Source organism: Excalfactoria chinensis, chromosome Z, assembly GCF_039878825.1.
Source record: "Excalfactoria chinensis isolate bCotChi1 chromosome Z, bCotChi1.hap2, whole genome shotgun sequence".
NCBI lineage: Eukaryota > Metazoa > Chordata > Aves > Galliformes > Phasianidae > Excalfactoria > Excalfactoria chinensis.
In genome coordinates this window covers 12,761,007-12,905,185 of record NC_092857.1, presented here as the reverse complement: position 1 = coordinate 12,905,185, position 144,179 = coordinate 12,761,007, and the positions used below count along the sequence as shown (strand labels likewise).

The 144,179-nt window shown below is 40.1% G+C and overlaps 3 protein-coding genes across 6 annotated transcripts; 1 reads left to right on the top strand and 2 right to left on the bottom strand.

The window, feature by feature from the left end:
- Window positions 1-26,876: 26,876 nt before the first annotated feature.
- FBXO4 (F-box protein 4) lies at window positions 26,877-37,697 on the bottom strand. Of its 4 annotated transcripts, none has more exons than XM_072359451.1 (7): window positions 37,065-37,289; window positions 36,731-36,966; window positions 33,607-33,827; window positions 32,538-32,613; window positions 31,859-32,037; window positions 30,720-30,895; window positions 26,877-28,832 (listed from the first exon to the last, which is right to left on the bottom strand). In XM_072359451.1, the coding sequence occupies exons 2-7, from the start codon at window positions 36,943-36,945 to the stop codon at window positions 28,743-28,745; spliced, it is 957 nt and encodes a 318-aa protein (XP_072215552.1). In that variant the 5' UTR covers window positions 36,946-36,966; window positions 37,065-37,289; the 3' UTR covers window positions 26,877-28,742. The 4 variants fall into 4 exon arrangements, with proteins under 4 accessions (XP_072215552.1, XP_072215555.1, XP_072215553.1 ...); XM_072359454.1 differs by lacking the exon at window positions 37,065-37,289 and adding an exon at window positions 37,627-37,697 and having other exon boundaries at window positions 26,883-28,832; XM_072359452.1 differs by lacking the exon at window positions 37,065-37,289 and adding an exon at window positions 37,373-37,498 and having other exon boundaries at window positions 26,883-28,832.
- Window positions 37,698-37,742: 45 nt separating this feature from the next.
- RIMOC1 (RAB7A interacting MON1-CCZ1 complex subunit 1) lies at window positions 37,743-40,691 on the bottom strand. The gene is made up of 6 exons (XM_072359455.1): window positions 40,517-40,691; window positions 39,991-40,097; window positions 39,470-39,616; window positions 38,959-39,090; window positions 38,619-38,733; window positions 37,743-38,032 (listed from the first exon to the last, which is right to left on the bottom strand). The coding sequence occupies exons 1-6, from the start codon at window positions 40,608-40,610 to the stop codon at window positions 37,743-37,745; spliced, it is 885 nt and encodes a 294-aa protein (XP_072215556.1). The 5' UTR covers window positions 40,611-40,691.
- A 9,743-nt stretch (window positions 40,692-50,434) lies between these two features.
- Window positions 50,435-129,962, top strand: OXCT1 (3-oxoacid CoA-transferase 1). The gene is made up of 17 exons (XM_072359103.1): window positions 50,435-50,665; window positions 53,561-53,669; window positions 55,042-55,132; window positions 63,450-63,585; window positions 66,425-66,574; window positions 68,283-68,389; window positions 73,697-73,757; window positions 91,527-91,634; window positions 94,132-94,243; window positions 94,747-94,841; window positions 95,544-95,592; window positions 99,623-99,695; window positions 100,434-100,509; window positions 110,758-110,847; window positions 116,221-116,301; window positions 119,329-119,430; window positions 125,608-129,962. The coding sequence occupies exons 1-17, from the start codon at window positions 50,588-50,590 to the stop codon at window positions 125,641-125,643; spliced, it is 1,554 nt and encodes a 517-aa protein (XP_072215204.1). The 5' UTR covers window positions 50,435-50,587; the 3' UTR covers window positions 125,644-129,962.
- The last annotated feature ends 14,217 nt before the right edge of the window (window positions 129,963-144,179 follow it).

The window sequence follows — 144,179 nt, the reverse complement described above, 5'->3', positions numbered from 1 at the left end:
CAGCTCAGGCTCAGGCTGGAAAACAAAATGAGATGTTCAGCTGTCACTTTCGAAAAAGGTGTTAAGGAAAGAAGCAGCAGTCAATATTGATATCCTCACCAATCCTCAGTGAATAACCTTCTGCAAGGAGAGACGGAACTGAAAGTTCTGCAGAAGAAAACAAGAAAAACATCCTAAAGAAGTCAGGTGCCAGTCAGTGACATTTAATAACATTTGAACACAGTCTTCTTAATTGTATTTTCAAATGGGAGGGAAGAAAGTAAGATACTGTGTATGCTAAACACACACTCTCCTATCTCACCACCGTGAGGCAAAGAAAAGTAGAGAAACTCAGGCAAAGCAAGTCAAGACCAACTCTTGAGCTCTGCAACACTTTTATGACCATAAAGGTTGCAACATCTTCTGTATGGATAGTTTAGAATGTACATGGCTAAAATGACATCCACAGTTTCCTTTAGCCTAAACCATTCCATGATTTTATGAGAAAACAGATATTCTCTGCATCTTTCACTGATTCCTTACTACATTTATCAACATTACTGGACAGCAACAAAGTGTCAAATTTTCCAGAGAACAAATGATGTTGATTTTCTAATATCCTCTGTTTAAACATGGGGAACAGGAAAGTTATATTGTGTAATATGTGGAGGTTTGTGCTGTACCCCAGAGGCAATTTTAATCTATTTTGATGAAGATTACAGTATCTGAAAGGATGCAATAGTTTGCTCTCTTCCAAAGGAAACAAAACAAAAATGTTCCATATCTAATTAGACAAGTTAAAGCCATGGAGACAATCCAAGGTATCCCAAAAACATTCCAAAACCCTGCTGACAACAAAATGCTGAAGAGTTAGGACAGTGAGAAGCAGACAGATGAGCAGAGGCTGAAGATTTGAAGCTGAAATACTCTGTAAATTGCTTGAAGTCCTAGAAGAACTGTTCTTCCCTACTACCTTGATACTTTTTGAAGTTTAAAAATTCATTTTTTTAGTATGCCACCTAGAGGTAAGTCAAAGTCTTTAACTAAAAACAATCACCAATAAATCAAATGAGCAGACAGTGGCTTACTAGGGCCACACTTTGCTTAAGTACACAGTTTTTTTCAGATGGGTAGTGCAATGGATACAGGTAACTGCACATGTTACCAGCTGCCAGAGATGTGACTGACATACCTTCATCAAAATCATTCACAGTGCTCTTATAGCCGACCACTTTATTTCTAATGCCTTTAGCTTTTTATTCCTACAGTGAACAGATTTCTTCTTGATCCACATGTGTGACTTCTACCAATCTGTGACAATTATCTGAGAGTGGGGACTATGGCTACAGGAAAACTGTAAAGAAACAGAAATTCAGTTTGGAATACTTGTGCTGCTATAGACATTATATTTTGAGGAAATTACCTGCACATATCCCACACAACTAATCTTCCCCTAAACAAGTCCAGAAGGCTGCAAATATTGATGGTGTCTGCAATAGAAGTGGCATAGATTATTCTTTCAAAAGCATGCTTAGAATTCTAGTTAAAATAGCCAGACCTCACCAGCTGTAGGTAAGAGCTACTCCTGTTATCTGCTCCTCATCTAGTTATCCCTTTCCTTCTAAGATATGAAAAACTTCTTTTCCTTCAGATTGTCTCACTTAGACCTTACAGGCCACTTCTGCACATTCTCCAAGCAACTCCCTCTGCTTCAGGGAGTCTGACCTCAGCGTATTTTGGACTTGGAGTACCCATAGCACATAACTCTCCTCTCCTGCAGAGAATCCTGCACTTTTCCCTGGAGAATCCCTGGAGGATTCTCCAAGGCTCTTGTAGATCCCAGAACTGGGGGTAGGAAGGTGCTCCAGTGCTCAAGTGCTCAAGCCTCGTGCTCTGCAGAATTGAAGAACTAGAACTCCAACACAGCACTGGCAGTAAGCATGTTTTCCTAAAAGTGAACATTTCTCTAGGTATTTACCAGCAAAGAGTTAAAGCTTTCAAGTGCCCTGTTTTCAGATTAGATATTCAGGTTCTTCTCATAAAAAAATCACATCATTTATTTTCCGTGAATAAACAAACCTCTTCATATACTCTATTTTTCTGGTTAAATTAAATACTTGCTTGCACAGGGCTAAATGTAAGTTTAAGCCAAACAAGCAATCTCAGGAACATTTTGTTCTTCCTGGCAGGATTGCCACAGCACTCAAAACAAAAGTAACAATATCAATCAGTAGATAATTTCTCCAATTAATTTCATTATGCAAGTTGATTCTGCCGGCATCACCACCAGATTTTTAACATCTTACATATGCTTTCTTTGCCCTCCTTCAAGCAACACACTTCTGATCAACAGATTTTAGTGAGGATACAGTACATGCAATTACTTATTCTCCTAAAAAAAAAGTCATGGAAGCACTGTGTTACTGTCTTAGTCATACCTGGGCTCTTTGACATACTTCAGACTGCAGCTCTGGGTCTTAGGATGGTCAGTGTTATATAGTATTGTTAGCAGTTCAGCTATTCTAAATCCTAAATTTTTAAAACTGAAAGAAATTATTTGAGGGCTTCTGGTTACTGCTTATTTTGTCCCTGTGTTCATTGCCTCTTCTCCAGCACTTCAGTTTGAGACAGATGCTGTGATGGCTCCTTTTAGAGAGGATATGCTAACAGTGCAGAGAGGAATTCTATGTACTTATATTTTTATGTATTTATTGCTATAACCTCACATTTTTCAGGTCTCCCATCATCCTGAGGAAAAAGTAACATCAAGATCTAAGTTACAGCCCCAAGTTTCTGAAGACAAAAGAGCTCAAATAGGTGAAACATTCGATATTACAGGTGTCAAGAAAGTGTGAATTTATAAAATTTAAACAGATACTCACAAAAACATACAGTATATATATACCTAATAAAGGAAAAATGACTTGTCTAAGTTCAATATTAACATATCATTAAAGTTTTTAATAGTTTTGATTTTATGTGCAATAATTTAACAAAGTAGCAAAATACAGAGAAACCAACAAGGCAGATGGTTTGTTTGTTTGTTTGTTTGTTTTGCTTTGTTTTTTGTCTTTTTAATGGAGATGATTGAAGTTAGTACTGTAATTTTCCTCAGTCAAGAAAGCTATTATTTGGGTCATAAAATCCACTTCAATCAGTCTCTGTCAGCATTAGAGTCCTTTGCCACAAACATCCAGAGAAAATACTCAGGAGTATGTTCTGCTGCTTGTTTCAGATTTACCTGCTATTTTTGTTCATATTCTTAGCTGTGTGATTATAATTCTTAATATATGGAAACAGACTGGCATATCTAAATAAATACTACTGCAGTTAATTTCAGTGGTGGGTAAAGTTTTCATTGTACTTATAGGAGTAGTCTTCCAGTATAAGATGACCTGTGTTAAAGCGCACCAGAATAACAGTTGTTTTATGCAGCACATAGCATTTAATTTTCTCCTGGAAATTCAACTCCCTACAATCACAGAATGTGCTGGACTTTCTACATCAATCAACAATAAAAGAAATGAAAAACAACAGCAAAGAAAACAGCCATGTCCAGTCCTGAAGTTATTAGACCTTATGTTAGAGTCAGAGACTGATTGTGTGCAGAATTGAGACTCTGAGATGCAACTGAAAGTAAAATACAAAATTATGGCTCTGTGAAACACAACGGCAAAATCTCTAACACAGGTAAGGTTCCAGTGTTCTGCATTCCAAAGCCACTGAAAAGAGAAACAGTAACATTCATCATTATGGAGAAATGTTTGGAAAAGTTCTGGTATGATTATTTACAAGACAAAGAAGCACCTGCTGTTTTTTAAATAAAGCTCCAGTTTTAGCCACAAGACATTTTTGCTGCCTCTTCAAGTGTTCCTGGATGTAAGGTTAAGAAATCTTTTACTGCAAACACATTAGCCATCCAGGCTCAATTAAACAGAGCTAGGCAAGAAAGCAAAAGCATAGCAGTTACTGAAAAGCATCCCCATTCCTTTTGAGTTCATAACATACAAGCGTAACATACAGTGAAATCCAAAGCCACGGAGATGAAAAATAGGTGATGTGTCATCTCCTGAATCATAGCATCTGATCTGGAAACAGAATCCTCTGAATTAATCAAAGATTTAAAACAAAACATAAGTACCTATCCTTTTAACATGGCAGCAGGGCGCTCTCTGTTCCATTAAGCACATCTAATTGCAGTCCATGGTGATACAGGCTTCTACATCAGTTTATACTTTGTTTTTCAAAGCATTCTGAGGAGTCTGAGAATGAATCAGAAAAGAACAAGAGGCACGCTGTCAGATCCACAGAGAAATGCTTTTTCAACACTTACTGAGAAAAGCAAAGTTCAAAGGCAAATACTGTGCAGTAAAAGCTTCCTTCCTTGCTTCTTGTTTTTTGTTTATTTTTTTTTTTCATTTCCTAGAGAATTACCTTACATTCTGATCCATCTCCAAACAGTAAGAATAAAGAGGCTCTTGTAAACAGAAACAAGATTGAACTAGATGCTTAAAGGATTAGAAACGTTTAATTTCAAAGAATAACCAAAGAATCTTTCACATTCAAGATGAAAAGCGTGGCAATTTCAGACTCCAACCAAGAGACAAATAGAGAAACAGAAACGGCGAGGAAAAGTTACAATAGTCACAGTATTAACCTTTCCTTTAATAACATAAACTCAAAGCATGAGTTTTCAAAGTTCCTTCTCAACTTCAAGAATCTCGTCTTTCACTGGTAAGAAAGTCAGCCTTTTAAAAGTAAAGAATTTGCTGCTCCAACTGTTTTGTATGAAAATTCCCTTAGAACTGTATACTTATTTTTATCACCCTGGTTACGAATCTGGGTCCAGGCAACTGGCTGCATCTATACTACAGCTAAGCTCTGACCGTGGAACAATAGAGCAATTCCTAATCTGACTCTAAATTAGCTGTTTTTGATACCGGTCTTTGCAGAAAGACTTTATACAAAAGGACTGATGTAGTCCAACTGGCATGTCTCATGTATGCCCCGAATTTGTATACAATTTCAATCATCTATAAGCAAGAAAGACATTTTTGCATTTTGAACTTGTCACTTGGGAACAGATCTAAACATCTAATTTGATTTTTGCCAACAGCAGCAGAAATCAGCATCCAAAGCACTTGAAAAAAATAAAAAGAAAAAATGAAAAAAAGAAAAATTAATCCAATAAAGAAATATAACCCATTTTCTTCTGATCTTTCTGACTAGCTTAAACTCCGGAATGTGGAACTTAACAGACCTCCTGACACACATCTCTAGTCCCAATTATCCTAGAGAAATCTTTCCTTCAGTAAATATTCAATTATTTTAAGCAAGATCATATTGGATAATGCAGTACTCACAATCTGAATGACTTCTCGTGACAATGAGCAGCATGGTTCATAAGAGTGATAAAAATTCAAACATTAAGAAAGCAGTTAACATTGCAAATTCATTGCACAGAGAAAAGATAACGGTTCACCAGGGTCCCCTGAAAATTTAGCAGAGATTTAAATATCTGACTGAGAATATTTAGGCAAAATTAGAGAATACAAAGGACCAATTTTTCATTAGGGATTGCATTATGTACAGAGTGGTACATCCCATGGAGGCTGTATTCTGTGAGCAGGATTTCAAAGGAAAGAATAAATGTACTGGCCTAAATGTGACCAGGAGTAGATGTGCCTGCGTACAAAACCAGTTACAGGCTCTTTAAATTGCATCTGAAAGTGATAAGGACGTGGAATGGGTTCTGAAATTGTGAAGCAATTAAACTTTCATTGGTTAGATATATGCCCACTCCCAATCCGGAGATCAAGGACTAGATGTGTTGTTGAATCAAATATCTATTTTGTTTCCAATTTTACTTTTATTTCTGCTATTAAAAGGAATTGCAGGCAAATTCTCCCCTCTTACATAAACTGAAAGTAAATTTTTATATATATTCTATATAAATATTTTACATGGGTACAGAAAACTATATTTTTTCTTCTCTGCTAGCAGCAATTAAACTCCGGATCTTACTGCAAGAGGTTTTCAATTAGTTTGTTCTTACAGTCTGTAAATACATAACTGGGACAAAATAAATAAATAAGTAAAAGGTCTGTTTTACATGTGGCTTCTAAGCATGTTATCAGATTAATTCTTGTGGTGCTGTTTCTTTTTTGCACTGAATTCAACTGATTTTTTAATTATTTTTTTTTTAATCATGCTCAAAAACTTTCTTCCAAGTGTTTCTACTTTCCTGAATTGTGATCTGAAGTGATTTCTCCTGAAGGTGTGCTATGCATAACGAATACTACAATTAGCTCTTTAGTCCCAGCTCTTAAATATCCCAAAAATGCCTTCAGTCACATATACATTCAAAGGATTTAAGCACAGTTGGAAAGCCATTTCATTTGTAAGGTCTCCATTTGTCTAGAAGTTAGGTCCAATAGCAAATCTGTGACCAGAAGCTGTCTCTGTTACTGTTTATGAAAGACAAACCTGTTCAGACAGAATTTATTTGCTGTATCACCAATCTTAAAAGAAGGGAAAGGAGGGGATGGGAGGGGTGGAAGATATGGGGATAATCCATTTTCTATGAAGTTACTAAAATGAATTAGAAATTTTCCACAAGTATTAGCCAGCTTGTGCTCTGCAAGATATTAAGAGATGAAGAGTAGGGTGGGTACATCCAGATTCTGATGCTGAAGTGTGTGGGATTATAATGCAGACAACATACACCTGGAGCTAGAATATAAAAATGCATAGATACATCAACATGAAACAGATTCTTTGAATTTCAGGAAAAATTTAAAAAGACAGAAACAAACACCTTTTTTACCTCATGGGAAATGTACCAAGACCTTTCATGATCATAGAATACTGTTAGTTTGTTGAAGCTGTGTGTATCACTTTGATACTCTCATAGCTTCATAAGCTTTTCCTTCCTCCCCTCTAATAGAAGTTAATATTGAATTTTGGGAGTCAAAGATTCCTAATAACATTCACTAGCAATACTGGTTTCTAAGGCAACCCATCAATTATGCACCCCTTGTTATATTATTGAAATACAGGTATAGCTGAGTTAAAGAAGATTTTGTCTTCCCTGGAAAGTATTAGATAACTGGAAAAAAAAATAGTTACCCAAGTAGTTAAAAGCAACGAACAGCTACAGTGACATACCTACTGAATTTGTTCAGAAAGGAATGTTAAACACAAAACAGTAAGTGCTTTAGAATGCATTGGCATAGGCATACTATTCACTGAAATGAATGGTTTCTATCACTTCCTGTTTCATTTCAGAAAATGAAAAAAAGCATCGCTTTGTGTAGAGGAATAACACAGTCTGCAGTGACATAAACACCAAATGAAATGCTGTACCCAGCTACTACAACAGAAACTCTACCACCGACTTTTTTCAGTTATGATAATAGTGAATATAGTAAATTGCGCCCTAAGACACTTCTCTTTACCTGAGAAAATGCTTTCCCATGATGTTGTTAATCTAACCAACAGTACAGGTTCATAGATTTTTAAGATTACATGTTTCCTCATGATATCTTCCTTAGCTCAAATAGCGAAGAACTCAATCCAGTATTTGACCCCCAACAGATATTTGAGAGACAGTGCGACACCGAAATTAAGTAATAAAATGAAGCCAGTGAACTAACAGATTTTGTTTATAAAAACACCATACAATAACTCTTCCACCCTGCAGAAAATAACAAGTCTTCCCCCCCAGCCCAGAATACATTCATTGTGTCACAGCGCAGCACACCTGTGGCCACGCTGCTCCCACTCCGGTTGTCAGCTGTTTTCTGTTTCCTAATCTCAGACACCTGTGCTGGTGCAAATTACCACTTCATGGGAGCCCTCTGGTTTTCCAGCACCTGTGTGTGGTCTGATAGGTACTCCAGCATAAAAGGAGGAATTGAAGCACTACATTTTGCACCCTTCCCCCCTCTTTTTTTTTTTTTTTTTTTTTTTTTTTTTTTTTTTTCCTCTTCTTCTTTTTCTCCTTCTTTTCTCCTCCCCCCTTTTGTATAGCTCCATAAGTGATGTGAGTGAAGGTAAGAGATGCAACATTTGGCTTAGCATGGGGGATGTGTATCCTACCACAGAGATCTTACTAGGGAAAGAAAGAAGAAATAATTAAATCTGAATGGTTAGAGGGGTTGCTAAGATGTGTTTCACAACAGTGAAAGCAATCTATGTACCCTCTCCTCATATTTTGTAACACCTAAAAGCAGAGATACAGAGCAGTCTTGCAACCAAAGTTATGGCTTGAAGTTAGTAAAATATCTATGATGTGCTCATTTTAAACAGTCTCCAGCAATAGGGCCCATGCTTTTTACAGCATATTATTATAATGGCTTTGTAAGCATAGGCACATGCTGTCCTTTTAGCCACTAAACATCTCTGATATATTCTCTTCAGCTTGCCCTTGCCCCTGAGCCAGTCCAGGGCCCTGGACACAGTGCTCCAAATAGGGCATTTCAAATGCAGCACAAGAGGGTCTGACCACATCTCTCACCTTGCAGGCTCTGTCTTGCTGATACTGCCCAGTACACAGCTAGCCTGAGTTGACAAAAGAAGGGTCTGCACATTCTTCCAAATTCTATCATCCAGCGTAAGTTATCACAGTGAGAAGCTCCACAACCTCAGTGCGGTAGAGAGTGATACTACCAGCAGTGAGCTGTGCACTACACTCACATGGCCCCTTTCCTCAGCATTAGATCTGCAGCATGGGGAGGCACCAATGCCAGCCCATTGCTCTCCAAAGTAAAATAACCAGTAGAACTGCAGGCTCCCTGAAGAGCACTGTAGACCTGGGCTCTCATGTAAGCACAATCAATTAAAATTGGCCTGTTCTAAGCAGGCTGCAGTGGAAATGCTAAGTCACTGCTTTAAACAGTGATTGACTATCTGGTAGGAAGGCAAGGCCAACCCAGGAGAACTCAGCTGCATGCCTACTCCCCAGGTGCAGGATCCACCCCTTTCCAGACCTCCCTTAAGGGCTGGTGATGGAGGCAATGGTATCTCTCTGGAGGTCCCTACATACCTGAGGTCTTTTGAAGGTAAGAAGACTCGCTCCCATATTTCTCTGTCCACCGCTGTTGCGCTTGAGTGAATCCTTGCTTGCTGTCTTTGTTTCACTTTCCATTGCATTACACAGGCATAAACTCATACAGTAAGTGTGACAACACTGCAGTGCCAGTTGGATTGTTCGTGATCTGTGATGTAAAGGTTTTAAAGATGCTATCAATCTTCACAGTACATATCTGGTCACATTTGGCTATTAGTAGGCCAAAAGGAATTTGTTACCATATTTTTTCCCCCTCTGTTTACATCTTTCTCACTCTTTAGACTTTGTAGCCTAATATGTAAGTCAAATGAAGAGCACACAGCCATACAGCAACCTGATGTAATGGGTGACAACCCTGCCCATGGCAGAGAGGTTGAACTACATGATCCCTAAGTTTTCTTCTGACACAAACCATTCTGTGATTAGTAGTCATTCTGACACGTAAGCTATGAGAATGGCAAAGCACAGAAAGAATGTGGTGGGCTTTAGATCTTGCAAGCAGAGCAGTACAGGTTTTGCTCTTGTTGTTGTTATTGCTTTGGGGTTTTGTTTATCTTTCATTTCAGGCAGTGACAATCTCAATACAATGCTGTTGCCTTCGAAATTGTTGAAAAGGAACTGCTCCAAGCTGTTCACACATGTGTCTGTCCCTTTATATGGCTGGCACCAGCTCCCACTCTGCTGCATTTCAAGGAACTTTTGGTGCAGTTTCTCCCCTCCTCCTCATGAGAATTACAAAAGAAGGGTTAAGGTACTTTGTTAATGAAATGCTTTCTGTTCCATCATCTTCATAGTACTGCATTTCACTTTTTGGCTAAGGTAGTGACACAGGCGAGGACATGAAAAAAGGTTCTGGAGTTTAATTAGTGTGGTTAGAAAATTGGATAGAAAAGCAATTTAGAATGTGTCTGTGAAGGGGAAAAAAAAAAGTTGATGACAGCAGAGAATTGGATTCATAATGTACTATTCACATATAACTAATCTCCCTAACTGACGAAGATGGTTTTTCAGTAATTTGAACACCAGCTGGCTTCAGCTTTCGGAATAATATGAAAACTTGTAATATAATTCTTATTGTGTCTGTTCATATCTTCATTGCAGCTATGGGAAGTTTCATTATGAGTTGATAGCAACTTTATCAACACGGAAGGAGTCCAAAGTGTCCTTCATATTGTACGTCATAGGATCATAGAATGGTTTGGGTTGGAAGGGACCTTAGAGATCATTTGATCCCATGCACAGGAACATCTCCCACTAGACTAAGTTGCTCAAAGCCCCATCCAGCCTCCAAGAAAGCATCATTCACAGATTCTCTGGGCAACTTGTTACTGTCACAATCTGCATAGCAGAGAATTCCTTCCAAATTTCTAATTTAAATCCACCCTCTTACTTTAAAGCCACAACCCCTGTCCTACCACTGCACTCTCTGATAAAGAATCTCTCCCCATCTTTCCTGTAGGCTCCTTTAGATACTACTAGGCTGTGATAAGGTCTCCCTGGAGCCTTCTCTTTCCCAGGCTGAACAAGCTCAGCTCTCCTAGCCTGTCTTCATAGGAGATGTCTGATCATCATTGTGCTCTTTTATGAACTCACTCATGTCTTTCTTGTGCTGGGTTCCCAGACCTGGCAGCAGTACTGCATGTGGGACATGATGAGAGTGGAGCAGACAGGGACAATCACCTTCCTCTCCCTGCTGGTCACTCATCTTTTGATGCAATCCAGGATACAGTTGACCTTCTGGGCTGCAAGGATACATTTGCAGCTTGTGCTGAGTTTCTCAACCATCCATATGCCTAAGATGCAAGACAACTTTCTTTCCACCTGTGACACCACTCACTGACAATCCTGTATTTGTGCTTGGAAATACCCAGACCCAGGTGAAGGACCTTGCCCTTAATCTTGTTGAACTTTATGAGTTTTGCACCAGCACAGCTCTCAAACCCCCTGCATGGCATCTCTTCCCCCCAGAACATCAGCTGCACTGCTCAGGTTGGTGTCATCTGCAAACTTGCTGAAAAGGCACTCCATCACATTGTCCACATCACCAAAGATGTTAAATACTGGTGGTACCAGTACTGACCACTGGGGGAAGATGCAACTATGAGCAAGTTGCCAAAGAGCTTATCAGACTCTTTGATAGACCTTATCATTGTGAAACCTTGGGAGACTGGAGTGTGAGACAAAGAGCAAGCAGTGTCTGTTTGCATCTAAGGGTAGACAGGAGGTTCTTTTTATATGCACTGTTAATCCTGTTACTCTTAAGAAACTTTTCATCCTTTATTACTGTTGTTTGGGAGAAGCTAGGACCAATTAACTGATTAGAGGAACTGTTAGGAGAGCAGGGATTTCTGGTTTGAATTGAGCAGTATATAAGTTGTATGTTGAACGCAATAAGGGAGAACTATTCTGATGCTACAAGAAACTAAGAGAGCTCTCTAACTTGACTAAACACTGACACTGACCCCTGAGGATTGTCACACACCACTGGCCTCATACGTGAAATACTGTGTCCAGCTGATCAATGAGATACCCCAAGTAGCAACCAAATATCTAAAATGACCACTGAACTTTTCAGTGTGGTTTCAACTCATTGCTCACCTACAGACTTTCTATGCTGCTACAAGAAATCTCAGACCATGTTTAGTGGCCACTTTATAATAGGTGTAAATTAATTACTCTCAAGCACAAAATAATTGCCAAAGTTTTGTAAGAAGCATTTTCTCAAAGTTCTTTTGCTATCCATATACTTCACCTATATTCTCTTTCATGCTATCAAGCTGTGTTCAAATAGAAACACTTGAAAGAGTACACTTAAAATGAGACAGGAGACTGACAGTGCCTTCCTGTGATTCTATGGGGATAAATGAACTCTTGCAGTTCCGTATTCTCACTAAGCAGCAAAATCAGATTTCTCTCTCTGTTATCCAACTTTTGGTGTCATGAGTTTTCCATTCCTTTTATATCGCTTAGCTTTGCAGGAAGTTGTCCTACCTCAGGCTATTTTGTTGCTATAAAAGTAGAGGAATGGGCTAAGCTTGTAGTCTGATAAGGATCAACAGCATGCTTTCTCATTTCATGATGTGTCATAACCACAAAAAATACTGAATTAAATGTTGTGGTCTTTTTCCTGCAAGCAGTCTCATATTCTAAGTACCCCAAATATGAACCAGAGCAGCTGGACACTCTTAAGACCTAAATGTGAATTCCCATCTTCCAGAACCTTCCAGGCCTTGACTCGAGGTTATGAGTATCCATATAAAATTATAGAATCATTAAGATTGGAAAAGACCTTTAAGATCACCCAGTCCAACCATCCAACTACCACCAGTGTTTCTTTCTAAACCATGTCCTTCAGTACCACATCTAAATCTTTCTGGAGTACCTCCAGGGTCGGAGACTCCACCACCTCCCTGGGCAGCCCATTCCACTGTCTGACCACTGACTCTAGCAAGTTTTTCCTAACATCAAACCTGAACCTCCTTTGGTGGAACTTCAAGCCATTCCCCCTAGTCCTGCTGCTGGTTACATGGGAGAAGAGACTGATCCCCCATCTTGCCATAATCTCTCTTCAGGTAGAGAGTGACGAGTTCACCCATAAGCCTCCTCTTGTCCAGACTAAATTCCAGCTCCCTCAGATGCTTTTCATAAGACTAATGCTCTGGACCCCTCACCAGCTTTGTTGTCCCGCGCTCCAGAGACTCAGTGTCTTTCTTGTACTCAGAGGCCCAAAACTGAACACAGCACTTGAACTGCAACCTCACCAGAGCTGAGCACAGAGGAATGATCACTTTCCTGCCCCTGCTGGCAACACCATTTCTGATACAAGCCAGGACTCCACTGGTCTTCTTGGCCACCTGGGCGCACTCCTGAGCACTGACCAGCACCCCCAGCTCCTTTTTCTCCTCACAAACCATTCTGCCCCAAGCCTGCAGCGTTGCCTGGGGTTGTTGTGGCCAAAGCACTGGACCCACCACTTGGTCTTGCTGAACTTGATCCCACTGGTCTCAGCCCAGCTATCCAGCCTGTCCAGATCTCTCTGTAGGGCCCTCCTACCCCAGGCAGATTGACACTTCCTCCCATCTTGGTGTTGTATGCAAACTTAGTGAGGATGCACTCAGTCCCCTCATCGTCACCAATAGAGATCTGAAACAGGACAGGCCCCAGTTCAGAGCTCCGGGGAACATCACTTGTGACCGGTCACTGGCTGGATTTAACTCCATTCACCACCACCTTTTGGACTTGGCCATGCAGCCAGTTCCTTACTCAGCCAAGGGTGTACCTGTCCAAGCCACGGGCTGACAGCTTCTGCAGGAGAATACTGTGGGAGACAGTGTCAAAGGCTTTGCTGAATTCTACGTATACTACATCAACAGTCTTTCCCTCATCCACCAGTGGGTCAGTCTATCATAGAAGGAGGTCAGGTTGGTCAAACAGGACCTTCTTTTCATGAATCCATACTGGCTAGACATGATCCCCAAGATGTTCCACACAAGCTGTGTGATCTCCCATAAGGTGATCTGCTCCATAACCTTACCTGGCCCTGAGGTCAGTCTGACAAGCCTGTAGATTCCTGGATCCTCCTTTTGATCCTTCTTGTAGTTTGAAGTCATTTTGGCAACCCTACAGTCCTGTGGAACCCCTCTGTCTGATTAGGAACACTGATAGATGGCAGAAAATGGCTTGCCATCACCTCTGCCAGCTCCATCAGCACACTTAGATGGATCCCATCTGGACCCATGGACTTGTGGCAGTCCATGCAGAGTAGCAGGTCTCTAACTGTTTCCACCTGAATCATGGCGGGTTCATTCTGCTTCTCATCCAAGACTTCCAAGTCATAAGGCAGAGTACCCTGAGGATGACTGGTCTGACTTTTAAAGACTGGTGTTAAGAAGGCATTGAGTTTCTCAGCCTTTTCCTTATCTTCAGTGGTCATGTCTAGTAGTGGATGGAGATTCTCCTTACTCCTCCTTTTGATTGTAATACGTTCTTTAGAATTTTTGTTCTCTTTTACCCCAGTGGCCAAATCAAGTTCAAATTGGGCTTTTGCCTTTCTGTCTTTCTTCTTGCACATCCTAATAACTTTGTACTCTCACTGAGCTGCATGTCCCTTCTTCCATAGGAGTTAAGTGGCAAGTGTCATTTTATTATTGGAAGGCCTCTGCCTTCTCAGTCATCAAATACTTAATTTTCGTATTCTCCATTGTATTTCAGTCCCTCTTAGCCTTTTCTGTTGGAAACTATTTCACTACCTTTTCAGAATTGCTGTGTATCACTGTATATGCTGGTGATGTACTGGAAATATCTTATTTCATACAAGTGCAGTTTTTTCAGTTGTTTTGCTAGACCCACTGTGAATATTACAGTTTGTTTGGAGAAATCTGTCTCATGCTGCTGGGCAAGCACAGTAAGACAAACTGGGTGTTCTTTTTTAGAATTTCTTAACAATAATTTATTTGGCAACCTCTTTGTCAGTCTCAGGGACTGAATTCAGTGAACAGTATTTTGCCACAGCAAAAAAATGAAGGAGAAATTTCAAGGTTGGCAAAATGACTTATTTCAGATTTCCATAATAGAATATTTCAAATGTTTAGGCTATAACTAAAGAAGTGTAGGTGAGGAAGAGGTAAATGCTTCAGAGACACAGCTGCACTGAACATTATAGTACTTAAGCCAAGAAATTTATCTAGTGTTGAAAAGAAACATGAATTCTAGCTCCTTCTCTGCCTGACTGAATTCCTGGGTTGAGCTGAGAACAGCTTGAAGTTCTCATTAAAAAAATCTTATGTTTGGTTCAGCCCTCTAATCAGGGCTCATAAGTTCTTATCATAGCATGTCTTGCAGTCCTCAGTCTATCTTACTGTTAGGTCAACACTGTCCTCTTGAGTCATATCCTCATAACCCAGCAGTCACATTCCACCACCTGACAGCTTGAAACATATCTTTGTGCAAGGTTTCAAAAAAAACAGAGACAGAGGAATTAATTCTGAGAGCAGAATATAATTGGTACAGTGGATTTCTGTTCTTGAATCGATATCCAATAGCTGTCTTATTTTCTGAAGATTTTTTTACTGGTAATACTTAATTTTCCTAATGAATTGGAAAGTATACCTAGAAGGCACAGCATATTTGTGACCTCACCCCTCTTAAAGCCAAACACACTTTTCAAATAATCTCTTCCTTTCTTATTCTACCAATAACAAAGATCTCCAGAAATAAAGATGATTATTTGTTGAGTTTATATTGTTCAGATTCACTTGGTCCAATTCGCCTTAAGGCACTGTGCGCAGTCAAGTGGCCTATTTCCAATGTTGGTACTAAATTAAAGCCAGTTATTGTTGCAGTGTTCCTATTTAATGTGCTCTGTTGGCATGCCATGAACACGCAGGCTGAACTTAGAGCAGATGTGATTTATTTCACACAGAATCAGACAGAACCATAAGGACTGAAAGGGACCTCTGGAGATCACTGAGTTTAGCCCCCTGCTAAAGCAGGTTCTCTACAGTACCTTGCACAGGAATGTGTTTGGGCGTGTTTTGAATATGTCTAGAGCAGATGACTCCACAACCACCCTGAACAGCCTGTTCCAATGCTCTGTCACCCTCAAAGCAAAGAAGCTCTTTCTCATGTTTGTATGCAGCTTACTATGCTCCACATAGTGTCTGTGGATCCTTGTCCTGTCGCTGGGTACTAGTGAAAAGAGCCTGGTCCCATCCTCTTGACTCCCACCTGTTAGATGTTTATCGGCATTGATAGGATCCCCTCTCAGCCTCCTTTTCCCTAGACTGAACTGTCCCAGGTCTCTCAGCCTTTCCTCGTATGGGAGATTCTCCAGGTCCCCACCGTCTTTGTAGCCCTCCACTGGACTGAGAGTTCCCTAAAAGTTCTTCCAAAAGCTGCCTGTCTTTCTTGAACTGGGGACCCCAGGACTGGGCACAGTACTATACATGTGGCCTCACCTAAGCAGAGTAGAGTGGGAGGACCACATCCCCCATGGAGAATTACCTCAGCCACACTCTATTTAATGCACCCCAAGACTGAAAATCTGGACCAAAACATTGGGTATGAAATCTATGGAGTGTGGCATAATGGTGTACAAGAGATCAGTAACAATGTTTTGGTACAGACTATTACCATTCAGTTAACAAATTTCTATATGAACCCTGAGACAGAACCATAAGAACTTCTGTCACCATTCTGCTTGCCTCATGGTGTATGCATCTTCTGGCATCTCCACACCTAAGAGCCAGGAATAAAATAGCAGAATGACAGCATCCCAACCAACCAATCAGTCTGTTAGAGCTAGGGTAGTCTTTCTGTTCTTCCTCTGCTGTGAGAAAAAAATAAAAAAATAAAATCTTATGTTTTGTCATTATTTTTTCTTTTGTCTTCCTGTATTTGTAGCCTTCTCAATTGACTAAACAGCATTACTGCAAATAGGAAGCAATGCACCACCTGACCACCATAACTGACTGTGTGGGAGCAAGGGAAAAAACAATAGAAAAAAGTCTGTTTGTTTGGGACTATATAGTAAGTTTTATTCAAAACTAATGCTGGTGTCTAAGAATACTGCGGTGTGATGGAACAAGGGCACCGGTAGTCCAGATGAAGCAGTAAACATCCATAGAGCAGTTAAGTCTATTTTTATGGTAAATTCTGCCACTAGCAGCTGTACTTTGGTTAAAAAGTGCATATTGGTCTCAACATTGCTTCTCTCTCTGCTGTTGTATGCTTAGTAGTAAGCACACAGATTTCAAACCATTTAGGTTTCTTTTTCAGTTCTGTGTTAATGAAAGGAAATCTCTGTAATTGGTATGAGCGGTGCAGAACCAATACTGAATTACCTCTTATCATACCATTGATGATCCCTCTCAAGTTCTGCTGGTTTTTGCAGTACCCTGTGAAATACAAAGTCTTCCCTTCTCTGGAGTGCTCTGAGTGGGCACATTACTATTCCCTTCCCAATACAACTCTGTGTCACTACGGTGGCAGCTTTCTGATTAGGAACTTTCTGTTATTTTCTCAGTGACAAGCACACCCACTGTCATTTCTGAAGCAGAGAACTAATTAGGCAGCATGTGATATTCTCCCTCGTTGTCACAGAGGAATATTGACAAGTTTTTTTGGTGTATCATACTGTTAGAAAAATAAAGCCTTGAGTTTTCAGATTTCTGGCTTTTGACTCTCACTTTGAGATATGCTGTTCGCTATAAGAGATGGTCCCTGTATTTCCATGTAACTTTCAGTATTGAAAACACATATTCTTTTCCTCACCATGTCTGCAGACAGTGGAGTTTGCTGTCACATAAATATCACACATTTTCTGTGATTTTCTGAATCCTTTTTCTGTTTGGTTATCTTCAGGGAAAATGAGCACAGTCAAAAACACTTCATCAGTCCTTTCCAGGATTCAGCAAAATAAATGAAAAAAAAAAAAAGCAAAAGTCCATGTTCACGTGTTCCTTGCTTTAAAAAGGCATTTGTACCTTTTTTTACCAATTAGCTTTCGAGAGTAGTTCTACAGATACTTTTAACAGTATAAGTCATTTTTTATTGCATTCAAGAGAAAAGATGCATATTTTCACATGTAGCTTATATGAAAGTAGCATGTTAAAAACAGCTCACAGACTCTTCTAGAAATGAGAATTGATAATTTGGCTTTTTACATAAGGATCAAACATAAAGTACTGTCAGCCTGATCATCCTGTGAACACTGATAGTAAAAGAGAGGTCTGCTAAGATATCCATTGAAATATCTGACATCAAAATGTCTGACTTGGCCTTTTAAATTCGAAGAATTCAGTGGGTCCAAGAGCAGTACCCCCAGAAACACACACCTAGTTGATCCTGTTTTCCTCCCAGCCGCTAGCTCATACTTGCTGTCTAGATTTCAGTTTCAGCTTTTATTATTTCCTGCTGGCCAGCAAATTTTGGCATGGCCTAGAAACTCTTCTTAAGGGTAATATATGAAAATGTTCTCCTCAGGAAATGTAGAAAAGTGGAGAGGGATTTTGGCATTTGTGAAGAGAATATTCAGTTGATAGAACATTTCTAATGATGTTCTTCAGGTACCAAACAAAAGCAAGACCTTTTCTGTCTGGCAGTTTTTTCAGCTCCCTTCCCCTACCCAGGACTTAGTACTTCCAAAGCAGCTCAGACTTTTCTTTAACATCTTGTCCTGTTTGAATTCGCATAAGGGCTACTGCATGAACATTCTGTTTAGCTTGCTCAAAGGCTTGTCACTACTCAGGGCCTTATGTGAAATTGCTCTTCTGAGTTGCTTGATAGAGAGGGGCTACAATTGGACTGTAATCTGAAATATGCCTTTTCTAGAAACCCACAGCACCTAAGAAAGCTTGTGTTTCCGTTTTTGTTAGTTGGTAGAGACATAGCAGTTATTTTATTGATCATATCCTTGGGGATCTGACAACATCCACCTTACCATTTTATTCTCAAGAACCTTCTGTGCGCATCCTGTGACCGTACTTCACTTTCTGCTGAAACCAATTTTAAGGTGGATATGAATTATTTTCTTCCCTTTCTCAGAGACTTCTGCTGTGTTTTCCCACGCTGTGATGTTGTCAATGAATTGCAAGTGCTCAGGAGCTTTCCCCTGTTCCAGTGCAGTGCCAATTAGCCCGTGACAGGGCTGTGTTTCCATGGCTGGGGCAGTTAATTCCAGTACTGGATGCCTCTCCAAGTAAAAGCAAATTGGCCTGCACTCTGCTGCTGAAGGCATTGAGAAAAACGCATTGGCGCTATCAGTTCCTGCATACAACCCATCTGCCTTTGACTGCAGTTGACATTGAAGGTCTAGCATGTCTATAGAAATATATGCAATAGAATCAGAACAATCTCATATCTGTAAAAAAAAAACATTTGGCTCTTGAGTCAAACGACACAGACCGTACTGACTTCTGTAGACTTTTGCCCACTGGTCACAATTGGTGTCTGTTTTATTGACAGAAAATTACATTGCCAAGTAACAGGTTTAATTATGAAAATGAATTATTTTTGCTTCCCTGGTTAGAGGCATTCTTCACCGTGCTCAAGACAGAATTATGCCAGCAACCTACAAAGCACAGGCCTGCAGCATGCTGCTGAGGGAGGAAAAATCGCTGCAGCAACCACAAAGCAGGCAAAGGGTGAATCTTGCCTTGTTCACAGCGGAATTAGCAAGCATTGTGCTAGATAAATTGAAATACTTGGATTCTGACAATAAAATAAGACAGAATACCCTTACAACCAAACAAACTGAGAGCTTTAAAATCTGTTTGATTAGAGTACTTGAGAACAAACAGCAGAATTAAAGAAGTACTTTATCTACATATAGAGATTCTTTATCTTTTCCAAAGGAAAAGCAAGACACTCCTTTTGTCAAGACTGCCACACTGAATTTCACGAATGTGAATACTGTTTTCCTTGATGGCCGTTGTAATCTTTGTGGTACTTGAAGAATCCAAGTCTGTAGTCAGATTCTCAAGCATATTAAGCATATGAAAGGAGTAGTGACCCCACTAAATTTATGTCAGAAATGTACTCTGATGTCCTAGACATTTAAATAAATATAGTCCGTACAGGAAGTTCTTACTATTCTCCAAACAGTCGAGCAATTTCCTGGATGGAACAGCACTGTGACCTCTGTGAGATTGATATCAAGGAGCAAGACACAATATTGTCAGCATCCAGATTAAAACAGACCATGAGATGAGGGTGACTTCAGCACTTTTTCATCCAAGACTGCAGCCTGTCTCTATGAGTTGGAACAAAAGGAATTAAATGCCATAAACCAAATTATTTAGGTGCTGTTATATTTCAGTATGCTAACGTAAGGCAGAAGGTCTGAAATGCTCTCGGAGACAGCATCTTTCCACCCCTCCACCACTCAGGAGTTTGGATATTAACTTTGGAAACTCTCCATAACTGCTGAGATTGGATGTTGATTGCTGGTAAAATAGGAGCATGATGAAAGCTTCTATTTAGAAATCTTGGTGGTAATTAATTAACAGCTCTAATTAATGATTCCTTCATTTAGAGCAGTGAGTTACATAATCCCAACCCCACCTTAACCTCAGCAAGGGGAAACCTGATTCTGATGGACTTTGGCTACATTTGTTCTTCATTTAGATTGTTTTTGATCTTGAAAATAGCTCTTATGTATTCACATTTGTGGAACGTGTCTCTCTTGACACCAAGATTTGGAATTATCTTCATAATTCAAAATACAATAAATAAAAAAAATATATATCCATTTATCAACAAATCTCTACTGATTGAGAAATAGAGCCCTTAATCCCCTTCAGCCTTACTCAGTTCCTTGATTATCATTCCTGAGACCAAGTATAAAAGTTCGTTTCCTTCCCATCTCGAGTAAATGGTTTAATAAATACAGTCAGTGTACATGCATTGTTGTCAGCCTCATTTCACAAGATTTTTCAGAGCTTGGAAATACGCACTCCTGGGACAGTGTAATACTCAGAACTGGTGTCTACCACTAGTGATCAGTTTGCCACACAATGGAGGAATTTATTTTGAGGCTCTGAGACTCATAGAGTTCAACTTCTTTGGCAGAGCAGATGGCTTGATTGATTACAGCCTGTAGGAGAAGGCTGAATGCCTTTAATCTTTTCTCACCCATCAAATAACTGATTCTGCATGCTGTCCTATGCAGAGCATACACTTGCAAGAGATACTAGGCTCCTGGTGCCAGGACAGCCAGAATTTATTGCAGTTGTGCATGCAGTTTCCCAATAGGTTCTTTGTGAACCTCCAAGTGTGGAGCCAAGACGAATGCAAAATACTGCATCTGGAAGAGGACACTGAAGGTCAGGGACTGACCCTCTCGGGAAGTTGTGGGTCTGAATCTGAAACAGTGTCCAGTTTGGAGTCTGCAGTACCACAGAGATTACACTCTAGTGAGAGTCCACACAGTGTACAAAAGGGGATATAACACTGGTGTGAAAGCTGAGGACACCCAGAGACCTCAGGCAGTAATGCCCAAGACTGGAAACTGTGAGCAACTGCACAGTACATGCTAACAGGACTTTCTGCCTGACTCTGGGCCAGATATTACCTCCGCTGAGAAGTGCAGACATACTGAACAAAGTGGCTGTGGGGAAGTGACCTAGTGATGGAGATAACCTGGTCCCACTAGTTCTTAAGTAGACCCCTTTATACAGAGCCAACAAGTTTTGGTCTCTGCTGCGCCTCACTCATTGAGCACCTCTGCTGTAAAATTTACAGTACTCGTCTGTAACTTCATCCTCCTAGAGGAACTGAAAGCAGCCTGGGTGTAAAAATATTCTGATCTGAAACTGAAGCACAAGTTTGGGCTCTAGCATCACCTTCTGTAATTGGCTCAAAAATATCATTTCTTTACTCTTCTATATAATAAAGGCATGTCCAACCAGCAGCCCATGGGCTGCATGTGACCCAGCCCTGCTGGTCCTACAGGTGCCCTCTGTACCATAAATTTTTGGTAACTCCATTTTCAGTCAACATATTTGTCCACCAAATTTCAAATGGAATGTACTGAGTTGCAGTCAGATATTTAACTCAAAGAAAAATCTAATTGTGTCTTTTTACCAGTCTTTTATCAGACCTCTCTTACCAGAGTAAAATATCCCTCACTTCACAATCACACCTTATCTATGTCATGACATTTTGTTGAATCACTGAATAATAGAATGGCTCAGGTTGGAAGGGACCTCATGGTCATAGGCAGGGTTGCCAGATGCTATATCAACTACTTGATTAGGGCCCCATCCAATATGGCCTTTAACACCTCCAGGGAAGGCATCCACAGCCTCTCTGGGAAACACGTGCCAGCACATCACCACTGTCAGTAAAAAAATTCTCCTTGGCGTCTACTCTAAATCTCCCTTGTGTTAGTTTGAAACTATCCCCCCCAGTCCTATCACTGTCTACCTATGTGAAAAGTTTATTTCCCTTGTGTTTATAAACTCCGTTTAAATATTGGAAGGCTGCAATGAAATCTCCCTGCAGTCTTCTCTTTTTCAGGCTGAACAAGCCCTGTTCCTTCAGACTATCTTTGTAGGAAAGGTGCCCATCACTTGGATCACCTTCATTGCCCTCCTCTGGACCCACTCCAAAAGCTCCATGTCTTGCCTGTGCTGGGGGCCCAGACCTGGATGCAGAACTTCTGGCAGCATGTAGATTTGTGAAAACTGTTTTCAAGGATTGTCATGGTTTTGCAATTTTGTAATTTTGCTATCAGTATTCCACATCATAACATCATGTTAAGCATAGATAATTTTGACGAATCTGCTGCTCACAGAAAGAAGACTACATGTCCCAGGGAGCACCACGGTCAGTCAAATGACCAGGACTATATAATCTCACTTCAGTGCTGGACTCGCTCTCTCGGATCCTGCCAGCCATGGGGGAGTGTGTGGAAGCGTTCCAGCCGTTTCGCCTAGAGTTACAGTAGGCCTCTCGGCTTCGGAACTCACTCTCTCTTATTTTACTTGATTCGTTAGCCTTAATTCCAATTATATTGCATTATATTGTGTTATTCTGTATTCCGATATAGTATTTAGTAAAATAGTGTGCCTCCTTAGATCGCTGCCGCTGTATTTATTTTCTCTTTCCCTGTTTTCTTTTCCTTTTGGGATAGCGGCCCTGCAGGCCGTCTATACCCCTGTCATGGGTGCCGGTAGATTTTAGGGTAACCTGTGACAAGGATGAAGCACTGAAAGAATGAAAGTTCAAAAATCCCTGGTGTACACCTCGACTGCTCACTAGGAATGACAGCCACTGTCACTGAATCAGACTGATGGATTAGTTGCACAAAAACAAGGTGACATATCCCAGCAGTTTTATGTTGTTGATCTCTCTCTCTTTTATGTTTTAACAAAAATAAAAGAAGCTTTGTTGCTTATATATACTAACCATATTATATATTTTACACATTGCCTAAGACTATACCTCTTCATTCAGTGTAGCCCAGGCAAGCCAGAAGGTTGGAAACCCCCTGTCATAAGGAGATTACCTTATCCAGCATCACTCACAATAAAAAGTCACAAATGAGAAATGAAATCACATACTAAATTTTCAACCATCTTGCAGTAGTCCAGCTATTATTATTTCCATACATTCTGCTGAGTGACTCCAGATACTCTCTTTAGTGGTAACCCTTCCATACAAATTGATATTAATACTCTCTAGATTTTCAGTACCCATTTCTCTACTTCCAGGTGGGGCCAGGGAGGAGTACTGTCCCCTGTCGATTCATCTTGGGACCAAGTGCTCCTCAGCATCTTTATCAGTGACATAGACAGCGGGGCTGAGTGCACCCTCAGCAAGTTTGCTGATGACACCAAGCTGAGTGGTGCAGTTGATGCAACAGAAGGAAGGGATGCCATCCAAAGGGGCCTGAAAAAGCTTGAAAAGTGGGACCATGAGAACCTAATGAGGTTCTGCAAGGCCAAGTACAAGGTGCTGCACTTAGGTCAGGAAAATCCCAGCTATGCATACAGACTGGGAGAAGAACCTATAGAGAGAAGCCATTTGTAGAAGGACTTGGGGATAATAGTGGACAAAAAGCAGAATGTGGTTGAGCACTTTGCACTTGCAGCCTGGTAGGCCAACAGAACCCTGGGCTGCATCAAAAGAGCTGTGTCCATCAAGGAGATGAAGATAATTTTTCCCCTCTATTCTCGCCTCGTGAGGCCCCACTTGCAGTACTGCATCCAGGCCTGGGGTCCCCAGAAGGAAGATGTGGAACCGTTGGAGTGGATCCAGAGGAGGTCTGGGAAGATGAGTGGAGAGCTGGAGCACCTCTCCTGTCCAAAAAGGCTAAGGGAGCTGGGCTTGTTCAGGCTGAAGAAGAGAAGGCTCTGAGGAGACATCCCTGTGGCATTTCAGTACTTGAAGGGAGCTTACAAGTAGAGGGAGACAAACTTTTCAAGCGTTTTGATGGTTATAGGACAAGAAGGAATGGTCTTAATCTGAAAGAGGGGAGGTTTCAATCAGTTGCGGTGAGGCACAAGCACAGGCTGCCTAGAGAAGCCGCCTGTGCCTCATCCCTGGAGGTGTTCAAGGCCTGGTTAAACGGGGCTCTGTGCATCCTGGACTGGTGGGTGGTAGTGCTGGCCATGGCAGGGCGTTGGGGCTAGGTGTTCCTTGAGGTCCCTTTTGACCCAACCTGTTCTGTGATTTTATGATTAGGATGGACCCTAAAAAGAGTAACATCATATCCTCTCTGTATAACCCTTTGAAAAACTCTGTGTGGTTTCTGTCGTTGTTGCTGCTTTTGTTATTTTGGGGGGATGAATTGTTTTGTTCATATATATATATATATATAGTGTTTTGTTTTTTTTCTCATGGGCTTTTCTGTAACCGGCTCCTGCTGTACCAGAGAAAAGCTAAACCGATGACTTGAAACTGCTTTGTCAGTTGTGCCTGGAGCTCTCCAGTAGCTGCTGTGGATTAGTAGTGCCTTCTAGTGGGATGCGACGATGTTGCAGGGAGCGGAAGGGCCGCTCCATCAGCAGCCGCAGACGCTGGCAGTGTCGTCGGCGTCCCACCTCCTTTGTCCTATGGCCATTCCAGCTTTATTCACCAGCTCCTTTGGAGTGCACAGCAGGATTCTTCTTACTCTAAGTTTCAAAGACTATGAAAACTAGCATCTCCACAGCCACTTAATTCTTTGCTGGGTAGAAGCTGCCCTGGCACTGAGCTTTATTATAGATATGTTGTCGTTTTGAACTTTTGTTTTTATTTTGTGAACTTTTTCTAAACAAACAGTGAGCAGGAAAATGAGTTTCGAACATTGTTGGAACCCTAACCTGGCTGTGGTTGGACTTGATGATCTTCAAGGTCTTTTCCAACCTGGGTAATTCTATGATTCTATGATTCTAAGAGAGAGCAAGATTTCTGTGGGGGTGGAGGTGGGGGGAGTTCACAAATCCATCACTGTATTATTAATATAAACATAGACAATATTTATTTTATTTGAAATATAAAACAATTTTTTGAGACATTCTAATATTCTAGTTCTAACTACCTTTGAAATTCTAATAATTTAAGTCCTAAGCTTCAGCAAAGCCTTTGACACTGTCTCCCACAGTATTCTCCTGCAGAAGCTGTCAGCCTGTGGCTTGGACAGGTACACCCTTGGCTGAGTAAGGAACTGGCTGCATGGCCAAGTCCAGAAGGTGGTGGTGAATGGAGTTAAATCCAGCCAGTGACCGGTCACAAGTGATGTTCCCCGGAGCTCTGAACTGGGGCCTGTCCTGTTTCAGATCTCTATTGGTGACGATGAGGGGACTGAGTGCATCCTCACTAAGTTTGCATACAACACCAAGATGGGAGGAAGTGTCAATGTGCCTGGGGTAGGAGGGCCCTACAGAGAGATCTGGACAGGCTGGATAGCTGGGCTGAGACCAGTGGGATCAAGTTCAGCAAGACCAAGTGGTGGGTCCAGTGCTTTGGCCACAACAACCCCAGGCAACGCTGCAGGCTTGGGGCAGAATGGTTTGTGAGGAGAAAAAGGAGCTGGGGGTGCTGGTCAGTGCTCAGGAGTGTGCCCAGGTGGCCAAGAAGACCAGTGGCGTCCTGGCTTGTATCAGAAATGGTGTTGCCAGCAGGGGCAGGAAAGTGATCATCCATCTGTGCTCAGCTCTGGTGAGGCTGCAGTTCAAGTGCTGTGTTCAGTTTTGGGCCTCTGAGTACAAGAAAGACACTGAGTCTCTGGAGCGTGGGACAACAAAGCTGGTGAGGGGTCCAGAGCATTAGTCTTATGAAAAGCATCTGAGGGAGCTGGAATTTAGTCTGGACAAGAGGAGGCTTATGGGTGAACTCGTCACTCTCCATGAGTACCTGAAGAGAAGCTGTGGTGAGGTGGTGGTGCGTCTCTTCTCCCATGTAACTAGCACCTTTGTCTCAAAGCTTGCTGAGGAATACAGGCAGACAAGGCCAGGCGAGTCCTGGTCAGAGTTGGAAAAATCTGTGTGAAGATTTGCAGGCCAGAGCCAAGGAGAGAGAGACAGACAGCATCTTAATGGCCAGGAAGCAGTCTTTTGTGTGGGCTCATCTCGAGGGATATGGCCATCTCAGGGGTGCTGCACATGGCTCTTACCAAAGTGCCCAGGAATGCCACAGTTGCAGAAGAAGGGTAAAAACGGGACCTACAACCAAGAGGTTAGGAGTCTGACATCAGATGCTTCACAAGGTGGTGTCTCCCTGCTTACAGACTCTCTTGGGCTGCTCTGTCTGTACCTGCTTGCTGCCTATGGCCAGCCACTCTGTGCTGCCCTCCCCTGCACTTTTGCACCCGTGTTGGCTTCTGACCATTGGAGCAGTGTGGAGTGGGATGCTGCTGGATCTTGGTGGTGACTGTCCCTGCCTTATGTAATTCTTGCTTTTTCTATCTTTCTTATGTCCTGCTTTCCCTTCCCCATCACCCTAATTCATAGTAGTCACTGCCTTCCCTTCCTCTTAGTGAGCAGGATTTGTAATTAATTGGTTGGACCAACATTTGAACTGTTGTTTCTTAATCCCATGTCAGGTATACATAATATCAAACAACCTCCCAGGCAGCACCTCTAAAAATGCTTAATTCTTTAAGTTACACTAACTTAATTTAACCAAAGTCATTCGGGTTAAGAAACAGTGTGTTTCCTACACTATCTTGTCCTTTTAAAATGATAATGACTAAGTATCTGCTAATTAAACATTCGATAATGTTGTTTTCATTAATGATTAACATTACAATGACAGCATGTTATCCATTACAGCAGGATGACCATAGACATTTGTGTGTCTGCAGGTATGGGGGGAGCGTGATATAAGAAGAAAGAATGGAAATACCATTAAAAAAAAATAATAATTTATTCTTTAGAAAGTAGAAGAAAGATCTGGCAGAAACAAACATTTGTAGTATCTAACACAGAATCAGGCTGCTGCATTCAAGTAGACATCACTACAGAATTACTGTGACTAGCAGGAAGTCCACATGAACCCAACGTGTGGAAATTTTTCTCCAGTTATCCATGTTTTGCATCCTTTTTCAGAGGACGAAGTACACACGCTCTATTAAAGCAGTTAGTTGCAGAATTAGCATAGTATGGCTTCCCATGGATTTTCCCTCCAAACATGTCCTGATATGAAATCAGGGGGAAAGTCTGGAAAACTGAGCTAATACATAATAAATATGAAAGAAAATAAGACAACGGTTCCCATCTCTATCCTACTTCATTAAGAGAGAGAGAGAATTCTCAAATGGAATGTTCCCGAAATAGCCGTGTTAAGCACAAACACATGCCAGATACAGGTAGTTACAGCTGTATGCACACCGTGTAGCCATTTATCTATCTAGGCACTATGAAAAAGTTCTTCAAGACAACCACATTTCTATAGAGAAAGGTAAAGAAAATAAACTAGAAACAAAATAGAACAGATACATTCATAGGCAGCCCCTCCACCCCCCCAACACACACACAAAAACACAAGGGAAGTTTCTGCAACATTCACTCAACAATTAAGAATTGTTTAAAAGGTGGAAGAGCAGGAGCAGAACTGTCTCAAAAGACAACAGTACAAAAAACACTGTCCCATATCTGAAATGCTGTTTCCCTTTTTATAAAAATACTTGCAAGTGTGTAGAAAATTTCAAGTCAGGTATTTCACACCTGCAAATGGCAACAATTATTTGAGTAACCGACAGGTCCTTGAGCACAATGCACATAATAAATGTCCTGAAATATTAATTATTTAATATTCATTCATGGCAACACGTATGTCAGTTTAAAATAAGCATCTTTAGCTTTCTGCTGCAGATAAATTAAGTGTTTGGTGGTGAACTGACAAATAAGATGACAAACAAGAAACAAGTGATTGACACTGGGGATTTTGCCTGTCCATTTCCACAAATTCTGGGCTGATAATTCTCCCCTAAGCACTATCTCTTATCCCAGCATTGTTTTTAGGGGAAGGAAATGAATAGGAGAGAAATATGCTATTTATCTGTTAACCTACAATAGATGATCCGAGAGCAAGATACAATGTAGTGTATTATCTTTGGTCAGACAACTGTCACTGCTGAGCTCTCACTGAATTTATATTAACTAAATATAATCACTAAATGTATGATGTGTGCAATACAGCCACGCTGATAAATCAACCTAGTGTTTGGTATATTTGCAGAAAAGATTAGATTATCAGATATACATTTAGACATAAGGAAAAACTTTTTCTCTCAGAGAGTGGTCAGGCACTGGAATGGCTGCCCAGGGAGGTGGTGGAGTCGCTGTCCCTGGCAGTGTTCAAGAGGCTTCTGGATGAGGAGCTTCGAGATGCGGTTTAGTAACTGTGGTAGCAGTGTTGATGGGAGGACGGTTGGACTAGATGATCTTGTGATCATCTAACCTTGTGATTCTGTGATACTTAGGAAAGATTGCACTCTGAAAGCCCCAGATTAAAAGAATAAATTAACACAGAAAAGAAAAAACAACACTTGGATCCATTTATGAAATCAATCCTTCATCAGCTGAGGGAACCCAGAAAACCTCACTTGTTCTTCTAATTAATAATGTTAATTATTTATGTGCACTGAAATAATGCTAGTTTTTCTTTTAAATCTCCTTTCTGACATTTCTGAGTCAGGATGAGATTCCCATTTCATATGAATGCTAAAACACAGACATCTCTATACAGTAAAACCAAACACGTTCAATTATTGTGCATTTTTACAATCTGCTTCCTCCAAGAGCCATTCAATTCCACTTAGCAATCCACTTAAAGTTGCAGCTACGGTGTCTTGCACCTGTAAAAATAATAATAATTTTAAAAAACTTACACATTACGGATAACAGGCAATGTAACAATATGTTAGCTGCACTCCATGATCATCTTTAGAGTGAGAAATCTATCAAATTCACATTTTTACTGCTCACTTCCAGACCCCTTAGAAAAAGTTTCCTGAAAGCAAGGAGCAAAATAAAAACATTTTTTACAGAATTAATTATGAGATCCATTAGAAAAGCCCTGCATTCCTGATATTCTGGTGAATTTCATTTCAATCACTCCAGTCACTACTAGACAGCATTTTATTTACAGATGAGAAGCTACTTGAAGGTTTCTCTAAAAAAATATTAGTGCCTTTATAATTCAAGGTGTATTATTGCTTCTCACATTTTGTAGTGTATTATAAAGTGCCTACTGTAAATGTTACACTGAAAAGAAAAAGCTTCTAAAGATTTTTCTTAAAGAAAATGAAGGAAATAAATTGGGATTTCTTTCCCTGATCCTTTGGCTACACAACATTATCAAAAACAAGTTATACATAACTGAGCCGTAACGATAAATACTGCACCTGGCAAGCATGAAAGAATGGGTCCAGCACTTCAGGTACAAAAAAGTAAATTGACTTGTTAAGAACACAAGGACAGGTTCTGTTCAACATTTATATCAGTGATTTAGATGCAGAAGTGGATTGCATTCTCAGTAAGTTTGCTGCAATACTGGGATGTGCTTTGACTCTCTGGAGGCCTTGGAAAGATATATGGACACCTTGAACCTCCAGACAATAATCAACAGTGTGAAGTTCAACAAAAGGAATGCAGGGCACTGCACCTGGGGGAGAGCAATGCCAGACACAGATGGGAGCAGCTGGACAGCAGGTCAGCAGGAGGGGATCAGGGTGTACTGGTGACAGCAGCTCAGCATAAGCCAGCAGTGTTCCTGGACAGCCAAATGGGCAAGCCAGCCAGAAGTGGTTCTCCTGCTTCAGTGTTGGCATGGCCTCTCCCTGAATATTGTGTGCAGTTCTGAACTCCACAATAAAGAAAGGGTGTTAAGGTACTTCAGTATGACAGGGCTGGAGGGTATGTCCTGTTTGAAATTACTAAAGACATCTGGGTTGTCCAGACTGGAGAACAGAAGGCCAAAAGGTGACCTCATTGCAGTCTGTAACTTCCATAGGAGGGGAAGTGGAGAGGGAAGTGCAGGGCTCTGCTTCTGGAATGACAGGATGGGAAGGGCACAAATCTGTGCCAGGTGAGGCTGACTGAGCATTAGGAAACGTTTATTCACCATGAGGGTGGTCAAGCTCTGGAAAAGGCCTCTGGTAGACATGCCTGATACCCTGAGCCTGTCAGTGTTTAAGAGGCATTTGGATAATGCCTTGACTAGTATGCTTTAACTTGTGGTTAGCCCTGAAGAAATCAGACAGTTGGACTAGATGGTCTCTAAAGATTCCTTTCAACTAAATTGACCAAACTAACTAAACTATTCTATTCTCTCAATACATCATGCCAAACAAGTGATAACTAAGAGTCTCATGAAAAAATGACAGAAAAATCCACCTTGTAGTTAAGGCTTTGGGTTGTGACTCAGGAAATTTAGATTTAATTTAACTGAATCTTCCTTATTCCCTTCAAGACCAGCCCTTCACACATCTTTGCCTTTTGGCTCCATCTGAAGCTTCTTGTATGGACACCTGGCCAAACCACATGCCACCTTTATGGCCAGTTTGGCTAATGTGTATCTTATAGGACCAGATAACACTAAATTCTTCAATTAGGTGGAGTGCTTTTATATCGTTGTTGAAAGCTGTGCACTTTCTTACATAGGTACAATTCAGGAACTATAACAATCTTACATTACATTTAAGCCATCTAGAAACAGAGGGTAAAGATTTAAGAGCAAGTACCATCCAGGGTCGAGGTAGCAGATTTAGTTGCAGCTGGTGTGCCATATAAACACAAGGAATCCTTTCCACACCAAAATGAGAGACACAAGACAGAACTAGCAGAGGTCTGTTTGGAGGTCCAAGGGCTGGATCAATCATAGCCAAAATATGAGCCAGTTCCTCTTCGCGATCGTGCTCTAGGAAACAATTTTTAATAAGTACATAAGTATTAAACATATGTAAACCTCAAGGAGAACATTCACACATATTAAATTTCAATTGTTTTTAATTGTCTTTAAATATTTTTTCAAGTATATAAAATATAATTTTCAGATATATAAAATATAATTTTCAAATACATATTAATTTTCAGATATAGAAGGTCTCAGAGCTGAGGAAACACAGAACTGGAAGAAAGACAGGAAAGCTATCTAGCTCTGCTACTCTCAGAGAGTATGTCATATTTAGCTGTTATTTAAAGAGCTCTATAAATCCCACATGCAGTTTAATGGAGTCCTTAATATCACAGTGTTTTCCGAGTACCCCACAGACTCCAAGACAACAAGCCATTGAGAAATACTGACACGCCATACAGCCTGCAGCCTCAGTATACCTCTTATTTCCTGATTTAATCCTTTTCATCCATTTAAAGCTGATGTATGTAAAGACAGTTAACATGATATTTGTTTGTACTGTTCTTACTATATGACTGTCCTGACCTGGGCTAATTGCATCTTATAATGCAGTTCCACCATTACTATAATTCCAGGCTTTCTTCCTTCCTAACCCTCAAGGTTGTTTTTTTGTTTGTTTGTTTTCTTTATTTTTTCTTTGTTTGGTTTGGTTTATATGTATATATATATGTTTAAATTCAAATCATATACCAGATCTAGCTTAAATAATAGCCTTACCAGTGTTAATCATAACCAAATCAAGAGGACATAACCCCTCACATGGAGAGTATTTAGGATAGGCGATTGCTGGTAAGTCCTGAATAAACAGCACTAAAGAAGTAGAATTTGAAGCAATGCAAACATGCATTTTTGTGTATTTCATTCTTGTCACAAATCTTGATGACATTCCAGTCATCCACAAAATACCATTCACAAAATACAAATTAAAAAAAAAAAAAAAAAAAGAGAGAGAGAGAAATTCCTTACTTTTATGAGCTTCTGCATTAGCAACATAAATGAATCCATCAACTACTTCGCACACCTTCTTAACTTGAGCTATTACATTGTACTGCACAGCTTGCTGATTCCCTACAATGCTGTTCTCTTGGTAGAACATCTTATTCACAACAGCAGCTTGCTCTTCTCTTGCTCTCTTCCTTTCCACACTGCAAGATATTAAAATATTTCATAATAATAATCAGGTTAATTAAGTAGAAAATGTAAAAACAAAATTGAGGCAGCACAGTAAAGGGGCAGGAAAATAGTCTAAGCCACCAAAAATTTTCATTGCCCACCCATTTTTTCTACTGTGTGTTTACAGATGATAAGCAATTTGTGAGATGCATATGAAAATATACCTGAAAACACAAACTAGTATATGTTTATCAACTTTTAAAGCATCAAGAGGGACAAGAGGACCTGCTATACATAACAAATATGTAGAAGAAATATATAAGATTAGGAAAATAAAGTTTATTACTTCCATTTGAAAATTTAGAGTTAGAAGAAGGGAAGAGAAAGAGTGAAGATATGTATCGAAGTTCCACTTTATAAGGAGTATCCATTCATGTGAATAAAGACATAAAAAACACATTAAAAAACAAACAAGGGAAGTACAAAAAACTGATAAAGTTTGTTTTGTTTTCTGTGGAGAAAAAAATCTTACCTGGTTGTTGAGTACAACGTCACAATGTTGAATTTTTGATTATTATTCATCTGAAAAGTGACTCCTGATCCAATTCCTATGGGGAGTGGGGGCAAAAGCATAAAAGATTACAAACACTTCATCATTGAATACGATTAAGTTACAGGTTGAAGAATCTAGTGGTGCAGTAGAATGGATAGACCTCAACATGCTGCTGTTAGGGATAGAGTGTACATTATTTCATGCTGAAATTTTACACCTGCTCTAAATTGGCCACACAGACAATTAATTTAACTAAAATAAGCAGCACTTTAAGAAAACAAGGAGGTATTTCCATACATTTAATATTTAGGGTAGAACCTAGAAAGCTAAGTCAGAGCGGCGTTAGACTTGTGTCTGTCACCCTAAACTAATAAATTTTACAATAAATGTGAGTAGAAAAGGAGAGAAAATAGATAATTAAGAAGGTTTTATTTTTACCCTGTATTTTCACACCTCTTGTAATGATAATGTAGTAATTCCAACTGTGTTGTGTTTAAATAAAGGAAAGAGTTTTTGTGAGGTTTGGATATAAGTGAAATTACAGATGTTAAAAACAAAGTTCATAAACTTTGACAAAATTTCTTTCCATGGTCCTACAACTCTGACATTTACAGTTTGACACCAGAGGACTGAATCAGATAAATGATCTGTCTTGAATTCCTGAATAAAAAACACAAATGTGATTTTTAACCACTTAGCTACAATCTAAAGGAAAATTTCTATTACCGCAGCAATTTTGACGTGGAATTTAGGATCAAAATAGAAATAAAAACAATAAAATCTTGATCCCTTTGATTTTTTTTAATTAAATCATTGTATTCACTTCAGCAACAATTTTATCCCAATATTTTCTGTATTTATCCTTTTGAATAAATACATGCAGAGATTTTTATTTATTTTTTTTCATACCAGTATGCTTTTGATTCTCAATGGGAGTATTAAAAAATAAAAATCTTTCTTTCTCCTTTTCTCCCCTAATGCCTTTAGTTGTATCTGTTTATAAAATTAAAATTAAAACAATACAATCAATAACCAGCACCAACATTACCATGAATTCGTCGTTGAGGTAAGCCAGCTACTAGCAGGATTTCTGGGCACGTCATCATCTTTCGCACTAAAGAGTCATCCAGCTCTTCCAAACCTGGCCCAAACATAGCAAAGCGAGGTTCCGACTGAGTGACCAGAGACTGCAAAAAGGAAGTCACAGCACCGTACCGAGAGCGGCTGGATTTCAAACTTCTTCTGGTCTGGGGACAGCTTTTTTTATATCTGTGTTAAAATAGATAGAACTAGAAATTAAACACAGAATACAAGAGTGGTATCAATCAATAAATATTTAGTTGTGCCCCATGCTTCCTTGCGCTTTATTACTGCTGTAACTCAAGCAAGGGGTGAAAATACATAGGCAAAAGTTCCAAACTGTTGATTTCAGACATCACCATAAAGCAGGCTAAATCATAGAATCAAAGAATTACTCAGGTTGGAAAAGACCTCAAAGATCATTAAGTCCAACTGCAGCCTAACCATAGTACCCTAATTCTAACAAGCCTCTGCTAAATCATATCTCTGAGCATCACATCCAGACAGCTCTTAAACACATCCAGGGACTGTGACTCAACCACCTCCCTGGGGAGCCTATTCCAGTGTTTAACTACCCCTTCTGTAAAGAAGTGTTTCCTAACACCCAGTCTAAACTTAGCCTTGTGCAACTCGAGGCCATTTCCCCTCATCCTGTCACATGTCACCAGTGAGAAGAGACCTGCCCCACTCTCACTGTAAGCACCCTTCAGATACTGGAAGAGGGCAATAAGGTCTCCCCTCAGCCTCCTTTTCCCCAGACTAAACAGCCCCAGCTTCCTCAGCCCCTCCTCGTAGGGTTGATTCTCCAAGCCATTCACAAGCCTCATTGCCTTTCTCTGGCCCTGCTCCAGCGCCTCCATGTCTTTATTGTACTGAGGTGCCCAAAACTGAACACAGTACTCAGGTGAGGCCTCACCAATGCCAAGTACAGGGGCAGGATGACTTCCAACCTCCCCACCCCCTACCCAAAAAAAAAATCATCAGTTCATCCAAATGCCAAACACTGACTTTATGAACCCTTAATATAAGTCTAATTGATTACTTCAACAAACAAAACAAAACCAAACTGCCAAGTAAAATTAGAAACTCCAACACTGCACACATAGCACTGTTAAGATAAGAGGTTGCATGGGGTCTGGGCAGCCTGATCTAGTGGGTGGCAACCCTGCCCACTGTAGGGAGCTAGAGCTAGATAGTCTTAAAGGTCCCTCTCAGCCCAAGCCATTCTATGACACAACAGCAAGCAGTGACAGGTGATTTCAAATATATGACGTTTGTAACTATTCAGACATTTAAATCCAATGTCCAAAATCAGAGATAAGTTCACATTCATTCCCAGCTGAAAAGTGAGGACATACGGCACAAAGACTGCAGAATCTTAGTGCACATTTTTACATGAGGCAAGAGTTTCATGAATCATCTTGGGAAAACAAAACTGCAAATGAAAAACTTTTACTGCAGCTTAACAAAATACACCGAAGTTTAAAAAAAAAAAAAAAAACACAACTGGAAAATCTGTTTGTCACACTTTTTGTTCAGTGATCCAAACTGACTATAGAGGTTACTGTGATTTTAAACTAAACTACTTATAATCACTAACTTCATCTTCTGTCCAGTAATTATCTAAAGTTTAGACCAGTAAACATCTGAACCAAAACAGTACTACTTGTTATTCTGTGCACTCTCAATATTTACTTCCCCCCCAGCCCCAAATCTTGAAAATAAAATACAAAAAGCATAAGAATTAGAATGCCTTGAATTGGATGAGACCTCAAGGACCAACCAGTTCCAACCCTGCTGCCATAAGAAGGATCACCATCCGCTGGATCAGGTTACACAGAGTCCCACCTAACTGGGCTCTCAGGATGGGGTATCCACAGCTTCTCTGCGCAACCTGTGCTTCACCACCCTCTAGTGGAAACCTCCCTTCTTGTTGTAAGCTCCCTTCAATGATGTCTCCTCAGAGCCTTCTCTTCTTCAGCCTGAACAAGCACAGCTCCCTTAGCCTTTTTGGACAGGAGAGGTGCTCCAGCTCTCCACTCATCTTCCCAGACCTCCTCTGGATCTGCTCCAACAGTTCCACATCTTCCTTCTGGGGACCCCAGGCCTGGATGCAGTACTGCAAGTGGGGCCTCATGAGGCGAGAATAGAGGGGGAAAATTATCTTCATCTCCCTGATGTCCACAGCTCTTTTGATGCAGCCCAGGGTTCTGTTGGCCTACCAGGCTGCAAGTGCAAAGTGCTCGACCACGTTCTGCTTTTTGTCCACTATTATCCCCAAGTCCTTCTACAAATGGCTTCTCTCTATAGGTTCTTCTCCCAGTCTGTGTGCATAGCTGGGATTTTCCTGCCCTAAGTGCAGCACCTTGTACTTGGCCTTGCAGAACCTCATTAGGTTCTCATGGTCCCACTTTTCAAGCTTTTTCAGGCCCCTTTGGATGGCATCCCTTCCTTCTGTTGTATCAACTGCACCGCTCAGCTTGGTGTCATCAGCAAACTTGCTGAGGGTGCACCCAGCCCCGCTGTCTATGTCACTGATAAAGATGCTGAAGAGCACTGGTCCCAGGATGGACGCATGCGGTATAGCATTTGTCACCAGCCTTCACAGTCAGTGACCAGAACACCCTGACTGTGACCTCCCAAACAATTACTTATCCGCAGAATAGTCCAATCTTGACCTTGGAGATATGTATCTCTCTCTAACTCAGAGATATGGACTAACCATTCCATTTGCTGTATTTGAAATATTTTTTAGTACTTCTTTTATAAAGAAATTAATTTTCATTATATTGAACAACATCAACATCACCAGAATGTGCAGCTTCTCCGGTGTTGTTTCCTGTGGCGTACTAGGTACAGAGTTTACAAAACCCTGCATTCTAAAATTATCTGACATTCCTGCTGAATTCCAAACTGACCAAACTGTCACACAACTGGAAATCAGATTTCCAAAACAGGCAATGGGTTTAAAAAACATCAACATTTATTCAGCATCATCTTACCACACAACCTTTCTACTGTATATGCAAAACCTGTCCGTAGGCTGCTGTACAGGGCCTGCCAATTGTATCAGAGTACAGAGAAATACTTACTCTGCCATATAATCATACAGGGCTTCATCGCTGGCTTGTGAAAAGGCTTTATTAAAAATTTCTGCAGCTGGGAGAGATTTCCAGTCAACAGATGTCCAAATCGGGAGATCCCGCAGGAGAAAATTCCTCCACAGCAGGGGGTCCTGCACAGCCACCCTCCAGTAGCAACTCGTGCATCCCAGGCGGCACAGGTCCTGGGGTGTGAGGAAGGACATGATGTACAGCTGCACGTCGATCTGCAAACAACCACAGCAGGGGGTCAGCGCTCCGGGAGCCCGACAAACCTGAGAGGCGCAGAGGGAGGGTAGGACGGTAGGACACGGGTGCCGCGTACCGCGGTGGGTTATCCCTGCAGCCCCGCGCGGCAGGCCTAGGGACCGCGGAGTCCTTCGCGACCGCACACGGCGCCGTGACGCGGTCCCGCGCGGTGCCGGAGAGGAAGGAGAGCGTCACTCACCGGCAGCGCCTGCAGGGCGCTCATTTCCTCCTCCGCCTCCTCCCCGCCGCCTGGGGGGCCCGTCTCGGCGGCCGCCGCGCCTCGCTCCCGGCTGCCCCACGCCCAGCGCTCCCGCAGCCCGCGCAGGCGGCCGCGCACCGCCGCCTCCAGCCCGCCGCGCCCCGCCGCCCCGCCGGCCGCCATACCGCCGCGCTCCGCTGCCATCTGCACCGCGGCCGGAGGCGGCGCCCGGCCCGGCCTGCCCTGCCCGGGGCGGGGAGGAGGACACGCCGCCGCGGCCAGCGTGGAGTTTGCGCCGTCAGCAGCGCCCGCGTGGAGCGTCACCCGCGGTTCGGTGGATTTCTTGAACGGTCACGCGTTCCAGGAGCGCTGCCGCACAGCACTTCGGACCGCGGCTCCGCGCTTCTTTGAACTCATGCTTTAATGCGACTGAGCGTACATTTTTGAAGAGCAGGCAGGCTCCGAGGCACAGCAGGTCTCAGCCTGGTGCAGACAGTCATCCTAAGAGCGCTCGTCACCCAGCGAGCAGCTTCCGACAGAGCAACGGTAACACATCTAGCTGTGGGTTTTCGTGAGGTAACATAACATTTGTTTTGCGCTAGTTGTGTTCCATCCGTGGTCTTTTAGAGGTCCCTCACACACAGCAACATACTTCATTAACATGGTTTTGCCCAGCTCTCGGAAATCCACCAGCGCACCCTGTGATCTGCAGCCCGGGTCGCTGCCAGGCACCGAGTCCATCACCTTGAGGCTTTCCTGCTTTCCCTCTCCACAGTATTTCAGTCCCCAATAGCACATTTCTCCACCGTACATCATGGCCAGTAAGTGTGTGTCACTAAATACGCCTGCAAAACACAATTTAGATTGGGTATTTTATTCTTCGCTTGTGAACAAATACAGTTTGTTAGTTCTCTCTTAGAAATGCAGCAAACAGTGCTGACAGAGGCAATGTAAGCCTACTTGAGAGGTAGACCAAAGCACACATTTCTAGTCAGATGACTGAAGCTCCCCAGAAAGAGAAAGTGAATCAAGGTCTTGCTCCTTACTTCACGCACTTTGCCCTTCCCTACTTAAGTATTTAAAATGGGCATATAAGTATTCTGCTAATTGTGTTTGCCTATTTATCCTGAAGAATGTCAGTATTTCTTTAAATGCAGGTACGGTGAAGTATATTCATATGAGAGTACCTGTGTGCCTTTCAACAAGTCCAACAAGAAGATGCTATTTGAGCATTACCAGAACTCGTTTTAAGCAGCAGCAGCACTGCTGCCTACTTCTCTCTCACATCTGTTTGGTTTTTTCTTTTTGCTACTTTTATCCTAAAAAGTTACAGTTTTTGAACGCAAATGAAGCTTAAAAAAAAAAAAAAAAAAAAAAAGGATAAGGATTTCATAAGTGACTGGTGTATGTGGTACTTTTTCTTTTGGTTACCTTCACTGAGTAGTCCAGCTGTGTCTTTATCTTGAAGTGAGACATCTCCATCTAAACGAAGAGGGCATCTAAAGCTAAGCATCTTCATCAGGTAATGAACTCCATCATTAAGACACTGAATGCAGTTTAAAATAATAGGGAAAAAAAAAAAAAGATAGATTCTCATTAATTTAATAATAGCCAGAAATGCTTCCAGGTATGAATTCCCCCACTCTTATTTATAAGGGAAAAAATAATAATAATAATAATAAAAAGAGGTATTTTGAAAGAGAAAAGTCACACTTTCAACTGTACTTACAGGCACTCATACCCTCAGAGCACTACACAAAATCTCATTTACCTTTTTAAATACAGCAATGTTTCCTCTCAGCCATTCACTCCTTTCTTTTGCTGTATGACAATACATGTAAAGCAGGGCTCCTTTTCTCCAGTAAAGACATTCTACTGAATCTGTACTAAGGATGTTGATGGGCTGAAATAAAATCCAGCAAACTGTGATAAGTAAAAACAAACAAACAAACCATCTGAGCTATCATATACACACTCATACATGCATACAACATTAAACTTCCAACTTTAAAGGCTGTGCTTAACAACAATGCTCAGAGACATACGTCCAGTGCTTTGCATTTATGTTGCCAAAAGCCCCTGGAATCAGGAAATATTAGTAAGGAAAATTCTGGGCACACAACAAGTTACTGAAAAGTTATTTTCAGGAATCATTATTTGAATACAGGTAAAATGTTTATTCCCCCCCTCCCCCAACCCCCCCGTGATCTTAGATTTTGCCCAACACAAATACAAGTGCTAATAAGTAGTTAATTCTCTGGATGAATGTTAGTACTACTCACTTCTTCATTTATGCTGCATTCCCTCACTAAGTCTTCTGGGTCTGAAAGAATACAAATAAGTTCTTTAACTTTTTGCAAGGAAGATTCCCCTGCAAAATCTTCATCCACAAGCTGGCTTTCCTCCAAATAGGTAATGTCTAAAACAGCCTATGGAAACAAGAAGATATACAATGTAAAAATACCACAGGCAAAATAATCAGATGGCGGCGTGCAGTAACATGCACTCTTGTTACAGTTTATAAGGGATTACAGTTTTAAAGTAACCCTTAATTTTAAACAGTAACAAGTTGAAAGTATGATTGTTGTCAGTTGACATAACCCTTCACGTCCTATACCAACTATATCAGCATATCAACTCTTATCTCCTAATCCAACTAAAAGCAGACCTGTACTCTATGTGCGTTCTGTGCTACCATACACGCCCCGTGGCACAGATCAGTTTCCACTACACCCTACCCTCTCCCATACACCAGAAGTCGGCCTTTTTTAAAGCAGGTCTCCAGATGGTTTGTACGTACTACCTGTGTGTAAAGCTGTAGAAGCGTGGAATGATGTGCTTTCTCTTTCCCTTCTTTACAGAGGTCCTTTAGTTTCTCCAGAGCAGCAGAACCCCTTGCTAAGAAGGCACCTGCAGAAGAACACAGAGCTCCCTTAGTGCCGGCAAGCACGAGAGCCCGGCACGCGGCCCCTTTCCACTCGGGTCAGCCCTCGCGATACCTGCGGCAGCAGATAACAGCGCAGCCCTCACACGGGCACCGCGCCGCCAGCCCTGCCGGCACCGACCGGAGGGCCTTCTTGGGTGCGGCCCAATACCCCGCAGGCAGCGCCACACGCCGCACGGGCACGGCGGCCGCCTCGGTACCAGGCAGGGGCGGACTTCAGCCTCACCACCCGCTCCACAGAGCGGCCTCAAAGTTCCGCGGACCCGCGGTCTCGCCGCAGGCCCTGACTCTTTTATTACGGGGGAACGGGCGGTGCCCTCAGCGGCTCTCCGGCGCCGAGGGAAAGGAAGGGCCTCCCTCCGCACTCCCTACAGCCGCCCCTCACCATCGCCGCCCGCTCCCCTCGGCGCCGCTAGCCGCCGGCCCAGCGCCTCCAGCCGCGGCCCCAGCGCGGACACCGCGCTCCCCGCCTCCGCCATCCCCGCCGCCCGCGCACGTCACCGCGCTCGGCACCGCGAGACGCAAAGCCGACGGGACGCCGCCATCAGCGCCTCGGCGGCACCGTGCGCACGCGCAGTAGCTCCGGCGGACCGCGCCTTCTCCCGGGGGCTGCGGGGAGCGGAGCCGCGGGGTGGCGCTGCAGCCCTGCCCGCCCTCGCGCGCCATTAGCGGCCGTTAGGAACGTGATGGCGGCGCTGCGCTCAGCCTCCGGGGTTGGCCCTGTGAGGGGGAGCGGAGCCGCCTGGGGTCTGCGGCGGTACTCTGCCTGCGGTTTGCTGTCCAAGTTAACAAAGTTCACCTCATAGCCTCTGGAGGTGGGCAGCTGGCGTGCTAGGAAGAAAAAGTAGTCCTATTTCTCCTCACCAACGCTTGGTAACTGGTTATTTTCAGTAAGAACAGCAATGGAGTGTTTCCGAACGTTATTTCTCCAACTCTCCCTCCTCACCTGTCTGGAAAAAAATCTGCATGTCAGTGTCCGCTTGTGTCACACGTTGTGACTTGTCACGCTGTTGTGGACTGGGTTAGTCCATGCACTTCAAGAATGAGTGAGGACATTCTCCTCGCCTGCCTGGCAGTCTCTTTCCAAGCTACATGCTGCCCGCGCTGATAGTTCTTATCTCTCGCTGACGTGCCCCGTCTGTAACCAGGTAGAGGATAGCTGTTTGCATACAGACATGGATGCTTTCGCTGTTGCCTGTGTTATACGGCATACTGAAGTGCTGTCCAGCAGATCAAACACAATGCAAAAGTAAAACCAAAAGGCAAATAATAATTTCAAGAAGAAATCTCTTACTATTTTTGTCTGTACTGTTACTTACGCCTGCACAGTCAACACCAAAATACATATTTTCATCTAAAGAACATCTGCCTTAATTCCAAAAGTACTAAGGTAAATAACTGTGTTAGAGGAGTTGGGCTTCATGTTTTAGATGAAGCAGTTTCCACACTGTCTGTTTTGGGACTGAGAAATGGCTGTGTGCTGGTAAGTTACATAAAGGTTTTTAGTCCTGATATAGTTCTCATTTCAGCATCCAGCTATGATTTGTGTTGCTCTTTTATTGACTTTCTTTACAAATTGGCAAGTGAGCCTTTAATAGAGAAGAAGAGCTCAATCTTTCAAGATGTCTCTTTCAAAGAAGCAAACAAAACTAAAATGGTTGTGTGTTGCCTTAATCGATGAAGGAAGTAGCATTGTTCCTCTGCCTGTACTCAGGCACTGGAGCTTATTTTAGGTGTATCTGTTCCAAAACTAAAGGTATATGCTTTTGTCCAGAGTTGCATCCTTTCATTATTATTATTTCATTATTATTATTATTATTATTATTCTCCGTGTTCAAGAAAAATATTATTCTAGGTGACTCCCAACATAAATCTTATTGAAGGAAAAAGCATTTTCTCCATAGAGTTGTTTGAAGGAATTGCTATAGTGCGGTAAAAAAAGTTTCAAGTAAATGTGTTTATGTAGTATTTGTGATAATTTGCTGCCTAGTTCTTCCTAATTTTGAAGCTACTGTTTCTAATAAGAAGTTGGCTATTTAAAAATAGGCTGTGTTCTTACATTGCTGGAAGCACAACAGGAAAAGCTGCACAGTATGTAAACAGTTGTGGCTGATGGAGGAGAGAGAGCTGTTACTATTTCATCCTTGGGAGCCAAGAGTATGGCATTGCCACAACTGTTCTCTTGCCACATGTGGCTTATATATAAATAAGTATATGTGTTTATATGCACATGTATACATACACAGTGTGAATGTGCATGGGTGGAGTATGTATCTGAATATTCTAATAGCCCGTGTTTTTGCACAGTGTCTATAGTAGGTCACTCCGAAAATAATGGCTCCACAGAAACTACAATGGATACAAAGAGCACAATGACTGTATTTCGTAGAGCAAATATTTCACTACAAAACAGTATTTTTCAAAACATTCACCACCACTAGTTATGCATTTTCACCAGCAATGAATGGGTGCCTGCATGTGACCCTCTGTTGCTTTTGCCAGTACTGAAACCCACCACCCACTGCCTCACCTTTCTACATTTACTGTTTGGTCTCCTTAAACATTCAGCAACCATTGGTGTATGCCATTTTTCCACATGGAGGCATTTAGTGGCACACCTTTGCTTCATCTGCATTTCTGTATCTCATATGCCATTCTGTCACATGACGACTCTCCTGCTATCTGTTGCACAGCAACAAAATGTAATGGAATATTTGTAGAAAGGTTCAAACGGAATACCAACACTCACCTGCATAATGAAATAGGAGGCATTACTTTCAGAGCAGCCCTCATACATAAGTGATAATTACAGCTATCATTTTTGTCTCAGAAGTTTGTAGTTCCAGAATACTTACTAGGCTCTGTTTTCCTAGAGCATGCTTTTTTTTTTTTTTTTTTTTTTTTTTTTTTTTTTTTTTTTGTTGTTGTTGTTGTTGTTGTTGTTGTTTTTTTGTTTTTTTTTTTTTGTTTCCCCCCCCCCCCCCCCATATTTATCTGCTTCAGTAGACTCTGCCACTTTCTTCCCTTCCAAACCAGTACTAATACTTGTTAGTCCTTCTGAAATTTGTTTGTAAATGTGTTGCTGCTCAAGAAACAGACTGGTGGTAACTGGTTACCAGTAAGGAATTATTTTTGTCCTGTGGTTTTCTGGCAATATTGGCTAACTTCCTGATAAACACAAGTGGGAAAGTGGGCTAGTCTGAGATCTCTGAATATCCAAATCCTGTGAATATATTAGAACAACTGTTGTCTTGGATGTATGCAATCTGCCTTGCTTTAGAAGTGGTGACTTCTTTTATTTCTGGAAGCTAAAGAAATTGGACATAAGTAGGTGGTTCCTCTGTACGCGTAATATCACCTCAAATAATTTTAAAAAGAGGAACTGGAAAACCATATAGGTAAGAAAATATTTGCTTTCATTTAAAAATACAGAAATGTCCAGGTAAAATAACTTTGCACAGCAATAAATTTTACACTTTTATAATTACCAGCAGTCTCAAAAACAAAGTTTTCTACGCTGTGCAAATTTTCTTTGATTGTATGTTTCAGTAGTAGCTAGTAGCAACTGAATTACTAATGGTATGTTTTGGTAAAAAAAACTGACTCTTCATCAAAAGATATTAAATATTATCCCTTATCCAGCAACCCCTAACAGTTTAAAAGTCCATGGCCAAAATTTGTCTTTAAAATGAACAGCAAGTACATTATGGATATTAAAGTAGATATACTGATTTCAGTTCAGAGCAGCATGCTTTAAATTCTGTAGTATCTGGAAAAGTTTATAGTGCAGCAGCTGGCAAGTATCTTAGAATGACAGTAAAATATTATGATTTCCACGACTAGTTAGCATTCATGTGCTTGTCCAGAATTAATGTGTTTCAGATCCATTGAAATGAGTACCCAGTTTTATTACGAACAATATGACAGATTTTTGTAGGTAATTTATTAGCTGTCTCTGATTTAAATATAATAATAATAATAACTGAGAAAATATGGGTTGATTTAGTAAAGATTGGATAGGTTATGAGATCCTAATAGACTTATAAACTGTATTTGATTTCTGATGAATTACTAACGTCTGGTATAGTGTTTGTAAAGTGATGGGTAGGAACGGCAAAATTTCATGTGGGAGTAAACAAGAAATGACCCACCTTTGGGCTTTAATTAATTAATTAATTAAATTTCAATTTAAAAGATTACACACTTCTAAAATGTACAAAACCATAATGACCTAAATTCAAGGCAGATGCAGTTTCACTGTTTGTTAGTGTGAGTTCAAGATTTAATCTGAATTTGTGTGTGCTGTGGGTATTAAGCTGGTTTATCTGCCTTACAAAGGACAATATTCTGGTAAGTTGTACCTCTAATAACTGATAATGCATTTAAATAACAAAGGTTTGCTCAAAATTATCTGAGTTTGGTCTTGGATCATTTTGCACCATCTGACGATCTTCAGTGAGTAAAGAGGTGAATAGACGTGTCAGTTTCTGAGTCTGTTTTTTGGCTCACCTAGATGAATCTACCTTGGTAAAGGTTGTATTGTTGCAGTCAGCCTTAGATGTCAGAATTCCAGCTCTGTTATCTGAAGGTGTATAAATTTTGCTTTTATGCATAGTTGAGAGAAACTAATTTTATGGAAATGTATTATATGCATAGAATATTTGACCCTTTGCATGTCTTTCATCCCTGTGTTTGAAGAAAATATAGTCTTTAAAATAAGCAGAAATATTTTGCATTATGCACAGAAACTATTATGCGTATTTATAGTATGTGAGCTTCGTGACTTTGCTGTATCTAATAATATCTGTAAGAAAGATGGTCAGTATCATGGTATCACTTTTCAAACACCTCTTTGAATAACAGAGAGACACGCTCGTCCTCACTAGAATTGCTGCAGAAGGTGTGCAAAACTGGAATTCAATCCAAACAGTGCTAAGAATATAGTTATCAAAGCTTTCCTTCATACTTGTGGAATTAAGTTCTGTGAAAATGATTTCTTTAGTTCAGCGTCACAGTGTCACGTCATTGATTAAGGAAGCATTAAATTAAATCAGTCAACTTAGTAAGGCTATGTATTCATTCTAAAATACATTTAAGTCAGCATATTTGATATTTATGATGCCAAAAGTGCAATTGGGTACTTTGTTCAACAGATGTGAAATAAATTAGTTCTGGGGATGCATGTGAACACTAGCTACTTATAACTACTCCAGGTAGGTATGTTTTTGTTTCTCTAAACTTGTATGACTGTTCTGTTTCACTTGCTTCTAGTAGTTCATATTTCACATAGTGTTTTGACAAAATTAGAAACATCTTCATTATTGTAACATTGTTGCCCGCATGTGGGACAGCATGGTCCTTGATGGGCATTTACATAGGCTCAGAAAATGTAAGATGATTTAGCAGTGATTATTGTTTATTAGGAAGTGGCATGTGCTGAACTTTGAAGTTAGAACAGCTTTTCTAAAATCATCTTCCTGGAAACAGGGTATATTAGAGCCCGACATAGTGAGGGATTCTTGCTGCTGAAAAGAGAGTTTAAGTAGCTTTTTAAATAGCAAATGTAACACTTACAATAATCTGTAATGCAGTGAAACAGTTTACTGGCAACAGGCTAGGAGACCTGGATCTTTCTGTTTTATGGTTAATGGTCGAGAACTGTGTGTACTGTGAACAGCTTTGTGTTCTTCTGCTTGGCACATTTAATTTATGGGTTCCTGCAAGTTTTTGTCTGGGACAACTTGCTTATAGTAAACATCACCTCACTCTCCAAATGTTACAGACTGCTGTGTTCATAATTTAGTGTATTTTAGCTAAGACAGAAATAAAGTAATTTGATTAAAAAAAAAAAAAAAAAAGAGAGAGAGAGAGAGACCTTAACTGTTCCCACAACTTAACTGCATTAATTTCAGAGTTGCAAAGTGGTTTGGTGTTACTACCTAACTTGTGGTAAGTTTTTTTGTTTTGTTTTGTTTTGCTTTGTTTTTATTTTATTTTTTTCATTATAAAGAGCTTTATGTTGGATCAAAGCAAATTAATTCTACTAAGCAGGATTTTAATTAATCTGTGTGGCAGTATAATAACTGAGAGTCAAGTGAATTCGTTGGCATTTTAATGGGAATCTGAGACACTTCTTGCCATTCCTGTAGTAATTCATTTCTATGCAGTCTATGAGATTACTGTGGTTACCTAAATATCTCTGTAGTAAATTTGCTGCAGATGTAGTTCCTAACTGAGGCCTGCTAGTTTTAAGTGAGGATGTCTATGGTAGCTGAAGGAATATAAATGTCAAACTGTGTGTCCTGTTTGAGAATTCAGCAGGATGTAACAGGGCATCTCTACAGTGCTCAGACTATTCTGGGGTTTAACTGGGCATGTTTCATGGTATGGATGATCTTAAATGACTGCATATGCTAAAGCTGTACAGAGCTCCCAAAACAGAGTGGTAAAGTCTGTCAACTGTTAGAATATGTTTTCAAACCAGCCCCTGGAAAATAAAATAACATAAAATAAAATAAAATAAAATAAAATAAATAAAAAAATCTGGATCTTTGAAGAGCTGTTTGGAGCTGGTGAAATTGTGAACAAGAGACCCAAGAGCTTCACAACAAAAGGATGTATGTTCATTAACACAGGGAACTCAGTTGCGATGTAGACTGAACAGCCACCTAGCTCCTTCTATGTGTGCATTTGTAAAGCCAGATCAAAAATAAGACTGTTGTATTCTACCAAAATCAAGGGAGAGCTAAAGGAAATCCCCATTTTCTAAGACTAACCAGGCCTTTTGAAAGTTGGATGAATGAATTAGATGTTTCTTTTTAAATCACCTTGTAAAGAATATAATAAAAAAATCAGATTTTGTCCTGTATCTTAGGTGAAAGCTTAGTTATCTGCATAAGTTGTTCATTTGATTGAAGCTGAGAAATTGAATATAAAACAAAATGACTGTTGCATTTTCCTAATGTATGTGCAGGGTTCAGATCTTGCTTCCAGTTGAGAATACTGACCCAGATATTGATGGAACAGCCCACTGCAGAAGGAAGTCCTGAACTCAAGACAGTTGCTTCTCCAGCAGCTGAACTGAGTGAAGTAATTCAGATAAGAACTGATTGGCACCCAGTTTTGTTAGAGCATGCAGGGAACTGGCTCCCTAGAGACTGGATGATAAATGATTACATGGATTTGTATTGCATATATGGATTTGCATGCCAGACTCTGTCACCAAGAACTGGTGCTGTCCAGCTTAAGCACCACACCCCTGAAATGGATGGCAAAGTCCAAGTTTCACCTGTAACCCATTTCCTCTTTGAAAGTGGTAGACTAGTCTCATGCTTTTCTTCATTTTCAGCTCCAGTATCTGTCCTGTAGTCTCACTGTGCTGCACTAGCTGCAGTGAATTATGGGATGTATGATCTGTTTACTGCATGCAATTTCTGCAGAAGTGGCTCTGTGTTATTGTGTTAATGTTTTTTATTTCTTTCTGTCACTTCCATTTCAAATAAAAGGACAAAGAATTTCTTCACTAGTAGTTTTTTATAGGGTGCCTGGTTTAAAGTGAGTTGTGTTTGTTGATGAGGTTTGTTTGAATGTACCCTGTGTAATGTTACATTGCAGAATCTGGAAAAGCCTGTTACAGTAGTGCTAACCAACATGAACTGACATGCAATGTGACAGATGTTCAGGATTCCTGTTTCCAGTTTGTTTCTGCAGCCCCTTGTGTTATGTTTATGTTTAATCTTCAACAGGGGTAGATTGTAAAATAACCTCATTCTTGCAGAAGAAATCCTGACAAAAAGAAACAGTGAGAGATTAGTAACATTTACCGAAATAGAATTTAAACCAGCCTCCAATATACATCACCTCCACAGATGATGTCTGCAAGAATCTGCTGAATGGGCTTTTTATTTTCCCCCTCACATTCCTCCAGTAAAGGAAGGTTAAATCACTCATCTGTTTTCCAGAGCTAGCAGGTATGCTGTCTGTCACAGCTGAAGGTTATTACACTTAACTAATCCAAACAGTATTGATAACAGTTACTAAATATGTGTCATTAAAGCATAAATAGAGGCACCACCAAGAATCATCTTTTTAAAAATAAAACTGACCTAACCTAATTACTGTATAATTACACTTTATAAATACCCTGGTTTTGAATGGAGTCTGGCATCTACAGTAGTCAGAAAGTAAAGTTTTCTCATAGTCTTACTACCTAACAATACAGCATGGAGCTGTGTCAGGGGAGGCTCAGGTTGGGGGTTAAGAAAATATTATTCACCAGAGTGTGTTTGGGCACTGGAACAGACTTCCCAGGGCAGTGATCGTGACCTCAAGTTGTTGTAGTTCAAGGAGCATTTGGATAATGCTCTTAGTCATAGGGTTTGGATTTTGGATGGTCCTGTGTGAGAACAGGAGTTGGACTCAATCGTTATGAGTCCCTTCCAACTCTGTGATCCTGCGATGTGATGCATGATGTAGACACTTTACTGTTCTGTATCAGAAAGTAGGGCATCTTGCCTAAACTATGAGTGTTATAACGGAAAGCGGAGTAGTATGAAACAAACAAATGAAGCCTACAGATCTTACTCCTTTCTTTGTAATAACCTCCTTTCATAAGGACTTTTTGAATAAGCTGAACATTTATGTGCACATGGTTTATTGATGCATTCAATCATTCATGCAAGTGGTAGCCCTTCCATCCTTGAGGTAAATACATCTCCTGTAAATGCTGTGAGAGGATCTTAAAGCCTAGGAATAGTATTGTACAGGATCTTGTAATTATTTACATATGATGTAGGTCAGCTATAAGTAAATGTTACAGAAATTTTGTAGAAATGAAGTTGTTCATCTCAGTTCTGTTTTTTCCTCCTGTACAGCCAAATGAAACAAAACAGTTGGCCTGTTTGCCAGCATTACTGACACAGAGCCCAACAGGGACACTTCACTGCTGACTGCAAGGCTTGTGTGTTAGGTGAACTGTAGCTGTACCAGCACTGCTGAGCATGCATAGGAAGCATGTGCAGTAGTGTGGTGTGTCAGGGGCCAGTGCTACACAGCTGCCACATGCTGCTGGTGGAATTCACAGGCCAGCACCTGCAAGGATGGACCAGCACTGACCAAATGAGATGGATGTGCACAGATACTTCAGAAGGAGACCAGAAGCACTCTCTCAGAGTAAATTACCCTCCATAATTTTGTTTATGTGGCAAAAGCTGAGTTCAGCGAGGCTGGTTGGCTGTGCTGCAGATAAGAACAGCAATGTGACAGGCAGGGAATGTGACTTAATATGATGACTGTTTTCGGGGGGAGGGGTGGGTTCTCTTTTCCTACGTCTACACTGCCTCTTGTATTTTCCTGTGAATCTTTGTTCCATTTGGCATCTCGTGATATGAACTGTTCACTTGGGGGTATTTTTAGAAGGTATAAATAATGGTGAAGGCATGCTTTGAATTTTCCTCCTAGCAGATACAGGAGTGCTGGCACTAAAACGTTCACATCATGTGACTGCTTAAACAAGTATACAGCTATTCTAGTAACATTTTCCACCCAAAGACACCGTCTAACTGCCTGGTAGAGACCACGTGCTGCCTGGGACTGGCTAACCTTGAGTGCTCTGCATCTGGAACTTAACCATTCACAGCTCGCATCACTAAGTTTAATGCTTGTGGTTTCAAGTATTGATCAGGAGCTGACAGGACAGAATGTTGGGTTGCTGGATCCCCTTCTCTGGATGTGCAAGAAAAGACAGATCTGCAAATATGCTTAGCACACCTTCGGTCACATCTGAAATCCTGAAAGAAAACTTGACAAGGATACGTTTGTTGGCACAAGTTGTCTTGCTGTACCGTGGAGCATCACCAGTAAAGCAGAGAACACACAATTCACCACGGTGATGATCTGTAACGTTAATTAGTATTCCACGCTGGTCCATGCGAGTTTGGCGTCAGTCAGAACTTCGTTAAGAACCGACCTGCTGGCCGCGTTCTTTTTTTAGCGTGAGGAGCGCACGCTCGGGAAGCTGCGGAGCTGGGCTGCCAGCGGGCTCGAGGAAACCGGGCAGGGCTACGACGCCGCTCGCTGCCGCCGACGGCCGACCCCCGGGGGATGCCCAGGTCCCGGGGGCCGCCCCCGGCCACCCACAGCGGGCGCCAGACGCCGGGCGACGGCGGCGTGAGCGGAGCGCTCGCCCCAGCGGGTCGCCCCGCTCCGGCTCCCTCAGGCCGCGGCCCCTCGCCGCGCCACCGCCCCTCGTCCAGCCCCGCCTCGGGCGCAGCCGACGTCAGTGGGCGTCGGTGCCGAGCCCCTCACCCTCCTTCGGCACACGTGACCCAGAGCTGCCGTCCTCAGCGTGCCTGGATCATCCGCCCGACGTTGGACGGCCGCCTCCTCCTCCTCGCCTCCTGCTCGCCTGCTGCCCGCAGCCCCTCCGCTCCTTCTCCGATAGCCGCGCAGCGCGAAGATGGCGGCGTACAAATTCCTGCTGCCGCCTCTCGGCCGCCGCATCCTCCTTCCTGCCGCGCGGGCGTGGGGCGCCGAGGTAAAGCGCGGCGAAGCGGGCTCCTCCCGCGGCGGGGCTGCCGTGACCTTGGCGGGATCCCCGAGGCGAGCGCAGCGCCCTGCCGCCCCGTGCGCGTCAGGGAAGGGATGCTTGCTAATGTTTCTTAAATATATTTTTTGCCATTAATGAGACGCTTCCGGCCCTAGGGAGGCAGACGGGCAGCGGGACTGGTAGCGAGATGCGGGGCGGTGACCTTGGGCCGGGCCGCGGGTTCAGTTCTCTTGCTGCCTGGCCGCAGGACGTGGCTTTTTGTCCCGGCTCTCTGCCCGGGCAGCGCTCCGCACGCGCTGCAGGTGCGGGGCTGCGGTGCCAGGCGCAGGTGTCACAGTGCGGCCCTCCGCTGCCTGGCGTCTCGCCCTTACTTTCCAGGGAGAGAGGGAAGGGGGAGGGCGGAGGTTGCGCTAAATCTCGCCGCTCTGGTGCTTTCCAGCCTGCGTGGAGCCAGAGCTAATTAATTGTCTTCCTCAGGTAGCCGTACCCATGGCTTTTCTTAGCGTTACTGTGCTTTAGTTGAAAAAACAAATTTGTTTGCTTTCCAGTGCTCATAGTTGCCCCATATCATGTCTTTATGAACAAACAATCATCTTTTTTAACCTTTATTCTTATTACTAACTTTATGCTTTTCTGTGAATTTTGCCTTTCTCTTTCTCCCTGTTTTGCTGTCTTTTGCAAAGCTTCTTTCTCTTCATTTGACCATTCTGGTCAACTCCTCTGTTCCCAGTTGTCCTAGTTTTGGCTTGCATACAGTTTTCCGTAGTGTCTGGCTAACACGGTGCTGTGTGTTGGATTTTGGGACGTCATCAACTGTATTTTCACTCTGTGTGTTAGCACTTGCTGAGCTGCACTTATACAGAGCTAAGGATGTTTCAGCTTCTTACACTGCCCTGCCAGCGAGGGGCTGGGAGGGGACAGAACCAGGATAGCTGATCCAAACTGGCCCAAGTGATGTCCCACATTACATGACGTCATTCTGAACAGTAGAGCTGGGGGAGTTGGCTGGGGTTTCTGATGCACAGAGATTGGCTAAGCATTGGTCGCCAGGAGGTGAACAGTTGTGTTGTGCATTTCTCACCTTAGGTATTCTTTTTTATTATTCCCCCACTTCCTGATCTCTTAAACTGTCTCAACCCACTGGTTTTACTTTGTTTCCCACAGTTCTCTCCACCATCCCGCTACCCGCTAGGGTAGTGAGCTGCCTGCTGAGTTAAACCAAAACTCTACTACCTACTTTGTGAACCTGGGCTGCCAGAGTTGCAGCTCCCTCCTCCAACTCAGTGCTGTCACAGCCTCTTGCTCTTAAATGATTTAGTGCATGAGGAAGGGGCTGAGAAAAACATACTTAGTATAGTAGGATGGGAACACTTATTGGAGACACCCAGCCTGCTAACATGCTGGATATTGGAGACACCCGGCCTGCTAACATGCTGGATACATGTGCTGTTCCTTTGTTCCCTACTGTTATGGGCAATTAGGAAGATTTACCACGTGGTCGCTTAAGAATGTTCTTATCCATGTGAATATGGGGATACAGCAGTACCCAGCTTCCCTCCAGCCCAGTTGCCCTCCTTAGCTGCCCTGCTGTGCCCACCTGCAGCCTGGCTGTACTGAAGTGCCTGGTGCTGCTGGCACTGCTCTTTTTGCCATGCCCTTGCCAAATGGAGCCAGAAGGTGCTTTGCAGTTTGACTGCAGTTCTGAATAAATATTTCTGAAAGAAAGAGCCGTGGTGCAGCAGAGAAGGGTCTCTTTCTCAGTACTACAGTTCCCATTTAGAAATATTTTTTCTGAGCTCATCAAAGCAGATGAATGTTCCCAGTGGAAAGGAAATAGGCCTTCATTCAGAAAGCTTTTCTTAATATGCAGTGCAAACACTTCTAACCTTAATTTTATGCGGGAGGCAGTTTGTGTAATCTTGAAGCTGAGCCAAAAATTACTGCCCTGGTTGTAAATGAGTCTTAAGACAACTCTGTAGAGAAGAATTGTGCCATTCTCTTTAAATTGTGTATAGCTTGTTCGTTATTTACTTGCTTGTTCTTCTTTCTCTAGGATTTCCCATTTACACTGTAAAAGGAGTGGAAACACCAATAGCTAGTATATTAACCTACAAGTACTCCAATTTTTTTGAGATTTGAGATTGTGGTAGCTTCATCACTTGCTGCTGGAGCACTGGCTCTGGCCAGTACTTGTCCATGATGATAACAGTGGAAAATAATAAAAGGGAGGAAAAAAAAAATAAAAATAAAGGAGTTAGGATTGCTGCAATCTAAGAATACAGCAAAGGAATTGTGATGATTTTGGTGTAACAGCTGTGCCACAAATTGTAGATTTCACATTTACCTTCCTTTTTTCATGCATTTATATCGGTGTCCCTGATTCTAAGTTGTTCTCTATCACTAAGATGACTTGAGACTGCACTAGGAGTCTGGGGGAAGGTTCATGCCATCAAAGGACATCTGGTTACTACAGTGCTATTCTGCTTGTTGTTCTTTGGCCTCTCTGTTTTGAGTTTGTATTGATGTTGGCTCTCTACTTGAGCATCTTGTATGCTCAGTGAGTTTGTACCTTTGAATCCATAAGTAATAATATATGAATGAGAGCAATGTCTTGGTTGCTCTAGCTCATGTTGAGGAGTGCAGCAATAGGACAAGGAGTAATGGCCTAAAACTTCTATAAAGGAAGTCTGTGTTTTAGGTAGCTGAATCCATTCATCATTGTCTCCTTCCACTTCCCTCTCCATCCTTCCACAGTCATTTAGTGTTTGTGGTAGCAGTATCTTTTCATGTACACCACCACCTTTATTTACCAGGGGCATGGTCATAATTACAGAGCTGCCATATATTGCTTTTCATTCATTCACTTCTTTATTATTGTTCCAGGCTTTTGGATGCTATTTTTCTACCAGCTGTCATCGGAACACCAAATTTTATACTGATCCTGTCGAAGCTGTAAAAGATATACCCAATGGGGCAACTATACTTGTTGGTGGTAAATACTCATATTCTTTATGAGCACAAACTCTTATTCTATAGATGAGATACTTCTGTTTTTGTTCTTATAATATTAACCAATTTGATGATGTGTATACTTGTTTGGGTACTTTAAACAGGTAATTTTCAACTCTGCAAATTGTGATAAGCAAAACTCCATTTCTTAGGTGAGGGAAAAAGCTTCAGAAAAACCTTAAATGTTTTGCATGGTAATAAAGCATTAGGCTTGAACTGTGCCAATTTGGACACTGAAAGTAAACTCAGTCTTTTGGATTAACAGCATTATTTCAGACAGTGAAGAAATGTATTTAGATTAGACTAGGTTGATAGTAGTGTTCTCTATCTGTACCTGCCTTTTCACTGGCTCTCTGTGATCTTGAACAAATCACCTAAGCTGTTTATGGCTGTTGGAAGTGAAAGCACTACTTATCTACATTATTCTGAATGTGTCGTATTTCCAGAAGAGTTAAGAAATTGCGCCACATTAGCTTTCAGTGTGACTAGAGCTTTTGAATATTCTGATGATTTGCACAATTTCTTGTTCAGGCTACTCAAAGAGTATCTCTTTATTTAGCTTGATACTGGAGGAGAGCAATGAATGTAGTGTTTAAAACGTGGGAAACATCATTGTAGTAATGCAGAATGACAAATAGGGAGAGGGTTTTTATTTGTTGTTGTTGCTGTTTGATAGGGACAAATGAAAATCTGAGATCTTGTTGTAAACAAAATGCTAGTAATCATAGTATCTGAGCCTGGCCTAGGACCTAGACACCTCAAATGTACCATTTTGTTTCACTTTAGGCTTTTGAGGTTTTTGCATAATGAGCTGGGGTATAAGGTGCCTCAGCCTGGGTGGAGATCTGGGTTATCTTGCTTCCAGATTACAGAATTTAGGCAGTTAAGGTTCCCAGATTTTTATCACCTAATTATAGGTTATGCTTCATGGGAGAAATCTTTGCTCCTTCTGTTTGAAATTGTTCTGTGCAGTAAAGAACTGAAGCTTAGTTGGGCTGAAAGAGGAAGACTAATGAGCATAAAGACACGGTGAGCAGTTAAGACCTGCGTCAAGAAAGACAAGATCTTGGAGCCTTGCTTCAAAGGCCACTTGCAAATGGGCAAGTGATGGTAGACTGCTTTCTTCCATCCTGGAAGCATCTAGTTGACTGGGAGATTTCAGTATGAGAGTACAACTCTTTCCAGAAGCGTTACTTCTTTTTTGTGTAATTAGCTAAGGTGTTTCTTTTTTTTTTTTTTTTTTTTTTTTCCTGTTCCAAAAATACTTTTCAATTAACCAATGCATGTTCTCACTTTGGTTTAAGCTGTTCTTTCAATCACTCATTACATTTTCAATATTCTTTCATTTTGCATAGGTTTTGGACTGTGTGGAATTCCTGAAAATCTCATTGGGGGTCTACTGAAGACTGGAGTAAAGGGTATTACAGCAGTCAGTAACAATGCAGGGTAGGTATATTTGTGTTTGTGTCTTCATAGGTATAGCCTATAAGTACAACCTGTTCTGTTCCTGTGAGAATGCCAATATCCATGAAGAAGTATTACTTCTCAATGTAAGCATTTTCATGTTAACTGATGCAATTGGTTTTGGAAGTATTATGTTTGGAACAAGCCAAGAATACAGTTCTCTATGTATATTGAAATTTGTAGGGAAGAGTTGTAGATGCTGTAGAACACAGACATTATGTAAATTTATGTGTATTTTACTGATTGTAGCTGAAAATATCAGAAATTTGTATGTCTGTAAAGATAGGAATTTTTTCTTTGACTGCACTTCAGTGCTTTCTGACAACGTTTTATTGTAGGTGTGCTACTTTAAAAAGAGAAAAAGGAAAAAAACTTCACAGCAGCAGTAGAGAATATGTATAATGGAAGAGTGGAAAGCCTCTTCGGAGTACCTTGAATTTATTTATTTTTATAAATGTTTGCCCATGAAGAAATTCATGTGAAATCGTGAGTTAAAATAGTTTCTCAGCTTCTCATTATGGCAAGCTTTTAATCAAGCTGTTTGTTCAGAATCCCTGTGTCTTTACATAGAAAAATAACTACAGCCACTTATGCTGAAGTGCATCATTACAGAATTGAAATTAAATAGAAGAACTGACATACAGAATATAGTAACATATTTGAAACTGATCTGCTCAGTAAGATTGATGTTCATCTCCTTGCATCATGTTGTTGACTAGTGTCTGCAGGAGGCCCTAAATTTGGTTCAGTGACTTACCCTACTAAATATCACCTACAGCAACAGTATAATTCCAGTGTTATTTGGTTCACTGTGAATTTGAAGAGTATGGACTGGTGTCTCCTATTAACACTGCACATTCTTTAGCAATAGTTTTCATTAGGAGGCTCATTTTAAACCCTTGCCTTGTGAAATATGAACATTTTCAATGCAAGGTATATGGAGTTACAGTGTGGATGATAAGGAAGCCCACGCAGGAGAATTCTTGCCTTTTTTTTTTTTTCCTTAAATGATGCATATTTTTCAGTGAATGGCAATTCCTGTGTTGTTACATTTTCTGTGACCTGTTTCATTTTGATGGATGCATTTGAGATGAAATCATAATGAGGATTTTAAAGGATGAGGGAACTGTTTTTTTTTCTTTTTCCTGTGCTTTCATCAAATAAGATGTATGAGCATCTGAGGCAGAAAGTGGGTATAAAGAACTCGATTCCTTGTGTGAAAAAAAATAGATGCCTGACCCTGCTTCCTCAATTCCACCGGCCTTGACAAAGAAGCAAATTAGATTGGGTTTATCTAGTAATTCTTTGTGCTGTTATGTGTACGTTATTACATCTCAATTATGCTTTGTCCACAAGAATGTATCCATTAGATTTAAAAAGTGCTTTGCATCTGCATACTTCTATTTTGTACAGCCGCTAGAGCCTGTTACAAAGGGCTGCTGGAGCAGCAGTTGTGCTGGACTTTACTTGTAGGAGACAGCGTATATTGTGATTTGAAAATGCTTGAGAACATTTGGGGGTTTCATGAAGTCTAGTTTTTAGTCTGGTATTGAACACCACCACTTATTTTGAATTTAACTTAATAGAGCTGCCTGTTCTGTTGTTTTTATTTATTGTCTTACTATTATATGGAATTTAGTCTGCTATAAGTTGGTAGGGTTTGGCATCCAGATTAAATCACAGGTGTTGTCATTGATAAAATTGGAGTCTTCACCACAGTTAATAATGTCATTTATGCATCTTAGAATCCTCTTGCAGTGGAGAGGAGGAAGAAGGTTCAGCCAAGTTTAGAAATACTTGGCAGTGTATGGAAACAGCTAAAGAGGGAGTGGTATGTACACAAGATCTTATGTTACTGTGCGGTACTGAAGTGAAATAGGGTGAAGATGTTGTCAAGACCTTCCTAAATTCATCTTTGTTGCTGGCAGGTGAAGTCTTTGTTTTTTGACCTGTGAAAGACTTGCCAAGGATGGGATGTATAGTGATCTGTGAAGCACTTTTGTGCACCTTGGTTAGAAACTCGATACTGCTTAACATACTGCCTGTTGCTGTGCACTGCTGTAGTGTGTAAACTCTGCACTAGCCAGTGAAACAGCACGTTTAAGAGTAGTTACTCTTCTGCCAAGCCAAACAAGGCAAAGTGTTTGAAAGGGAAGCAATACAAATATCCAGTATCTCTGCTATTTACACAGCTTGCTCCAAGTGAAGCTGGAACTTGTGAACTGGAGAGATAGTGAAAGATATTATGGTGCTAGGGTAGGTGTTTTATGATACAAACTCTCACACCTTTCTTATAACTTGCTTCGACAGTTTTACTTGTATTTTAAGTATTTCCTTTATGATATTTGATTATGTCCTTTAATTTAGAGGATTTTGTCTCAGTAAATTTCTAGAATCCATTTCATTTCATGTTTGCTTTGTTGCAGTTTAAATTTGATTAATTACACTCAGCACATCCTTTTTTTAAAACCTGATTAACTTAATTCCCAGAGCAGTCATGGTTAACACACAATGCCTTCTTGCGTGTGTCTGCCTTATGGATTCATAGTATCTCTTGCATACTGACTTCAGTAGGCTTGAACATTTCAGGTCAGTTCTTGCCATGGCTATCACAGTGCAGTCTTTTAGGATCTGCATTACAACCACAACAGAAAATGTGTCCTTATTGGTAGCAGTCAACAGAACCAAAATATTTTAAATGACAGTTTAAGAAATTAGTTTCAAATTACTGTTTGTAATTAATGGTACTTAATAAAATGGTCAACTAATTCTGGGTATAATCTAATTCTGGTATCAGCACTTTGATTCTTTCTGTCCCATTTCAATGAACTGGGTTTGTTCCATTACTTGTACTAGCTGCACATGTGGTCTAATGTGCATACTTCCCTCTGGATTTTGTCTGGTTTTTGGACTTATATATACATTATTTTTGAACATTGGGGTTTTACTTACAGTAAAAAGTAGAGAAGTCACAGCTAGTATATTTTAGTTTGTAATCATCTGGGTGATTATTTTAAAGAAGACTGACAGTATGCTGTCAGATTATCACAAATTCAAGCCATCTGATAGAAGGCATTTCCAACCTCTTGAGCCTTTTGTGTCCTGTGCCCTTTTTGTAAAAGATTTTTTTTTTTTTTTTTTTTTTTTTTTAATATATATATATTACAATGTTATGCCTTAGTAAGGAGAAAATAGCTTTGTGTTAAATGTTTATTCCTGTGCCTAAGTTCACTAAGTCACGCAGATCCATTGAAGCCTGATTTTGGTAATGGACAACTGTGGAGTCCCCAGGGAAGGAGTTACTCTGTGTCAGTTTTTTGATTCATTATTTAGATGGTAAATTTACTGTATCACTTGGTACTGCATGTTGTAAAGCACGAATGGTATTTTTCTGTTCTTAGCAATGTTTTTTCCCTGTATTTGAAACAGGACTAATAATGTAGAATGTTAAGGTTTATCTCAGTTGTCAATAATTGCTCTGAAGTGAATGCCTCTGTTAAAACTGATATGTCTGCTATCTTTGCCACAGCCTTCCTAATTGTTCTTTTGTATGTAATTACTGTTCCCTAATTTGTTTTGTGTTAGTATGTCTGTCTCCTTCCTTTTAAGTTAAAAACAACAACAACAACAAACAGAACAAAGCCCTCAAGGACAGGTTTTGCTCCAAATTCACAGAGCGTTGAGATGTGTTTCCACATAGTATATCAAGGCTGAAAGTGAAGATCACTTGATTTGGAGCTAAAAATATAACTGAAAAGTTATTGGAGAGCATGAAATAAGCTGGTATGTATGCAGAGATATAGTCAAGATGATACTTAGAGTATCTTATTAGATATCCAAAATTAAACATACTTTTAAAAGCAAAATGTGTAGTTACCAATGACTCTCTCTCTGCTTATGACAAGTTGCCAAAGTAATGGGGAGAGGTCTGTAAGGCATTTCTAGTGTTAGGTTGAGTATTTGGGTGATTTTCTTCCGCTCTCCTCCCCCCCTAACTTACATTCTTTGTAAAAGTCCTAAACAGATGCTTTTTACTACAGCTGTTAGATTGTTGACCTGGTGTGAACTTTAAATCTCTCAAGATCTGAGCAGGTCATTTTGTGGGGAGAGGAGGGCTTTGGAGGAGGAGGATGGTTGGAGAATGGTATTATTGAAGTCACTGGAATAGGAAAGACAGTTTCTCTAAGAAGGCTTTAGTAGCAGATGGAGAAGTGTGCAGTGCAAATACTGTGGAGAAGGAGCAACAGAGGGGATTTAGTGCTCAGTCATGGTGAAAACTTGCAGGCAGTTCTTCAAGTCTCCCACTAACCATAGAATCCTTTTTCTTCCCTTTTCTTTAGAAGTAGATTAACATAATTTTTTATTATTATTATTTATTTTTTATTTTCCTTCAGTATGTTTATGGAAAATTTAGCTTTTGCCTGAGTTGGGCCTCACCTAGCTATTCTTATTGTATGCTTTTCTTTCTCAATCCATGGACTCTGAGGTGATGCAATTACCCTCTCATCCTTCTGATTCCCAGGCTGTTGAAGGAGGAAAGTCAGGTGTGTCAGCACATTAGCTCTTCTTAGACCAGTGTGTTTTGATACTACAAAACCCAAAAATGTATGTCAGTGTTTTGTAACTGGTGACTTCCAGCCTTGGTGTTATCTCCTGGAAACATCCACCTCAAATCCTGGAGAATCCTTGGACAGCAAGTATATAGAAAGACTAGCTTTTAGGAGACATGGAAAAAAGTCAAAGTGCTAATTGATGTTGCTCACTTGTATTTTGGAATGTTCCCAGTTAGGAAACCGACCCTTTATGTGTAGTCATTTACTTTTCTCAGGTGCTACAGAGGTATATACAAAAGCAGGGAGGAGAGTGCAGTTACCTCCATTCACTCAAAGAGAGTTTGCCATTACCAGAGTAGTTTGACATCTGAAATCTCAGTTTTGTGTTTTATTTTTTTCATATTCGATTTTCTATTTCTACTTCATTAGTCTGTGTGGGGCTTCTTGGTGTGTGAAGCTTGGAAACTTGACATAATCATCTTCCCTGTGATGCTGTATAACGCATTTTGCTCGAGAGTCCAAAGACGTAAATGTTTGAGAACTGCAAAATACCTGAAAGTTATCTGGAGTGCAATGTTGGCACATAGCTTTGACTGCTTATGGGTATATTTGAAATCTGTGGGCTGGATCCAGCTGGGAGTCTTTGGTTAATATTTTTAATTTAAATGATTAAGAGTAGTTTTCGACAGGAAGATTTCATTGATCTGGGTGGGATAAAATAGAAAATACCGAGTTGTTAAATGAGAGGCTCTTGATTGTGATTCCATTTTCTGGTCAGTATTGGTAGAATGGAGACCACACACTTGGGTTACTTACATTCTTGATGAGTGCCATTTTAGATCTCTTATTCTGTTTTTGTTTCATGTATTCTGTAGATTCAGATTTCATCCTAATAAAAAATACGAATCTTCTAGAAATCTTGGCAGTTTTGAAGATAGAAGGAACCGTTCTGTCTTGCACTATGTACACTTTCCTTCTGATGGCGTACGTAAAAACTTGGTCAACTTCCTTCCTCTTCAGGGCAACACATTTTTATTATGCTCACCTCTGTTTCATTTTTTTAAGGGACTGAACTCCGAATCATATATACAGGTTGTACTTTTTCCGTTTACTCAGTGAAGTATATTTTCCTATTATTTGGTAGGAAGGGCATTACCTGCAAGACATATATTTAGTTGTAACATTTTCAGCACAAAGCTGAAAAGTTCAAAGAAACTTTTGTGCTCCAAACAAAAAAAAACTAAGAAAGCAACACAATACAGAAAAGGAGACCTAACAAGCACTGTTAAAATAAAAAGAAAAAGGAAAACAACCATACACTGAAAGAAACTTCCCAAAATCAATAGTTGTTTTCAGGTTTTATTCCAGGATAAAGATGTCTGGTAAAGGGCAAAGTGGGGGGTGAATGGAAATGACAGTAGCTTTCTGACAGTTGTGTAAAATATTATTATCTTCAGATATTCAGAATGGAAGGAAAAAACAGAGGAAATATTAGAATGAAATGTTCAAAATGAAGTTTTGGAGGGAAATGGAAGAAAAACTAATGTGAATGAAAGATTTAAGAGTTACTTCAGATGGGCACCTGGATGCAAACTGTGTCCTTAGAAAAGATAGATATCATAATATTTATTTTCAGAAACTGAGTTTTGCAGTGCGGCTTTGAAGATGAAATACCTATGTGAATTGAATTAATTTTGTGTTATCAGGCAGGCAGAGACTGCTGGTGTATGACTGCCTAGAGGTAAAACTCTTCTCATTGTGCTTGCAAAAGAAGGCTGCATGGCCTGTATGCTTATAGTGTCTGATCCTCAATGCAATTTTATTTTTGAATACATGGATCTCCTTTGGTGCATAGAGGAAGATTAACTTAAGAAGTGAGAAACAGCTTTGAATGAGTGACAGAACTTTTATCCAACTCTTTAATTTCTTACAAACAACTTTATAACTGCATAGTTTTCATTGAGGTGATACTTTCCTGCAGCACATGAGGGAATCAAGCATATCTCTGTAGGATCAGGCATGAAGATATACAATATTGTGCTAGAGATAATATGCTGGAAATTTTTCCTGTAGGGAGTTAGAAATATAAATTGTTTCCAGGCAACACACATTTCTTAAGGCTTTGGCAGTGGGATGCTTGCCTCTGTATGGTATTGCATCAGAGCTGAATTTCTTTTATAGGGCAGAGTTGGGGAGTGGAGAAAGCTTTTAAAATGTTTTTTCCATCTGGAGTACGTAAAATAGATTTAGAAGATTACACCAGAAAATGGCGCTTTACTTTCTCATCTAGTTTCCAAATTGCTCTAGTGTATATAGAAGGAGGTTGCCAAATCTTAAAACAGTCCTTGTTATTGATGGACCTGGGAAGTCTGACTTCATATCTTACTCTTTGTAGTGGTTTTCAGTATTGTGATGGGAAAGGAATGGCTGGTGCTGGTACTGTGCTTTCTGCTCAGACCCTTTTCCTTCTCATGCAACACTGGAATCCATGCTGCAGCGCTGGCGAGCAGGAAGATAGTTGTGCTGTTGTATCAGTGTTAGATGGCTGGGTGCATCCTGGAAAAGAGGGACAGTGTGATCTCGTTAGTGACTTTGGGTTAATGACTTTCAAAAGCATCCTCCTGGTCACATTTTTCTTGAATCTTAAGCTGAAAGCTTTTCATGTACTGAAGTGCTGAAAGGCTGTGTGAAGTAAGCTTATGCTCTCTGCTGATCCATTTATGTCTGCGGAGCTTTCTGAAGTGTGAAATGCTGTATATTATGTACTACAACTGAAGTACTGCAGTTGTTTAAGTTCACCAACTGGTATTAAACTTCAGAATAGATACTAAATTCTGCTTTTCTAGAAGAAAATGTGTGCATACTAACTTTTTGAATCTGGCCTTTGGAAAGGATGTCGGGAGGTTGCAGCTGAAATGTTTAAAATCACTCCTGAATTGGTGGAGTATTAATGTGTTTTAAATGAAGTTTGAGTGTTTCCTAACAGGTTCTCACCTTTGATCTGCACAGATGTATTGTACAAAAACAAGTACTACCTGGCTTAATCAGCATCATAACTGGATTTTTAAGATGATATTTATTTTTTTGATAATTATTTTTATGGAGAATATAGGGTGATGGTTTTTTTTCTTTTTTCTTTTTTTCTTTTTCTTTAATACTAGTTTTACATACCTTGTTTATACTTATTCTTTTCTTCTTTCTTCCCCCCCTCCCCTTGCTGCCGTAGTACGTAACACCAATGTTAGGGGATATGTGTAACAGTAGTTGGAGCAGTGCATGAAGAATAGTAGTCTGATGCATTACTTTCTTCTGTGGCCACTAATGTTAAGAATTCATTTCTGACAATCTAGAGTAGAATGGTGTCTTGTAGGGTACGAATACTAAGAGGACAAAATTAATATTGAGAAGGGATATATGTTATTATAGCAATTAATATAATTAATTTCTTCAAGATCAGTGTTTTACGTAGGGTGTTAGTAATGCAAATCCTGGATTTGATTTCTTTTAGGACTCTTAATATTTTTCACTATTTCTTATCCCAAAAAATGAAGCCAGCTGTGAATAATTGTCTTACAGAATTGAGACAATTGACGGCAAATACGCATCTCTAATTGTAAATGTCAAAGATGATTGAAAACAGCTCTACCCCTTCTGGTTAAGTCATTAAAATTTTTCAGATGCTTGTACAACAGTGTATGACAAAACTGTTATAATCACCCAGTGTTGCCTTGTGTTTTTCTACACAGCGTTGATAATTTTGGACTTGGTCTTCTGCTTCAGACTAAGCAGATAAAGCGCATGGTGTCATCATATGTTGGAGAGAATGCTGAGTTTGAACGCCAGTATTTGTCTGGTGAGCTTGAAGTTGAGCTTACACCTCAGGTAAGGAGTCTATCTAGACCAGTGGTAGTGGTATGTTTTCATCTGAAATACCAATTGGAATGTTCCTTAACTGCTTTTTACAATTAGTATGCAGATGTAATGTTCTCACTGTAAAAACAGATGGCAAGTGCTGTTTTAGGATTGTGAGCTATAGAGTGCAACTGTGAGGTTAAAAACTGATTGGTTGAATTCTGTGAATTCTTTTTATGGCACGGTATACCTTACATTCATCTGAAGTATATATATTTACTTATCTGTGTTTTAACACTATGTTTGTTTTTCATATTTCCTTCTGGATGGTAGATAAACAGGTGAAATATGCCTGCTTTTGCCCATGTAGGGGAAATAAAGATAAAAAATCCCTGCATTACCAAAGTGATGGTAGCTTTATGTGCTTTTGGGGAAGGTGTTTGAGCAGTGTCTGCCATCTAGCGAGTAGGATGTGGAAGAACAGACTTCAGGTTCGGAGTACCTTAAGTTTCTTTTTGTGCTTGTTTGTTAAATCTCATATTAAATCTCAGTATGATCCAGTATTTACATTTTCACTCTTTAGCACCACAGATTTAAGTTATGGATGTCCAAGCTTTCCTGGGCTGCACTGCATGAGCAGGATTGTCTTGGACCATGTACACAAAGGTTGCTCTAAAAGCTACTGAGCTCTCAGTGTGTTGTCAGAGATTTCTGATGGAATTTTACTCCTCCTCTGCTTCATCCTTGGAAACAGTTGTTCACAAATGTGCATACTGCCAAAAAGTGGTGACACGAATGAGGTGTCACTGTGAAGGCAGAGAGAGATTTTTCTCTGGTAAGATGGGGCTTGCAACAGTTTTACTCAAAAGCAGTCAGGTTTTTGAGTAGAGTGTCTGATTGCAACTCTGTGTACCCCATTTCAAATTCCTAGGTAATGTGTTTATGTCAACTGAAAAAAGGAGTTGCAAATTAAAAAAAAATAAAATCTTTTCAATCTTGAAACCTGTTCTCAAGTTCCTTTATCAAAACGGAAAGTATGGCTGCAGATTTTCTGCTGTTCACAGGACTGCGTTCTGCCAATGAATCAAAACACACGCAGCTCTTTGCTGTGAGTTGAGCTGCATTACCCTGCACCCTCCCTGCGCCTTGCTGCAGTTCACGCAGTGCTCACCACGCTCTGATGTGTGGCCACTGTGGAGTGCTGGGTGTGCTTGGGCCACTTGGCAGCATGGGCAGATGATGGCATGGGGTGGGGGCTGGGCTGCAGTGCCAGCTGGGGTGGACTGTGTGTGGGCTGCAGGTTGAACATGCCTACTTTCAGTATTTTAGCACTGCCAAGGTACTTGCATGGCTGGAATACAATACAGTCTGAAATTGTGAGTATCAGTCATATTCTGTTTAGATCTAGTTCCACAGCGTGTTAGTATGAGGCAACGTCTTTGAACTTTAAACAGGTATTCATTTCAGTCATTGGGAAAATTGTCAGTAGTAAGGTTTTCTGAAGAAGCTCTTGGGCTGTGTTTCTTGGGTCTGTCTCTAAGAATCACAGAGGTGGACAGGAAATCTCTATACTCTGTCAGCTGGCATAGAAATAAACAGGTACTTCTTGTCTTTCAAAAGTCACAAATTTCACCGCTGTGTTACCTCACAATTCATCTTTTCCGTCCCTCTACTTCATGCTTGGTAATTACATCCAAGGGATTCTTAGGCTTGTGATTTGCTTTGTGGACTGCACCCACAAGCTGTGTGGATCCTGAATGACAGTAGTGGGTCTGAGGTGCACACTGGTGAACAGTGAATGCCAGTAATGTGCTAAGAGATGCAGGGATTTGATAGGTGTCTGTTAAGATGAAATAGCCTTTTGGAAAATGCTGTTCAGGCTTTTTTTTTAATGAATACAGACAAAAAACTGGGGAGCACTGTGTCCTTGTTTTGCAGTGAAGGAGAGGTCACAGTGAGATCTTGAGCTGCTAAGGCTGCTTGAAATTTAGTGCTTAGTATCACTACATGGTTTATAACTCTTCCTTTTTTTTTTTTTTTTTTTTGGTCACCACTTTACAACCTACCAGAATTCACAGTATTTCTTCCAGAAATTACTGGGTAAAACACAACCCATGTTTTGGAGACAGTCATGCTAGATAATTGACTGTGATGGCCTTTTCTTGCTTCAAGTCCAGGAAAAAATATCAACAAAATTTGGGAAAGGACATCAGTGAAAAGCAGGCAGATATGACTCTGACCATCAGTCCACAATGAATGCTAACAAAGAATTTGAGTTGTTAATGTCTGTGTTGTGGCTGAACATAGAACACAGTTCAGATGAGGCATTCAAATGAAATAGTTCAATCAAGTTTGGGGCATTCTGTGCAGAGGGAACCCAGACCACTCTTTCTTTTTCAGTCTGCTGAGTGTGACTCTTTCTGCTTGGAAAAAGGAATTTGTTTAATTATCCATCATCTTAAAAAAAGCTTAACATACAGAACTGATGATAAAAGTTAAATATTCTTATCATACATAACCATGTAGGAAGAAGAGCTCTACACTCTTCTTCAAGAGTAATGGAGTGGGAAACAAGTTCTAGGAGAGGAGTTGCAAAAAGCACAGCATAAGCCTGAGAGCTGACACTGAGTTGAGTTACTGTGCACTCTTGAACAACTGGTGGTCAGAAGTGAAGCATCTCTTGCCATATGCAGTACCAGTTCCACAAAGGAGATCTGAAGTGGGAAGACATAGCATGTGTGATGGTCTGCTGAGTTCAAAGGTCAAAGTTACAAATAACATAATATAAAAGTAAATCCAATCAAGTCATTCATCTGAGTTTGATCTGTTACTTCTAAATGACTAGGTCTACAATGTTTTCTTTCCACAGGGTACACTTGCTGAACGTATCAGAGCAGGAGGAGCAGGAATCCCAGCGTTTTATACCAGTACTGGTTATGGGACTCTGGTTCAAGAAGGGGGTGCACCTATCAAGTACAATTCAGATGGCACCATTGCTATTGCTAGCCAACCAAGAGAGGTAAGATGTCAGTTTATTTCTAGGAAGTCTGCTTTTGAAAATGAATTTCTTACAGATTTTTATGGTAAATGGCTGTTTAAGTTTTTTGTGGCCAAGTTTAACTTTAGTATATTGATGTGGCTTGGTACTAGGTACATTAATTGTTCTCCTTCTGCTCATTCCTGTACCCTGCAGTGTATTACATCTCTTGGAGTTTTGAATGTCTTAACATTAAGAAACTGGCTCCGGTGAAAAACTTTCTTGCTTCAGTTTACTCAGTTCTCTGGCCATACCTGCAGCTGTACCTGAAGCCTTAATGTTAGAAGAGACTGGGCATTTTCTTGTTAAACTGCAAAAAGCTCAGTTGGCACATCCAGGAAAAATTTGCTAAAAGTTGAAATGCTATTTAGTGTGAGTATTTAAAATTGCTGCGTTGTCTCCGACAGAGAAACATGAACTTGAAACTGGGTGGAAATTTTGAAGAAGGGAATAGGTGTAAAATGATATGATGTTATTTGAAGAAATGGATGGGACTAGTGCTCTAAGCACCCGTTACGCTGCAAAAGGTGTAATCTCTTACCCCAAGAACATCTCAGGGGTGAAGGTAACTTTTGTTTTTATGATAGAGTCATAGAATGGCCTGGGTTGAAAAGGACCACAAAGATCATCTGGTTTCAACCCACCTGCTGAGTGCAGCATCGCCAACCACCAGACCATGCTGCCCAGAGCCACATCCAGCCTGGCCTTGAATGCCTCCAGGCATCCACAGCCTCCTTGGGCAACCTGTTCCAGTTTGTCACCACCCACTGTATGAAAAACTTCCTCCTAATATCTAACCTAAACCTTCTGTCTTAGTCTAAAACCATTCCCCCTTGCTTAGGTGGCCAAGAAAGCCAAAGGCATCCTGACTTGCTCCAGGAAGTGTTGCCAGCAGGAGCAGAGAGGTGATTGTTCCCCTGTACTTAGCACTGGTGAGGCCACACCTCGAGTACTGTGTTCAGTTTTGTGCCCCTCTCTGCAAGAAAGACATTGAGGCCCTGGAAAGTGTTCAGAGGAGGGCTACAAAGCTGATGAGGATTCTGGAGCACAGGCCGTATGAGGAGAGGCTGAAGGAGCTGGGAATGTTCAGCCTGGAGAAGAGGAGGCTCAGGGGAGACATTATTGCTCTCCATAACTTTCTGAAGGGAGGTTGTAGAGAGCTGGGGGTTGGCTTCTTCTCTCATGTCATTAGTGATAGGACCAGAGGGAATGGCTTCGAGCTGCAGCAGGGGAGATATTAGGAAATACTTTTTCTCGGAAGGGATTGTCAGGCACTGGAATGGACTGCCTGGGGAGGTGGTGGAGTCACCAACCCTGGGGATGTTCAAGGAATGACTGGATGTTGTGCAGAGGGACATGGTTTAGTGGGAGTTGTTGGTAATAGGTGAACGGTTGGACTGGATGATATTTAAGGTCTTTTCCAACCTTGGTGATTCTATGATTCTATATGGTTCTTGTGGTATTTTGCTAAACAGGCACCCTAGGATGAACATAGAGGTTTACAACCTTGCAACCTTTTTGTGCTTTTCTGTGGTTATACACTTAATCTACATCTATTCAGATAGAACTACACGTAGTGCAAAAATTCTAAATAAAGTAGTTTGTAAAATTAACCCTGCAAAATAAATACTACATGAGAGGTCTGTTTGAGGAGACCTACATCTCAGTACTGCTCTTCTTTTCTCTGTAGGTGCGAGAGTTTGATGGTCGTCACTTTATTCTGGAAAAGTCCATTACAGGGGATTTTGCTCTCGTGAAGGCGTGGAAGGCTGATCGTGCAGGAAACATTATTTTCAGGTATGACTTGTTTATTAGTTGGAAAACTTTAATTGCTTAGGCAATGGAAGGAGAAACCTGTCCCCTGTGTGATGGCAAAATAATGTCTTACTGATCTTGATTTCATTCATGTTGCCTTTCCTTGCTGTCAAATTATACTGACAGCATATATACAAAGTATACTTCTTTTACAGATGTTTGGGAATAAGTGCAGCTATTAAATAAAACATTAGTAGTTACGACTTTGGTCTGCTATGCTGTGTTCATAATGTTGATCGTGAAGAAAGGTAGTGTTGTTGTCTTCCCATTTTTGTGTTAAATTGTGTCCTTTTTATTGTGCAGCTGAAGGCTGATACAAGAGGTGTAGGGTCATGCATGTCAGAACAGATGGAAGTTGAATCAGTCTTCTGACCAGGCGGTGTTGTAAATGCTTGATTCTGTCCCCAGGGAAGTGCATTTAAAGTTTGTTTGTTCTCAGTGGTACAGGGAGAGGCATCATGTGAATTTAAACATATTTTTAGTGAAGAGCGAAAACACTGTGCTAGAGATAACAACCCAAATAAATTATGTTATGTTTTCCCTCTGTTTTATCCTGAACTGTAGCAGGAGAGATTTGCATATGTTTAATGCCTGGTTTTTATTCATTTGTTTTGTGGCTCTCAGATGTTTAGGTAAGTGTTACAGCAATTGGTTGCAGTTTACTACATGAAGGTGCTGCATAACGCAGTCTGTCATTGTATATATTGAGAGAAACAAGGAATAAGTGAAAAAAAAAGTCTGTATAAAAGATGAGGTTAAGGTACTGTTTCATAAATATATTCAAGTGTATTCATATGTATTTGTTTACATAATTGCATTTTATCTATACATTATATAGTTAATATAATATTAAAATACTTGGAAAAAGAAGAGAGAGCTTAATTGACCAAACTCTTAACATATGATCGTAGGATGGCTTGGGTTGGAGAGGACCACAAAGATTATCTAGTTCAGCCCCACTGCTGTGGACATGGTTGCTGACCACAAGATCAAGCACTAGATCAGGTTGCTCAGGGCCCCGTCCAGCCTGGTATTGAACAGTTCCAGGGGTGGGGGCATCTGCAGCCTCTCCAGGCAGCCTATTCCAGCACCTCACCATTCTCTCTGTGAAAAATTTCACCTTGACATCTAATTTCAAACCATTCCCCCTTGCCCTATCACCCTCTTCCCATGTATAAAGTTAATTTTCCTCCTGTTTAAATATTGGAAGGCTGCAATAAGGTCTCCCTGGAACCTTCTCCTCTCCAAGCCAAACAAGCCCAGCTCCCTCATTTGTTCCTCACAGGAGAGGTGCTCCATCCCTCTGGTCATCATTATGGCCCTCTTCTGGACCTTCTCCAAAAACTCTGTCTTTCTTAGGTTGTGGGCCCCAGACCTGGGCACTGTACTGTAGATGGTGCCTCATGAAGGCAGAGTAGCAGCAGACAATCACTTCCCTGTCTATGCTGGCTGTCCCTCTTTTGATCCAGCCCACGAATACAGTTCAGGCTACAAGTGCACACTGCTGGCTCATGACCACTTTTTTGTCCATTGAGATCTTCTATTCCTTCTTTACAGGATTGATCTCAAATTCTTATCCCATGTGTGTATATATGTATCTGGGACTGCTCCAGCCCAAGTGCAATAGAGTCATAGAATGGTCTGGGTTGAAAAGGACCACAATGATCATCGAGTTTCAACCCCCCTGCTATGTGCAGGGTTGCCAGCCACCAGACCAGGCTGTCCAGAGCCACATCCAGCCTGGCCTTGAATACCTCCAGGAATGGGGCATCCACAGTCTCCTTGGGCAACCTGTTCCAGTGCGTCACCACCCTGTGTGGAAAAAATTCCTCCTGATATTAACCTAAACCTTGCCTGCCTCAGTTTAAAAGCATTCCCCCTAGTCCTATCACTGTTCCCTCTCCTGTTTATTTTCTCCCTTCAAGGACTGGAAGGCCACAATACCCTTCACGAGTACAGGTCCCAAGATGGTTTCCTGGGGTCACCACTCATCACTGGCCTCCCTCTGGGTATATGGCCATGGAGTGTAAACCTCTGGCTGTAAACTCCCAAATAATTCAAGGAATCACAGAATTGTAGGAGTTTGAAAGGACCTCTAGAGATCACCAGTCTTACCCCTCTGCCAAAACATGTACCCTAGACCAGGTTGCATGGGTAGGTGTCTGGGTGGGTCTGTACATCTGCAGAGGAGGAGATTCCACAAGCCCCCTGGGCAGTCTATTCCAGTGATCCATTTCCCTCACTGTGAAGCAGTTCTTACATCCATCTGTGTGGAACTTCCGATGCTTCAGTTTGTGGCCATTTCCCCTTGTCATATTGCCACACACTGCAGAAAAGAATCTGGCCTTGTCCCTTTGCCTGTCACACCTTAGATACTTACAGGCATCGATCAGATCCCCTCTCAGTATTCTTCTGAGGGGTTATATTTAATGGTTCTATGTCAGGGTAGAGGCTGGTCACAAGTGGTATCCCCCAAGTGTTGGGGGACACTTCAACATCTTTATGACTGACATAGATGATGCCATCAAGTGCACCCTCAGCAAGTTTTCAGATGACACTAATCTCAGTGGTGCAGATGACACACTAGAGGGAAGGGAAGCCATCCAGCAGTATCTGGACAAGCTGGAGAAGTGGGCCCATGAAAACCTAACGAGGTTTAGTAAGGCCAAGTGCAAGGTGCTGCATTTGGGCTGGGGCAGTCCCAGGTATTTGTACAAACTGGAGGAAGATCTCATTGAGAACAGGTCTGTGGAGAAGGACATGGTAGTTATGGTGGATGAGAAGCTGGATGAGCCAGCAGTGTGCTTGCAGCCCAGAAGGCCAACTGTGTTCTGGGCTGCATTAACAGAGGGGTGGCCAGCAGGGAGAAGGAGGTGATTGTCCCCCTCTACTCAGCTCTTGTGAGGCCCCACCTGCAGTACTGTGTCCAGGCTTGGGGCACCCAGCACAAGAAAGACATGGAACTCTTGGAGCAGGTCCAGAGGAGGGACCACTAAGATGATCAGAGGGCTGGAGCACCTCTCCTGTGAGGAAAGGTTGAGGGAACAGGGCTTGTATAGCTTAGAGAAGGCTCCAGGGAGACCTCATTGTGGCCTTCCTATACTTGAAGCAAGTGTATAATCAGGAGGGGTAACAACTGTTTATGAGGGTTGATGGTGATAGGACTAGGGAGAATGGCTTTAAACTGAGACAGGGGAGATTTTGGTTAGATATTAGGAGAAGCCTTTTACTCAAGAGTGGTGAAGCACTGGAACAGGTTGTCCAAGGAGGTTGTGGATACCCCATCCGTGGAAGCATTCTGGGCAGCTGGTCTTCTCTTCCAGTAGGATCAGTTGAATCATCTTCCCAGGTACATGTGTGAAGGTTGCCTACCTGTAGTTACCCAGATTTTCCTTTCTGCCCTCCTTGAAAATGGAAATGATGTTTCCCTTTTTCCAGTCATAGCCATGACTTTTCAAATATGATGGAGAGATGTCTTTAGTAGTAAAACCTTTCCTTTTTCAGAAGATAACTACTTCTGAAACAATTTTTGTAAGTCCAAAACAAGTTCTCATTTGGATTATGTAAAATATCAGTCTTCCTCTATATCGTAAGCTCCTTTTAAGTATTCAAGGCTGCAGTGAATTTTTCTCAGAGTCCTCTCTTATCCGACCTGAGCCAGCCCAGGTCCCTCAGCCTTTCCTGTGAGGATTGGTGGCCATAAATGAACATTATGAACAAAGTTGCAATCTACGTCTTCCCAATGCCATGGTGAAATGTTTCTTCTAGTAACTTTTTGCCACTATTTAACAATAATTTCTTGTTAGTTTCTTTTACTGGCAGATTATCCAGTACAGTCTTGACAGCATCTTTTGGTCGGAAATGTAGTCACTTGGAATGACACATAGAATTCTTTATTTCTATCTACCTTCTCCCATCTAAATTAATTCCCTTACTATTTTAATTAGGTTTTGAAACTTTATTTCCCCTTCATTTTCTGTTATGTTTTGTTGAAGGCTTTATTTCCCCTAATCACGACTGCTAAGTCTGTATTTGAGAACTAAGTAAAGGATAAAAAAATCAGTCTTTTCTTTCGTACTTTTGGATGCTTACATTCATTATTTATACAGCCACAGGCTATCCTTTCTGAAGTGTCTGTTAAAGACTTCACAGATTACGTGTATTGCCAATAAAAGGGAATTTCTCCAGTTACATATTTTGGGGTATAGCTTTCGCATTAGGAATTAGTGAAAAAATACATGGCACATAATGATTCAGTTGTTTCTGTTCCCTACCTTTCCTGAAGCCACGAGGTGGCAGCAGCATCTCAAAGTTCAGCATGGATATACTACTAGGCATGTTCATCAGACTGAGGGGTGCAAAAATGAGGAAAAGGGACTGGGAAATAAGATTGGTCTGGAAAAAAAGACTGTCCCTGTGGAAAGGGGGAGAAAAAGGAGATACTGACTTACTTGGAGCCCTGTTTTCATGCATTTTGAAGAAAAACAAAACAAAAAACAGAATTCCACCTTTTAAGAGAGTAAAACCCCATCAAAGTACATATAATTTTTTCTTAAATGTTTAGTCCTACAATTTTATTTACTTTCTGGAAGGTACAGAAGGGCTGAAATGGATCACTTGTTTATTCCTCTGTCCAGTAAGATGTTAGTGGCAAATCATGTCTTACTTTTACTCCACAGAGGTTCTTTTTCCTTGTTACTGAAGTCTTAAGTGGGAATACTTAGGATGAATGCCAGAGTCTTGCATTGGGTGCCAAAACTAGAACAGCTGCTTCAATCAAGAGAATTTAATTAAGTTTTCTACCATCCAAAATGCTAGTTGAAGCCCATGTAGCTTCTTAGTCTAAATTATGAAGGCATATGTAGGATTTGGGATGGTGTTAGACTCTGTGCTTGCTTCCCAAGGAGATGAATTTTATTCTTTGTACTGAAAAGTAGCGTGACAGTATTGTACACAGCACAGCTTGCTGCTGCTCTTGAATCTGATAAATGATATCAGTGGCATTCCCAATTTCAATTAGACAACGTGTTGATTAAATGTCAAAAGAGCTGTAAATATTCTCTGATGTAGAAAAGCATAATTTTATTTCTTACGTATCTTAGACAATTTGACAACATTCTTTTCTCCTTATTTTTATTAGTCTTCTAGATACACAGCAGTAACATTTGCGATGTTCATATTATAGAGATTCTTGTATCAACATGGCTCTGAAATTTTTTTACTTTTATAGCTTTACAAATAATAATTTTTATTTTTATTCCTTTTTTTTTTTTTTTTTTTTTTTTTCAGGAAAACTGCTAGAAACTTTAATCAACCAATGTGCAAAGCTGCCAAGACAACTGTGGTGGAGGTAAGGAGATAAAACACAGTAAACTCTATATCCCTGTAGTCAAAAAACCCCTCTGGCTTGCATGCCATTCTGAAGACAGAGATTTTTTATTTATTTATTTATTTTAATTAATTGCTGTATTTTGTTTACAGAACAGTGGTCTAATCTGTCTTGTTTGACTAGATCTTGCTGACTTTGTGTGCAGTTTTAGTGATCAGTTTATCCCTTTTCATCTGATTATGGCTTGGACTTTGCTGTTTTGAGCCCTTGGAAAGTTTTATATTTGTTAAATAAAAGAATATGTGCATTAAAGAAAAAGCAATAGACTTAGGCTGTGCTCGAGAGAATTCACAAAAGGCCTTGAGGAAATAACTAATGAAGATTATTTATGTAAGACCTGATAATAAACACATTACAACATAGATTGAGCATATCATGGCTTTTTCATAGACAAGGTTGCTAAAACTAAGTTATATCAATGTCAGTCAAGTAGATGCAGGCATTTGGTTATACCTTAGGAAAGAAGTTGGGCTAGGTTATCTTTAATTTTCTTCCGGTCTTTTTGTCTTTTTTCCTTGTTGTCTGAAACTATATGGAGCATCCTACACTGGAGGTAACAGGAAAGTTGCTGGAACTTAGTTATATTGGTGGACTGCTTTGTTAGCTCTTTCTCATCCCACTGGGAAGGGGGAGAGTGAGCAAACAACGGCATGGTGCTTAGCTTCCTCCTGGGTATACCACTGGTATAATTCCCTGGAAATTTTTTTATATATTTAATAAAAGCCAAATATGATTGACAGTAAAATAAAAAGAAACACCCCTAGTGCACTTTCAGTAAATTCTAAGTTGGAGGAGTCTTAAATTGGAAGTGTCTGTTCTTAGTTAATGTGCTTGTTTGTTTGTTTCTGTAAACCTCTGGAAAAAGATATTTGGTACATACACATTCCTGGATAACACATTTAGGGAGTTATTTCTTTGTTTTGTTTAGAGATATAGGAAAGTATGAATCTGCTAAATGACTTCTACTGAAAAGCAAAAACTTCATGAATTTTTGCAGTTGGTTTTTTAGAAAGGCTTACTTTTCCTTCTGAAAGTGAAATATGAAATTTCATTCCCTCACTTTTCATACTTAATTCACAGTCTGGTGCTTAGAGAATCTAAGTAGATCAAAGCCTTCCACCTGCATGCCGTTTCATTCTCCCTCTCTATTCTTCTATCCACATGTAATAGGGTCGATTTTTTTTTTACAGGAAGCAACAATTATGTGACATTTTTTCTTGATGTAGTTCCATTAATCTTTGGAAGATCTGCCTTCAAGTTTGTTGATCTTTGATCTTGGTGCAGCTTCTATAACAATTAATAACTGATATGCTTTTGCAGGATAGTTAATATTACTTTACAACTCTGTTGTTCTAATTGAATTAACTATTGGGCAAAGAGGCATAAGCAGAGATCTAAGAGAAACTGCTGGCCAAATACAATCCCTTGAGTTGACTTTTAAGTATCTTTCTTCTAAGGTGGAATTCAGAATGCTGTGTTTAGGATTTAGGAGTTCAAATTCAGGGTGTTGAGTAGAAATGTCTCAGAATTGCATGTAGGGTATTTTAAGTACTGAGGGTTGTCAGTCTGTGGCTGTCTAGGGCTGATCTCAGGGAAGCTGAGGTGACTGCATAGATGTTCATTGGGCTTTTTAGTTGCATTGTTTGAGGCTTGGAGGGTGAAATTCTCAGTCCCACAGAGAGATAGGAAAAAAAAAATGTTTTAATAGGCTAGAAAATCAGATTCTCCCTTTACAGCAGGGATTTCTGATATCTGTTCCCAGCTTTGTTGTTTTTGTGTGTGTGTGCTTGTTGTTTTTCACCCACGGACCATTTAACTTAATGCAAACAGGCAGGAGTGGAGATTTGAAACCATCCCTGTTCCTTCCCAGCACTGTTAGTTACAGGTCAGACCTGTCTTCAGAGAGTGCAGTAATTATGTGGGATTTGCAGGACTGTGGTTTTTCAATCTGATGTTCCCTTTCTGAGTTTGAACTTGGAGCTTTGTACTTGTACAACCAGACTCACGATGGCAACATCTGATTGTCTAGCACAAAACACCAAGCTGAAACAAGTAACTAGCTAGAGGAAATAAAAAGCACATCTTTCTGTGTTTCTAGTTTTGAGCTAAAGTTTTCCCTTTAAAGTGAATGCTGTGAATACACTAAAACAGGACTTGTTAGTTCTGGTAGCTATTTTGCTGGGTTACTTGTTTCCGTTCTCTGATTATTTATGTATTTCCTGTTTTATTCAGTCTTTTGGAAGCAGTCTCTTTTTCAGAAGTAGAGCTTTGTTGAATGTTAAGTTGGAAGAATGGATACTAGACTATTCACCACCCCTGGCTGAGTTTAAAAATCGCTTGGATGTGGAGCTCACGGACATGATTTAATGGAGGGTTGTTAGTGATAGAGCAGTATGGTTTAGCTGCAGTTGGACTTGATGATCTTTAAGGTCCTTTCCAACCTGAGCAATTCAGTGATTCTGAGTCTGTGTCGCTGTTCGGTTCTCCTAAGTACAGTGAAACAGTAAAACATTATAGCTTGAATTTTGAAGGGTAGTTCTCATCAAAAAATGTATCCTTGTTATGAACAAAGCAAAAGATGGAATACCTATCAATCTATTTGGGCTTGTTCCAGTGGTTGATCACCCTGGCTGGTATAAATGTCTTTTTACTGTAATTAGTTTACATTCCATCCAGTGCTTTTGCTCTCTTCTGCTTGATTTCTGAAGCTGACATTTCCTTACCACAGGATGACTTTTCAGTTCTGCTGATATATTAAGCCGATTGAGGTCTTAATGATTCTAACTGAAATATTTTCAGCCCTATCCCTTTGATATCATTGTCTCTCAGCTGTTTTCTGAAACTTCACAAGTGTGACCAACAGGATTGTTCTCAGCATTGTAATACTGATAATAGTACTGTCAGCTACTGAGGTAGAGTTATTTTTCTGCCAACTTCTGCTGCATTCCTGCTCATGCACCCCAGACTCTTTGCTGATCATTTAATGTGGGTTGCCTAGACAGTTAACTGCTTGCACCTTGTTAATCATTTTCTGATATATTTCAAGAAAGGTATAACTAATCATTTCCAGCATGGATTCTTTAAGTATAACGGGTATTTCTTGCTAACAGATGTTGTACTTTGCTTTAGAATTATGTTATGTTCTGCAGTACTGTGATTTCTTTCTTAGAATTTATTATTCCACCAGTCTTTCCCAGAGTTGTTTCAGCGGTATGACACTAGGCCTAGTGAGATCTGTATCTCCAAGGGGATACAAGTACTGGAAATCCACTCTCGAAGTGCAGGAGGAATCAATTGCATTGGTTAACCTGTTGTTAGATATCTTGTGAAGCTCTGAAATCTTTTGACATCCATGCACAGTAGAAAGTGTGTTTTTCTTTAATGTGTTAAATATGCTTGAGTTCTGGTCAATATGGCATTTTACTCTGTTCAAGAATGGGCAACATGAATTTTTGTGAGAATTTGGAAGATAACTTGGCTGCGCTTCCTGATGTGGAGGATAAGAGCAGAGCCACATGTTTGTGGCTCACAGACTTGTAGCTGTTGCTTACTTATAAATGCTGTTTGCCTTTATCAAAGCTGTCTGTGTTTAGAGAGGGCAGTGAAAGAGGAAGAAGTAAGGCTGTGCTGTTGCTGGTTAATGTCTGTTGCTCACAGATGAGGGTTATGGATTTTAAAATTTGCCTCGAACAAATTTCTGGTTGAGATATCTGAGCTTCAGCTTCATTTGTTCTGACTAGTCAAATACTCAGAAGAAGCTGTTCTGAACCAAACGTAGTAGCCTTCCTAGAGTCATGAATATATTGATCATAAATGTCTAGTGAAAAGCAGAATGTGTTTACTTAACTAAGTATTTTGGACTGTTACATGCATTTCTTCTGTTTTTCAAGGCAAGAGGAAGTAGAACCTGATCAGATCCCTGATAGCAAGGATGATTACTGCTACATGGGTAACCATCTGTAACAGATCCGAATGTAATTGTTCTGGTGAAATTTCTACTTTAAAAATGACCAGTATTAAGGTTTAAAAAGGAGTTCAAGTAGAATTGGATGATTCCTGCTATTTGACAGGCTTTATCTGTATCTGAAAGCAGAACAATAAAGGAGTTCTTGTTTTTTCAGTTATTCTACACTGTTGAATTACAAAATGGTTCTCTGTTTATTACATCTACTTTTCACTTCATCTTGCATGACTCATAGAAATTGAGCGTGCAGTTATAGCTGTAGCTTTGTTGGGACTTGAAGCCTGCACGCACTCAGCCTGAGCCTTTCACTTGATTTTCAGATCTATGAGCAGTTTCCTGCACCCAGGGACTGGATGCTTCTGCAGGAATGGGAGAACTGGGAAATCAGCCAAACTGAAAGCAACTTAGTGATACAGGGACAGGTCATAAAGCCTTGTAAAGGTGCAGAAGAAGGACTTGTCACAAGGAGAAATGTGAGGGCTTCTGTGGTCTTAAACTCTTCTGCTGCATGAAGAACTGTCAAGCTAATTCACCAACTGAAAGTGCTGTTGGGCTTATCAGCAGTCCACTGAATTGTATGATGGAAGTTGAAATTTTTAGCATCTTGGCATGATAGCATGGCCTCCTGGATATGTGACCCAAACTGGTATAGCAAGGGTTGTGGTATTATGAGCATCTTCCTGCAGAAGCTTCCATAAGCAGAGCCTCAGATTTGATGTTTATGCTTTTATTTTTTCTGCCGTTGTTGTTGTGTATGTGTGTTTGAACCAAAGCAACCCAAAGAAGAGATTCTTCTCTTCTTTGAAGAAGAGAAGAGATTCTACAGGTACATAGGCAGGAGCAGAGTGTTCCCCCACTGATAAATGAGGATGGAGAGTTGGCTTCCTCCGGTATGGAAAAAGCTGATGTGCTCAATAAGTGCTTTGCCTTGGTCTTCACTGGTGGTCAGGCACCTTCCCATGTCTGCCAGGACCATGAAGCTCTAGGTGAGGGTGTGGGGAGTGGATTCCATCCCACGGTAACAGTGGAACAAGTTCAAGACCTCTTCGTGGAAATGAATCTGTGTAAGTCTGTGGGGACAGATGATATTCTAGGGTTCTGAAAGAGATGGCTGATGTGGTTGCTGAGCCATTCTCCATCATATTTGAAAAATCCTGCTGTCTGGTGAAGTCCCCAGTGACTGGAAAAAGGGAAATGTTACTCCTATTTTTAAGAAAGGGAGAAAGGAAGACCCAGGGAACTATAGGCCAGTGAGCCTCACCTCTGTGCCTGGAAAGGTCATGGAGCAGATCTTCCTAGATGCTTTGTTAAGGCACATATGAGACAAAGAGGTGATTCGAGACAGCCAGCATGACTTCAACAAGGGCAGATCATGCCTGGCCAGTCTGTTAGCCTTCTGTGATGGAGCGATGGCATCAGTGGATGCAGGAAGAACGATGGATATCATCTACCTGGACTTCTGTAAAGTCTTTGACATGGTTCCTTACCACATCCTTCTCTCTAAATGGGAGGGGTATGGGTTTGAAGGATGGAGTGTTTAGTGGATTAAGAATCAGCTGGCTGGATGCAGCGGAAGGTTAGTGATTAATGGTTCTGTGTCAGGGTGGATGCAAGTGGTGTCCCTCAGGGGTTGGTCTTGAGATCGGTGCTCTTCAACGTCCTTATCAGTGACACAGATGATGGCACTGAGTGCACAGTCAGCAAGTTTGCAGATGGCACCAAGATGAGTGGTGGAGTTGACACTGTAGGGAAGGGAAGCCTGTCCGGAAGACAAGCTGGAGAAGTGGGCCCATATGAACCTAATGAGGTTCAACAAAGCTAAGTGCAAAGTGTTTCATTTGGGTTGGGGCAATCCCAGGTATTTATGCAGACTAGGTGAAGAGCCCCTTGAGAGTAGCCCTGTGGGGAAGGACTTGGGGGTCCTGGTGGACAGGAGGCTGGACGTGAGCCAGCAGTGTGTGCTTGCAGCCTGGAAGGCCAACTGTGTTCTGGGCTGTGTTAACCAAGGTGTGGCCAGCAGGGGGAGGGAGATGATTATCCCCCTCTACTCAGTTCTTCTGAGCGGTCAGCAACCCTGCCAGTGGCAGGGGGGGCTGAAACTAGATGATGTTTGAGGTCCTTTTCATCCTAGGCCATTCTGGGATATAATGACTGCGCTGAAGAGGCGACAGGTGATTTTGGGCATAAGTTTTTACTGTGTGTACTGGACAAGTGTACAGACAACTGTAACAACCCCAGACATCCTTAAGCTACGTCTGTTCCCTGCCATTATACTCAGTTGTGAGACCTCAGTGCTTGACTCTGGCATAGCAGGTTGAGATCTCAGCCATGGCCATGATGTGTCTGAGTGGCAATATTCAATGTATTTAGAAATACTTATTGACTGTTCGTATATTCAGTTTGAATTATTTTCTTGATCAAATTGCAAGAGGATAGCTAAATATATCTGCCTGTGTAAACAGCATTTCCACCTCAAATAACATCACAAGAGGAAAAAAGGGAATGTACTTTCTCATAAAAATACATTAAATAAAAATCATTAAACCCTGTATTTTATCTCTGGTTGCCTGGTAACAACACTGCCACGTCAGTGAGCATCATTATCTCAGGTACAATGGACTGTGCTGCACTGAGGGACAGAAGCAGGCTGAAATAAGCCATTTGTATCCTGTTATCTGTACTAAATAACAGCTTTGCATTTTATTGAGGAAACTGAAAAATGAACTTTTTTTGTTGTCTGCTCCTCCAAATGTTTTAACACCAGCAAAACTTTCCTTGTTCTGTATAGCCTTGTTTTGAAGTCTGCAAGGCTTTTATGCAGTGATAATTTATAGAAAAGTGCCTTTATGTACTATTGCAAGGTAGAATAATAATCTATTTCCTTGCCTGGGCAATCTAGCTATGGAACTCTAACTAAACCCTGTTACAGGAAGCAACTCTCTGTTTGGGATAGGCACTGGCTTTGCATTAGAATTTTATGGGAGACCTTAGATCGGGATTTGAGATCCAGGAGGATGTGGAACCAAGGTATACACTGTCCTCTTGGGCACTTACTGATCTTTGTTGACATAGCTTTTTTGTGATAGCTGTCTAAGTACTCGGGAATGACTGATGGTGCATGGGGGTTGGTTGTTAAAAGCATGCCCAGTGGACTATAGTGGACGAATGCTTTATTTGGCACAGTATGGACACTTGACCTGCTTATTCCCTGTGACAATCACATAAACTCTTAGTACAAATGGCAATAGAGAATTGTAGTTTTCATGATAATAATTAAAAAAAAAAAAAAAAAAGTGTGCACACACACATATATATATATGCATATATATGTATATACTTGGAGAGCAAGAGTGGATTTATATAACTAGGTTTTGGCTACTTTCCAAATTAGAGATGTTTATGGGTCCAGTTTCTCCACGATGGAGGAGGATTTGGGACAGTAATAGGGTTTCACTTTGATCACAATCATCTCTATCTCAAATACAGGAAAAAAAAAGAAAAAAGTCAGGAAGTGAGAACAAGGTCAGATATCTGAGGCAAAATGTTATGAGGAAAAAAATGATGCAACCAAACAAAAAAGCGTACATGCATTGAAGCAAGCTGAAAAAAAAAATCCAACCCAGTGCAAACTAAAGAAAATGTGAAGCAAGAAATCATTAGGAATACATACACAGTGGGCTGACCAGAGACACTGTTATCTGAACTGTTCAATCAAGAAAGTAAAATTAACAATGCAGCATAACAGAAAGGCTGATAAGTTTAAAGCTCTTTCTATCTCAGTTTTTGCTGATGTTAAAAAGCAGTTTACTGTTGTGATGCCGGGTATAAAGGGCTAAAGAACAAGTCTGAGTAGGATTGGAATTGAATTGCAGGGATTGTGTTTTAGAGAAGCAACTCATGAGAATGTTTGCGTACCATTGCTAAAGCCATTTTAGTTTTCTAAGATGATGCCCATGTTCTTTTGTTGCTCTTATTGCCCTTCATATTATTTCATTTCTTCTTTTTATCAGTGTATATACTAATCATAGAATCATAGAACAGCTGGGGTTGGAAGGGACCTCAAAGATCATCTAGGTCCAACCCCAGCCATGGGAAGGGTTTCCAACCACTGTGTTAGGCATTAGATTCAGTTGCCCAGGGTCCCGTCCGTCCAACATGGCATTGAACACCTCAAAGAACGGAGCAGCCTCTCTGGGCAGCCTGTGCCAGTGCCTCACCACTTTCCCAGCAAAAAAAATTTCCCCAAAATCTAATCTAAATCTCCCCTATTTTAGTTTAAAACCTTTCCCCCTTGCCCTATCACTATCTTCCCTCCTGCTTATAAACTTACTTTAAGTACTGGAAGACTATAATGAAGTCTTCCCAGAGCCTTCTCTTCTCCAGGCTGAACATGCCCAGCTCCCTCAGCCTGTCTTTTCAGGAGCAGTGCATCCTTGTGGCACTCTTCTGGACCCACTCCAACAGCTCTGCATCATTCCTGGGTTGGGAGCCACAGGTTTGCACAAGTACTCCAGATGGGCCGCATGAGGGCAGAGAGCAGAAGGAGACAAGCCCCTCCCTCACCCAGTTGACACCTATCTGTTGGTGCAGCCCAGTGTGCTGCTGGCCTTCTGGGTTGCATGCACATACTGCTGGCTTGTGTTCAGTTTTTCATCTACCAAAACTCACAAGTCCTTCTGTTACGGCTGCTCTCAATGAGTTCTTCTCTCACTCTGTACATGCAGTAGGTATTGTCCTGACCCAGGTGCAGTACCCTGCACTTGGCCCTGTTAAACCTCATTAGATTCACGTAGGAAGTAGTAGACTGTGCAAGGGAGAATGAGACAGCAAAGCATTTTTACAGCTATTGTGCAGATCATCTTGAGATGTTTCGAGAAGCATTGGAATAAACTGGACAAGATAAGACGTACTTCAGATGTGTGATCGTAATGCATAGCATATTTGGTTATCTACAAATTGTTATGGGAAAAGAAAACAGAAACCAACCAGCAAAGCGACCCCTAATTTAGCTTAAGGATCTGGAATAGGCTTTCTGTCAGTTTCATCAGCACATTGACTTCTGGGCAAATGTCATCATCTGCTGATCAACTACAGACTTGCTTTAGCATTTCTTTTTGAATGTTGCATTTGTTCTTAACATAAGTGGCAAGTATAAAAGGATGTTTTTCATTGAATATTATATTCATCACATCAATAATGATTTTCTGAAGCTGACTTCTAAGTAAGATCTTGATATTAATTCAAGAAGGTATCAATTTAAAAAGGGAAAAAAAAAAAAAGAAGTAGATAAAGAAAAACAAATGCAAAGCTTTCAGCACAGTGTTACAAGGGTAGGTAAAATTATTTGAGTAGCAGTCAGTAATGGCCTGATCTGCAGTGAATTTTAACCACTTAGCATTCAGTACTCCAGCAGTGAAGTGCCAAATCTGAACCCACATAATTAGAAGTTTATTCTCTTAAAATTGGAAGCATGTAAGAAGGGTGGCTTCGTGGGTTGGTTTCTTTTTCTTTTTTCCCATAATAATCTGTGGAAAACCAAGTATGCTGTGACTACAATTACACATTTGAAGTACATTTCATTAGCAGTGCTCACATTCTGTGTTACAAGTGTTTGAAAAGGTTTTAAATATACTATAGATTGAACTTCTCATTGTATTATGTACAGTGAATTCATGGTAATTCTTATGTCCTGTCATGTTTAGAATGTGTTAATCAGTGAACAATTTCTGTCTTTGTTTGGAATCACATTTCACATGATTATTTTGCTAAAAAAATACTGCAGTGAGAGTTTTAGGCATGATTCAAGGAATTTATTTGCATGTATGTTTCTATTTATATCTTAAAGCTTGAATTTTTTATTCTTTTTTTTACCGTGCTTTTAATAACTTTTTGTCATTTCTGTAGAGATTCCTAGCAAAAAATGAGAAAAAATTGACATTCAAATTGAAAACATGAGAAAAAGGTAGTTCACAGTGTGAGTAACGCCTACTAGCATGAGACATGCATTTTATGAGGCAGACAAAATACTGAGTTTTGAAAAGCTGCAGCCTAGTAACTATTAATGCAATGAGAATTTTGGAGCAGTCATTTGAATCAGTAGATCAGATATTAATCTTTTCTTGCAGCACTTTCCCCTGCAAGTGTTTTAAAACAAAATTACTCAGTGAAGGTGATGATGTCTTTCCAGTACGTGAAGGGGGCCCAACAGGAAAGCTGGGGAGGGACTTTTTGTAAGGGTGTGTAGCAACAGGACAAGGGAAATGGCTTTAAACTGGAAGAAGGTAGGCTTAGGCTAAATATTAGGAAGAAATTCTTTACTGTGAGGGTGATGGGGCCCTGGGACAGGTTGCCCAGAGAGGCTGTGGATGCCTCCTCCCTGGAAGCATTCAAGGTCAGGCTGGATGGGGCTGTGAGCAAATTGATCTAGTGGGATCACTAGATACCACTGTAGCAGGGGTTGGTTTTGGTGGAGTTTCTTGTTTGGTTGGTTGGTTGGTTTTGATTCTTGTTTTCTATGTATTTGTGTCTTCTGAAGCATCTTCTGGTTTTTGTAGCATGTTGGGATGATGCAGGGTACAAAACATACTTCCAGGCTCACACAGCAGCACATTCCTGATGCTGTGATACTTGGTCAACTTTTGTAAGGCATTTTGGTGAGGCTTTGTGTCTTTGTCACCAGCCACTAGAAGAGGACCAGAAATGGACCATGCCTTGATTTCCTGAACTGACTACATAGACATTCAGTTTCTCCTGTCATTCATACAATGCAAAAAGCAATTTTTACATATGTTTTATCTTTGTATTATACAGATATATGATGGTAGATGTAAGGTGGTCAATTTATTCAAAATTATATTTAATCTGGGATCTAAATAAGCACTAGATTTAAGGACGTACATTCTGCCATCATACAAGTAGAAATGTGCTGTTTGTGGTTGCATATTTGTTAACCGATTCAATCCAAATTAGATGTTTTCTGGGAAGTTTATGGGAAAAGGGGAGCTGGGGGAGTTAGCCACTCCACCACATAATTCAAAGCAACAACTGAACTTTCAGTAACAAGCAAAATGGCTAAATGAATGCTTAGGTTTCTGGGAGTGCTGAAATTTTCAGATATAGATAGAGAAAAAATACCTATGATTAATGTATTTCTGTTTTGAGGTCACTGAAGTGGGAAGGGTTACTAAAAACAAGGGGAAAAAGTAGTTTAAGTTATGTAAGACTTCAGAATCTAAAGCCTATCAGTATTGCCTTGATCTGCTTCAGTAGTTATTCCCCGTGATTAATAAATACAGAGACAGAGCAGAAACTTAGTAGTATGACCAGGAGATTAGAGGTTGTACTTGTTATGACTTATTCTCAGATGTGCTAAAGACAATTCTGCACTTTTACTATCAGGAGTGAAATAATTTTCTTGTTGGATATGGGAAACAAAACTACTTTGTGTATTCTTCAGAGTATGAAGGATTGAACTCACATGTTTATGTCAGCTTCAGATATTTTTGATTCTGTGAAGCACTTTATTATTATTATTCTTTACTCCCATGCATGTAATGTGATCTCCTTCCTGGGTAGTGTACAGAAAGGACAGAGATTAAGTATAAGAGAAGTTTTATTTTTCTTAGAAGTTGTTGCTTAAAATCTCTATGCCGAAATTTCTCTAGTTTCTAATGAAACTGTGGAAATTCTCTGAACCCAGTTGTTTGCTTTCTTTCTGCCTCTTCCTTGAAAAGTACTCATATTTCCTCCCTCCTTAACATTGCAGAAAAGTTTTACTGGTCTGGAATATTTTGGATTTTGGTGATTGGTTGTTTTGGATAGCTGCTGTGATTTTGAAGATGAAATGTATTTCTGTGATCCACCTTAGAGAAAAAGAAAGTAGGAGTATGTACTGGAATTTTGAGAAATCTTGTAAATTACAGCTGCTTATAAGGAGTTTCTGAAATAAGGAGGATAACTAATATGTGTGTGGATATAAGGTACCACTTCAAGTTGAAGTGTTTTTTGTCATCTTCTTTGAAATTGCTGTTCTTGTTTTTATTTTCTTTCCAGAGAGAACCACCAACAAGATCTGTTAGAAAATAGCTGCTACTGCGTTATTTTACCCTGACTACCTTCTTGTATATCTCAAGCTTAGCATGTTCTGCTAATTCTTATTTAAGATCTTTTTATTGGACTTTGGAATGGCTTAGTAGGACTTCCATAAACTGTGAAATACAAAGAATTTCTTTTTGAATGCCGCAGATGAATCTTATGTTTTTGTTTTAAATTTTTCATTTCCTCCTTCTGTACTGTAATTACTCTTAATTCGTTTTTAATAGTCAAGCTTAATTTATCTCCTGACCTTTAAGTTAAATTTCTTCAACTGTGTAGGAGATTTGAGATCTCTCTCAGTCTCATTTGTCATTTCTCTGATATGAGTAAGAAAATACAATCTTTTGTAGAGATTAAAGCTGACAATTTTTAGGTTTCAATTCTTCTTTGATATATGGATAACTTTAATTGAAAAAGAAAGTCAGTTACTTGTTTTTACCATGTAATCAATTCAATGATTTTCAGTCTAACGTGTTTTGAAAATAAGCAGTGAAATACAGGAATAATTTGTTTAGAGTTTATATTGTTAACAGTGTGCTGTTCAGGACAGAAAGATTTGGAATATGATCGATAATGTTGTCCAGCAGTCTTAGCAATTACAGATGAAGCAGGTCATGAGTTACCCTTAACAAATGAAGAGTTTGTTCACTGATGATTGGATTTTTTACAAGTTTTTTATTTCCCGTTATTTTACTAATTTGAAAACTGCATAATGTAATCTAAAAAATGACTTTCTAGAGTTGCCTTTTCCAGTTTGATGGAATAACTTCAGTAATAAGTAAAAGTTGGCAGACAGCACTTTTTTTCTTTATCTACTTTACAAACATCTTCAAAAGAAATCTGCAAGGTTCACTTTGTCTGTGCAGGGTTGTTTTTACAGTGCATGTTCATTGGTGGGTTTAATATCAGACTTCTAATGTGAAAATTGCTACTCTTTCACAAATGTGCCTACTGGATAAAACTGTCCATTTATAAGAAAAAAAAGAAGTTCTCCTTTGAGAAATGTCTGTGTTTACTAATTTTGGTCATGGTCTTGAAACAATATTGTGTGTATTGGTTGTGCTAAAATTTGATTATTCAGATTATTTCACTCATGCATACGTGCACATAGCTTTACAGGTAGATACATTTTGTAGATAAATAAGTATACTTCATATTTTTATTTTTATTTTCTTCATTATTACCCCAAAACTTCTGAGCATGAGTACCAAGTGCAGGCAATGTAGTGCAGCCTGTATTCTTTGCTGTAACAAATACAGTGTGGAGGAAAGCATTACATGCATGAAATGAGAAGTGGCCATTTCAGGAAACAGAGGTAGCAGGTGCAGGAAGTGTGAAAGAACAGACTAAGTAATTATAATGACTTAGAGAAAAGAAAGGTGAAAGGAGTATAATCTATATGGGGATTCTAAATTATGAGAATATAGCTATGAGATGACAAACCTTAGAAGGCTCACGTCAGTTTTGGTTCTGTAATGATCAGAATTGAAATACTGGCAACGTGTCTCACTGTTTTTCTCTGCAATGTTCGGAGACATTAAAAGTCTGTTAGAAAGCAGAAAGACAGTAAGGTACATAAATTCTTCATTGATATAGAACAGACAAAGAACAGCTACCTGCTATTCCTGTATTGCAAGAAAACAAAGCACTCAGTAAAATTATGAGACACCGTGAAAAATATTTTTTGCACAAGAAATGCAGTGGTACAAAATGTTTTGGGTGCTAGGAAAACTTGGACGAGTTCGGAGTTCATCAGAAGCTATGATGCAATCTATGTATGTGTGCAATCCATCTATCTATGCCAAGCCTTTGATCACAGATATTCTTTAACTGCATGTTGACAAGAAACCAGGATAGAATAACCAAAAGTGTCATGTAGTTCTTTAAGCTTCCATTCTTTGCCAAGAAAGAGGGTTACTGGACTAAAAGGTCTTTCAGTGTGAATCACGTCAGTCCCTCTAATCTCAATTTGAAAGTGAACATTACAGATTTCTGCTTCTCCCCTGCACCTCCATATACTTATGAAGAAGTTTATTCTAAGTCTGGCATGTGCTCAGCTCCATTCATTCTGAATAAGACCCGCTTTTATCAGACGACTTAGCATTCACTTGTTTTTCAGTACTTGAAAGTATGCTTCAGGAATTTTTATTGACTGATGGCTGCTTCATTACAATGAGAGCTTGGCAGGAGTTCACACGCTTTCATGGTGTGGCTGATCTTAGATCTGGGAAAGCACAGAACAGAATTCAGAACATCTATCTCCCTGCATTCAGAGAGAACTGAGTAAATATTCACCTTCTTTGCTCTTTCCTCTATCCCTCTGGCAGTTTTCAGAGTATATTCCATTGTTTTACAGTACTAAAGCTTTTTATGAAAGTTCAGTCTAAATAATTAAAATACTTAAGACTGACTTTTTTATTGTTTGTCACTAGTCATGGGGAATGTCTGATTGCAGTTTCTGACTACCTTCATTCAGACTTCTCTTGAGTAGACCGAACAGACTTGACATCCTCTGAGCTGTTGCTTTTTACCTGACTTCTAATGATTTTATAAATGCTTCAGTGAATTTTACAGTGACGTACTGACTCTTTCAGCAGTAAACTGAAGAAGTATTAAAATACACTTCTATCTAGTGTCCGAGGGGGTAAATTTATTTCTTCTATTGTTTGTTGACGTGTTTAATTCTAGTTCCATTCTATTGAGTATTTTTATTATTTCAGTTTGGTGAACTGATGAGTACTGTGATAATGGAGATAATTTTTTAGGGATTTAATAATGCTACTTTAAAAATAAGCCATTTAGTTTTTCCATCTCACTCCTCATGCTCAGCCATTCTCCTTCTGACCACATGTTCTGTTTTTTACTGATTTTTATTCCCAATATAATAAAGAATCATGTATTCTTGTCTGGCTATAGCTCAGTTTTATTAAAACAGATTTAAAACTAAAAGAGCTGAAAATTTTTCACAAATCATAAAGCATGTAATTAGGCAGCAGAACCCAGTTAAAAAGTGAATACTCAAAGGTCTTTCTAGGTTCAAGCATTTTGGCATGAATAGTTGTCATTACAACTTCTTTTCCAATTTTTTGATTAAGGGTGCTGTTTGTTATCTTAATTACTGGAAGTTTATAACCTTCAAGTTTCCTGTTCTTTCTCTAGAAACCCTTAGAAACTGAGTTAAAGCTTCAGAATACTAGCTGAATTTCCTTAGTGAAAGTAAACCATACAATTTTAAAAAGGGAAAAGTGGATGTAAATTGCAGAAGGAAGTGATATTTTTAAACAAGTGACCGTTGATTCTGTGAGTGCTGATACCAACATGAGTGACAGAAGGCTTTTGTGAATCATAGCAGAGAACAGCTTTTATGTTCTGCTTGTACTTGCCGATAAACTACTATTCAGAAATGTCTGAATTAATTTGTTCTACTTCCATTGTCAACAATCAGGCAAGATTTGCAAAGACAAATACACAGGAAGGAAGCTGATACTGTGAAACTCTTGAAACAATTAAAGAATGTTTGAGTTATGAATCAGAGCCTACCAGAAGAGAGAACTCATCTCATATGATCTTGAAGTTACTCTTAAATTTTGCTGATATAGGAAAGCTGTACAAACTTTCTACCTTCTATCACTTCGAGGTTAATATTGAAAGTGAGCAAGTGATCAAGATGGTCAAAATAGTACCAAATAATTTGATTTGACAGTTTGATTTGACCTGCCCTGATTAATTACCTTTAAATGCTTTGCTACATTTTGCATCTCCTTGGTAGGATGTACTGTGGAGATTTTAGATGTGTACAGCAATTCGTCTGTATGTGGCAAAATAAAGGTAAGGTGACTTTAGTTTGTGGGAGAAATAGTGAAAGGATAAATAAAATAGAGGGTGAAACATTATAATAAAAATATTTTTAAAAAATTCACACACAACCTTCTAATTATAAATACAGATATTCTCCTTTGTATCTGTGGGTGATTGAGGATTGAACTGTAGATGTGATACAAAAAAGACTTACAAGGGAGTACCCAATATTAAGGAGAGCATATTGTTATGTGGATATTTGACATACTAAATTTTAATTACAATTGGTGCCTCTTTGATATTTCTAAGATCCCCTCTAAGTCTTCTCTTCTCCAGGCTGAACAGACCTAGGTCCCACAGCCTTTCCTCGGAAAGGAGATGCTCCAGGCACTCACCGTCTTTATGAACCACCACCGGACTTTCTACAACAGTTCCCTGTCTTTCTTGAACCAGGGAGACCAGAACTGGTCAGGGTACTTCAGTTATGGCCTCACCAGGGCAGAGTGCAGGGGGAGGATCATCTACTTTGACTTGCTGGTTGCACTCTTTTTATTGTACTCTATTTTTTGAATTCTTTCTTCTCCCTCTGCTGCTTTTATGGTGGATTTCTTTCTTTGTTTATTGTTACAGAACAAAACACAGTAGGGAGGTAATTATCTTTCAGAAGTACTATATAGATTTTAGTGTTGATCACGTTGTGCAGTAACAATGGAATGTCAAATCTAAATTCTTTAATGTTCTTTCATTGGTGATGGCTGCCAGGTGACGTACCCCTACTGATATGTCGTGGTCAGGGTCTTCTCTGGGGATTTTTAGACTTCTGTCAGAGATTTCTGAACGTTTAATAAGTTTCTGATGACAAAGCAGTTTGGAAGCGGTTTGATTTCCTTACGAGTAGATTATTTTGGACATTCTTCAATCTAGGGCTCTAGCATTATAGTAATAACACATTTTCTTTGTGATTCAATACAGGCAGAGTCTGCGTGAGTTTTATGAGTTTTGTTTTTTTTAATAGGGTGGGTTGTGTTCTCTGCTCTTGAGGTTTTGAGAACTAGGTAAGGCTGAAGCTCTCTGTTGCAGGCATGAGGCCATTTCAGTATCTCCACCTAGAGCATTCTGAATTCAGACTTAGCCAGAAGGAAAACAGTTAGGTTACTACAGTTAGGCCACGTTTTAAATGTACCATGTATAAGTTGGTGCCATTTGTGCTGAATTTGTTTCACTAACTGTAGAAACCACCGCTTGCAACACTAGAGGCCTGGGTTCGAATCCCCCCTGTGGCGCAAGTGGTAGAACTGCCGCTCTGCTACACTAGAGGGCTCGAATCCCGGGAGTTGGACTTGATGATCTCTAAGGTCCCTTCCAACTCACATGATACTATGATACTATGATGATAATGATCTTTGCAACTAGTTGCTACAGTTCTGATGTCTTAATTTCATCTTGACTGCCTTGCAAAGAAACTTCAAGCCAGCTTTTGAGTTTGTAACCTTTAAATTTGTACTTCTGCTTTTTACTGTGATTTCTTATTACTAGCTTGTCATTTCCTTCTACCTGGGTGTAAGCTGTGTGTAAGTGCAATCAACTGTGATGTTACATGGTGTATTTCTGTATGGTGGTTGTACAAGGTGAGCTGTAAAAACATCAACTACCCTTTCAGTATCCATGTAAAATATCATTTGAAGGAAACGTGTTGTTTGCTGTATATGAAAGAAGAAGGAAGATAAGCATCAAAAATGGCCTATTTTAAGGGGATTATCTGTTTTCATCAGTGTCCACTCTATTTTTAATAGAAAATCAACTGCTAATATTCGTAAACTAATCACTCTTTTCATATTGTCTTTAAATATTTGTTTTCCTTTTTACTTTTATAGGTGGAAGAAATTGTTGATATCGGAGCATTTGCGCCAGAAGATATTCATGTTCCCAAAATCTATGTTGATCGCCTGATACAAGGAGAGAAGTTTGAAAAGAGGATTGAAGTAAGTAGCCCATCTTATTGGCCACATCTCAGTGTCAGTTGTATTTCAGAGCTTTTACAGGATTCTTACTGTAGCCATTAAGTGTTAGCAATGAAAACTTGTGAGGTTTTGCTAAGTACTGAGGCTTAGGTATTTACTTAGGTACTTGGTAGGTAGAGTGCTGAGAATTGATCTTTGTGTTTTGTGCCTCAGACTCTCTTATTCAATCCCTAAATGATCTAGAAAAACATTCTGTGGTCCTCAGTCACTTTATTGCAGTTGAAAATCTGATGATGAAAAATCCTTCTTCATTCTTCTTTTCTCCCCCAGATCACCTCCTGTAGACACAAGGGAAATACCTGTACTGAGAGCTGACTTTGACAATAATGTTCCTTTTTTTCTACTGGGAAGCTTTTTACATGGACAGGCAGAACCAGTTGCAGCCCCTTCTGTGCCTTGTAATGGATTACATTACATTGTGGAGATTCTGGAACCTTCCTTTCATTAAATGGGGAATTTTTTACACAGTGACATTTGTGGTCTGAATAAAATATGCCAATACTTAATAAAAGTTGAGGTAATATTAAAACACTGAAAACTGCCAAGGAAATCATCATGTACTGTTCTTTTTTGTTTCCATGGCTCTATCTCACTCAAGCTTTGTCCTTTTTTATTTTGTCGATGTGACAAAGCTTTTAAAGTGTAAGTGAAAATTCCATATTTCTCTGGTGTGTCCATCATTTTGAGGTGGGAATTATTCAAAATGGTGTTATACAAGCTGGTGGAGGAGGAGACACATAACACAAAGACAGAACACCTTGATGGAAAGGAAAAGTTGAAGAAAGGGAACGCAATTATTTTATTTTTAAATTATTTTATTCCTAAATTTGTATTAAGTAGTCGTACTAAGACCTGCTCTTAAGTAAGCAGATTTAGGTTAATGCAGAGGGGCAGTCTGACAGAGTGCTGTCTGAAGTGGAAGTGTGTGTGAATCTAAGGTGTGCCACTGAATTCCTCCATGGAGATAAAAAGTAACACGTTGACATTCATTAATGCTTGCTGAATATTTCTGGTGACCAAACAGCAGATGTGGGCGCAGTGAGGTGGTGGGTTACCTCCTCTAGTGTGCCTTGTATGAGTGTAGCATGCAGGCTCTTGTTAATGGCTGGTGAAAATGCATAGCTTATGGCGGTGACTATGTTGAAAAACAGTGTTCTGTAGCTGAGAATTTGCTCTGTCATGTAGTGTTACTGAGCTCTTGCTCGTTGTTACAGTTTTCATCAAAATAAATAGGAAGCATTACTTTTGGAGCGACCTACATATGTTGGAAATGTCTGTCCATATGAATGCATTGATTGTGATGAATGGTAATGGGAAGAAGAGGAATGAAGAGAACCAAGTCTGTCATAAGTCGTACTGACTTTAAATAGCAGTTCATGCCTAATTGGGCTCAAACATGGTCCCTCTTATCATATCTATGTCATACTTTCTATCCAGCTTTCTGTTTGCTACAGAGAATTTTTCTGTGGTTGTTCTTAATTTTTCCAAAGTGCACAAGTGAAGCAATATTAGGAAAAATCTGTTGGACATAAAAGGGAAGTTACTAGGAAGTGTAGGAGAGATGATAATGACTGATCCTGACTGCTGAAAAGGAGACAGACTTTTAAGACAGGGGAAGAAGAAAGTGCAAAATTTCTTTTGTGTTGTGTAAAAGGAATAGAGGATAATTTTGCCAGATCTGTTTTTTATGTCTTAGAGATATGTGAGCATAAAATGTGAGGATATAGTGAGTACGACAGAGGTTGTTGTTGAGAGCAGCACAACACACTTGGGAGAAATGCACGGAGAAAACCATTTATGTAAAAGAAAATTCACAGAAAAGATCTTACAAACTACTTGAATCCTGCAGTATTTTTGTATGTGTGTGATTTAGAGAGCATTAGTTTAAGGCCAGTAAGTCTGTGGAAAACATACCAGACAGATTTATGTGAGATTATGTAGACTTATTTTGAAAATGCAGTTGCCTAGCTCCTCTTATTTTTACATAACTGGCATTTGTTGATCTCTTGCATGTAAGTCTAGAATGTCATCAGTGAACTGAATGATTGCGGAGGGAGAGCAGTATTTGAATTTTAGGCTGACATTTAAAAAATCTATTTGGATATCTCTGGAGTAATTATACACAAAGTTGCTAGTATTTGCACTGATGCTTGTTGCCCTCTTTCCCTCTTTTTCTTCTTAACTAGTTATGTCTTTATATCTATCAGATACTTTCTCAGACTTGACAACATAAAGAAGTCAAATTTAGTCTCACTGATAGCCATAGAACAATTTTGATTATTCCACTGGCTGAGGTGAGATTGAACTGCTAGAATAAAAGGTCATCCTTTCTAAGAGATGGATAAATAAATTATTCTTAGATGAATTATCACCATGCAATCACAAATCAGGGTTCTGTATTTTGAGATGAAAGAATCTGGATGCTAATTTCTGATTATGATTGCCTCCTCTTTTGCAGCGCTTATCAATCCGAAAGCCTGAAGACTCAAAAGCCAAACAGAAGCCAGGAGACAATGTGAGGGAGAGGATCATCAGACGGGCTGCTTTAGAGTTTGAGGATGGCATGTATGGTATCCTCCAGATGTGCTTGCTATAGGTTAAAGTAATGACTTGCTAGACTAGTAGCTGCAGCTGTTTATGTTTGATGGAAGTTAATTATCACGCTCATTGTTTGTCTTTCACAGAGCCTGGGACTCTCTCTTCTCAATAACACCTGATTGAAACAGATGGGATATTAAAGCATTGCACGCCTGGAGTCTCTGTTCAGTCATATATAGAGTTTATTAGTGGTTGAATGTTTCATGAGAATTTCTTTAAAAAGTTAAGTGCAATAGAAATGTAGCTTACTTGAACTGCTTTGATTTTTTTATTTTTTATTTTTTTTAGTATGCTAACCATTTGACAGAATGCAATTACACAGTCCAAATGGGAAAGTAACTGAAGCGCAAGTGTGAGACATCCAACTAAAAATGGGAATGTTTGTGAAGACGAGTTCTTATCATAGTACAGTGATGACTCTTTAAATTTGGTTGCACAGTGTGTTCCTATTTGTGCCTTGACCAATTTTCTTCAGCTAATCTGGGTATTGGAATCCCGCTGTTGGCCAGTAACTTCATCAGTCCAGACATAACCGTTCACCTACAGAGTGAAAATGGAGTCCTAGGTTTGGTAAGAATATATCATGTTCACTTAACAGCAATGTACTTACTATATTGTACTGCTAGGTTTATTCCTCCCTCTTGCCCCTAAGCTGATTATAATTATGGTAGAAATCATATTCAAGTTTATGCTGTATTGCATGATCATAAAATCCTCTGTGTGCAGGGAAGTCCTTGTGGAAATGCTCATTTCAGCATTATAGTGCTACTTAAAGTATGTTCCTCAATACTTGTTTTATGGGAAGGAGTGAGAACCTGCAGACCAGGTCTTGTGCATTGCTTACAAGACCGTGCCTCTTAGGATAGCTTACGAAGCATTATTTTGGGGAAAAAGAATAATATTTTTGTTATAGTAAAGCTTTATTATATTACACTTGTACACCTTCTTTTCTTTTTCTTTTTTATTCCCCTGAGAAATGTATGACACTTTAGTCAGAAAAAAACTGCAAAAACAAATACCACTGCTCTCTGGTTTAGTAATTCTAGCGGCCTCTGGGCAATATCTATCAGTCCTGATATGTTAATTGATGTAAATTTTGTCTTGTGTCAAGAATTGTGCAGTGCTAAAGAGGGAAAAAAAAAGTGTGAATGCATGTTTCTGCTGATCTGTTCTCAATAATAAGTGTGAGAAGTAATAAAGCAGTAACAAATGATACATAAGTGTATCATAACATAAGTAAATTATTAAATAATATGTCTGTGTTATTGTCAGGGTCCTTATCCACTTGAAAGTGAAGTTGATCCAGACCTGATTAATGCAGGTAAAATCTTTTAAATGAATTTAATTTTTAGAAGGTGACTTTTCTTTGTTGGTATAAAAACTTCATTTTGATTTGGCACTTTAGCTCCTGGTTTATTTACATATAAATTAATGTATTTCACTTCTTGTGGTCTTTTAAGTGAAGATTAGCTTTGATCAATAGAGGGATTAAATATTCTAGCTGGAGAGCTTATTCTTTTGTTCACTGTAGTAGTTAATGAAGGGAGCTCTTTTCCAGGCCAGGTGATAAAGAGTATAATTTTCCTTTTCAGAATTGGGATTTTTTAGTGGAGCTGTTACACAAATATACGTTCTTGTTTTCCTGCTACTTTTCAGGCCATGTCTTCAAAAAAACAGTTCTCAAGGATTTATTTGTGGGACATGGTTTTAAGGATTCTTTACATAGTAGCCTGGCTTCCTCCTGCTTAGTTAGTTGTGTAGATGATACCCAGTTGTTTGTTTGGAGAGGCAGCTGTAGCCTGCTTCCCGAGTGCCAGCCATGTGATGAGGCTGGGTGGATGGCTGCCTTCCCCATTCTGAGGAGAGGATACAGGTCCCAGGTGCTATAGTGAAAGCAGGGATGGGGAGGTCAACAAAGGAGCAACTCGGTCTGGAGAAACTTTCTCTTCCTGCCACACCACCTGCTATGGCTCCACTGCATTTCTCCAGCTGAATTTCAGTCTAATTCCTGTTGTTCTGTTACATTACAGAGGCAGCCATTGATCTTGTTATGGCTTATTGCATCTGAATGTGGTCTGATTTATGTTTTCTTAATGGAAAGTTGTGCTTGTATCTGTTCTGTTTCCACATAAAATTAGTCCTCAATATTGCATTGGGATAACCTGAAGTAGCAACCAAGGAAGTCTGTGTGGAAGAAATGGTCCTGGTGGTGTTGGTCAGCACTCAGCTAAACATGAGCCAGCAATGTGTCCAGGTAGCCAAGAAGCCCAGTGGCATCCTGGCTAATGTCAGGAATAGTATTGCCAGCAGGAGCAGGGAGGTGATTGTCCCTCTTTACTCAGCACTGATGAAGCTGCACTGCAAATACTGCACTCAAATTTGGGCCCGTTACTACAGAAAAGACATCGAGGCCCTGGAGTGTATACAAAGAGAATCAAAGCTGGTGAGCAGTCTGGAATGTAAGTCTCATGAAGCTGAGGGAGCTGGGATTGTTTACTCTGGAAAAGAGGAAGCTCAGGGGAGATTTTATCGCTTTGTAGAACTACTGAAAGGAGGTTGTGGCGAGGTGGAGATCAGTGTCTTAACCCATATAACTAGCAGTAGGACTGGAGGGAATGGCCTTGAGCTGTACTGGAGGAGATTCAGGTTGGACATTAGGAAATACTGCTTCTGCAGAAGAGTGGTCAGGCACTGGAATGGGCTGCCCAGGGAGTGGTGGAGTCACCAACCCTGGAAGTGTTCAAGAAACATTTAGATGCTGTATGGAGAACGTGGTTTGTGGGGAGATATTAGAAAGTGGACAGTTGTAATTTATCTTGGAGGTCTTTTCCAGCCTTGGTGATTCTATGCAGTAGGTCTTAAGTATTCTTATATGTGATGCTTTAAAATTTCTTATCATTGCTAATGGTATAAAATGTAAACCTGTGCCTGACAAGCTTAGGCTTATTTCATTAGTACCTCCCTGCCCTTCCACCCCTGTGTATATATATGTGTACGTATGTAGAAAGTACCTTTCTATCTCTATTAGCTAGTACAATTGAACTGTTAATAGCCAAGTGAGATAAATCACTGACATCAAACAAGCTTTTAATTTAGTATCATAGTGCAGTCCAGCAATTGTTCACTGACTTCAAACATTTGCTACCTGGCTTCACTAATTGATGCCATTATCATATTGCTATGTTATTTCCCCATTCAGTATTAGGTTTTAAATAAGAAGTTATTTAAGGCATTCTTCTTATTTGAAATTAGAAATTATTAAGGAATTGAGCCCATTGTTTCAACAGTAGGTGGGTAATTGCTGAGATATACTGTATGAAGGAAAATATCAGACACGTGGGAGCTGAGTTAATGAATGAACTGAGTTTGAGAGTTTAAATGGAGGTGTCACAGGAAGGAAAAAAATATTAAGAGCAAAAAGTATTTATCATAGAAGGTAAAACAATATGCTCCCTCATTAGAGCTTAGTGATGAGTTCTAATATTGGTATACTTGTAATGAACATACTAACAGAGTGACAAAGGAAAAAAAAAATTACAAGAGCTTGATAAAGACTGAAAAAAAATGTTCTGTTTTTATATGGATATCAGGATGGTCTTGGCTTATTGCTTAGATGTGAAGATGATCTTGACTTATTGTTTGATAAATATTTTTGAGGCAAGAATGTTGTAGCTAATGTAAAATACTAGAATATGATGTGGAAGTCAGATTATTGTAGTACTGGTAATTCGATGTTAAGCACCTTGACATCTTTTTCTGAAGCTGCATTAGACAGGACACAAGATTCGATGAGTCTGCTCAGGTGCCAAAATATCAGTAATATCACTGCAGAAGCTGCTAAGTCTCACTGACGCTTTGCTGTATTAAGAATGCTCTGGATGCTTTTCAGCCAAATTTATAAAAGCATTTGAAAAAAAATAGAGGCTAAATGGCAAAGGAATAGGACTTCTGCTCACATTCATAGCCTAGCCTGTAATGGTACAGTATCAGCCTTCAGAGTACACATTTTCAAAATAAACTCAGTTTAGGCTCTTGCAAATTTTTATCTGCAAATAAAATTGCATTTTTCTGAAATATGTGTTTTGTTGTTTGTTCTATGTCTTGAATGTCTCAATTAAAGGTAGGTTATGTTCACTGTAATTTTAAGGTAGGCTTTTGCCTTGCAGTCGAATTACTTACAAGTACAGACTTTATGAGAGCATTTTCAAGAACTGGTAATATGACGTTCTTGTTAAACTATAATTTGACCCTCAGTCGGTGTCTGATTCTTCTCAGCACTGCTGTAGGTTGCCTCTTTCCTGAGGGGTTCTCATTCCATGTTACAGCTTACAGGCATCACCATCTCTCCCACTCACTCAGAGCCTGATAGAGGTGGACAATTCAGGCATTCTCAGAACTGGTCTGGGTGAATTCTTTGCTTGCTGAATTTTTTGTGATTTAAGTGCAAGTTCTTAATTCTGTACTATTTTGTCTATCAAGTTTAATTTCGTCACAATATCTTGGTGGTATAGTAAACATAAAGTAAATTTGTAAATTTCATAAATTACAACAGATAACTTAGTTGTCAGTTTTCATTTTCCTTTTTTTTTTCCTTTACTTTTCTCAGCCTCTTTGTTTCCTTATTGTCTTTTTTTTTTTTTCCATTGTTTTCTAGAAAATGTTTAATGATGTCTCATGTCTGTTCCCTGCTGTTGCTACTTTATCTTCTCAGTGTCATCTTGAGCTAAAGTCTGTTTTATTCTCTAAATTTTCTCATGCTTGGTTGATAATTCTACCCACGGCTGTGTTTCTCATGACTTACCACAGGCACTCTATACATGTGGTTTATTTCTCAGTCTGATTCAAAGAGCTAGCAGGAGAGGAAGGAGAGAGCTCTGGACAGAATCAGAGTAAAATGTTACTAAGTTAGCTCCATTGATTGTCCTGAGAATTTTACATCACAGAGAAGAGCTTTTTTCGTCTGTACATTAAGAAAGCAAAATTAGTCTTGAATCTGCTATTTATTTTTCTGTTTTCTAAATCATTATCACTGTAGATTGTGTTGAACTTGATCTGCTCATTCTTCCTTGCAGTTTTGCTATCTCCTGAAGATGTTCTTTCTCTCTGTCAGAAGAGAGTTACCTTTGTTTGGAAAGTTGAACTCAATAGAAATTTCTTAACTCTCGTATCAGTGCTGTCTTACATGGGACTTCTGCTTCCTAGTTCATTATGGTTGATTTGGTTTATGTGTCATTTCATAATTGTAATTGAGTAACACAGAATTAAAAAAAAGCCTTTCTTCTTCATTAACAGTTTTGGCTTATTTTGCCACAGACAAAATACACAGAAACAGTAATTTATTTCTTTTACAGGTAAGGAGACAGTCACTGTTCTTCCTGGTTCTTCTTATTTTTCTAGCGATGAATCATTTGCGATGATAAGAGGGTATGTAACAAGACATGAGAAGAATAAACTCAATGGTTGAAGTCATTAGTAATTCTTCAAAATATGGTTAACATTTAACAGCTTGCAAAATGATTATGGACTTAATGAGTGCTGGTTTACAGAATATTACGTCCAGCAATTGGAAATTGAAAAACATTGTAAGCAGCAGATACCATAGTGATGCTTGTGTCTCCCACTACCTGGCCACGTATGAACGTATTTATAACTGGGTTTTAACAATTACTTTTTGGTCATTTCCAAGTATCTAATCTGTACTTGCACACAGTGTATTATCTGTCCTCAACTTGGAACTGTGATCCTCATTCCACCTCCCTAATGGAAATTCACCATCTGCACCTGTTTTTTGTTTGTTTTTCGGGAAGGAGATTGGATGCAAACAAACACTAAATCGTAATGGCTCAGAAAAGATAATGAGTGTATGTAAATACGTGAAGAAGTGCACTTAAAAGTATGAGTTCAGAGCTGATTATCTGTGCATGCAATTAACGAAACCCAGACAAAAATAATAGCATTTTTGAGGCTCAGTAGGCAGGCAGAAAAATCATCAGCAGTGCATTTAGAGGAGGAGAAAAATCTATGAGTGACAAAATGGTTGTTACCTCTGTGGTATGCAGTTTCTAAATTGTTGTAATGAGAATGCAAATAAAAATTCATAAAGATTTGTGGGCTGTTACTTGAACACGATCTGCTAATTACACACTGTGTTTCTCTTGCCAGAGGCCATGTTGATTTGACAATGCTTGGAGCTATGCAGGTGTCTAAGTATGGTGACCTGGCCAACTGGATGATTCCTGTAAGTTGGCCTTTTTATTACTGAGAGTGCACTGTATTTAGAAAAATATTCATAGCTGATTATGATGGAAAAAGGATAAAGGGCTCAAAGCAGAAGGGGTCTTGAAAAGCAAACCGAGTTAAAATAGAGAATGTGTAGTAGTTTTCTTGGGTAGTGTTGGTACCAAGATATTGGAATCCAGCCATCTGAAATAACTCTTATGCTAAGTATTGTTGAAAAACTAAACATGATTTATGTAAACCTTTCTTCTTTATCCTGGATTCAAATGTCAAGCTTTTGAGATGAGGACTGATTCTTTATCTTGAGGGAGCAACAGCTCTTGCATAGTTGTAACTGAAGCAAAGCCTTTGAAAAAAAGATGTGAAATATTATTGGGCTCATTGTAAAATAGATAACAAACAAACAAAAAACATTGCTACGTTATTTTTCTCAGTGTTCATCTCAGCAGTGGTATTTTGATTATACTTGGAGGAAAGTAACTTAGCTTTATTTTACTCACCTGAATAGTCTTGTGGGTTTGAAGCTTAAAAATGTAAGCCAAACTCAGTATTATTGGAGAAGCAGATGACATAAAGCCATTCATTGAAGACATTTAATTGTTTATAATTAGATGATAATTTTTCAAATCATTTACAAGTTAGATATTTTTGATGGCTTTGAATATTTCTTGTATCAGAATTACTTGGAAAACAAGCATTGTTAGCCCGCCTTAAGGTTTTCTGAGGTATTCTTGTAGGCAGAGTTCGATGAGGTTTTAATCTTATCTACGTATCTACTTGAATTGTCAGATATTTTTGTTGTTGTTGTTATGTTCAGCTGGCTTGCCACAGTCTGACTTCTACAAACCATAAGTCACAATATTAACGTGTCCCTATACCTATGTATTGAAGGTTACATAAGTCTTGAGATTTTCTTTTTTTTTCCAGTCCTTTGGTCCCGCAAAAGCTATGCTAAATGTTCCTGCGTCTAGTAAGGTCGTCTGTTTAGAAAAGATGTTTCTGAAAGGCTTATAAGAAAGTGGAAAGGATAGGGTTAAATTCTCAGTAGTAGGATTGGTTGGGGGCTTTTTGTTTGCTTTTTGTTTTCTGGGTTTTTTTTCTTTCCTCGATTGAAGCACTTTTCATAATACTCAGGTGAACATGTAATAAAGATCCTCACTCTACGCTATTCCTAAGCCAGGAAAAATGTACATATGATAGTTCACAAGTCGAAGAAAGCCCTCCTGGTTCATCAGTAGATAGGTTTTAATGACAAATAAAAATTTAACAGGATATAAAATTTCATGCGGTTTCATCTGTGTGGAATCTAAAAGCTATTAACTGGTGTTGGTTCTTGAAAAGCAGTGTCATAAACAGGGGCGATTCATTACTTGTTTTGTTGATTGGTTTCATTGTACTCTTTTATTTTATTTTATTTTATTTTATTTATTTTATTTTTTGTTCTAGATTTTCAAAAAAGATCAAACTGTGCTATCTCTTTAATTTTATTTTGATGTCCACCCCCATTAACTATTGGTAGGCCTTTCCTGCCATCTTCCAAAACTGCTTAGTAAGCAGTATTCTGGGTTGTTACTGATTGCGATGTTTCTAAGCACTTGTAGGAATTTTTTGTTAAATAACTTGCACCTCGAATCATTGTGTAGTTCAGTTGTTTGTTTTTTTTTAATGCTAATTTTGCTTTTAGTAAATGTGATAATTTACATCTATTTATAGTACAACAAAATAGGTTTTGAGATTAGTTAGATATTGAATTAAACATTAACTTCTTGCCTAGAGAAGAAAGGCCCATCAAAATAAAGCTTTTTTAATTTTCTTCCCCCTCCCCCCCTACAAATATTTTACCATTGTATTCAGCTTAGTGTGCAGAGCTTGTTTGATTCCTGTCAGCATCAGTTTCAAAAGATAAGTCAGAAATGGAAGCTATCAGAATTGTTTCAGTGTTATTTCTGGCTTGGTACTAACACCTGTGTTGAAGCAAAGTGTTGAACAGGCTGACTTCTAAAAGCTAAATTTAGGGTTTTTTTCCTAAACTTTTGAAACTGAGCAAAATGTACAGTTTTCACAGATACTGTATTCACAGATAACACATGTAGTAATAGTAGTAAGATGTAATGCTTTCAGCAGCTAAATGGTATTAATTGTCCCAGTAACTTTGTGTGCTTTTTGCTTTGCCATATAAAGGAATTTTTTTCTGGTTGTGATGTTGAAATGTCTTCAGTGACAGCATTTTGGAACTTATTTTTCAAGATCTGAGCTATCAAAAGATGAAGCCAACATTCTGCAGTACAAGAGATTGTTTTGCAGACATGTTTCTCTAAGCATTTTAATCTTAGATTGCACTTTCACATTTTTCTCAAAAGACTGTAGACTTGCCTATTCCTTCCTCTTCTGCTTTATATTCTTTAGACTGTGCTGATTTGAGCTTTGAATCCGTGAGTAGAGCATTATTTTCCGTATCTTTTACTGCTTATGTATTTTCAGTTAGGCTTCCCCCACATTTGTGAATGACATGTATGCTGTCAGAGTAGGAAAGTATGAAAAACAAACAAACAAATCCCAACCTTTGAGTAATTTTCATTTATTCTTTTTGTTACCTATAAGATGCACCTTTTTACCAGCCTACATTTATGTGGCTAAAGAAAATAGAATATTTTAAGCATGTTTAGTAAACTGTGCTGTTTGCTTGCATATGCTGAAGTTACTCCTTCAACACTGGCATTCATTGCTTTAAACACAACTTATGGGTTCTTGTTTTCCTCCCTTTGGAACTTGTCAAGCTAATGAGAGGTGGTTTCTGAGGACGGAGAGGAGCAGGTGGCAAATTTATGAGGAGATCCTGGAAACAGAGTGCAGCTGGGAGAGGGTGGCCAAGAGAGATGGATAGGAATGGTGAGGATGTGATTGTGGAGTAGTGCAAACTGATGGGAGTGAATGGGAGCCGTGACTACTGGAAGCTGTTGATTGGAGCCATGTTTCACTTCATGAGTGAAGGACAGGGACCTATGTAAGACATGTATGTTTCTTTCAAGCTATTGATAAAAAATGCTGCCAGTAGAAATTACTGCATTCTTACGGAGCAGCAGTATGGACTTGCATCAGCCCTGGCTCTTGTACCAGTTAGTCTCACTAGAGATTAAAGAGTCTTAGAGTCTAGACAGGGATCTCCTGGAGAGAGTCCAGCAGAGGGGCTCAAGATGATAAAGGGCCTGGAGCATCTTCTCTGTGGGAAAAGGCTGAGCGACTTAGGTCTGTTCAGCCTCGAGAAAAGAAGGCTCAGAGGTCATCTTTTAAATGTTTATAAATATCTTAAGTGTGGAAGTCCAAGGGACATGGCCAACCTCTTCTTAGCAGTCTCTGGGAACAGGACAAGGGGAAACAATCATAAACTGGAGCACTGGAAGTTCTGCACCAATATGTAAAAGTTCTTCGCAGTGAGTGACAGAGCAATGGAACAGGCTGCCCAGGGAGGTTGTGGATTTTCCTTCTCTGGAGATATTCAAGGCCTGCCTGAATGCTTTCCTTTGCAACCTCCTGTAGGGAATCTGCTTTAGTAGGAGGCTGAACTCAATGATCTTCAGAGGTTCCTACTAACCCCTACAATGTTGTGATGTTATGATTTTGTTAGCAGTGGCAGATTTGGGGATGATGTTGGGACTGGCACTATTAGCATCTCTATTCCTTACAAGCAGTATAAACCAAATAAAATGTTGAGTAAGAAAATTAATTCTAACTTTTCACAGTCTTATGCAGGATTATAAAATGTTTGTTTTGATTGCTGAGATAAAGCAGTTAGGGGCTGAGCAAGAGAGTGATACAATTTATACAGGGTGGCTGAGTTTGACTACATAAGCATGGATTGTTTTTGGAAAAATAAATAAATCATCCTTTAATTTAGAAGCAGCAGCCTTAATTTTAATGCTCATCTGTAATTTCAATGCTCAGCTTTGCAGTAGCCAAATTTAAAGGATTTAGGAGTTGATAATGAAATAAGGCAGAATGGAAGACAAAATTTGCAAAGATTTTAAGCTTTATCAGAAAAGATTATCTATCTGAAAAGATGAGGAAACAATTAAAATTTAGCAATAAATCTTCTAAATTGCTATCTGTAGAGGTCAGTATAACCTCAGACACTAAGAATGTAGTTTTATACATTCTTGGTTGCCCTTTTGCATTTGTTTTACAGGACCTCAATGTACATATTTTGCAAGTTTTTTACTTTGTGCTTGAGGGCAACTGCAATTTCATTGCTAGAGAAAAGGAAAGTGATAGAAGTATCTGAGTCTGTGATTGAAGGAGTGAGAATTTTTTTTAGTTATTATTTGTAGGATCTAACTTAAAGGCAGAAGGCTCCACAAGGAGCATGTTTCTGACTTGAAATGTTTTATTTTTAATGCTGGGAGAAAGGACACGTATCCTTCAATACCTGAAAGTATTGCACGTTCTTCTCTAACAAGCCCAGTTTCAGGCTGCGTGCCTGTTTGCCTAAGTCAAGAGTTGCTGATCATATCTTGTTTTCCCTTTTAATGCAGACACACTGTCTTGTAACTGTTGCACAGAGTGCATCAAGCTATCAACATTCTGTTTCAAGTTGTACCGGATCTTGGTGCAAGAAATTGTTTTAGAAATGTTTCTTACAATTATTGTTTGTAAATTGAATGAAATGCTACAAATTGGATAAATTGTATATCTGTATACAGATGGATTACTTTTAATAACTGTGACCATCTCTGTCTCCTATTACTAATCTGACTTCTTTTGGTGATTATTTATGACATGATGTGAGTAGAGCATATGCAATAGCAGTTCAACAAAGAGGACAAATGAAACCTGCAGTTACCCATGTACCTGTAATCTGAGTTTCAATGGGATATAATCTTAAAATGAAATTTGTTTTTGTAGAACCACCAAGACTGGAAAAGATTGATCTACAAAATCATCCAGTCCGGCCATCCACCAATCACCAACGGTTTTCACTAAGCTAGATACCTCAGCACAATGTCTCAATGTTCCTTGAACACCTCCAGGGTTGGTGACTCCACCACCTCCTTGGGCAGCCCATTCCACTGCCTGACCACTCTTTCAGAAAAGAATTTCCTAATATTTTAGATACTCCTTTTTCAGGGACAGCTACTTTGGATCAAAGTCTGCAGTAATATATCAACTACCTGTTTCTATCCAAGTAGATAGAAATCCTGCAAAGTGCTGGAAGCCCTTTGCCTAGAAAACCTGCAAAGTCCTTCTAGCATGAAATTACTGCTCTTGGAAGACTCGTGGAGCCTTAAAAGATAAAGGAAGAGTTTAGTGTTGGTTGTAGTTCTCCTAACTTTTGAAGGCTTTTTCTATGCAATTTGTATTCATTCCTCTTTGGCAGACTGCATAATGGAGGGAATGTAGGAACTCACCCTTTGTATTTTATTCATATTCTCTCTTAAATTTTCATTGTGGAAAGTGGCAGGTATGCATTAGGCATCTTGTAATGAGAGCAGCTGATGAAATTCTGTTTGGCCCCAGAATACTAGCAAATGCCAAAAGAGTCCTGTTCTGTCGGTTTTTGGTAACAATTGTGACTATTGTATGCAGCCATTACTCTCAGGTGCAACTAGTATTATGTTGACAGTAATATTCAAATATTGCACAATATGCTGTGTGTTTTGGGAATGTTATACAAAGGAAAATGGAAGGCTTAACTTCCCCATCACACTGCAATAATATTCATCATTATAAAGTCCGTCAATTTCAGTGAAGCATGTCACGATCTTATTTTGAGATAGAGATACACTTTCTCAGTGCATTCATTATATTTTATCTCAGTCATTTGAAACTATTGCCAGCATTTACTTCAGATTAGTTTTACAGGAAGATAAGTAAATAAAATTTGACTAATGTTTTTTGCATTTACATTATGCTGTCTACATTTTCTGTTCATATAAAGCAACAATATAAATATTTAGGCCAGTAATGAGTGGTGCCCCCCGGGATCCATTTTGGGACTGGCATTCTTTAGCCTCTTTATCAATGACATAGGTAATGGGTTTGAGTGTACTCTCAGCAAATTTGCTGATGACACCAAGCTGAGAGGTGCAGTTGTTACAGCTGAAGGAAGGGATGCCATCCAGAGAGACCTTGACAAACTCAAAAGTGGGTCCTTGTGAACACAGTGAGGTTCAACGTAGTGCAAGGTTTTGCACTTGGGTTGAAGTAATCCCAGATATATATGTATACAGACTAGGAAAATAATTCCTTGAGAGCAGCTGTGAGAAGGACTTAAGGGATTTGGTTCATGAAAAACTTAACATGAGCCAGCAGTGTGCACTTGCAGCCTGGAAGGCCAATGGTATCCTGGGTTCCATCAGAAGAGGGCTGGCTAACAGAATAAGGGACATGATTGTCCCACTCTAGCCTCATGTGGCCCCATTTGGAGTACTGCATCTAGGTCTGGATCCCCCAACACAGGAAAGAAGTGGAGCCTTTGGAGTAGGTCCATAAAAGGGCCTTGAAGGTGAACCAAGCTCTAGAGCACCTCTCCTGTGAAGACAAGCTGAAGGAACTGGGTTTGTTCAGTCTGGAAAAGAGAAGGCTGAGGGAAGAACTTGTTGCAGCCTTGCAGTATTTAAGGGGAGTATAAAAACACGAGGAAAATCAGCTTTTTACGTGGGTAGATAGAGATAGGACAAGAGGGAATGGTTTTAAATGAAAGTAAGGGTTATTTAGATTAGATGTGTAGAGATAAGTTTTTTGCTGAGAGAGCGGTGAGGTGCTGGAGGTGTTTAAGGCCAGGGTTGGTGGACACTTGGTCAGTCTGATCTAGTGCTTCACCTAGTGACTGGCAGCCCTACTTGTGATGGGGGGTTGGAACTTGATGATCCTTGAAGTCCCTTTGAATCCAAGCCATAGTTAGTGCACTTATTTGTGCATACTACATTTTAATTAAAATGAATTAATAAATTTTGCCAAGAGTTATTGGTCACTTGGGAACTTTTATTCCATTTTCTTGAAGATTTTAGTGAATTTTAAATTTTGATTTCTGTTATGTATGACAGGAAATACATGGTCAGCATTCTTTAAAATCAGGTAATGATCTGCATGGCTAAGCCATGGAACTAAGGCATTATTTTTAACATCCTTAAAAAGTAAAAAGTCTTCAGCATGTTATGTATATATGAATAACAGCACTGTACTCAAATAGTTGCATTCAGTCAGTGTTGACTGTGTAGTTCCATTGCACACTGCTGATTCAAAGCTCCTCTTAATAGTTTCCTGGTGTTTCCTACTAGTGTTTATTCAGTTGTATTCAGTAGAATGCAATCTAACAGTCATAGCTGATAAAAAAGTTACACTAATTTTGTAGTTGTGCCACACAAGGTCGTAAAAACCAAAGGAGGAAAAAGGACAAAGCAAGTATATCATAGAATCATAGAATTACCCAGGTTGGAAAAGACCTCGAAGATCATCAAGTCCAACCACAGCCTAACCATAGTACCCTATCTCTAACAACCCTCTGCTAAATCTTATCTCTGAGCACAACATTAAAAACATTTCAACATTCTTCAGCTTTATCCATCTTTCTTGATTGTCTTTATCCAACCTTTTTCACAGAAGAAATGGAAGGTGAAATAGCAGATGTTGTAGCTTTAATTTTGGAATCAACTGTAAGCCTACTTTTCATTTAAACATGGCACATGGCTATCAGCAGTGGACAAAGGAGTGTTGTCTACATTTCTATTCATTTAGGGTAGATTTATACATATTTTTAGATGTTGGCTTCTGATTGATATCTTTATTTGTATGCTGCTAAGATCAGTAGCAGTATTAAAAAATGTCATGTATGTTACTTTAGTTAATTACATGTGTTTCTGATGACCTCTTTTGTTGTGCTGTGTACTTCTTTTCTTGAATACACCTTTACTGTCTGCTTTGCTGCTCAGTTTATGTGCTGTTTGTTTCAATAGATGTTCTTTTAACTTAGCCAGACTGGTTCAGATGCATTTTATTCTGTGATGTTGAGAGTAGCTATAAATATCAGCTATGGAAGAAAAGTTCTGGCCTTCAGGAGAAATAAGAAACATGCAGAACAAGAGGATGGATTCAAGACCCTGGTAGTGTTTGAAGGCTGCTGAAACTTCTTCTTTTCTCTCAGACATGTCTGTTTACTTTGAAGGTTCCATATACTTGCTATATCACTTGCTATATACAAGCATATATATATGCTTGCTATATCACTGTGTGAAACACTTTATTCTCTTAAAAATTTGTTTGATCTTGACTATCTCACCCTTTAAGGTAGTCAGTACCTCAGAGTACTTACAGAATTCTGTTGGAATGTCGTATGTTGTCATTGGTGCTTTCATCTGATCAGACCAACAGAAAGGCTGCCGTTTAGGAATCACTATTAAACAAAACGGTTTACTCAGTCCCTTTAATGTTGTATTTTGACTGCCCAAATGGTGTTCAGATGTGCAGGTATCAAATGAGAAAAAAATGCACCTTCGTCTGCTTTTGTTTCTTCAGATGTTTCCTAGCTGCTCTAGCCCTTTAGGTATTGGAACAAAAAGGCCTGGTAAAACCAGCTAATGACATTGCCGGGGTGAGTGTACTGATAGCATAATCCTGAGTGCAAACATATTCTTGAGTTACTAGGGAGATAATGTGTCATCTCCAGTTACTCGTCAGTGAGTCTCTGGCAGGCTGACAAGAGGTCACTGCAGTTTCTGTGAGAGCTCTGTATTTCAGAGTAGGTTGGAGAATGATAGGAGTACTGCCAGGAAGTTAAGTACAGAGAAATCCTCTCATTGCTGTTAGGTATCTGCAAAGGAGTATTTAGCAGTAATGTTAATTAATGTGATTAATATTACTCTGATACAAGAAATTCTGAAGGGGTTGTTTATAGATACTGGAAGACATGATTTATTCTTCACTGTGGAAAACAAATTTTTTATACATATTGCCTTTGGTTTGATAAGGAGACTTTCATTAAATTGCTGTCTTGACAGCTTAATGAGACAAATCTCTTCCATATGCTCTGTATTATGAGCCATAGCTAGTAAGGTACTGAACCACATGCCTAATAAGTGGAAGCACAAGAGAAAAACTTTACGGTAGGAAGTTTCCAAATTGTTTAATCATATACTTTAAGGTTTCACAGCATCACCATATTTCTGTCCTTGATTTATCTTTATGAAAAGTAGTAAGTGTGAAAACAGAGGAAATACAAAGCATTTGGGACAAAAACGGTTTATTTTGATCTCCAAAATTTCTTTCGTCATGTTTCTTCTAACCTTCACTGTCATGCAGGTCCTCTCCCCAGTGACTCAGGAGTGATGTGAGGTCATTGCATTCTGTTTTCTTGGGGTGTCTGGCATTTGTTATCTTAAAAGTAACTGCCCTCCTCATACTAACAGAATGTTGTACTTACAGATGTTGCACATCAGAAGTTTGCCAAACCTGAACTGCTTACCTTTCAAGTTCATATCTGTTCAGTTTAAGGTGGTGGAAGCAGGCAGGGACTGAATGCCATAGCATTATGTAAACCTAAAATAGATGTGTCTGTACACCATAATACAGCTGTTGTTATAACAGGTGCAGTTTTGACATTCCTTAAAAGAATGAGTCTCAGAGGCAAAATGAGTTGCTTGGTCTGAGGGAATAACAGGAGTGAATAATGATCCAAACTCACATATTTGTCTGTGGTCTGAACTGACATCCAAATGCATCTGGAATGGAATAAAAGGAGTGGTTTGTGATGATACAGTGTTACAAGCAATGTCCTTCTAAACTTCCAGGTAGAGTACTAAGATGTCCTCGTAGCTACATTTAGAAGCAAAGATTTCCTGTTGAGGCAATAATGACATTTCTGTAACTGTGAGAATGAATGCTTCATTTTAGCAGTGATAGACCCCCTGGAAGAAGAAGATTTGTTGTTTCTGAGTGTCAGGGCTCCCTTGAAGTCACTGGCACTACTCAGGTATAAGTTACACCAGGACACTGCATGTGACAGTGAGCTCTTGTTCCACTTATTGCTATTCTGTTTGCATCACATGTAGACTCTAGAATGAGAAAACCGGTAGTTTTTTAATTCAGTGTGGTGAGATAATGTGGCTTTTCTGCACAGAAGAAAGTTGAATATCTTGTCCAGCTATTGCAACATTTATTTATTTATTTATTTTTACTGTGTCCTTTTGTTGTTTGTTTTTTTTTTTTTTTTTTTTTTTTTAGTACAAACGGCACATTTCTGTCAACATTTTCATTTCAGGGTAAAATGGTGAAGGGAATGGGAGGTGCCATGGACCTGGTATCTAGTGCCCAGACGAAAGTGGTTGTCACCATGGAGCACTCAGCCAAGGTAAGGCTCTGTCTTCTATATGACCCACTCGTGCTAGAAAAAAAACCAAACAAAACACACTGAAACTTTTTGCATTAATTCTGCCACTTTGTATGGATTTTACAGATTTGTTACTAGTTACAACTGTACTTCCTAGCCTTGTGTAAGTGAATTGTTTACCATGGAAAAAATCAAATATTAATTTGATATTTAAAAGCTGCATACATCTTTTGCTACTTTGTGCAAACTTAATGAGAGTAACAATTGGCAGAGCCACAGTAGATGCTGCCCTGAAGGTTTTACTCTTCATGTCAGAATAATTTGAGAAATGAGGTTCCCCATGGCTAAATATTTGTTGTGATGGGAAAATATTTACCTTTGAAGCTATCAGTCAAATTGGTACTGACAGCCTGATAAAACAGATCGTTTTGGCATGATACTGTGCAGGCTGCCTTACTTGTTATACAGTTACATGACAGAGGTTAATCTAGAGGCCTCTTTGTGGAGATAGGTTTGTAGATATAAAGAGTCTTCCACAGAAGGTCGTAGAAAGCTTGTCATTTGGAACTTAAAATATTGTACAGTCTTAGATATGAGAAAAGCTGTTTGTAGGACAGCATTTTTATTCCCGGGAAGTATACCAAGTGCTTAAAAATAAACTTTTTATTTCTTTTCTTTTCTTTTTTTTTTTTTTTTTTTTTAAATTTTGTTATTCTTAAGTTGTTGGTGTAGACACCAAAGTCTCCTGTAAATCAGTGTGAGTCAAGAAGTTATTAGTTCTGTATTTTCAAGATTAATATCTCTGCCAGAATACATAAACATAAGGAATTTGCCTGGCAGCAAATATGAAAAATAAATATATTAACAGTCGTGGAGTTCTTTTAAATGTGATTTAAGGAACAAATCTTCACTTCCTATATTTTTCAACAGGTTGGACTTTTGTTGTTTTTTTTTGGTTTGGTTTTTATAGAAGCATTCTAAGTAACAGAACTGAGACTGACCCAGTAGTTCTTGTATGCGTATGTGTAAATAAGTAAACAAAAGCGCAAAGCAAATTCATCTCACTTGTGTCCCTATCACAACCCCACAGCAACTAGGTGTCTGTGTATCCATTCACTTAGGCACATATTTCAGATAGTAATGTAATTTGAATAAATATTGTAAACTTAAAGTTACTGTGAAATTCAGCTAAGAAATGGGGTCCACACACAGTAATTATTCATGCCTATTTATCTCTTATTAACACTGTTACAAAACTCGTACTGCATTCAGTTTAAGTGAATTACTATGTTTGGAAGCTGTTTGTTGGATTTTTGTCAGTAGGAGTACTGAAGCTTGAAAAAGACAGGAAACCAAATTTGCCCTTATAAGTACCCCAGTCATAGCTTTATTTATTTATTTATTGCATGTATAACTTGGATTTGTATATGTGTATATATATATGTATATATATAGTATACAACGAGAATATTACATATATATATGTGTGTACATGTGTATATATATATACATACATATATATATGTGTACATGTATATATATGTGTACGTGTATATGTATATATATATATATATATATATATATATGTAATATTCCTGTTGTGCACTACTAGAAAGCCTGTTACAGGCTTTACAGGCTTCAATAGCTTACTTTGTAAGAATATACTGCAAAGTAAATCCAGGTATGTGGTTTTTTGATTTATTCTTTTTTTTAAATGGAGGGCTTCATCCTAACCATGCCCTTTTTGGGCTGCTTCTTGTTTGCCCAAAAGTGAAAATGAAGTATAGAAGTTGAATGTGAAAAAAGACTAAAACCACCTCTAACTTCTGTTACGTGTTCTACGTGTTTTTTTGTTTGATTTTTTTATTTTTTTTTTTAAGTAGTTACTAGTGAAATAATATGGAAGAGTGATGCCCAAGCAATTATATGACCTATAACGCCAGTTCTGAACATCAGAAGTCTTAATTTGGGCTGACTTCTTACAGAGCTGATTTATATATTTTTCTTTAGTATGAAGATTTTCTCACAAATTGCAATTTCAACCATACTTAAGTATTAGAGGAGCCCTCTTTCCTCTTCCCAAGAGTCAAGTGGACTACTGAGCAAAAGAAATGTATGCCTGTGCTGTTGGAATCTGTTATATCTGTAGGCTTTTTAGAATAGGGACGTTGTTGTTGTCTTACTCTCCAAATAAATAATAAGAAATTTATTATTAGACACCGAAGCCTCCAGTAAATAAACATGAATCAAGGTCTGATGGACTGAAGTACAATGGAAAGCTGCAGGATATATGCAACAATAAGTAGTTATGCTAGTTGGTTTTGTTTGAATTGTCATCTTGTAAAGGATCTTTTAATCAAGTGTTGCTTTTTCTCTTTTTTTTTCTTTTTTTTTTCTTTTTTTTTTCTTTTTTTTTCTTCTTTTTTTTTTTTTTTAAATATATAATAGTGGCAGCTTGTTAAATATTTTAATAGATTTGCTCAGAGTTTATCTTGAGTGTGAATGCTGCAATTTTCAAACTTAGCAATAGGTTGGTTGAATCCTGCCAGTGCAGACAAAATACAATTTACACTAAATTATGAGGGTGAATCTGGTATGTCTTCACCCTCAAAGAACCACTCAAAGAATTTACTCTGATATGCAGTATATTAGAAATAATTCTGAACATCCTTTGCCCCCAAGTATTTAAATTTTTGATAGCTTACATATTTACATTTCATGAAAACTAAAAGGTACAGAAGAAAAATGACAGGACTGTAAATGACTTTGGTAGAAGAATTCAGAGTAAGAAATATCAGTGAGGCAGAGTAGCATAGAAATACATGGGATAATGAAGGTACAGATGCAGGATGGCTAGTCACTGCCACCTTCTTTTTTCCTTTTTCTTTTTTTTTTTTTTTTTTTTATTAGAAAGGGATTAGCCAACACAAACTGCAGAAACTAGCAACCCACAGGTTTGAAACAGGAAGTATTTTTCACAGTCAGCTAATGAAATCATGGATCTTTAGCAGGATGTTAAAGGAGTTCAAAACATGATGCCCATATGAAAGGGATTAAATTATTTTATGAGTCCATCAGTGACAATTAAATAGTGTTGCCCAGAAGCAGTCTCTAGCCTCGGAAGCCTAACCATCACAGTATGTTGTGAACCAGCAGGGAATACCTGATGAAGGGTGGCTCAGTTTTTTTCTCTGTATGTTTAGTCCACCATGAGACACATGGATGATGGACTCAGTTTAATTCACTATGATAGCTCTAGGTGTACTTATTGTGAAACTCATCTTTGGTTAACTTTAAAGACCAGAGTATAGTGTTGTTATTTAACCTTTGAACAGTCACTGTGCACCTATGTTCAGTCTGGTAAATACTGCCTAGGAGATATAGAAGTCCTTACACCCACACTGCTGTCAATGTATTTTGCCAAACAGCATGAAGTGATGGCTGGTCACTTTCAAATGGTGAAATGACTTGTGTAGACAACTAAAACAATCTAATGGAAACCATTTTTAAGCATGTGCTTTGATTATGACTGAAACATGGGGCATTGAATTTCCATCATCGTGAGTAGTTTTTGTTTTTATATGTTGTACAAAACTGTGACATTTTTTGTTCATAAAAGTGTCCATAAAAAGATGCAACAGAGTTTTTAGGGCTGCTTCAAAATTAGTGCCTCCTATTTTATTATGTTGGCTTACAACATCAGGGATGGATGATGGCAGCAGAAATTGAGCCTTCCCACCAACGTCTCATTCCATATTGTTGCTGTGTGACAGATGGCAGCAAAGGGGCTGTCTGACAAAATAGCATCTGACGTGGAAGTGTGTATGAAGCAAAGGTGTGCCACTGAACTCCTCCATGCAGAAAAAATGGCACCCACTGACACTCATCAACACTTGCTGAATGTTTCTGGAGACCAAACAGTAGATGTGAGCACAGTGAGGCAGCGGGCTTTGGCAGTGATATGAAAGACAAGCCATGTTCCATGTGGCCAAACAGATTTTTAGAAGTGTGGCATGCAGGCTCTTGTTCATATCCAAAATGCATAGCTAATGAGGGGGACTATGATGAAAAAGTGTGTTTTGTAGCTATTCTTTGTGTCTGTTGTAGTTTCTTAGGAAATGAATAGGAGGCATTACTTTCTGAGCTACCTACGTATTTAAAGCAGAATGAAACAACCTAGGGTTTGGGATATCTGTGCAACAGTCTTTTCTTCCTGTATCTGAACAAATACTGCATAAATTTAGACAGTAAAAATTCTTGCAATTCCACTTGGATTCCCATTCTGATAATGCCCTGATGGATGAGTTCCGAAAGTCACTTCTCATGCTACCTGGTAATGAAATAGTGTTCATCTCAAGTGTTAAGAAGCTGGAATTTATCGCTTTTAAGGGTCACAGAAGTCACTCAAGCTGTCAGCTCTGCAAGTCCATTTTGAGATATGTTTGTGTATTAAGCCTTAAGGCAAATTGATGATTGCAAATTTAAAAAGTATCGTATTCACATGGTTAAATGAGACATGCCATACTCTGAGAATTTTGAAAGGCATAACTTAAAATCGATAGAGGAAAAAAAAACAAAACAAAAACAATAAAACCTCACACCTAAACACCTGAGCCTTACACATCCAGCTTTGTGTGAGGAGCTTTGCCTTTTCAGTAGGCAATATTTTACCCAGTATCTAAAGCAGCTGCCATTTGATACCCTAGGAAGGGAAGTATCTTAAAGCAAATCCTGATTTCTTTATATACATTACTTTGTACGATATTTGCAGGTTGACTTGCACTGGCAAAAATAAGGGCAGTGTAGCTTCTCTTGTAGTACTTGAAAATTAGCGTATCACACTCACCTCCTAGTCTGCTTTTGTGCTTTTCTGGAGTGACAGAGAAAAAGAGAAATTGAATGTGGGTAAAGAAACTGGCTTTACTATTTTAAAAGCATGAGTATGTACTTGAGCCATGGGGGTTTGAAATGTCTGTGTATATAGCTGATCGTGCACATATTGTTTATAATAATAAGTCAGAGTAATGTTATGCTCACAATGTCACTGTCTAACCTTTACATGTCATCAGTAAGGTCTCATGTGTGTTTTATCCTCACATTGCAGTAGAAATGGAAATTACTGAACTTCTAAACTCAGGAACCCACTCAGTGGTACACTGAGACTCTTATTAGTCATCTCATTATAGCTGGGGCTTAAGTTAGAAATGTCCCAAGTTACCAAAGTTTTAATCTGCCATGAAAATGAATTCAAATAATGTTCTGAGTGCAGTAAATGTTTCAAGAACACTGAATGCTTGCAGCTGTGATTTTCCTTTTTAATGTACATACTTGAATTCAGAGAAAGTTGCACTGTTTTTTTAACATTAACATTTGTTTTTATGCTGTTAAACACAGGGCAATGTCCATAAAATCTTGGAAAAATGCAATTTACCACTTACTGGGAAGCAATGTGTAGACCGCATCATTACAGAGAAGGTAAAGTTCTTTTCTTAAATCCTTTAAGAATCCTTTTAAATGCTTTTCTCAGTGACAATCAGTGAAAGCAGTTAAAAGTGTCATAATAATAAAGAATATATTCAGTATCTGTTACTTGGGAAGGACAAAGACTCCTTTTGAGTTCAATTCCTGAGACCTGTTGGCTCATATTTTCCTTTTAAATCTTTCACTGTTGACATCATGCATGCTGGATGATTATTGCAATCACCATCAGAACAGAGATGTTACCCATGAGAAATATGCAAAAATACGGTTATTTTTCCCAAAGTATACCTGAAAATTTGCTTCGTGAGATGCAAATCCTGAAGTGGACATTTTCCTCAAATACAGATGCAAAGCAACAGCTCTGTAGCATGTTCATGTTAAGGCAATTAGTGTCTCTCTTGGTGTATATTACAGACTTAGAGAGACACATAACCTGTTCTGCTGCTATCTTTTGTTTTCACTTGATTGCACCTGTGAAGCAGTTTACTGTCCAGTGCAAGTCCATGTGATAATGCCAGTGTTCAAAGTGCATTAGTGGATCTTTTCTGCAGAGGATAAGTGACTTAGGATTTTTTCTGTAACCATGCTTCTTGTGTTATCAGTGTGTACATTTTTAAGGGCTTTGACCAGTCCCTCTGTGAGCCATCTGTCATACTAAGTAGAATGCTTCAAAAGTGCTGATGCAGAGTTTGCTTTCTCTCAAGGGCACACTGCTACTGTCATTTGAAGTTTTCCCCTACAAACAAAAGGAAAAGAAATGAAACTGTGGATGTTTTTCTGTAGTCTTCCACTGACTGGTCACATACAAATGTAAGGTACAAAAAACTGGCACCGAACAAGGACTGACAGAAAATAAACATGCAGAAAATTTCTGAGACTCACTGCTCATCAGGTTTTGCTGTTTTAATAAAAGATGGCACAAATGTACAGCACTATTTAAATTGCATTACAGACTGTTTAGACGCTAGCTTCCTGCTGTCTATTTTCCTTAAATTCAGCTTCTCTTTTAAGACTCAGAAGAACAACTTCAAACATATAGATTTCATGAAATCCTTTGGATTGAAAGGAACCTTAAAGGCCATCTAGTTCCAACCCTCTTGCCATGGACAGGGATTCCTTCTATTAGACCAAACTACACAAAGCTCCATCCAACTTGCACATTTCCAGGGAAGAGGCATCTACAGCTTCTGTAGGCAGCCTGTTCCAGTGCTTCAACAGCACTCATAGCTGAGAAAATTGTTGTAATATCTAATCTGAATCTACATTTTTGTTAGTTTAATGACACTAAACCTTGTGCTATCACTCCATTCCCCAGTAGCCCTTTCATGTAATGGAAGGCTGCTGTAAGGTTCTTAGATCTGGTGCTCTCTCCTGCTCATCACCCTCTTGGACATCCAATAGATTTTCTCCAATCACCCCACGTCTTTCTTGTGCTGGGGGGCCCAGACCTAAAAGCAGTACTGAAGGTGGAGCCTCATGAGCCAGAGCAGAGAGTAATAATCATCTCCCTTGCCCTGCTGGCCACACCTCTTTTGATATAGACAAAGATTCAGCCAGTTTTCAGGGCAGCAGGCATGTACTGCAGGCTCACACTGTTTTTCATCTACCAGAAGCTGTGAAGTCATCTCCTTAGGGCAGCTGTCTATCCATCACCATGCTGATATTCATGTTTGAGATTGCCCCAACCCAGGTACAGGACCTTGCACTTGGCCTTGTTGAATCTCATTAGGTTCACATGGGCCCAACTTGTGTGCCTGTCAAGTTCCTCTGGACAGCATTCCTTTCCTACAGTGTGTCAGTTGCATTACTTATCTTGGTGTCATCTGAAAACTTGGGTGCTCTCAATCCTGCTGTCCATTCTAGTAGCAGTGGTATTAAATAACTCCATTCCCTGTTATGACCCCTGAGGAACACCACACACACCACTGGTCTCTGCCTCGTCAGCAAGCTGTTGACCACATCTCCTTGAAATTAGCATTTCATCCAATTCCTTACCCACCAAATGGCCCATCCTTTTATTATCTCCATTTTAGAGACATAAAGTGTCAAATACTTCACACAAGTTCATGTAGATTACACTGGTTACTCTTCCCTTCTCTGTGAATGCTGTAGCCCTGTTGGAGGATGCCGCCAGATTTGTCAGGCACTATTTGTCCTTTGTGAAGCTGTAAGTTTGTCTTTTGTGCCTAGTGGACAAGTTGAGTACTTGTACACTTCAGAGATGAGCTTAAGATTCCACTTTCCTTCCATGTTCATTCTTCACTGGACTTTTGCTACTGGCTTTTAAAAATTTTATTTAATTAGGAAAATGAATGTAGACTTGATGGTTTTTGTGGCAACTAGCTTGTAACCTGTGTATTCTCCATCTAGTGGGCACTGTTATAGTGCATGTTGTTCTACAGATGTTCTTATATGCTTGAGAGACTTCAGAGTGGAAAGCTTATCTTAGGAAGGCATCAGAGACAATGCTCCTTCAGCTGCATCACCTGAGGCTCTTTTAAAAATAGAGCAAGAAACTTTCTCTTTCTTAGCCAGCTACAAAAATACTAAAATTTCTAGCGTTTGATAGCTGTTGGAGAAGCTGATCATCTGATGAGTTCATTGGCCAGTCTTTACCTCCCTATGGGCCTAAAAGCAAAACAAAACTGTTAGAACGAGGATGACTTTACCTGTTTTCTTTCATGGCCTCTTGGTGGTCATTGTCTTATAGCAAAGAACGTCTCAGACCTTTCCCTTGCACCTTGCAATTCTCACCACGTCAGAGCAGGAGATGCTGTACTCATTTCATGCAATGAAGAACAGTTGCCCATTTTTTTCCCACAAAATCAACACATCTTACACTTCAGATTCTTTCAGGTATAAATAAATCTCTACTGGTCAGTCTGAAAAGTGAAACCAGTTGATAATAGCATCATTTGTTACTTAAGAAACTCATTTCAGTGGACTGATTTGTACAGTATCACTACTTGGATCTTTTTTTTTAATAATAAAAATTGTTTTCATGCTTTTTGAACCTGACAGGCTGTGTTTGATGTGGACAAGAAAAAGGGGCTCACCCTTGTGGAAATCTGGGAAGGACTGTCAGTGGATGATATCAAGAAAAGTACTGGCTGTGACTTCACAGTAAGTCATTTTACCAACAAATACAGTTGTTCCTTTTACATTGCCTTGTCATTAACCATAAAACAACTGATTTTTTACCTTCATGTTCTTTCTTAAATATCATTTAATGTTAATGCAAAACTCGTGGAAAGTACACTGGAACATAACTGATTCCGTATGTGTGGCCAGTAACAGTTGTAGTTTCTTCATGGTCTCATACATTCATATAATAATGCTTTTTCTTCTGTATCATAAGGCTGGGGGGGAGGTCAGCTGTTTGTGTTTCTTTGTAAGGACAGTGACTTTGACAGCATACAGTGTGTGCTTTGAAGGTAATTGAGAGATATGTGGTAACGAAGGGTGGTACTCTTCCTCTTTGCAGAGTTTCCAGGCATGTGATCGTAAGGTTGCTGAACAGTTATTATGTAAAAGAGTTGGTTATTAAGGCTTTGAACATGCTCTTAGTTGCAAGAAGAACGTTCTGAGCAAGGAGCATGTAGAATTTAATTCATTCCCATAGTTCCATAACAGAGCGTTTTTAACACTCAAACATGATACTATGTGTTTTTCTTGTAGAGTTTTAAATAATTGAAAGAAAGAGCTTTTCATTTTTGAAAAAAAATTCATTTATCTGGGGAACAAAAAAAAAAAAAAAAGTTTGTTAAATAGGAGTGACGTGCAACTGTAGAGTGCATGAAATTGCTACAAAATCGCTTTATTATTCATTTTTTATGTAACGTTTTATGGTAATCTTTACTATTTCTTAATTTACAGTAAAAAAAAAAACAAAAAAACAACAACAACAAAAAAAAAGCCTCCTTAATTAGCAATTCTATATGCAAAAGAGGTTATTTATTCAGCTCATTCCTGTGATGTAGGGGACAAAAATAAATTCTTTGAAACTTCGGTAATCTGAGACCCTTAAACAGCCCATACTCAAAAACTAAAACATAAAAATGACCTTATGGTTTTGGATCTGTGGTAATCAGACACTTTTTTTGTTGTGACTTTTTATATTGTTGTTACTCTGCTGTATTTAATTTGAGGCCTAACTTAGTAACCATATACATAGAATATGAAAATGTGAAGAATGACTTTCATCTAAGGAGACACCAGTTCTTATATGTCCTGAGCCTGGTTTTTGAATAGAGTTGCTTTCTTTTTAATTCAGAAGATCTAGATATATATGTATGTATGTATATGGAAGTTGGTATTACCCAAAGTAATTTTCAGCTTGTGCTGGAGGTAATTGAAGCAGAAGGAACCAGAGTATTGAGAGAAATAAATGAATAGCTTGAAATGGTGAGCTAGGAGACAAAGCTTTGCAGAATCACGGTGTGTATGGCAAGATCACTAGGACTATTGAAAAAGATTTACCACCACCTCACTGTACCATTAGCACTTCCCTGTAGATAATACACAGAAACAGTATAAATTTTGAATTTTAAGGATAGCCTGAAGTTAGCAGTTGATGGTGAATCAGTGTAGTGCTGTCTTTGTTCCTGGAATCTGTCTCACCAGGCTCTAGAGGGGTCACTTCACAGCCACCCATTCCCTGTTTCATGAAGACAAACTCCAGTGCATTCTGCTTTGTACAGCTGCCTTGGTCATGCATGAAATCATGAGCTGCACTAAAGGAGAGCTGTGGGCATGAAAAATGTAGATGCTTCTTGGTTTGTACACTTTTCTATGTTTATCTGAAAGCAAGCAGCTTCCATAAATGCTTGCAAAGCATGAACTGTGCTGACCTCTGCCAGAATATGTGCATGGGTTAGCATTACCTAGTGGGTGATAGTTCCTTTAAAATGCCTGAAATTTCTATAGCTCTGCAAACAGAAAGAGTGAACCAGAATGATTTGTTAACTAATGCAGTGGCATGGAAGAACACTAGCTCTTCCTTTGTCCTGTTTTCTTTTCTTTTCTTTTTTTTTTTTTTTTTTTTTTTTTTCCTTTCCCTCCTAAAGGATATTTCCAGGTCACAGTGACCCTGTCCTCTTGTCACTGAAATCATCACCAAAACTGCTATTGTATTGGCATTGGTGGCAGCAAGACTAGGTCACCATTGCATGATGTTAGACACTTCAGGGCTTGAGTGTCACACAGTGAACAGGTGCAACTCTCTTGCTTAATTTTGAAGTTGAGAAAATAGAGATTTGAGCACTGTGGTAGACAGCTGTTCAGAAAACAGTATCCTTAGTCCTTTTTTCCACATTTCAAGACTTTGCCTCAGGCTCCCTTGCAAGAGTAACAGTTGTGCTAGTGATTATTTATGTTCTCTGAATGAGACATCTTGTTCTCGTTTAGACTGGGGACAGAAACTTCACTGATACTGTATTGCTGCAGTAAAAGAAGAGTTTTTTTGTTTTATATCTGTTGCTATTTTGAAACAGAACTAATGGGTGAAAAATAAGGAGCTGACCCTGTCCTGATAGCTCTTCTCTGTGGATGCAGAAAGCCATCTAAACTAAAATAAACATTTATCTGTGTTCATTACATAGATAACTCTGGGAATGACTAAGGGATGAACATACCTTTGTATATAGCTGCATCTCCCTGTGAAAGCTGCTTCTTTTTGGAGAGCTTTGTAGTACTTGTGGTTTTTTGAGACACATTTTGCTATACATTCCCATTCAAAGAAAGAAAGGATTTAGAGTCAAGAGTCTTGATTATAGACTGTTATAAAATAAAAATTTTCCCCTCAATCCTACTCTGCTATGAAGGCAACACATTAGCTTATCTTGTGTATTTAAATGAGATTTGTTTCTCCCTAGCAAACAGACTGCCTTAGCAGATAAACATTTTTAGCTCGTTCTTGTTTATATGGTTGGTGAGACCATGAAAGCAGAGACTGAGAAAGCATAATTTGCAGATATATTTCGTTATCAAAATCATTAGGGTTAGTCTTAACAAAAGTAAAAATAATAATAATAATAAAAAAAAAGATTGATGCTGTTATTTTTCATAATAATGAGTTCTCAGTTTTGCAGAATGTTCTTAAAAGATAATAACTTGCTTTTTTACTCCTAATAAGAGCACAGGAAGTCATTAGGTCCCAGCACCATTCAGAACCGGGCCTTGAAAGACTTACTTGCTATAGATAGACATAATGAAATAAGCATGCACATGTTTGTGTGTTGGAATTCTGGAAGTCAATAAGCTTGAACTGTTGGGAGTACCTGAGGCCATGAGTCCTCAGCTATAGTCTTGCTCTGACCAGTCAGACCACAAAGGCAAACTGCTGCCTATATACCTGCCTGTTCAACATCAACAAAGCATTTTGAAACATCCAAGATGAGCTGTAATTCCTGTAAGTGGAATAATACTGAGAGTGTGCTGCTTAGGATGTACTGTAAGAAAGTAATAAACATGCATCTGTGCTGTAAAATAGCCATTGTTAAGCACATTCGGCCTTTATCAGATACTGTGCTGATAGAATAGAGTGCTGCCAGATTGGCTTGACTCTGCTGGGATTTAAAGCAGCATGCTCAGGGGACTTTTTGCATTTGAGACTTGATTATTCCTTGTTTTCCAAGCCCAAATCATTCCTTTCTTATGTTAGCATTTTTCTTTTTGCTCAGTTAACCGGATTTATTTAAAGCAAATTCTATTTGCATCCAGTTCCTAGTGGTGCATGGTCTCTCATTACCTCTGTTATGTTCAGCACACTGTGGCACTTCAGCTCTCCTGGGGATCAGACCTTTTCAGAGGTGAATAGTGGTGTGCATTAATGACAGCTGTTAGCATCTAATGTGCAGACAGTACATTTAATGTAGTATGCTCACTGGAATGTAAAGCACTAGAGGTTTTGATGTTACCAAACCCTATGACAGAAGAAAAACAAAAACCTACTCCAATAATTGCCTTTTGTCACTCCACTATACGGGTATTAATGGAGCTATCTTCATCCTCTAGCAATGGTGTTTTCCTCAGTGGCACTGTTCTTAGGTAAGGCCCAAATTAAGTGAGACACATACCCACTTTGAATCGGAAATGCTGAAACATTTCTGGAACTAGTCCAGCAGTGTTTATGCACTCAGAATTTTCCAGCTCCTCTACACTTGTAGCTGCTACATCTGTTTGTTATCCTGGTTCACAGAGAACTTTGAAAAATCAATAAACAGTTTCCATCCACTGAAAATATTTCATTAGCATTTGATGTAGTAAACACATTCTTCATGAACTAAGCTTTTCTTGATGACTGTTCTCATAAGATTGTAAGTGATGACATTTTGTGGCTGAAGGAAGGATAACTTAAAAATTGAATTGGTGCTGGAAATACAGCCTTCCTATGCTTGGAACAGGCCTCTACAGATCATTCTTTAGTAAGTTGGTTTGTTCAGTACTGTTAAGTGAAAAAGATAGGACAAGGAGGCAGAAGGATATTGTATATTGTATTTCGGTGGGACAAACTAACCAACTAGAAGCCCACTACCTGTGGAACTGTCAGTCATTCTGAAGCAGTAAGATCACAGGAACTGATTTTGATCTTATCCTGGGACACCTATATAAATAAGGATGGAAACAGGATGTATTTAATGAGGCAGTGGAGAGGTTTTCTCCACCTCTCTGTGGAGAGGTTTTCCTCAGGGAGTAGTGCAGACCTGCAGTCATGTTAAACAGTCTGCTCTGTACTGCTTCCATTTACACCTTTCTTCATCCACTTCCCTATTTAAGCTTACTGTGCTGTATCTATTTTTGATTGGAGATCTTATAATACAACTAGTTGATTTTGCAACTGCATAGAATTACAACAGAATCGTACAATCATTGAATCATTTGAGTTGGAAAGGAGCCTTTAAAGACATCTAGTCCAATTCCCATCCAGTGAACAGGGAGACCTGCAGCCAGATCAGATTGCTCAGAGCCTGGGCCAGCCTGGCCTTGGATATCTCCAGGGACAGGGCATCAGACACATTACTGGACAGCATGTTCCAGTGCCTCACCACCCTCACTGTAGATGACATTTTTCTTGTATCCAGTCTAAATCTCCTCTCTTTCAGTTTGAAACCATTTTCCCTTCCTTGACCTGTCACCACAGACCCCATGAAAGAGTCTGTCTCCTTCCTTCTTACACTGCCCCTTTAGATACTGAAAGGCTGCTATTAGGTCTCCCTGTGGCCATCAGGGTTGCCACAACTCAGGTGCAAGACAGAATCACAGAATGGCAGGGAAGGGGAATGGAAGGGACCTCAGGAGATCAAGTCCAAACCCCCAGCTTAAGTAGATACCTTACAATAAATCGCACAGATAGGAGTCCAGATGGGTCTTGAATATTTCCATAGAAGGAGACGCCACAACCTTTCTGGGCAACCTGTTCCAGTGCTCCACCACCCATACCATAAAGTTCTTCCAGATGTTAGTACAAACTTCCTGTGTTTAAGTTTTAGGCCATTACTCCTTGTTCTATCACTGCACACAATGAAGAAGAATCTGGCCTCACCTATTTGTCTCCCACATCTCTTTAGATATTTATAAACATTTATCAGATCCCCCTGAGTTTTCTCTTCACCAGGCTGAACAGACCCAGGTTACTCAGCTTTTCCTCACACAGGAGGTGCTCCAGGCCCTTAATCACTCTTGTGACCCTCCACTATATTCCTAGGAGAACCCTATCTTTTTTTAAATGGGAACCCACAACTGGACATAAGACCATGCACTTGGATTTGTTAAACTTCACAAGGTTCATCTGGGCCCACTCCTCAGTCTCTAAGTCTCCCTGTGTGGCATCCCATCCCTTGGGTGTGTCTGATGCACTGTATAGCTTGCTGTCATCTGAAAACTTGCTGAGGATGCACTTCACTATCAGAGTAACTGATGAAGGTGTTGAAGAGTGCTGGTGCCAATAGTAACTGCTGAGGGACGCCACTCATTACTGATCTCCATTGGGATATTGAGACACCAACCACCACTCTCTGGGTACAATCTCATAACCAGTTCCAGGTTTAATTTACTTGCATTCTTAAATCAGGCAGCCAACTCAAAATAAGTTTAAAAGCTGGATCCTAGCACTGTGGGTGTCCCGTATCTATGCATCAGAAAGTTTAGTAGGGAGAGTGTTGATCTCTGAAATACCTCAAGTATATGGGTTTAAGTCTCTGTTCTTCAGTAGCATATAGTTAGAGGTGGAGGTGAACTACGGGTTGTACTGCTATATCTGTATGCCAACTGTTCTGTTTTTTTTTCTCTCCTCCTTGCTAGGTTTCACCAAAACTGATACCAATGAGGCAGATTTAGACCTGCAGCAGAGTCTGGGCTTGACTTGCCAGAAGGCTTGTTTCAAAATGGAAGCTCAGTGAAGAGGAATCGATGGCTGTTTTGCAATTTTACTGTTTTTCTTTTTTATTATTATTATTTAAGGGCTTTGTAGGTAGTTTCCAGATAGTTAAGCTCAGGCTGTGACTAGCAGCCTAAATGGAATTTTTCTTCCATAGCATTACCAATTTTAATGGAATTGTGAATATATCCCCAAAATTTCAAATAATGTTACACTGAAATGTTAGTGAACACTGTCAGAAAAAAACGCCTTGTAGTCTCTCTGCCAAATAGTACATTTTTTACAGAGATTCACAAAATGACCGTGCAATCTTAAAATTGCCTCCGCTTTTGCTGCTGTCATTAAGCTTACAGATCACCCCATTGTTCTGTAACTACAGCACTTACTATGTTCTTTCTCTTTTAAAGGTGTGGGTTTTCTTGTGGAGTGGTGTATAGCAAATGCATGCAGCTAAAGAATCAGTAATGTGGACTTCTCTTTTCCTGAACCCTTGAATATGTCTTTGAGAGAACTTTTTGTATCAATGGAAACATTTGGGTCCTTAGCCCTGAATGTATCTGCTGTTTCTGCTGTCTGTCTGTTGTCATTAGGACACCTACGCCTCCCAGAGTCCAACTCTGGCCCTTCTATTTAAACTGTACAAGCTAGAATGGGGATAGTTTGCAGGAGGAAGATAAAATGTCTCCATCCCCCTGCAGACAATTGATTAGCTGTACAGTTGTTCCATGTGAACCCACTCTTCACTCTGCAGTTAGAATCCTTCTTCCAACCTCCATTCAAAGGCAAATGAAGACTGTTTCTGGAGTAAGGTTTGTTCTTCCAGTGTTACACAGAGAAACAGGGACAAGATGTTGTGGGCATTTGGGAGATTTCTTCAGAAGGGAATACAGTTGATTAAAAGCAAAAGCAGTAACTTTTCACCACTTGCTGATCAGAGAATCAGCTACAGAGTTTGGAACCCAAACTTGTGGTAACTAGAATGCGTACCTTGAGACAATCAAAGTGCAGGTCATTCTCTCATGCTGGTTCTGCTATGTAATTAAGATCTTGTTTTCTCTATTCTTAATTAGGAGACAATCATTTTTGCAAATCAGTAATGTAATACAACTGCACGAGATCTCACCCCTTATTAGCACAATGGATCTTCATTATACAGAGCATGAGTGCTCAGGGATATGATTTAGCAGAGGGTTGTTAGAGTTAAGGTACTGTGGTTAGGCTGCGGCTGGACCTGATGATCTTCAAGGTCTTTTCCAACCTGGGTAATTCTATGATTATATGAGTTGACTGGAAGTATATGCTTACTAAAATACATTGTTATTTCCAGGTAGAATGGTTTCTGTCATTCATCTAAATAGGAACACTTAAAGCCCTTCAGTGAAAATAATTCCTGACATATGTTTTATGTCAGAACAGGAACAGATTAAGTGACTAAAAATATGTAAATGGTATATGCACAAAGAAATATGCCTTTCATACATCTGATAAGCAGTGTTGGGATATGATCATAGAATCATAGAAAGGTTTGTGTTGGAAGGGACCATTAATATGATCTCGTTCCAACCCCTTGCTATAGGCAGGGACATGTCCCTCTAGGCCAGGCTGCTCACAGCCCTATCCAGCCTGGCCTTGAATGCTTCCAGGGAGAGGGAATCCACAGCCTCACTTGGCAACCTGTTCCAGTGCATCACTACCCTCATAGTAAAGAATTTCTTCCTAACATCTAGTCTAAATCTGCCCTCTTCCAATTTAAAACCATTTCCCTTAATCCTGTCCTACCCGCCCTTATAAAAAGTCCCTCCCCAGCTTTCCTGTAGGCCCCTTCAGGTTCTGGAAGGCTGCTATAAGATCCCACAGAAGCCTTCTCTTCTCCAGGCTGAAAAGTCCCAGCTCTCTCAGCCTGTTCTTGCTGGGGAGGTGCTCCAGCCCTCTGATCATTTGATCATGATGTAGAAGGGCATTCTAATACTGTGTGGACAAGGCTTTCAGTGCAAATGTGGAAAGCATATAATATAAATTTCTAGGGAACCGGATATGAAATTCCTGCAATATCTAGCTCTAGTACTAGCCCTTGGACTGTACTAGTAACCTTGCACTGGAAAAATGTGCTGCACTTCTCCATTCTAAAATGAGAAATACTGCCTTCCCATGGGGTAGTTAGTAAATTAGACTTGACCCATACCTGGGTTTTGTAGCAGTTTAACTGTTTTGATTTGAGAGATTACTTTTTTTAGTTGTATTTGCCACAAGCAGTTCTTTGATAATCTCTCGTTAATACCAGAATATGTTCTTGTTCTTCACCCAAAGGAATAAACAAACTATCTTTGTTAGCACCTTTATGCTAATACAGAAATAACCCCATAATAACTAAGTTACATGACTTGATCTAATGTGTGCTAGTGGGTCGTAGGCCAGTGAATAGGTTGAACGTGTAGGCAAGGCCGTAATGCTGAGCCCATGAAAAGAAATGTCTTGTACATAAACTAGATATGTTCTAATGTTCCACAGTTTACAATAGCTGATTTGTATGCAAGACATGACACTATATTGATCAAAGTGTTCCAGAATACCATAATCCAGGATTAACATGCATTTTTACCTAGCTGTAGTTTTCATATCTTCTCTATTGACTCTCTGTGCTCTTCCGTCATTTCAGTCAAGTAATTTTCTTGAAGTTTGGCCATTTCTACTTCTGTGGAACAGTCTTAAGATGCAGACTGAATTTCTGTTCACAGAGGTTTTGCAGATTAAGTCTCTGTGTAACCAAGGGTGGTTTTCAGCTCTATGAAACAATTTTGGTTTCAGATAGAGCAGCATAGAGACCTCTGCCACACTCCAGAAGGATTTGTCAATGACAGTTCTGACCCTTGTGGTGCGCAGCAAAAGGTGCCTAGCATTGCATCAGGCCCAAGGGTTGGGTGGATGTGATCTCTGAAGGTTTCTTTTTCATTGCCATTTAAAGCTTTCATGGGGAGCAGCTTGAGTGGGTGCTGTTTTTGAGGGGTATATACAAACTGCGTACAGGAGAGGGGAGTTAGTAGTAGTTTAGCCAGAAAATAAGTGTGCAAATAGTGGGAGGTGTCGTAAAGAAATTCAGAAAATAAATGTTGATCTGTTGCAATTATCTCTGTTACACTAGTCATAGAACTGATTAGGTAATTACAGCATATAACTATTGGAATATATAGTGTATGGGAGAAATGTCCAAGGGTGGCATCAGGTTGATGCTACTTCTTCCATAGAACTATGCTTTGCTGGCACACGCACAGAAGCCATTGTTGTCTTTAATATATGGCTTATAAAATGACTAATGATTGATAATGTCTGGGACTTCAGGACGTTGGTTTCTGGCTCAAAGAAATAGGAGCCAACAGCTGCACTTCAGCTTTTCCAGCTCTCCACATATTGCCTTGAGAATTGTCATCTGTGCTCATCTCTGCCTTGTTTCCTGGAAAAGGGGATGTTTTTCTTCCTCCCTTACAGGAAGAATAGCTAGCTAAGATCTCTGAAACACATTATGTTTTCAGCTTGGAGGTCATCCTTGATGAGCAGTGTGGAAGAGTGATTGAAGACTTTTTTACTTGATGAATATTTGATTTCTGTTTCTTATTTGTATTGGTGTAAAGCAAAAGAGCAAAGATCGATATGGTGCTGAAGGCTGGGGAAGCAAGATCAGGTGCTCTCAGTGTACACCAGTATTGCAAATATGTGCATGTTACACTTGAAGTTTTTGTCTGGAGGGTATTGTATTGTGGTGGCATACCGGTATTATGAAAATGTCTAGCATTTGCACAAGCTAATTACAACAAGCTGTGATTCCAGTTTGTGGTTGTTTTTTAATCTGAGATCTGTAAAGCAGGATTAGAAATCAAACCCTCTTAGGTGATTTAATTCCCCGTGGACCCAGGTGTGGCTCACAGGGATACTCCTGAGCAGTAGTAACGATGATGGGTATTAGACGGATGGCAGATTCTCATTTCTCTTCCACAACTGTAAGAGAGCTGATATGCATGAACATTTATTGAGGCATCACTGAGGTTATCTGTGCTTCACAGCGTTCTCAAGGCAAGGACAGATGATGCTTTTTGTTCTGAAGAAGATGGTGATTCTGTTGTTACCTATGTTAGACTTACTTTGTTTCATATTTTATTGACTTTATCCCCTAAAAAGCAAAAAATGAATGATGTAAAATGTAATTTTACTGTAGGCTCTGCAAACTACACATCAAAGTCCTTCTATGTATTTGCAAAACAATCAATAAAATGAAGATTAAAAATCCCAGGTTGTATCTGTCATTACTGTTTTCATGGTGTTCTGTTCCGCCATCGTGAGCATTAAAAGATTAGCTTGTGCTCACACCAGCACGTCGTACCTGAGCACGCATAAAAAACTCTTGGCTTGTTGGCTGGAGATGGAGGGATCTGATAAATAGAAATAATAAAGTTTGAAACTCAGCCAATGGCTGCATGCTTCACCTTCACTCTTCTCATCAGTTTCTATGTTGGGTCAATCTCAAACATAATTATCACATTCATTTGTGTAATGACTTGTTTTTCAATCAAGTTGAAGAATGGACTGCATATATAGTCCTCAGAGAAGTGCTTTTTACCTTCTGATTGAAACTGCCGCAGAAATGATGGCATTTGAGATGTTTATTATTGACGTTAGTGTGTGGCTGTGCTCTGAAAATAGTACTGGGTGACAAATGAAAGCAAATTCCATTAACCACCCAGTGAATGATAAATTGGATGATTGCAAAGTGATGAAAATGCTTGTCTGTGGCGAATGAGGTCACCGTTTCAAAGAGAAGATACGCGTATGTGTGTCATAGTACTTTATCTCCCATATCGTAGGAAAGCAAGGTGATAAGTGGAGAAAAATGTTTAGTCTCAGAAAAAAACCTTGATGACTTGCTCTGAAATGAGATTCTTCAGTAATTTATGTGTGCAGCCAAAACTCAGCACCCTCTCATCTCCAGGAGCCTAAGGTAAGTGAATGACAGCACAGCCAAGAGAGAGTACTTGTGGTCCTGAAATGCACTCGCATGAATGCAGAAGGTGAAGTTTCCTCCTGTGCCCTCCAGAGTGTAGGTCTAACAGGAGGAAAACAGAACCACCAAGTCACAGATTTATCTGAGCAGTTTTGTGGCATCTTGCATGTCTTCTGTTGTTGCCTGTTTTGCAGTACCCTGTTTTGATCCTGATGCACTGCAGACCTCTGCCTGTGCCAATCTACTGCTGTAGAGTGTGGTCTTAGCTTTGCAGATACCTGCAGCACAGCATATGACACAGTATTTAAGAGCACAACTTCAGGAGGCAGCTATGGGTGGAAGCAAGTTCCCTCCAAATGTACTCACATAACATCAGACTTTGAGAGTAACATCAAAAAGGCAGCACCAATAAAGAATAGCTGTCCTGTTTGTATTCCAGAATGGATTTAGATATACACTGAAAAGTGAGGGCTTGAAAGAAGCTTTTACCCGGTGTGACTCCCATGATACATTTTTATTTCATTTGAAACCATCAGAGGGAGGCTGACTTTTTATACAGTCTGATTGTACTGGGACAACGGGGAATGTTTTACGACTAATGGGAAATTTAGATTACATGTTAGGAGGAAATTCTTTCCTCTGGTGAGGCACTGGCACTGCTGCCCAGAGAACTGTGGGTGCCCCATCGCTGGTGGTGCTCAAGGCTGGAGTGCATGGGGCCTGGGCAGCCTGGCTGGTGGGAGGCAGCTCTACTCACAGCAGGGGTTGGAAATGGGTGGGCTTTAAAGTATTTTCCAAGCCAAGCCAGTCTATGATTCTGTGATTTTATTTTTGTAATGTCTGGCAGAAGCAAGTAGAACCATCACCAGTAGAGATCTAGGACTAGAATTTCTATGACTCTATGCTCTGAAAGGTGTCCCCCGGGCACACGCTCCACAGAGAAACTGTTAAATTCCTGTGAAGCTGTGGTAGGCACTTAGACTGCAGCTGCTGCAAAGCAAAGCATCACATTTATCTTAGCCTTGTGACTGTACAGAATTCTCAGACTGGATGGTCCATCAGCCTGACTGCGGGAGGTTCTCACCAGGTGGGCAGGTTTGTGTGATTTCGATGTCAGGTGACACAGCCACGACCTCCTTAAAAATGGCTGTCGTGCATCTTTCTCCATGTGAAACCCATAAGGAGGGTGTCACGGTCTGGTCCATAACTCTTCCCAGGAAGACTCAAAGCACATGAAGCTTGTCCTGAAGTAGCAAGCACACAAGAGAACCTGAAGATACGAACAGACCTAGTGGTCTGGTGTTGTGCCCTGGCATCTCAATACAGTTCAGTTCGAGGCTTTCCCTTATCCAACGAAGTTGCTTATGTTAAGCAAATTCTACTGAGTGTCCACATCAAGTAGTCTTCCTTTCTCTTCTCCTTTTCTCCTTTTTTCCCTCCCTTCTTTTTCTTCTTTGCCTTTCTCTCCTTTTTCTCTTTTTTTCTTCTTTTTCTTTTGTAAAGTTCCAAGTGTTCCCTTCGGATCTATCAGCTGGGAAGTACTCACTATGTGGGTAGAAAATGGAAGAGAAAACTTTTCTAAATGCAGGGATACACGTTACAAAAAGCAGTGCAAATCTGCATCCGGGAGAACTGGAATATTTGCGTAAATGTAGCAAAAGCAAAGTGAAAAGCAGACTTAAAGGTTACCTGAAAAAAAATAAAGGCAAGCTGCAGAAGGAGCACTTTGGTACCACCTACATGAAGTATACGTTATTTCTAGGACAAATTCTACCTCATTTGTTTAGGTGGTGAGTGAAGACTAGAAATTATTTCTGATGCCTACATCCGGCAAGGCAGTCCTCCCCCCACCCCTGTGGGTAATGGGGAAATCTGGCAGTATGAGCAATTAACACTTTCCCTTATCAGCTTATGAATAAAGCAAGCTGTGCAGGGCCAGAGCAGGAAAAGTTGTCCAATGTGTTTCCCTAAATATACAAAATTTAAAGCTATAATCTGAAACGCTGTCTTGCCAGTCATTTCTGTCTACCCATCTTACATTTGTTGAGATAAATCATGCCTCTCTTCCCACCATCAGCTCCACGTGGTTTCCTCCTGGAGGGGCAGCTCCCATTGCTGGGATGCTGCTGGGGCTGCTCCACTCCAGCAGTCTGCCTGATGGCCTGGACTCCTCCTGCAGAGTGGGCAGAAAGATGGAAGTGTGTGTCCATAGGAGGAGAGTCCACATCCTTTGGCAACATGTACCAACTCTCCATCAACTGCAAAGGTGCCACACGCTTCCACTGTGTTGTTACAGGACAGGGCTGTATCATGTCTGTCTGCCTTGGCTGTGCATGGCCCAGAACTTCTTTACTTGTTCTTTGAGGAGGTTATGCTGTTACCTCCCTGCTCTTCCAGCTTGCAGGCTTCCACCCGTTGACTCTGCTGCTGTATCGATTCATATGGACATTTTCAGTTCTTTTTTCCCTAAGGCAACAAACAGCCTGGAAAAAAATATATATATATTGAAAAACCCGCATAAATCTGCTGGCTGTAAAACTGAAATATGGTGAAATTAGTCTGCAAAGCATATCCATGTTCTCATTAAGAGCAAGCCAACATTTTTAGGATGTGTTAACTGCCGCAGTGAGGAAAAGAGACTGCAGATCAATAGAAAATAAACCACTGCCTCGCAAAGCCCCATTTATAATTTGCACAGACTGGTTTGGGCGTAGAGCTGCAAAAGTGCTGCAATCTGAAAATAATCTCTGTCAAAGAGGACAAAAATCTAGCAGCAATCTCTATTGTCACAGGGGAACCTGGGAATGGTGAGATAGCCTCACTGCGAAAGGTAGAGAGGTGTCAATGAATAATTGCCTGTATCGCCACCCCGCCAGCCTCTGCCTGCCCAGCTGTTTGACCTTTGAAGAGCAATCCCTTTGATAACGTACCCACCCCAAAGCCTGTTTCTATGGGGCAGCTGAGCTATTCCCGACTAACAGCATTGGTGAGTTGGTGGTGGGAAGGGGACCCATCCAGTCCCAGGGACAGCAGGTTAAGCTGACAACAAGAACTCCAGATCTCTTTCCCTAACCTTGGCCCTAACAACTAAATGTAATTTGAGGTGTTCTCTAACAAGCTGGTAAAGAATGGAGGGCAGAAGAAAGGCTTTTGTGGGAATTCCTTGCTGCTCAGGGCTCCAAGACTCATCTGTTCCCATAGTGTTCCACACTCAGTAGGACTTGGGAAAATCGTAAGTGGTAACACATACCAGGAAAGGAGCTCCAGTTTCACCATGCTCCTCTGCAGGTGAAGCAATCAGTGGTAAAAAAAAATGAATGTAGCTCAGTCCTGGTTTGTGTTATCAAACCTTTAAGTTGGAAAATGAAAAAAAAAAAAAAAAAAAAAAAAAAAAAAAAAAAAAAAAAAAGATAATGAAAGATAATGTAGTTTTCTGAATACAACATCAGCACTGGCTTTGCTGTTCATCTTCTGTGTTGAGGGGCCTACTTGTTATTTCTGTTTGTTACCCTGGTGAGATTCATTCCATATGCAACCTTGCATATGAGTGATGGGGAGGCAGTCAAAGCTGGAAACAAAGTGCAGAGCACCTGAGTCTGCACCCGTGGATATGTAATGCCTGAACGGGCTGACTTGTGGAATCAAACTCCATAGGTATGAGTGATGCGCATACACCCTGGTGCAAGGGGGATAGCTCTACCTCACTTGCACACCGTTAGGAGAAAGCGTGCAACTGATATAGGCTGAACTATATCTGAACATCTCTGCCCTCCCTTAACATAAACTATCTATCTGTAACTACCCTTTGCCTTAGTGAGGCCCCTTTTCCCTTTCTGTAGCAAAGTGTTCCCCTTTCATCTACTATGGAGTCCTTTTTCACTATTCAGAGCTGAAAAAGACAAAAGGAAAGGTAAATTTTTGGCTGGCTCCTGCCGCAAAGGCCCAGGACAACAGAGAAGGAAAGCTGCTGTGTCCATGAGGTAAATTAAATTGGAGGGCTCTGGAGCACAGTCCTCTGTTGTGTCGTAGTTCAAAATAAGATTTCAGGGATATTTGCTGATCCCAACAAATGAGAAATCCCTTCAGCCAAGAGCCATCTCTAAGAGAGCACTGACAGAGAGGTGTCTCCCTGCACCTTGCCTCAGGGCTTCCCTTCCCTGCCTGCCATGTGCAGATGCACCAACTTCCTCTTTCACAATTTACACTGCATGCAAATCTATATGTACACTGATTTCAAATTCTCACTTGGAACAAGACAGAGTCTGTATTTGTGTTTTCTTCCATAAATTCTACCAGCACAGTGTCAGGTAAATGTGTGAGTGCAGATTAGTGGCAGAGAAAGAGCAGATGGCAAACACCTTATAATGACGGTAAGTGGCACAGGGCTTTGGTCAGGACTTTGGCTTAACCAAGTTAGAGAATTGTCCCTAAGGGGTCTTGGTATACAACAGAAAACAAGGGAAAAGGAGGGACTTCGTATAAGGGCATGTAATGACAGGACAAGGGGAAATGGCTTTAAACTGGACTAGGTTAGTTTTGGACTAGATATTAGGAAAAAATTCTTTACTGTGAGGATGGTGAGACACTGGAACAGTTTGCCTAGTGAGGCTGTGGATGCCCCCTCCCTGGAGGTGCTCAAGACCAGGCTGGATGGGACTGTGAGTAGCCTGGTGTAGAGATGTCCCTGCCCATAGCAGGGGGCTGGAACTGGATGATCTTAAATGTCCATTCTAGCCCAAACCATTCTACGATTCTATGAAAATGTGAGTGTATTTGGGTGAACCCCTTCATTTTACAACTCAGACAGACTTTCAGAGAAGACCAAGAGAACTCTCTGGTGTTTGCCCAGGTCTGGAAGAAGCCATGTGGAACTTGGTTTTTAATCATAGAATCATAGAATTACAGAATTACTCAGGTTGGAAAAGACCTCAAAGATCATCATGTCCAGCCGCAGCCTAACCATAGTACCCTAACTCTAACAACCCTTTGCTAAATCATATCCCTGAGCACCACATCCAAATGGCTCTTATACACATCCAGGGGCGATGACTCAACCACCTCTCTGGGGAGCCTATTCCAGTGTTTAACTACACGTTCTATAGAGAAGTGTTTCCTAACATCCAACCTAAACTTACCTTGGTGCAACTTGAGGTCATTTCCCCTCATCCCGTCACCTGTCACCAGTGAGAAGAGACCTGCCCCACTCTCACTGTAAGCACCTTTCAGATACTGGAAGAGAGCAATAAGGAAAGGAAGTTGCTGGCTAACTGTTGTTGGCTTTCCTGGTGCCAGAAGAGTTATTATGCTTCCTCCCATCTGACAGGATCATTAGCACTTCATCCTTTCACTTAACCTTTGCTTCGGCTCTTACTGAGTGTAAGGTATATTTAGCGATGTATGTATTCCCTTGTGATATGTCCTTTACATAATAAATTATTCAGTTAATCTCCAAGGGGTGGCAAGTTGGGCCAATATCCATTTTTTCCAGTGCAAATCATTCTTTGGGGGAAAACAAACCTGCTCCAGGAGAGAAGCAATGAGGCAGGGAAAAAGGCTCATTACTCTGACCTTTTTGCTTTTCATAGCATCATGGAATCACCAAGATTGGGAAAGACCTTTAAGATCATCCAGTCCAACCATTCAGCTACCACCAATGTTTCCTCACTAAATCACATCCCTCAGCACAACATCTAAATATTTTCTGAACACCTTCAGGGACGGTGACTGCACTCTCTGCACAGCCTGTTCGAGGGTCTGAACACTCTTTCTTTATACTGAAGATCCAGACCATTTCCAAGACTGCTTATACTGAAGTTCTCTAGCCACCTTTAGAAAGAGGGGAATGTTATAGGACTACTTCTTGGAATTCCTCACACTGCGGCACTGACTTGGGTGAGATTTCAGGCTGTGAGTGCCTTTGGAGAGTATCACTGCTGTGGCTGAGCATCCTCCCACCAGCTTTTGGAACAGCTGGGCCAGGGCTGCTTCTAGTGTCCTTCCCAAGGTTCACTTCGGCTGTTATCTGTAAGGGGGCTATATTCAATTTTCAGCAGTGCTTCATGAATTTGTATTATTTATAGTCCTGTGTCCATTCACATCATCTTTACTCTCTGACAATAAACTTAACAACGCCTTTGCAAGCTTTTGTTATTTGCTGAGTGCTGTGGGATGTTGTGCTTCTGAGCTAACAAGCACTTTGAAGAGGCTATGATTTGTCTCCTGGGTATGTTATCTTGCTATTAGCTGTAAATAGGGATGTAGATAATGTTTTACATCTGTACCATTAAGAAGCAACAAATTAGACTCTTCCCCAGGCTCTTACCCTTCTTCACAAATCTTTGTTAATTCCAGGAAAAAAGGAAGGAAAAATCACTGTTTGCAGAAATGGACGAAACTCCTCAATTCATATTCTTGTGAATGCAACAGCTGAGATTTTTTGACAAGAGCTTGTTGAAATTCAATATCCTTTTTTCCTGGGAAAGCCCCAGAAAGTCTCTGTTTTCACAGCAAAGTGAAAAGAGAGCCCAAAGCATCAAAATTTCCTTTATAAAATGAGATAAAAAGCAATTAATTTCAAATTGATTTAAATTTAAACAATTTGCTTCAGTGAAATAGATTTTCTATTTTTAATAAAGTGTAAGGTAAAATAAAACACTTCAGAAGTGAAAGCCACTTGAGAATATGAAATACCAAAATGCTCCTCCTCAGTGCAGCTGAATCATTTGTTTTCAGTGTGTTTGTAAACTAAATCAAGCAGCTTCCAGATATTCTCTGGAAAGTTCTGCTTCCACAGCTGTTTGAGTTTTCTTCTCCCCAGACAAACTCCTGGTGCTTTCCTGGGGGCTTTCTCCATGGGGAAATTGGTGGCTAAAGAAAGGCAGCAAAAGCACTGCCAGTAGAGCTGAGCTCATGAGCTGCCTGTTCTCCTTCAGAGGCACAGGAGAGATTTTGGACACTCCTCATCACTCGCCCTGAGATGCCAATGCTTTGCTCAGCCTTTGCTGATGTGGTTCACTGCACCATTTTCATAACTGATGTGTGCAGAGGTGCAGGATCTTGACTCAGCACTCCAAACTTCGGTTTAAACACCATACATAGATTTCAGAAACACAGAAGCATCCCACATGCTCAAGGTTCCCAGGGCTATAATCAGGCAACAACCAGCTCAGAGACTGCCTCAGCCCTGCTCAGTTTCTGCCCCAACATAGCACAGCTCACGCAGAAGCAATGCTTAATGAGATTTCTTCTTGTTACATACTCACTGTACAGTTAATACTTCTTGTGAGACTACACTAAACATCACTTCTCTACAACAAACCATTGCACTGGTGGAAATGTCCAACAAGATAGTGTGTGGCCACATGGATGCCAACACTGAGCACTTCCTCAACGTCTGGGGCTGTTCCGTGGTCAGAAGACAGGGCAGATAAATTGGGCAGACCTGAAATGTGGGGTTACAGCAAGCCCCAGTGCAGAGTTTGTGTTTTATTTAATCAAATCTAGAGTGCCACCAAGTATGTAGGTTGCTCAAAAAATAATGCCTCCTATTTGTTTCCATGGAGACTGCAACAGACACAAAGAACAAAAGAACACTGTTTGTTAGAGCAAATTCTCAGCTACAGCATGCTATTTTTCAACAGTCACCACCATTATCTATGCATTTCCACTAGTCATGAAAAAGCCTGCATGCTGTGATTGTAAAAATCTGCACCAGTGGAGGTAAACTGCTGTCACCATTGCTTCAACATACTCCCACAGTTTCACTGTGCTCTCATCCACTGTTTGGTCTCGAAGAAATGTTCAGCAAGTGTTGACAAATGTCAGTGGGTGATGTTTTTCCATGTGCAACATTATGCACCAGGGTCATGGCAACCCCTGCTATCAGTACAAGCTGGGGAACACAAAGATGGAGCACAACCCTGCTGAAAGGACTTGGGAGTGCTGGCGGATGGGAAGCCACTTTGTCAGACTGCTCCTCTGCTGCCATCTATCACACAGCAACAGCATGTAACAGGTTAATGTTGGGAAGGTTCGGCCTCTACTGCCGTACCACCAACATCCACCTCTGACATTCTGGGCCAACATAATAAAATAGGAGGCATTACTTTCAGAGAAGCCCTCATGTTCTGAGAGGCTTGGCTGTTTTTCTCTGTTTTCCTACCAAAGAATCCAGGTTCTCCTGCCCTTCCCCAAAGGGTGGTGGTCTGGCAAGAGGGAACTGGTTGATGTTAAGCACCACAGTGATGGGGGAGAAGATCTGGCAGCCAGAAGTCTGATAGATTCAGTTTGTGCTGGTGGCCAGGCACCCTGTGAGAAGGTCGACGGTCAGCAGAGCTCATCAGTTCCTGGTGGTGGTGGGAATCATCCTGCGGGGATGTGCACCACAGCAAAAACTGCAGGCTGAACTAATAGCTCCCAGTAGGGTGTCATATGGAATCCGCTGTAGCAGTGACTGATGGAAGCAAATTAAATTGCTATGTAATATTCATAGCTTTTTTAATTGCTGCCTTCCTACCACAACGTGATTCACCTTTCCTCCCACAACTTACCACTTCTTGATATACTGGGCTAATCTTCCCATACTGCTTTCACTCTCTTCCAATTTTCTACACTGAATTTCTCCAGCTTCTTCTGTAGCCTCTATGTGGGCTCTTCCTCATTTTCTGAGGGTCACCTGCTTAACTGAACAGATCTTTTGAATGGCGTTGTTCTGAACAACTGGTAGGGCAACTCACCATTAGATTTTAAGGAGCATTTTCTCTGTACCTAGAGCTGGTGAGATCAGCAATTACCATGAAATTTTTATGGCGTAATGACCCAAATTTAGATTTCTTATGAGAAAATAGGTAATGCCTGAGAGAAGTAACACAAAATTTTTTTGCCTGCGATTAGTAAAATGTGCCAACTTTTTTGTTGTCTGGATGTTTTCTTCTGCTGTTGTTTGTGGGTTTGTTTTGTTCTGTCTTTAAATCCTGTCAAGATTCTTCCCAGAAACCGTGCACATCTGTAAGATAAATTTACAGCAGGCTCTATGGAGCACCAATTTCTTCTAGTCTGTGCTACTGTGGCCGCAACAGAATGAGAAAAGAGTGGTGTCATGGAAATGGGTTAAAAACTCAGTGAGATTCAGTTATCAGTGCGGCTTTGAGAGATGTATTTTATTGGCTGGGCTAAAAATGTGAATGAATCAGTAAGGAGTGCGTGGAACCATTTTAAGACAGAAAATTTATTTTTATTGCATGGTAATTCAGATTAGAAACGATGCATGCTTTTAGCGGGGGTGGATTTGTTCAGTCTCTGATTTATGTGGCCTAAGTCCATACATTTTCAAATGGCGCTCATGTTTTGGGTGGGCAAAGGAGGTGGCTGTGATGGAGCCTGCACAGCTGCACAAGGAAGCACCCAAGCTGGGAGCACAGTGCAGCCTCCATGGCAGCAGGAGCTGCTGTGGCTCTTTGCCTCAGTTCAAAGAGTGTTTGGACAATGCTTTTAGACATAGGGTCTACATTTTGGGTGGGCCTGAGTGGAGCCAGGAGTTGTACTCAGTCATCCTTCCCTGTGGGTCTCTTCCGACTCAAGGTGTTCTGTGGTTCTGTGATTCTAGGTGATGCAACTACAGCCCCTCATCGTTAGATCTTGCCCTTGCCCTTCTCTATTGGGTTAACTGGTTATTCCTGGTGTTTGGGTTTTGGCTTCACATTCCTGGAGATGTTTTGGGAGGAAGGAAATCAAGCCTTCAGCACATTTGCGTGCAGAATGAAAAATCCCATTTTCTTCACAGAGCTACCTTGTCCGTAATGTGACATACGGCACTGTGTGTGAACATTGTGCCATGGAGCTTGTAAGCATGGTAACTGAAATTTTACTTTTTGGTTCCTGGGGGAGCTCAAACACAGCTCTTGATGACAGCCTGTAATGGCTGCATGTGTTAGAGCAGGAGGGCAGGTGCTCATGGCTTTTTAATGGGTCCAAACAGACTTCTAAGTGTTGCCACTGAGAACCTTGGGGAAGTAGGAGGCAGGCACATGAGTAACTCCAGGCTTGGGTACAGCCTTATCCAAACCAGAAGGCACGGGCATAATTCTTTTTTGCATTTTATTTGCTTTTCTGACCTTGTAGAAATACTGAATGAAAAGGTCCCCAAAATAAATCCCAGCAACTTGAATTCTGTGACTCCTGCATATTCATCAAGAATAGCAAGGGTGTGCTGGTGGCCACTGAAACACTGAGGGTTGCACTCTGACGTGTGTATAGAGGTACATTTAGATAGTGTTACTAGTAGGTTACGTGCGTGGAAAAAGGAGTTGTTAGCAGCCAAGGGTATGTCTAGCTGCATTACCTTATGTACACGTGATGACAACATCTCTTGGTAGTGTGGTCAGAGTTTGAGTCTCCTTGTAAGCTACCTCACTTAGCAACAGAGGATTTAACTTCTGAAGGGCAAGTCTGAGCAAAAGGCAAGATTTGGTGCATGTTCATGGTCTTCTTGTGTTAAAAAGTCAAACGTAGGATATCAGTAGGTCATAGAACCATAGAATCACTGAATGGCCTGGGTTGAAAAGGACCATAATGCTTACCTCACTTCAACCCCGCTGCTGTGTGCAGCATCACCAACCACCAGACCAGGCTGCCCAGAGCCACATCCAGCCTGGCCTTGAATGCCTCGAGGGATGGGGCATCCACAGCCTCCTTGGGCAACCTGTTCCAGTGTGTCACCACCTCTGGGTGAAAAACACCCTCGTAATATCTACCCTAAACCTCCCCTGTCTCAGTTTAATTCCATTCACAGAATCACAGAATCACAGAATTGTAGGGGTTGGAAGGGACCTCTAGAGATCATTGAGTCCAGCCCCCCCTTGTCCTGTCACTATCAACCCATGTAAACAGTTGTCTTGTCAGTGTGACGGGGCACAGCAGAACCTGTCATGCAAAGGACAGTGGGAGCAGAGCAGGCTGCTTGCTCAGCAACAGGCAGATGGGAAATGGCTGTGGGACAAAGAATAATCACATGCAAGAGAAACTGTGGTTTCAATACAGCAGCAGGGCCTATACAGGTCTGTGTATGCATTCCTCTATGTCTCAACTTCATTTAGGGGAAAATGTATTTGACAGGATGCATTGAAATGTTGATGGAATCTGACTTCTGTGGTGATACAGGAAGTTCCCAAGCATGAGTGTAGATACCACCTTTTACAGTGTCACACACTAGGGAAAGCTGAAGCTAAAATGTTCATGATGCATAAACAGGCAGCTCAGAGTGTACACAGCCTCCATCCTGGGAAGGCCCAAAACCAGGCTGGGTCTGACCTGCATGAGCAGAGTTTGGGCAGGATGATCTTTAGAGCTGCCTTCCCACCTAAATCACTCCAGGATTTCACAAATGACAAGTTTTTAAACTTCTGGTGTTTCTTTCTATTTCTATGTACCTTTCATATTGCCTCTGGGGAAATGTTTGCAGATATCTCTATCTAGCCTCAGCTCCAAGGGCAGCCAAGGCACCTCTCCCTCCTCATGGTGCCCTTGTGAGGACACCAAAATCTTTGAAGTCCAGATCTAGAGCAACAAATTCTGAAATTGAAGAAAAAATGCAACACTCTGTCAGAACAGATATTAGAATTTAAAGATATATGTCCTTATTTCCCTCCTGCATCAGCTTGTTGGAAGTGGGGAAAACTGGAGCTGTGTTCCTGCTTCCTTCTCCAGCCTTATGTGCATTTGCACACAAACAGCACTGAAACTGTTCACCAAGTACCTTCTTCTATTTTCTTGCACTTGTAGCTGATAGGCAAGCTCACAGGCAGGCAAAGCTGGACAGCGCTGTGGCCCCTGCACAAGACCTGCAGAGACTGGGGAAAGGGTAGAAAGTGATTTTCTTTTGGAACAGTAATAGCTGCAAAAATAGGACTATGCTATCTAAAGGATTATTTGATTAAAAAAAAAAATGTTAAGGAAATAAATACATTAGAGACTGAAATGATGACAGTAAGGAAGATTGACCTCTGCTCCTTTACAGGAAAGGAATTTAACTGTTTGGCTCTGTCTTGTTTTAATATTTCTGTTAAATCACTTATCTTAAAAACAAGCACATTGTGTTGTGGATCACTCACAGCATGGGGCACTGCTGGAAAATGATGCTGTAATCCTGGTGGGCAGCTCAGCACTACATGGATGCTTCCTCACTGTACCCAGGTGGGATGAAGGATGGAACTGGGGAGGCAACCACGCAAGAACCCCTGTGCTGAGATAAAGACAAAGATAAAGCAGAAGCCCTGAGAGCAAGCAAAACACTAAAAGGAATTTGTTGGTTTCTTCCCATCAACAAGCAGGTGGTCAGCCACTGCCAGAACAGCAGGGTTCAGCATGTATAGCATTTTCTTGGGAAAGCAAATGTCATCACCCCAAATATCCCTCCTTCCTCCTTCTTTACCCCAGCTCTGCTGTTCAGCACAATGCTATGCAGCATCGGATGCAGTAGTAGGCAGTTTGGGCCAGCCATTCTGGTTCTGTTCCCTTCCTGCTCCTTGTGCACCCCCAGCCCCTTGCTGGCCGGGCAGTGTGAGAAGCTGAAATGTCCTTGAGTGTAAGTACCACTCAGCAACAACACATCATGTTGGGACCAGCTGTATTCTCATTGAAAATTCAAAGCATTTCACTGTACATCTACAAAGAAAATTAACTCTGCCACAGCCATAACTATGATAAACATTTTATTAAAGCAATGAAAGTCATTAATGCATAGTAAAAAAGAGAAAGTTTGACTGGTTTGTTCAAGAGTCTGTTTTAACACGGTGTTTTCCAGTCCAATTAGTCATTTCTTGAAAGAAAACCATCAACTGATGTTTTCAGTCATTCACTTATTGCTTAAACAGACTGCTCAAGAAAACTCTGCTTTTCACAGCAATTTGCTCTCATGATGCATGTTCGTGGTCTGTTTCATTTAAGTTAAATCTCAGTGTGTTTTTTTTAGCATCATCTGGAGGATTTTGCTCCACTGTGGCACTACTCAGTGGATACACTCGTACCCAAAGAAAAGGTAGAAATCTTTCTCTCTCTCTCTCTTCCCACCCTGGAGTATTCCCTGAGGGGATTCGGTAGCTGTATAAAACTGCAAGACATTCCAAAATATCTTGAAGCGCAAAGCTCTGGGCTGCTGCCATTGCAGCAGAGAGCCAAAAGGCTGTGCAGGGCCATGACCACCAAGTTCAGCAGTCAGAGCTGTATGTGCTGATGGAACTAGGGCCTGAGTAAGAAGCTCTGAAAAGCAAAGTATCTTTCATTGCCAACAGTAAATAAAATGAGGCTAAAGGAAGAAAGGAGTTGATGACTGTAAAAACATTCTTTGTTCTTCATTTATTAGTTCGTCATTCATCTGTGATTTGCTGTTTTAATCTATTATCTCTGCTGTCAGTAGTGTTAGAGACTTCAGAAAATGGCTGTGAATAAAAAAAGCTGATTTTTATCTAAAGTCACATCATCTGTGAAGCCCTGTGTCCAAGTTGCATCTTG

Excerpts from the sequence above, each read along its gene's own strand:
- FBXO4 (XM_072359450.1), bottom strand. The coding sequence starts at position 37,370 with ATGGCGGCCGGCGGGGCGGCGGGGCGCGGCGGGCTGGAGGCGGCGGTG. Across the intron at positions 32,614-33,606 it reads ACCTCAACGACGAATTCATG|GAATTGGATCAGGAGTCACT; the intron begins GTAATGTTGGTG and ends CACTCCCCATAG. Across the intron at positions 32,038-32,537 it reads ACGTTGTACTCAACAACCAG|TGTGGAAAGGAAGAGAGCAA; the intron begins GTAAGATTTTTT and ends AATATCTTGCAG.
- RIMOC1 (XM_072359455.1), bottom strand. The coding sequence starts at position 40,610 with ATGGCGGAGGCGGGGAGCGCGGTGTCCGCGCTGGGGCCGCGGCTGGAG. Across the intron at positions 38,734-38,958 it reads ACATTGCTGTATTTAAAAAG|TGTCTTAATGATGGAGTTCA; the intron begins GTAAATGAGATT and ends AACTGCATTCAG. Across the intron at positions 38,033-38,618 it reads AGCTGGACTACTCAGTGAAG|GCGTATTTAGTGACACACAC; the intron begins GTAACCAAAAGA and ends TGTGTTTTGCAG.
- OXCT1 (XM_072359103.1), top strand. The coding sequence starts at position 50,588 with ATGGCGGCGTACAAATTCCTGCTGCCGCCTCTCGGCCGCCGCATCCTC. Across the intron at positions 99,696-100,433 it reads TCATTTGCGATGATAAGAGG|AGGCCATGTTGATTTGACAA; the intron begins GTATGTAACAAG and ends TTCTCTTGCCAG. Across the intron at positions 110,848-116,220 it reads CCATGGAGCACTCAGCCAAG|GGCAATGTCCATAAAATCTT; the intron begins GTAAGGCTCTGT and ends TGTTAAACACAG.